This window comes from Hypanus sabinus, chromosome 1 (genome assembly GCF_030144855.1).
Source record: "Hypanus sabinus isolate sHypSab1 chromosome 1, sHypSab1.hap1, whole genome shotgun sequence".
Taxonomy (NCBI): domain Eukaryota; kingdom Metazoa; phylum Chordata; class Chondrichthyes; order Myliobatiformes; family Dasyatidae; genus Hypanus; species Hypanus sabinus.
Window position 1 is genome coordinate 173,648,077 of NC_082706.1, and position 144,179 is coordinate 173,792,255.

At 43.6% G+C, this 144,179-nt stretch overlaps 1 protein-coding gene across 1 annotated transcript; it reads right to left on the reverse strand.

The window, feature by feature from the left end:
- Positions 1 to 13,884: 13,884 nt before the first annotated feature.
- Positions 13,885 to 92,895, reverse strand: ca8 (carbonic anhydrase VIII). The gene is made up of 10 exons (XM_059951969.1): positions 92,881 to 92,895; positions 91,974 to 92,190; positions 91,377 to 91,568; positions 77,209 to 77,333; positions 63,466 to 63,561; positions 54,687 to 54,749; positions 50,593 to 50,641; positions 50,365 to 50,477; positions 43,687 to 43,853; positions 13,885 to 14,367 (listed from the first exon to the last, which is right to left on the reverse strand). The coding sequence occupies exons 2-9, from the start codon at positions 92,047 to 92,049 to the stop codon at positions 43,719 to 43,721; spliced, it is 849 nt and encodes a 282-aa protein (XP_059807952.1). The 5' UTR covers positions 92,050 to 92,190; positions 92,881 to 92,895; the 3' UTR covers positions 13,885 to 14,367; positions 43,687 to 43,718.
- Positions 92,896 to 144,179: the final 51,284 nt, after the last annotated feature.

Genomic DNA, 144,179 nt, shown 5'->3' on the forward strand with positions numbered 1-144,179 from the left:
TTAGTTCCCTTCATATTATTAGGCATGTGATGAACCCATATAATTGAATGCAGCAAGGTCTCACAGTTATCAATGAGATAAGCTGCCAGACAAAAACAAAGAAATGCATGCTTACTACCAGACTTTAAACCATTTCACAAGGTTTTGTGAATTCACCTAAGCAGGCAGTTGAATCATTGGCTTAACTCTTCATTATAAGAAAATACTCCTCACAACAATGAAGGGTGCAGTTATACGGGTGTTGGGCAGGTAGCCATAGTCCTGGACTATTGATCGAGACACCAATTTAAATTTCCAGCCTCTGTAATGTTCCAGAAATTGCTGGTATTTTATAACTTATTTGTCTCAGTAAAGCCCTTCCCAAAAAGAACTTCAACGTGGTCTAGTCTAGTCCAATCTCAGACCCACAACTGCAGATGACACTTAACTGATTCTTCAGTTCAAGAGCATGAAGGGAATAACACCAACAGCATTCATATTCAATTAAACAAAACCTTCACCCCTGTCTAGGTGACGTACACTCATCTGGATTGGAGTTTAAATCCATTGATTCTTATTCAATAGTGAAGAGTCCTATTACTGTGCCGGGCAGAATGTTCAACAGTGACTATGGCTAGCTCATTTCAATGCACTTTCAGTGATAGATAAAGTACAAGGGCAACACGTCTCAGAACTGCGGGTAAACAAAGATGTTGCAGTAATTAGCTACATTTAACGAAACTTTATTTTTCCACACAAAAAAACAACTGAGGTGCAGAAGATTCGAATTTTACTATTCCTCTGTCATCCTGGTGCCAAGCAAACTAACCTCTTCCTTCAAGTCAACAAGAAATGGTTATCAGCTGCATGAGAACTTGCACCACTCAGAGCCTCCTTTGCATCAGCGACATGGCAGTGGAAACTGCAAGCAGTTTCAAACTCCTTGGAGTGCTTATCACAAACAGCCCCTCCTGGCCCCAGAACACATCCTATAACCACATAACAATTACAGCATGGAAACAGGCCATGTTGGCCCTTCTAGTCCATGCCGAACGCTTACTCTCACCTAGTCCCACTGACCCGCACTCAGCCCATAACCCTCCATTCCTTTCCTGTCCATACACCTGTCCAATTTTACTTTAAATGACAATACTGAACCTGCCTCTACCACTTCTACTGGAAGCTCGTTCCACACAGCTACCACTCTCTGAGTAAAGAAATGCCCCCTCGTGTTACCCTTAAACTTTTGCCCCCTAACTCTCAACTCAAGTGCTCTTGTCTGAATCTCCCCTACTTTCAATGGAAAAAGCCTATCCACGTCAACTCTATCTATCCCCCTCATAATTTCAAATACCTCTATCAAGTCCCCCCTCAACCTTCTAAGCTCTAAAGAATTAAGATCTAATTTGTTCAATCTTTCCCTGTAACTTAGGTGCTGAAACCCAGGTAACATTCTAGTAAATCTTCTCTGTACTCTCTCTATTTTGTTGACATCCTACAGCGTCATGGAAGCTCACCAACTTTCTGAGGAGTCTGAAGAGAGCTGGACTTTGCACATCCAAACAAATGTCATTCTATGGATGCGCAGTGGAGAGCGTCCTGACAAACTGCATCACTTCCTGGTAGGAAACTGCACTGCAGCAGACGGGAAGGCTCTACAACGGGTGGTCAAAACAGCCCAACACTGGCACCAGTCTACCCGCCTTCAAGGATACATAAAAATCAAAGTACACTGCAGATGCTGTGGTCAACTCAACGTGTACAAGCAAGCTGGATGAACTCAGCGGGTCGGGCAGCATCTGTTGAATGGAATAGTCAAAGTTTCGGGCCCAGACCTTTTGTCAGGACTGTTCATTCCACTCTCAGAACACCAGACTCAAAAATAGTTACTTTCCCCAAGGAACAAATCTGATCTCCACCCACTAACTTCACCACGACTTTATTATTTCCCAGCAGTCACCTTATGTATTGCCTAGCATCACTTTAAGAAATCAAAAATCAGAAATTTTTCATGGACATATAATCAATCTATGTATACAAGCAATTATTTGCATTTATATTTATTGTGTGTGTGTCTTTTATTATTGGTATTGTTCACTTTACCTTCTGTTTTATGATTGTGCTTCATCAGATCTAGAGTAACAATCATTACGTTCTCCTTACATTTGTGTATAGGAAGTGAGATTAAATAATCTTGAGTCTTTTGAACAGTGGTAAAACTAACAGAAAAATTGTGCCCTTCTATGGAGAGTACTTTCAGAATTTCCAGTGGGATTTCCAAGATGCTAATCAAGCAACGATACTTGTGTTTTGGTTAGTAATAGAAAAGTGCAGGACCAGCAGAGCTGTTGCAGTCAGTTTGGTGGTTCATCACAACACATTAGTTAAGGGGAGTGAGAATTTAACAAACTTCTGCCACGAATGGCATCAAGTGTTTTTTTTAAGAGGACCCCTCCCTAACACGGGAATGGTAGATTCTGGCAAGTCTTTAAATGAGTCGGATGATGAGCTACCCAAGTAAGAACATAGAAGCTATTCTGATTTTATTTTTTTGTTCATGATTAGTTCAGAGTTTTGATTATGCACAACACCCAATTGCACTGAACAGCCCGAAGATGTCTAAACCCATTCTGAATAACCACTGGCACTTTTGTAGTTTTAGTTGCACCATGGCAACTTATAGTGGATGTTGTTCAGGTGTGGCACCTGGACACAAGGTCCTTTACCATTGTGAATAGCACTGAATATGGCAAATTGTTTGACCTCCCAATATGTTTACAGAAAGACTAGTTGTCCAACCTGTGAAAAAACACGTGATCATAATGAGCACTGCTAAATAACACAAACACGAGAATTCGGAAGCATTGTTGATTTGAACTGCAAAGGAAAACAAGTGGATAGAAACGCAGATCAATAAAGGGCTGATGTAGCAATGTTCATGGGTTGGAATCAAATTTCAAAAGCATTATTCTTCTGGGTTAAATTTATCAAAATCAAAGAAAGGGGACCTGCATCAATATTGTTCATGTTTCCTCCCGAGAACGGTGCCGCTGTACATTGATCACTGAGTTCAAGTTTACAGTAATTATGCTGCCAAAAATCCTGTTCAAAATGTGCAAAGAAAGGAAAAATATTACAGGATGGTGTACTAACTTTGAATCTAACTTAACTGGAGGGCAGATCATTGTAACTCCATGAATGATTTACCAATTATAAGCTCCCAATAATCTTACAAACTCATTTGCTGTATTTAGATATAACCCTTAATGTCATCCCTTGTTCTCTCTGATGCACATATCAAATTGCTTGCTGCTGGCCACACTTGGCAGGATCTCGCAGGAAATTGACAGCCATTGCAGTAGTTATGTGCATATGTAGTCAAATGAAGATGTATCGAACTAACATGGTGGTAAACAGGCATTGCACGCCGCAAGACACACTGCTGCCAGTCTCCCTGTGAACTTCAACAGTGAACCTCAATCTCATGGAAATTCCCTCATGTTGATTCTGAAGGAGAAGGACAACCAAAGCTGCTCTATAAATATATGCCATCAAAAATGCTAACAGGACATTGCTGAAAGGAAGGAAGTTATTGCTCTTCAAGCATCATCTTAAGAACAAAATAGATTACTTTGAAAATACAAGAAGATATATTACATAGGGCCACAAGAACAGTAGTACAAAGAGAAAGAAACCCATTGGAACTGTAAAAAATGTGAAGAGCAAACTTTGACTTTTAATTTTGTGTACTTAAAATTTAAAGTTCCATTTTATAAACTTTATTGCAAAAAGCAAGTAGATATAGATAATAAAAATTGAAGCATAAAAACTACTTTAAAGCATCTAAGTACAGAAATTAATTTAAAACATAAAGCAAAATAAATACCTTGTCAATCCAGGTTGGGATCCCTATTCAAGTTAATGGGCTGTGCTACATATGCCAGACACAGCTGCTGTCTACATACAATGTACACTCAGTGGCCACTTTATTAGGTATACCCACTCATTAGGCAAATATCTAATTAGTCAATCATGTGGTAGTAACTCAATGCATAAAAAGCATGTAGACATGGTCAAGAGTTTCAGTTTCAGACCAAACATTAGAGTAGGGAAAGAAAGATGATCTCAGTGATTTTGACCATGGAATGATTGTAGGTGCCAGACAGGATTTGAGTAGAATATGAGATGTGGCAGCATCTGCTGTTTTGCTCCTTCCTGTCTTTTACATTGCAGTAAATTGACAAGGTGTTTCTTTTACTTAATCTTAATGTTCTAAATTAATTTCTATACTTAGATTTAAAGTAATTTTTCATGTCTCAATGTTTGATTTAATCTATTTTTGACTGTTTTTAAATACTTCTGATTGTTAAGAGGCAGAAGTTGACCCATGCACTGCAACAAGTCATGTAGCCCAGCAGCCTGCAAGCAGTGTCATTCAACTTGTTGATAAAATCCTGCCATGTTACATAGCGAATATTACAAATCAATATGAACCTAAATAGCATCTAACGTTCACTAATATAGCTTCATTCTATTGTATTGCTCTCTTCACCATTTAAAAGCTGGCAGAAGTATCCAGCACATAATTCAGCCTTGATTCATCAAGGGCAAGTCCTTTCAAACAAACTTCCTGGAGTTCTTTGAGGATATAATGAATGCAGTGGGTAGAGGAGAGTAGGAGAATATTGAGATTATCAGAACGTGTTCAATAAGGTGCCATGTAATGATGCATGGAGTTTGGGGTAATGATGATAACCCATAATGATGATAGCATGGATAGATTGGTTAATCAAAAGAAGGCAGAGAGTTGAGATAAATGGGCATTTCCCTGTTTGGAAGTCAGTGCCAAACAACATGCTACAGGAGTGAATACGGAGTCTGCAACTGTTCGTCAACAATTTGAAAGAGAGGACAGAGTGCAGCTGATCTAAGTTTGCCGATAACAAAGTTGAGTAGAAAAGCGAATTGTGCAGAGGATGTGGAGAGATATAGATAGGTTAAGTGAGTGGGCAAGGATCTGCCAGATAGAGTACAATGCTGACAAATATGTTCACCCAACTGGGAAAGAAAAAGAGATCTGATTATTATTTGAATAGTGAAAGTTAGCAACAGGCTGTTGTACAGAGAGAGTTGGGAGTGCTGATGCATGCAAAGGTTGACTTGCAAGTGAAACAGGCTATCGAAATGTTAGCCTTCATTACTAGAGAGATTGAATTTAAAAGCAGGGAAGTTATGCTGCAACTGTACAGGGTACGGGTGAGACTGCACCTTGGGTTCTGTATGCATTTCAGGTCGAATCTGGCAATGTTTGGGGGGGGGAGGGTGGTGGGGAGTTAGCCTTTGAGGAGAGATTGAGTTGCCTATATTGAGGAAGTAGATTTAGCATGAAGAATAAGAAGAATCGCATTTCTCAACAGTAATGAATGTGAGGAATTCTCTGCCCAGGAAACAGTTAATGTTACTTCATTAAATATATTGAAGGCACAGTTAGACTGTTGCACATTAAGGGTTATGGAGAAAAGACAGGTAAGTGGGGCTGAGTCTGTGATCAGATTGGCAGTGATCTTGAATGGTGAATGTCTCATCCGGCCATGTGGCCTGATACTGCTCCTACAGCAATGAAGAATAAGAGCATTTCAGCCCGTTGGCTCATCTAGCCCATGCCAAACTGTGATTCTGCCTAGTTCCATTGACCCGACCCGCTCCTGGCCACAGCCCTCCATACCACTCTGATCCAAACTGGCAATGATGTTGCAATTGAACTTACATCTACCACTTCAACTGGCAGCTCGTTACCCACTCACAGCTCACTCTGAGTGAAGATGCTCCCTTAAATAATCCGTCTTCCACTCTTAACCGATGACCTCCTGTCCTAGTTTCACCTAACCTACTTGCATTAACCCTATCTACACCTCTCCCCTCATTCTCCTATGCTCCAAGGAATAAATTTCAAATCTACTCAACCTTTCCCTTTATCTCAGGGCCTCACGTTCCGGCAACATCCTTGTAAATTTTCTCTGTGTATTTTCTAAGTTAATTGATAACTTTCCTGTAGGTAGTGACCAGAACTGCATGAAATACTACAAAGTGCAAAACCTCACACTTGTCTGCATTAAATTCCACCTACCATTTTTCAGCCTGTTTTTCCAGCTGGTCCAGATCCTGCTGCAAGTTTTGATAGACCTCCTTGCTGTCCACTACACACCTAATATGGGTGTCGTCCACAAATATGCTGATCCAGTTTACCACACTGCAGCACACCACTAGCCACAGGCCTCCAATCAGAGAGGCAACCATCTACTATCATTCTGGTTTCTCCCACAAAGCCATTGTCAAATCCAATTTATGACCTTAATCCTGAATGCCAAGCAACTGAAACTTCTCGACCAATCTCTCATGTGAGATCTTCGTAAAAACCTTGGTAATATCCATGTAGACAACATCCACTGCCTTTCCTTCATCAATTTTCCCGGTAACCACTTCTGAAAGACTCTGTGATTGGTTAGACACAACCTACAGTGCACAAAGGCACGTTGACTGTCCCTACTCAGGCCCTATCAACACAAATAATTATATGTATGGTCCCTTGGAATACTATCCAATAATTTATCCACTACTGATATCAGGCTTATCAGCCTATAATTTACCAGCTTATTCCAAGAACCTTTCTTAAACAACAGAACATTAGCTATAATCCAGCACTTCACCCATTGCTAAGGAGGTTTTAAATGCCTCTGCTAGGGTCCTGCAATTTAGACCATAAGACATGGGGGGGAGGGGCAGAATTAGGCCACTCAGCCCATCAAGTCAGCTCTGCCATTCCATCATGGCTGATTTATTAACCCTCTGAACTCCATTCTCCTGCCTTCTCCCTGTAACATTTGATATCCTGACTAACCAAGAACCTATCAACCTCCACATTAAATATACTCAATAACTTGACCTCCACAGCAGTCCATGGAAAATTTCTACTCATATCAGTTCTAAATGGACACCCCTCTACTCTGAAACTACAGAAAACATCCTCTCCACATCCCTCTATCTCAGCCTTTCAATATTATATATGTTTCAATGAAATCCCAGCTTCCTCTTCTAAACGCCATTGAGTACACGCCCAGAGTCAACCGACGCTCTTCAAACATCAATCCTTTCATTCCTAGAATCATGCTTGTTCGTGATCCTCCTCTGGACCCTCTCAAATGCCAACACATCTTTTCATAGATAAGGGAGCCAAAACTGCTCACAATGCTCCAACTGTGGTCTGACCAAAGCCTTATAAAGCATCAGCATCACATCCCTGCTGTTATATTCTAGTCCACTTGAAATTAACGTTAACATTGCATTTGCTTTCCTTACAACCAAGACAACCTGCAAGTTAACCTTTAGAGAACCTTGCTCAAGGACTCCCAAGTCCCTTTGCACCTCTGATTTTTGAATTTTCTCCCATTTAGAAAATAGTCTATGCCTTTACCCCTTCTACCAAATGCATAACCTTACACTTCTATACGAAAACCAAGGCCCGTGCAGAGATTGGGGGAACTACTGGGGCATCTCCCTACTTTCCATCACCGGCAAAATCCTGACTTGCATCATCCTCAATCAACTTATTTCATCAGTATCCAAAGGAAACCTCCCAGAATAGCAATGCGGCTTACAGCCTAAACGCAGTACTGTGGATATGATCTTCACTATTAGATAAATGCAGGAGAAATGCCTGGAGCAGAACATGAACTTGTACTTTGTCTTCATTGATCTGACTAAAGCGTTTGATACTGTCAACAGAGAAGCCTTGTGGATCATCCTCAGGAAACTTGGCTGCCCTCTAAAGTTCATCAACCTCATACGCCTCTTCCATGACAACATGACTGGAGAGATTCTCTCAGCTGATGAACCTAGCAAGAAATTTGACATCTCCAACAGCGTTAAACAGGGCTGTGTGCTTGCACCAGTATTTTTCAACCTTTTCTTCACTCAAGTACTAATGCATGCCGTCAAAGACCTAAACCTGGGCATTTATATCAAATACTGCCTGGCTGGGTCACTCTTTGACCTACATTGCAATGCAGCACACACAAAGACCCTCCGAAAGCTGTTCATAGAAGCGCTCTTTGCAGATGACTGCTCATTCATGGCGCACCAAGAGGACCACCTACAAACAGTGGTCAGCGGATTCTCCACCGTATCTAAATTGTTCGGCTTGACAATCAGCCTCGGTAAAACAGAGGTCCTCCCGCAGCCTGCACCTAACAGCGCCCCGCCACAGCCATGCATGACCATCGATGACACACAACTATGGAACTTTGACAACTTCAAATACCTGGGGAGTACCATCTCCAGCGACGGTGCCCTCGATAAAGAAATCACGTCAAAGATCCAGAAAGCAAGCCAGACACTCGGAAGGCTCCAGGTCAAAGTTCTGCAGCACAAAGACATTCGCCTCTCCACTAAGCTGAAGGTTTACAATGCTGTTGTGGTCTCATCACTTCTGTATGGCTGTGAAACCTGGACACTGTCAAACAACTTGAACAATTCCACAATCGCGCTCTGTGATCAATCATGCAAATCCGTATCTCCAACCTGACAGTCCTGGACCGAGCCAATTCCACAAGCATCGAAGCCAAGGCTTTGAAGGCTCAGCTCAGATGGACTGGCCATGTATCCGCACGGATGAGTCCAGAATGCCGCATCAGTTGTTCTACGGAGAACTGGAGCAGGGCAACCGTGCCCAAGGTCGCCCAAGGAAGAGGTACAAGGACAACCTCAAGTCAAACCTCAAGTGGGCCAAACTCCAGCCCCACGATCTCGAACACACTGCTGCTGATCGGTCCAAGTGGCGCAATCGATGCTCCAAGGCAGCAAACAACTTCCAAGCCAACTGGCGCATGCAGCGCCTCAGGGTGAGTCAAGAAAGACACAGGAAGGCGTCCGCTCCTGCCCCAACAGGCGGTGCTCTTTGCCCCATCTGCAACAGTATCTGCGCTTTGGATTCCAGCCTCAGAAGTCATATGCGTGCCCACGGACGTTGACTGCGCAACACATTCATCTTCCTCGGACTTCGAGAGACTACTACTACACTCCCATACACTATATTCCATCTGCTGCTGTTTTGTCCTTTCTCCCAATCTAGGTTTTTCTGCAGATTCCCTGTTTCCTCAACACTAGCTGCCCCTCCATCTATCTTTGTATTGTCTACAAACTTGGCCACAAAGTTATCAATTTCAAAATCCTAATCTTTGACATATAACATGAAAAGAAGCGGTACCAACACCGACCCCTGCAAACACAACTTGTCACTGGCAGTCAACCCGAATAGGTCCCATTTATTGCCACTCTCTGCCTCCTACCTTTCAGCTAATCTTCTATCCATGCTCTATCTTTCCAGTAATACCACAAGCTCCGATCTTGTAAAGCAGCCTCACATGCAGCAGCTTGCCGAAGGCCTTCTGAAAATCCAACTAAACATCCACTGACTCTCCTTCCTAGTAATTTCTCAAAATATTTCAACAGATTTGTCAGGCAAGATTTCCCCTAAAGAAACATGGGAAAACTATGCTGACTCTGGCCGACTTTATCATGCACCTCCAGTAGACTGAAAACTCATTCTTAATAATGGACTCCAGCATCGTCCCAACCACTAAAGTCAGGATAACTGAACTATATATGTTTTTCCTTCCGCCTCCCTCCCTTCTTAAAGATTGGAGCAACATTTGCAATTTTCCTGCCCTAGTAATTCTTGAAAAATCATTACTAACGCCTCCGATATCTCTTCGGCTACCTCTTTCACGACCATGGCGTGCAGTCCATCTAGACCAGGTGACTTCACACCTTCCAGTTTCCCACGGGCTTTCTCCATAGCAATACCAACTACACTCACTTCCGTCCCCTGACACTCTCACATTTCTGGCATGCTGCTAATGTCTTCCACAGTGAAGTCTAGCACAAAATACTTATTAAGTTTGTTCACCATTTCTTTATCCCCCATTACTATCTCCCCACTGTCATTTTCTGGAGATTCAATATCCACTCTCGCCTCCCTCTTACTCTTTATATATATCTGAAAAAAACTTCTGGTATCCTTTCATATTATTAGCTAGCTTACCTTCATATTTCAGCCTTTCTCTCCTTATGTTTCTTTTCCAAGTTGCATTCATTTGGTTTTTAAAAGCTTCCCAGTCCTCTAACTTTATACTAGTTTTTGCTCTATATGCCCTCTCTTTTGCACTTTAACATCCCCTCTCAGCCATGATTGCCTCATCCTCCGTTTACAAAACTTCTTCATCTTTGGGATGTATCTATCCTGCACCTTCCAAATTGCCCCAGAACCTCCAGCCATTGCTGTTCTACCCCCTTCCAATCAATTTTAGCCAGCTCCTTTCTCATGTTCTGAATTCTCTTTAATCCACTGAAATACTGAAACATCTGACTTTATCTTCTCCCTCTCAAACTGCAGGATATATTCTGTCATATTATGATTACTGTCTTTTAAGGGTTCTTCTGCCTTAAGTTCCCTAATCAAATCTGGTTCATTACACATCACCCAATTCAGAATTGCCTTTCCCCTCATGGATTCAACCGAGAGCTGCTCTAAAAAGCCATCTCATAGGCGTTCTAGAAATTCCAGCTCTTTCGATCCAGCACCAATCTGATTTTCCCAATCTAAATGTATGTTGAAATTACCCATGACTATCACAACATTGCCCTTATTACATGCCTTTTCTATCTTCTGCTGTAATTTATATCCCACAACCTGGTTGCTGTTTGGAAGCTTGTATACAACTCCATTAGGATCGTTTTACCCTTGCAGTTCTTAACTCGACCCACAAGGATTCTACATCTTCTCTATGTCATTTCTGTCAAAGGATTTCATTTTTTACCAACAGGGCTGCCCACCGCCTCTGCCTACCTGCCTATCCTTTCAATACAAGGAGTATCCTTGGATGTGAAGCTCCCAACATTGATCTTCTTTCAGCCATGTCTCAGTGATGCCTGCTACGTCCTACCTGCATTGCCAGATCCTCTTCCTTATTCCATAAACTGCTTGCATTCAAATATAACTCTGACATTCCTGTATTCATGCCCTTTTTGATTTTTGCCTGCATGCAACATCAGCAATGCCACTGACCACAATTTTGCCCAGTCATCTGCCTGTCCTTCCTCACAGACTCAAAGCACACTGCATTTTCTTCTATACCGATTGCCCCATCACTCCAGTTCCTAACCCCCTGCCAAATTAGGTTAAAACCTCAACAGCTCTAGCTAAACTGCCCACAAGGAGGCTGGCCCCCATGGGTCCATGAGCAGTCTGTCTTGTTTGTGCAGCATACCTTCCACAGAAGGGACCCTAGTGATCCCAAATTCTGAAACATTGCCCCCGCCCCACTTCCTCAGCCACTCATTCATCTGTATTATTATCTTATCCCTGCCCTGAGTAGCATGTGACACTGGAAGTAGGCCAGTGATTACTACCTTGGAGATCCAACTATTCAGCCTCTTCCCTACCTCCCTCCACTCATTGCACAGGACCTCTTCCCCCTTTCTACCAAAGTCATTGAAGCCAATGTGCACCACGGCCTCTGGCAGCACACCCTCCCTTTTGAGAATCTTCTGCAGCTGCTCTGAGGCATCCTGCACCCTAGCACCTGGAAGGCAACACACCATATTGGCTTCTCTTCTGAAGCCACAGGATCGACTGTGTAGCTCCCTATCAAGGATCCTATGATTATCACTCTGCCTGACTTTACCATCCCCTGTTGAGCCTCAGAGGAGGCCACAGTGCCACTGGCCTGGCTGCTGTTGCTGTGTCCTGATAGATCAACTCTCCCCCCAACCACCAGCTGCAGGATTTAAAGGGGTGTACTTATTGCTGATGGGAACGGCCTCAGGGGAGCCCTGCATTGTCTGTTTACTCTCTTTACTTCTTTTGGTGGTCACCCATCTACTAACTAAAGCCCACACCCTGGGTGTGACCACCTCAGCAGAAGTCTCATTGATGATGTTCTCAGCCTTCTAAGTGGTCCTGAGTACATCCAGCTGCAGCTCTAGTTCCTTGATCTTGACGGTCAGGAGCTGAAGTTTGGTGCACTTCCCACAGATGTAGTCATTAGAGAGACCATTAGGTATCCTGAAATCTCAAATCTCACAGGAGGAACATTCCACTACCTGGACTACCTCCCTGCACTTGTTGTACTTGCCCCCCAAAAGGTCCAAAGGTTTTTATTTGATCACGGGAATATATGCACCCTAATTTGCCTCAATCACCTCCTCTCCTGTAATCTATGGACCATGACCTCAGATCTATAGACTGAATCCATCTCCCACATTATTACAGATGCTAAGAAAAAAATGTATTTAAGACTTCTCTCATCGCTTTCAGCCCCATGCCTAGATGGCCACACAGATCTTCCATTAGAACAATTTTGTCCTTTGCTCTTACTATCTCCATTATAACATTCCTTCAGATTCTTTTTCACTTTGTCTGCCAAAGCGACCTCATGCCTTCTTTTAGCTCTCCTGATTTCCCTCTTAAGTGTTCTCTTGCATTTCTTATATTCCTCGAGTGTCTAGTTTGTACCTTGCTGCCTGAGGCTACGATGCATCTCCTCCTTCTTAACCAGGGCCTTGCTATCTCTCAAAAAACCAAAGATCCGTATACCTGTTAGCCTTGCCTCTTAGTCTAACAGGAACATACAAACTACCTACTCTCAAAATTTCATTTTTGAAAGTCTCTCACTTACCAAGCACACCTTTGCCAGAGAACAACATACCCCAAACCACAGCTGCCAGATGTTTATTGAGACCATCAAAATTAGCCTTTCGCTAACTTAGAATCTCAACCCAAAGACCAATCCTATACTTCTCCATAATTATCTAGAAACTAATGGAATTATGATAACTAGATACAAAGTGTTATCCTACACACACTTCTGCCACCTGCCCTGTCTCAGTCCCTAAAAGGAGATCTAGATTTGCACTGTCTGGTGGGGACCTCTTTATGCTGATTAAGGAAACTTTCCTGAACATATTTGACACACTGTCAGATAGTGACTATCCCATCCAGTCCAGCAAACAGTTTCCACTGAAATCAAATTTAGATAAATTGGTTGAGATCTTCAACTTGTTTGGTATGGTTTTAAAGCAATTCACCAGACACAACCCAATGAGAATAAGTGGGTTAATAAATAAATGTAAGAAATATATTTGATTGACAACAATGCAAACAATTAAATCAATGCAACAGCTCCTACATTTGCTTTTGTCATTATTCTTGAATAATTGTCACCAACAGTTTGTGATTTGGTTTTAATTTTGTTAAATGCTTTTCTTTACTTTTCTTCTTATTTATATCTCCTGCCAGGTTCAAGAGAAGTTAAATTAAAGGGTTATCCGTAGTACAAAGAGTATACTTAAGGGCTATTTATGTATATGCAGCTGAGGACAAGCATTTAAATAATCTGGAAATCCCTCTGCCATTTCAAAGATACAATTTAAATTATACTACACTGAAATCACGAAAAATTTTACTGCACTAATACAGTTCAACAACATGCTCTTCAAAAGACATGCCTTTAAATTCAAGGTGTTAAATCAACTCTCCCCACCCAACACACGGTAAAGCAGGACAATTTCGGAATTTCTGAATTAGGGGAATATTCAGGAGCATTATGGCTCAATGAGCAGATGTTTCAAATCACTTTGTTCAAAGTGATACGACTTTCTGGAACCAGAATTAAAATCACATACATGGCAAACAGATTATAGCTCTTCCCTCCAGGTACAATTCATAGTAAACATTAGATAACAGGTTGCTCGAATATGTTAAAATAACCTGCTCACGATTAAACAGACTAAACAGAATAAAATCAGATGGGTACTGAAATGTTTGATCTTTTCTTGCATTCAGTGCAGTTTTATTCATTCATGCAAATAACTCTTAAATCACATTGGTATGTCCAAGAACAACTTATCTGTTAGTGCTACTATATTGCAAAGTTGTACACTTGCAAACAGCAAAGACCTAACAAGTATCTCACATGTCAAGCTCATAAGGAACTTCAGAAAAGTATATCACCATTAAATGATATTAAATACATTACAGAATTTTTGCACATTTACAAACAACTATTTACAAAAGCCAAATGCATAACCAGTCTACAAAAACAATTATATGAAGCTCGGGGCACCAAAAATGGGCCCTTGTTCTTGCGCATCAGCTTTTTTTTGCAAATATTTAACAGGACTATGAGAACAAGCCAACTGCCACAGCTGCTTTTCAAGACTGCATTAATTATAGAAGGCAACACAAAACATGCTTTGTATTTTGAAGGGGCAGCAGCTTCAGAAAGATCCATTTCTCATATAGTGGGATACTGTGGGCTCATTGTCTTCACCCTGTTAAAAGAGAATGGCACATTCATGCTTGAGAAATTCCTTAGTGGAGGGCTCACCCTGTTCATTTAACTGAGCAGACAGATGGAATAACAAGAAAACAGTTCTAATATATCAGCAGAGTCTGCCACTGTAGAATTCTTGTCGTACAAATTATTCAATAATTTTTATCTGCGCTATTCAACTGGGTTTGAAACAATGCTCTTCACATGTATCTTTAGCAGAGTTTGTGTATCATATGGTCCAATCAAGTTTGCACAAAATATTATCGTGAGGTAGACGCACCATTTTATTTCTGAACACTAACAATTCTGATTTCCTTTTAAACTTTAAGCACACGAGAACAAATAAGAAGAAACAGCTTAAATTTTTGCCTAAACCAGATCAATTCAATCAACCTACAGGTTTACAGTGCAATGCAACATTGAACAAATTGACAAGCAAATTTGGACAAAGGTCACATCTTTTTCAGGGCAAAAATAGAAAATAAAACTCTTGAATTGGCTCAAGTATTTAATCCACATTCTAAATTAAGTTAAGAGACAGGACTAAATAAAAATACATACCATGACTATTTTTCCAGGATTCTGTACACCTTCAAAACAAAACTACCCTGGCAAGTTTCCTAAATAGCTGTCTTTCCACACCATCACCTTCTACTTTGGTGTGCACATGCACTGCTGGGTTCCCAGTATCGTAGTCTGTTCAGCTCAGTAGTTCAGTCTCAAATGACTTTAGAATATCTCAGGGATATGAAAATTAAATTGTGAATATTTTCTTCTAGGATTTGGAGACCAAATAGGGCTGAAATGTCATGCAGAGTGTCAATTTTACTTCCATTCCACAAGGTGCCAATCATGGTACAACCACCTTTCTCCATGAAACCACCAGAAAAAGATGTTGCACTCAAATTGTATCATTAGGTGATTCATTTGTCCATGTGTATACAAAACCCTCTGGTACCCAGCTTCCTTGATTGTATTAAATTTCAGAAAAGTTAATGAGGTAAGGTATTGTGCAAACAAATGCATTATTTCTATACATATATTCATCTTAAGGCTAAAGCCACATATAAAAGGTGCTTCCATTCAACATGGTTTGTATGTATACAGACTCTTCAATGTAAAAAAATGTCATTTGTTCATCACCCCCCATCCATAACCTAACAAAGAATGGCTCTTCATTAGAAAAATGAAATCAAACCTTTTAAGTAACTTGTATATTACAAATAATAAGGTTTCCTTTCAACCAGCAAACAAATTTCTGCAGTAATTTTTCCTCTCTCAGGTCCGTGACCAATGTGAGCCTTATCCAGACACTTGTGACCCAAGAAAAGCTCTCAAAACTGGACCCTGCATAACAGATGTGAATATATTTGCTGTGGAAGAGGAGCAGCAACCAAAATTGAAATCAGAGTGATTGTCATTTCTATTCAAAATGGGAGTAGTGCTGCCAGTGAAACAACTTTTAATTATCCTTGGATTGAGGTGAGCTTTCATTTTGTAAAGTTATAAGCTCCCGCAAGTAGTGCTCCTGCCCTAGAGGGGGATAAAATCAGGACACTGGCCCATTGATAATAATGAAGGAATAGTAATATATATCCAAGTTACTTGGAGCTAAAAGTGCCTCTTAACAATTTGTGTAAAAGAGAATGCAAATTAGTTAGATAATTTCATTTAAATTCAGCTGGACAAAGCATTCAACCACGTTGCAAGTTTCATTACATTTAAAACTCTCAGCCTTCCCAGCATGTAGAGCATGCAGTGATTATGAATGCAAGAAAGGAATGCTCTTGAAGCAAATAAATGGACTGACCTCCAAGTGAAGGTCAAAACTTAGCAAGTCATGCATTATCAGTTTAATATTTCATCTTTTTTGAGTCCATCACAGAACTATGGCATTGTTTCAGTACAGGATGCCACCAATACACCCATCTATGCCTTCTCTGAGGCTTTGTCAAAGATGTGATGATATATAGAAGCATATAATTGAGCATATAATTGAGATCAAGCACTCAAAACAGAATGTATAAATTTAGCAAAGCAAAAATCATAGCAACTTAATACAATACTTTATGAGCAAACACAAGGAAATCTGCAGATGCTGGAAATTCAAACAACACACACAAACTGCTAGTGGAACACAGCAGGCCAGGCCGCATCTATAAGGAGAAGCTCTGTCAACGTTTCAGGCCGAGACCCTTCGTCAGGACGTCAAGGTCTCAGCCCGAAATGTCGACCGTGCTTCTCCTTATAGACAATACTTTATGATGTACTCTTATTGGTCATCACTTCAGAAAGGAAAGTAAGATACATTTCTAAATAGAAGTGTTTTGGTGAATTTTTGTTGCATCATACACTTTACCTATCCAGTGTCATGAAGTTATTTAGATACCCTATATTGGTTCTTTGGTTTAAAAGGTAGTAATGGCATAATATGGTTCCCATTTAATCATTACCACAACTTCATAAATCCAACTTTATCAGTACAAGTTTAAATGGATTCATCAATATTATAGATTCAATTGTCTAGGTTCATTGTAGCAGCATATTGTGTAAAGCTCTTGGTTTTCATAATCAATGGCGAGATAACCTAACAGAAGGACCCTCTAACTAAATGCATGAAATTACCAATTAGAAATACTTTAGTTTTTCCACTAAAATAGTGACCATCAATTCTTTGCTCTGGTTGAGTATTTCAGTTCACATGGTTGAAATGGCCTATGCCTGCAGAGAATGAAGCTATCAATTAATGATGGAAAATTCTTCCCCAGTTTCCTGCTATTTTTCCCATTGGCAAACTACTTAAAAGAAATCTGGAACTGGAGCTTCCAAGGATGCTGCTCCAATCCTATGTCAGCACACTAACAGAAAATTATTATCTGATCTACATATTGTTAATATCCTGTCATCAGAATGGTTCTTTCACATTTCTCCCCTGTAATAGCATGTTCCAAAATGCAGCTTTCGTTCATATCTGTGCATTATATTCTAATCCCAGGGAAGGGTTCAAAGCGCATGTTGGAGATGCACACTTATTGAATTGTATTCACCAGAAAACCACTCAGGGCAATTAACCATATGGTATCCAGCACCATGCTTACATGTTGCATATTTTGTTCTAAAATCTGAGCATTATGCAAGCAAATATTTCCAACAAGGTTTGTTAACAGTATATGTTCCAGAAAGAACAGACTAAAATGTGGCTTTGGTGTTGTTTGCTTTTAGAAATTAAACAAAACTACTGTTTACTCAGCAGCTGTCACTGGAAGTCAAACACAGATGTATAAAAATTCTTACATGATTGTACAAAGTAAACATAGGGCAATATAGCAGGATTGTTTGCACATCAACTTCAAAAGAATAAGATCTGTTAAAGTTATTAAAATGTATGCAATTTTAGGCCAGTTGATCTGACAAACAATGTGACAAACAAAATGGAAGGCAACTCTAAAAATGCTATTAACAGGAAGCACAAATTTAATAAAAGAATAAGTTAAACTTTTATTAATATAATATATTAATTACAGATTTAATTCCATGATTCTTAACTTCTGCCTCATTAATCAGCATCCTCCAAAGTCATTATGATTTAAAATATGATTGCCCCTCAACCCCACTTTCTAAACTCTAGTCATCTAGAACCAATTTAAGTGATCATGTTGCTGGACACAGCAATAATGGAGAAAGATCCTGTTAAGACAGACTCAAGAGTACTGCCGCAGGAACAAAATGGAGTGGCACTTAGAGATGACAGCCATACTTCAATTATCAACAAGTTCAGCAGATCTGCCAGAACAGGCTACATATCAGATCTGGCAGCCAGATCAACAGGTTACTTCAAAAAACATGACAACATCATGCTAGATGCAGATTACATCACTATGGCCAAATGAACAGTTTAGTTGCAGGCCACTGTAGAAAAGCCAGTAATGTTTCCTCAACCATTTAACACAGTACAGTAAATGGCAATTTAAGGTAGTTCTCCAGAACCATGAATGACAGGACTGCATCATTGGGTGCAAGGAAGCATTAGAACTTCTTGATTGAGATCAGACAAAACTCAGGAAACATTTTAAATTGGCTGCAGAAAGTTAAATATATATTTGGAAATTTGGGATGCAAAGAAGGTGGAGACAGATAAAGTGAAAGTTCCAACACCAATTATCTACCAAAGGAATGAAATATTAATGTTAAAGAATGTTTATGGCCAGAAGAGGGTATTTGGAGATATCTATCAGTTATTACATCTTTATTTCAAGATTTCAAGATGGCGGCACAATGCAGCGCGCAGTGGCCACTTTGGAATGAATGTCTGTAATCTGTCATGTAGGATGCCGTGTACAATCCTGATTTGATGGAAACGGATGTGTGAAGCATGGAGGAACATTTGAAATGCCTGTTTCGCTGCTGTTGCTACTGTGCGATTGGAAAAATCTCCGGGAGGAAGGCCCCGAATCCTAAGCTTTGCCTGTTGCTTGGCGGCCGGGGCTGGGGTCAAAGTGCTTAGCAGAGAGTATGCTCGGTGCTTGGTGTCGGAGGGCTAGTCAGAGGCTCGAAGTTTTCGGACGGACTCGGAGTTGGCTGTGGTCAGGGCTCCCAGAGTGCTGCATCAGCAAGCTGCGGCACTGGAGGTTCGTGGCAGGAAGAGTTTTTCTTCCTCCTACCATCTGCATGAGATGATGGGCTGTCGGGACTGTTATGAAGGTACCACAGCTCTGAGGGGCCGAAGGAGCGGGAGCAGCCCCCTCCTTCCGGAGAATCGCAAGATCGCTATTAATTCGGGACTCGGAAGTGAGAGACAATGCTACGGTTTTGACCATTTGTTCTTAGAGGCACCTGTGTCACGTGCAAGTCCCGGCTACGTGACAACTACCATGAACCTGAACACCCTCGGGCCATGTGGGGGTGGAGATTGCATCCCCCGACTTTGATGGACAGCTACAACTCTGCAAGTAAAGATAAAAGCGGACTGCAGGAGGCAGTACCCTAGCGATGCACCAGAGGAACTTGCTCGCTCAACGCTCCCGGGAGAGCTGGAAGCCACTCAACGCCACATGTGCTCCTGACTCCTTTGCCTGGGGAGCGGGTGGCTGATACTACCGAGAAGGACTTCGAACTAACAACGGGGAAACCAACGCACCCCTGATTTTAACGGAGTGGTCAAAAAGATACGGGCAAGTCTTCTTTTCATTCTCACCGATTCCTCTAAGACACGTGACACCCAGCAATTCCTCGAAAGACTTTTGAATGACTCTTTAGATTTCCAGTGGACAGAAAAATATTATCCCCTAGACAACAGCCGAGACTAGTGATGATTATGACTATATCCGGGCTTTAGATTGCGTATTGGTGATGTGCATTATCTGAATGTTTGCATTAACCTTACTTTTGTGCCCCTTTATAAATAAAAACGTTTGAAAATAGTGACATCAGACTTCAACAGACCTCTCTATCTTTGCTGGTAAGTTATCCAGTTACGGGATACGTAACAGGACTTTGAGACTTTCTTTTAAACTGTGCCATGGACTGCTCTGTATCAGATTACGGTATTGCTTTGCACCGTTGAAACTATGTGTTATAATTATGTGGTCTTTGTCAGTTAGTTTTTTATCAATTACGGTATTGTCTGCACTGTAGAAACTATATGTTAACCATAACTATATGTAACTATGTGGTTTTGTGTAGGTCTTGTAGGTTTAGGTTTGTCTGATAGGTTTGTAGTTCCTTTCCGGGGAACATGCTAAGACGGTAGTGCGATATCGATACGCAGCAGCCTCTCCAGACTCTGGATTGGGGATTGCCAAACGTTATGTGGTTTTTATTGTGTGGTCTGTTTTGTGCTTTTCCGTGATATCATTCCAGCGAACGTTGTCTCATTTTTTAACGGCATTGTATTTGTGATTTATAAATGACAATAAGCTGAATCTGAATCTGAATCTGATTTGTTAATTTAGTTAATTTATTACACCTTAATTTGTTAATTTGGTGATTTTTTTAATCTGGTGCATTCCTAATTATTCCTGAGGCTTCCAACCAAGGGTCCTCAGTTAATGGTGAGGTTCATGCCATAAAAAAAGTTGGGAAATGCTAAATTATTCCAACATTTTGCCAGCAATGAAACTCATGACTTCAGATTTTTTGGGGAAAAATACCATGTCCAAGACACTTTGCCAAAGGAGTCCAATGTGTAAATCATTTTAAAAAGCAAGTTATTCCTCAGAGTAATTGCTACCCACTATCTCCTGATTTATGTATTGCACTATATTCACATCTTGGCTAGTTTTCAGGCTATGATTCTTCATGCAGAATATAACTGTGTGGTAAGCACACCAACTGATATTAATCAAATAAAGATTTCCTGGTGTAGAGGCAAGCAACAATTTAAAAATGAGAAATGGGTGAGGGGGGGCAGGATAAATAGTGAGGAATTATACCATCCTGCTTTAATCAAATCAAGATGCTGATATCCAGGCTAAGGATTGTTCCAGAGAAAGTGATGGGACTATGAAAATGAGGACACCATCCAACAAAGGTTAAATAGGAGCTCAAGGCTTAGATAGGGGTAGGATGATGAAATCCTAGCCCACGTAGACAAAGGTCCACAGGTCCACAAGGTCCTCGACAAATGCCACAAAGTCTTCCAAATTTCATGGAAGAACAAGCAAACTGACTCTTCTCCCAGGCTAAACTAAAATCTCAAACACTGAGGTCCAGTCTCACTCAGTTTTCTGACAAGCCACAAAACTCTTCTTGAATCAGATTTTATTCCAGCCTCTGTCTAAGGATGTGATTACTGTACAGGCAGAGCAAAAAGGATTCAAGGATATTCTCCATTGTTCATAGAAAACATGCAACATCCCCAGTGACTCCTCAGAATTACTGACCCTTTATACAGTATAGGTATATCGAATAGATTCAAAATTGTGCAAAAAACAGTAATACTATAGATAAAAAGTGAGGTAGTGTCCAAGGGTTCAATGTCCATTTAGGAATCGGATGGCAGAGGGGAAGAAGCTGTTCCTGAATCACTGAGTGTGTGCCTTCAGGCTCCTGTACCTCCTACCTGATGGTAACAGCAAGCTCTATTTCACAAACTTCCATCCACCTGCCCCACAAAATGCCTCCTGCCTGGCAGTGGGCTTATCTGCAGTTTATACAATATCATCAGTTACCTCAAATGCCACAATGACTGCACTGGAAGGAAATCATTGTTGATTCCATGAAATGACTTAAAACTGTCTGAAGCGGGCTATTATGCTTTCTTTCAGTTGTACCAACACTAGATGGAGCTGCTTTACATCCAAACTCTGAATGCCCTTTCAGAATCACATTTACTATCACTAACATACACATGCAAAATTTGTTGTTTTGCAGCAATAGCATGGTGCAAAGACAAAATCACTATGAATTTCAAAATAAATAAACAGTTCAAATATATAGAATAATGAGGTTGTGTTCATGGATCATTCAAAAATATGATGACAGATGGGAAGAAGCTGTTTTTCTGACTCACTGAATGTGGGTTTTCATGAAATAAGTTAGCCTGCTTGTGCACAATTTATTAGAAAACATATGCTAAAGATGAATGGGAAGAGTCAAGAAAATAGGATAAGGTCCAAGGTCATAATCAATGTGCAAGTGATCAAATGAGTTGATGAAAGGTGGGGTAAGAAATCACAGGGAACATCAAAGCTCAGACATCAGTTCAGGACCCAGCACCCAGCACCCAGTGATGAAGACCTTTCCACATAATTTAAATTTGAAGAAATATGTACTGTATAATTGTTCACAAGACTGCCAAAAAAGCAAGGATTAGAGTCAGAAGCTGCAAAATTCTTTGTCCAAAATCTGAAGAAACGCTCAAATTTACAAGCTATTCTTCTACAAAGACCATCAGAATCAAAAATAACTTGATACTGTGGCGACCCATTTCCTGGCACATCCGGACCGACTCACAATTAGATAGCCTACGGGGGTTTGCGAGCACAGAGCTTTGGAGCCTCTGCGCCATGGGGGGCAGGTTGAGGGAGGCTTAAAAGTGAGGCTGAAGATTTCGAATAAAGTTTTTTCCTTCGACTGCAGTTACCGACTCCGTGTCGTAATTTTAGCGCTGCGTGTAGCACACCGCTACAATTGGTGACCCCGACAGTCCAAACGATTTTTGGACCAGAAATGACCGACGCCGCCTCTGTTCATGCGGTTTCGTTGAAACTGCGGGGTTTCTGGACACAGCGCCCGAACCTATGGTTCCAGCAAGCCGAAGCCCAATTCCACGTTCGCCAGATCACCTCAGACGACACCCGCTACTACTACGTGGTGAGCTCCCTCGACCAGGACACAGCGGCCCAGGTCATGGAGTTCGTACAGTCGCCCCCGGCAGACGGCAAGTACACGGAATTCAAAGACCTGCTCTTCAGGACTTTCGGACTCTCACGGCGCGAGCGGGCTGCCCATTTACTGCACCTGGATGGCTTGGGCAAGAGACCTCCTTCGGCTTTAATGAATGAGATGTTGTTTCTGGCCAACGGACACACACTCTGCCTCATGTTTGAGCAGGCATTCCTGGAGCAGCTGCCCGAGGACATACGCCTGCTGCTGTCCGACGCGGATTTCAGTGACCCCCCGGTAGGTGGCAGCCCGGGCGGACTTGCTGTGGAACGCCAAAAAGGTGAGCTGGGCGTCCATCGCACGGATCTCCCAGCCACGCTCCCAGCAGCAAACCAGTCCAGGCCCAGCCGCAGAGCCCGCCAACCCCCGGCCCAAGGAACACTGGTGCTTCTACCACCAGCGGTGGGGCGCAGAAGCCCGCCGTTGTCGCCCGCCCTGCAAGTTCCCGGGAAACGCCAGGGCCAGCCGCCGCTGATGGCTACGGCGGCTGGCCATCGGGATAGCCTCCTGTATGTGTGGGATAGAAGGTCGGGACGCCGGTTTTTGGTCGATACTGGGGCTGAGATCAGCGTTTTACCTCCGACGAGTTATGACACCCGCAGCAGGGCACCGGGGCCCCCCCTGAGGGCCGTGAACGGCAGCACAGTAAGGACCTATGGCACCCGTCAGGTGCAGCTACAGTTCGGCTCCAGCCAGTTCACGTGGGACTTCACACTGGCCGCCGTAGCCCAACCGCTTCTGGGTGCGGATTTTTTGCGGGCTCACAGCCTACTGGTCGACCTGCCCAGGAAGAGACTGGTACACGCCGAGACCTTTCAGACGTTCTCCCTGGGTGCAGCCCAGTTGCCAGCCCCTCACCTCGGCTCCATCACGCTGTCCGACAACGACTTCACTAGGGTCCTGGCGGATTTCCCATCGGCTCTGGCACCGCAGTTCACAGCGGCCATGCCCAGGCACGGCGTACAGCACCACATCCCGACCCAGGGACCACCCCTCCACGCCTGCGCTCGGCGGCTTCCCCCGGACAAGCTCCGACTGGCGAAGGAGGAGTTCCAGAGGATGGAGGAATTGGGGATCGTCCGGCGGTCCGACAGCCCATGGGCCTCCCCCCTGCACATGGTGCCCAAAGCGACGGGGGGCTGGAGACCGTGCGGCGACTACCGCAGGCTGAACGAGGCTACCACACCGGACCGATACCCTGTGCCGCACATTCAGGACTTTGCAGCAAACCTGCACGGCGCACGGATCTTCTCCAAGGTAGACCTCGTCCGAGGTACCATCAAATCCCGATGCATCCTGACGACGTCCCCAAAATGGCTCTCATCACCCAGTTTGGCCTTTTCGAGTTCCTCCGCATGCCGTTCGGCCTGAAGAATGCCGCACTGATGTTCCAGCGGTTAATGGACGCGGTGGGACGGGACCTGGACTTCGCGTTCATCTATTTGGACGACATCCTCATAGCCAGCAGCAGTCATCAGGAGCATCTGTCCCACCTCCGTCAACTCTGCGCCCGACTGAGTGAGTACGGTCTTACAATCAACCCCGCCAAATGCCAGTTCGGACTCGATACCATTGACTTCCTGGGCCACAGGATTACTAAAGACGGGGCAACCCCTCTGCCCGCTAAGGTAGATGTGGTCCGCCACTTCCCCCGACCCACCACGATCAAAGGCCTTCAGGAATTCGTAGGTATGGTCAATTTCTACCGCCGCTTCCTCCCTTCAGCTGCCCGGATCATGCGCCCCCTGTTCGCCCTGATGTCGGGTCCGAGCAAGGACATTACCTGGGACGAGGAGTCCGCCGCCGCTTTCGTTCAAATGAAGGAAGCTTTGGTGAACGCCGCAATGCTAGTACATCCCAGAATGGACGCCCCTACCGCCCTCACAGTGGACGCATCAAACACGGCAGTCGGTGGGGTGCTGGAGCAACTCATCGCAGGTCGCTGGCAACCCCTGGCGTTTTTCAGCAAACACCTGCGGCCACCCGAGCTCAAGTACAGTGCTTTCGACCGGGAACTGTTGGCGCTCTACCTGGCAGTAATCCGGCAGTTCAGGTACTTCCTAGAAGGTCGGCCCTTCACCGCGTTCACGGACCACAAACCGCTTACCTTTGCGTTTACGAAAGCATCCGACCCCTGGTCGTCCCGCCAGCAACGCCACCTGTCCTACATCTCTGAATACACGACGGATGTCCGGCACGTCTCGGGTAAGGACAATGTCGTGACGGATGCGCTCTCTCGCCCTACCGTTCATGCCCTTTCCCAAGGGGTAGACTTTGAGGCACTGGCAGAGGTGCAGCAGGCGGATGAGGAGATTCCGAGTTACAGAACCGCAGTCTCCGGTTTGCAGCTCCAGGACCTCCCCGTGGGCCCAGGTGAGAGGACCCTACTCTGTGACATCGCCACCGGCCAGCCCCGTCCTGTCGTCCCGACAGCCTGGCGGCGCCACGTTTTCGACTCCATTCATAACTTGGCACATTCCTCCATCCGGACAACTGTCCGGATGGTTTCCAGCAGGTTCGTTTGGCACGGACTCCGCAAACAGGTCAGTGAATGGGCCAAAACGTGCATGCACTGCCAGACGGCCAAGGTGCAGCGGCACACCAACGCCCCACCGCAGCAGTTCCATCCCGCCCACCGGCGTTTCGACCACATTCATGTGGATATCATGAGTCACGTGGAGCGTGGCACCTCCTGACTATTGTGGACCGGTTGACAAGATGGCCAGAGGCGGTCCCGCTCACCGACACCACCTCCGAATCTTGCGCCCGAGCCCTGATCGCCACCTGGATATCTCGCTTTGGTGTACCAGCCCACATTACCTCCGACGGTGGCGCCCAGTTCACCTCCAGCCTGTGGTCAGCTATGGCCAGCCTTTTGGGGACTCAGCTGCACCACACAACTGCCTACCACCCACAGTTGAACGGGCTAGTGGAGCGTTTCCACCATCACCTGAAGTCGGCGCTCATGGCCCGCCTGCGAGGAGCGGACGAGCTTCCCTGGGTCCTACTCGGCATCCGCACAGCGCCCAAGGACGACCTGCACGCCTCGTCGGCCGAGTTGGTATACGGCGCGCCCCTGGTCGTCCCCGGGGAGTTCCTACCAGCCCCAAGGGGGCAAGAGGAAGATCCCGCAGCAGTCCTGGGCAGACTACGCGAGAAGCTCGGTAACCTGGCCCCCATACCCACTTCACAGCACGGGCGGCACCCGACCTGCGTACCCAAAGACCTACAGAACTGTAAGTTTGTGTTTGTACGAAGGGGCGGGCATCGGCCACCGCTGCAGCTGCCATACGAGGGGCCGTTTATGGTGCTCCGGAACAACGGGTCCACGTTCGTGCTGGACGTTGGGGGGAAAGAGGAGGTTTTCACGGTGGACCGCCTCAAACCGGTCCATGTGGACCTGGCGCAACCGGCCGAGTTTCCGGCACCTCGGCGCAGAGGCCGACCTCCCAAGCAGGTTCTGGCCCAGACTGTGGACATTGGGGGGTGTATCGCCGGTTCTGGTGGGGGGTTATGTGGCGACCCATTTCCTGGCACATCCGAACCGACTCACAATTAGATAGCCTACAGGGGTTTGCGAGCACAGAGCTTTGGAGCCTCTGCGCCATGGGGGGCAGGTTGAGGGAGGCTTAAAAGTGAGGCTGAAGATTTCAAATAAAGTTTTTTCCTTCGACTGCAGTTACCGACTCCGTGTCATAATTTTAGAGCTGCGTGTAGCACACCGCTACAATACCATTCTTATACCATTCTGGGCAGCATAGCCCAGTGAGTATTTTGCAAGGTGATCTGCTCCTTCTGTCATTCTAAGCTTCTGTGGGCTCTCAATCCATGGACTCCTAGGATCTCAACACTTTAGAGATTAGTGGTCAAGAGCCTTCAGCCATGGACGAGTAGATTGAGAGAAGGTTAAAGAAGAACCCATGGCATTTTAAAGATGTTACTTAGGTGCTCCACAGCCAAGGTGCATCAAGGAAATAACAAGAGATAGATGACTAAAACACCTGTCAATTCCAGGCAAGAAGCCAAAATGCAAACTTGAATCCCATGACCTACATCAGGATTCTCACAGGAAATACTAGATGCTAATTTTAATTGGTTGACAGGGCTAAACTCAAACGCTGACTCTATGGCAGTTGAATGAAATTTATAACCACCCCACTACCCCCACATGCACACACAATTAATGCACTAATCAGTTCAGGATGTGGAAACCAGTCTTTTCTCCACATGAGGCAAACAGAATAGGACAAGATGAAAGGAATCCAATCAATACATCTGTAGGAAAAGTTAACCTAGTACATTTCCACCTTTGTAAGGTTCTGCCCAATGCCTTCAAAGTTTGCCTTGTGCTCAATTTAGGATCTTAACTTGCGGACCAGTGTTCTCTTTTCCATTGCCATTTTTAAACCAGCAGGATAAATACAATCTCAAACTTCTAGATGCACAAGAGCAGCAGGTGCACAGGAACAGCATCACTTTGTTTTCTTCAGTCACACACAAACTAGGCTTGGAAATATATTATTGTTCCTCCAGGCCAGTAATTCTCAAACACCACTGAAAGAATAAATTAAAAATATTTCAAGCTTCCTCTCCGATATAAACAATTCATGCACACTGAGCTAGTTTAAATGGAGTGGCTGCAGCATAGAAACCCGAGTTCAAGACACAACACACAAGCTCTGAATCTGCAAATGTTTAAACAGTGAAGGTTAACCTTTCAGTCTGGAAAACCCGACATCACATGCTTTGTTCAGTAATAAAATTATAATCTGCATCTTCATATTTCTAATCACAAACAAGAGAAAATCTGCAGATGCTGGAATTTCAAGCAACACACGCAAAATGTTGGTGGAACGCAGCAGGCCAGGCAGCATCTATTGGGAGAAGTACAATCGACGTATCGGGTTGAGACCCTTCGTCAGGACTAACGGAGAAAAGAGATAGCAAGAGATTTGAAAGTGGGAGGGGGAGGGGAGACCTAAAATGACAGAAGGCAGGAGGGGATGAAGCTAAGCGCTGGGAAGTTGATTAGCAAAAGGGATACAATGCTGGAGAAGGGGAGTATCATAAGACAGAAGGCCTTGGAAGAAAGAAAGGGTGAGGGGAGCACTAGAGAAAGATGGAGAAAAGGCAAGGAGTTATTGTGAGAGGGAAAGAGAGAGAGAAAAAATAGGGATGGGGTAAGAAGGGGAGGAGGGGCATTAACGGAAGTTAGAGAAGTCAATGTTGATGCCACCAGGTTGGAGGCTACCCAGCCGGTATATAAGGTGTTGTTCCTCCAACCTGAGTTTGGATTCATTTTCACAATAGAGGAGGCCATGGATAGACATATCAGAATGGGAATGGGACGTGGAATTAAAATGTGTGGCCACTGGGAGATCCTGCTTTCTCTGGCGGACCGAGCGTAGGTGTTCAGTGAAACGGTCTCTCAGTCTGCGTCAGGTCTCACCAATGTATAAAAGGCCACACCGGGAGCACTGGACACAGTATACCACACCAGCCGACTCACAGGTGAAGTGTCGCCTCACCTGGAAGGACTTTCTGGGGCCCTGAATGATGGTGAGGGAGGACGTGTAAGGGCAAGTGTAGCACTTGTTCCGCTTACAAGAATATGTGCCAGGAGGGAGATCAGTGGGAAGGGATGAGGGGGACAAATGGACAAGGGAGTCATGTAGGGAGCTATCCCTGCGGAAAGCAGAAAGAGGGAGGGAGGGAAAGATGTGCTTGGTGGTGGGATCTCATTGGAGGTGGTGGAAGTTATGGAGAATTATATGTTGGACACGGAGGTTGGTGGGGTGGCAGGTGAGGACAAGAGGAACCCTATCCCTGGTGGGGTGGTGGGTGAGGACAAGAGGAACCCTATCCCTGGTGGGGTGGTAGGTGAGGACAAGAGGAACCCTATCCCTGGTGGGGTGGTAGGTGAGGACAAGAGGAACCCTATCCCTGGTGGGGTGATAGGTGAGGACAAGAGGAACCTAGTGGGGTGGCAGGAGAATGGGGTGATAGCAGATATGCGTGACGCAGACTGGGAGACCGTTTCGCTGAACACCTACCCTCTGTCTGCCCTAGGAAGCAGGATCTCCCAGTGACCACACACATTCCACGTCCCATTCCCATTCCCATTCCCATTCCGATATGTCAATCCATGGCCCCCTTTACTGTCGAGATGAAGCCACATTCAGGTTGGATGAACAACACCTTATATTCCATCTGGGTAGCCTCCAACATGATGGCATGAACATTGATTTCTCTAACTTCTGTTAATGCCCCTCCTCCCCTTCTTACCCCATGCCTATTTTTTTCTCTCTCTTTCCCTCTCATAATCACTCCTTTCCTGGTCTCCATCTTCCCCTGGTGCTCCCCTCCCCCTTTCTTTCTCTCTAGGCCTCCTGTCCCATGATCCTCTCTCTTCTCCAGCTCTGTATCCCTTTTGTTTCTCAACTTCCCAGCTCTTAGCTTCACCCCTCCCCCTCCTGTCTTTTCGGGTCTCCCCCTCCCCCTCTCAAATCTCTTACTATCTCTTTCTCCCATTAGTCCTGACAAAGAGTCTCAGCCCAAAACGTCGACTGTACTTCTTCCTACAGATGCTGCCTGGCCTGCTGCGTTCCACCAGCATTTTGTGTGTGCTGCTTGAAAAAATGCAGATGCTGGAAATCCAAGCTGTACACACACAATGCTGGAGGAATTCAGCAGGCTAGGCAGCATCTACAGAAAAGAATACAGTCGACGCTTTGGGCTGAGACTCTTCAGCAGAATGGAGAAAAGAAAGAGATGAGAGGTCAGAGTAAGAAAGTGGCAAGGGGAGGAAGAACCACAAGGTGGTAGGTGAAGTAAAGAGCTGGGAAGTTGATTGGAGAAAGGGATAGAGCTGGAGAAGGGGAAACCTCATAGAGACAGAAGGCCATGGAAAGAAGAAAAGGGAGAGGAGCACCAGAGGGAGTGAGGTGATAGACTGGAGATAAGGTGAGAGGGAAATCGGAATGGAGAATGGTAATGTTCATGCCATTAGATTGGAGGATTCCCAGATGGAATTGATGCACCATCAGTAACTCTCTGAGACGTGAGGCGAGATATCAGCTTTTATTGACTGGAAGAAAGAACAAGCAGTAATTGACCACCATACTACATCCTGGAGACTGAGGGCTGGGCTCAGGCCTCAATCGCCTTTATACCGGGGTCTGTGGGAGGAGCCACGGTCAGTGGGAGGGGCCACAGGAGCAGTCAGCCGGGGGCGTGTCCAGACAGGTATATGTAGTTCACCACAGGAATACAAGGTATTGCTCCTCCAACCTGAGAGTAGCCTCATCACATCAGTAGAGGAGGCCATGACTGACCTTCCAGAATGAGAATGGGAAGTGGAAATAAAATAGGTAGCCACTGGGAGATCACACTTTTTCTTGCAGATGGAGCTTAGGTGCTCGTTGGAGCAGTCTCCCAATCTGAGTCAGGCATCTCCGATATACAGGAGGCCACACCGGGAGTACAGATACAATAGCTGACCCCTACAGACTCACAGGTAAAGTGTCACCTTACCTGGAAGGACTGTTTGGGACCCTGGATGGTAGTGAGGGAGAAGGCGTAGGGGCAGGGTAAGTGCTAGGAGGGAAATCAGTGGGGAGGGATGAATAGACTAGGGAGTCACGTAGGGAGCGATCCCTGTGGAAAGCAGAAAGTGGATTGGGGGGTGGAGGGAAAGATGTGCTTAGTAATTGGAGGTGGTGGAAGTTATGGAAAATTATGTGCTGGATGTAGAGGCTGGTGGGGTGGTAGGTGAGGACAAGAGGAACCCTATCCCTGGTGGGGTGATAGGTGAGGACAAGAGGAATCCTATCCCTGGTGGGGTGGTAGGTGAGGACAAGAGGAACCCTATCCCTGGTGGGGTGGTGGGTGAGGACAAGAGGAACCCTATCCCTGGTGGGGTGGTGGGTGAGGACAAGAGGAACCCTATCCCTGGTGGGGTGGTGGGTGAGGACAAGAGGAACCCTATCCCTGGTGGGGTGGTGGGTGAGGACAAGAGGAACCCTATCCCTGGTGGGGTGGTGGGTGAGGACAAGAGGAACCCTATCCCTGGTGGGGTGGTGTATGAGGATGAGGAATCCTATCCCTGGTGGGGTGGTGGGTGAGGACAAGAGGAACCCTATCCCTGGTGGGGTGGTGGGTGAGGACAAGAGGAACCCTATCCCTGGTGGGGTGGTGTATGAGGATGAGGAATCCTATCCCTGGTGGGGTGGTGGGTGAGGACAAGAGGAACCCTATCCCTGGTGGGGTGGTGGGTGAGGATGAGGAATCCTATCCCTGGTGGGGTGGTAGGTGAGGACAAGAGGAATCCTATCCCTGGTGGGGTGGTAGGTGAGGACAAGAGGAACCCTATCCCTGGTGGGGTGGTGGGTGAGGACAAGAGGAACCCTATCCCTGGTGGGGTGGTGGGTGAGGACAAGAGGAACCCTATCCCTGGTGGGGTGGTGGGTGAGGACAAGAGGAACCCTATCCCTGGTGGGGTGGTGGGTGAGGACAAGAGGAACCCTATCCCTGGTGGGGTGGTGGGTGAGGACAAGAGGAATCCTATCCCTGGTGGGGTGGTAGGTGAGGACAAGAGGAACCCTATCCCTGGTGGGGTGGTAGGTGAGGACAAGAGGAATCCTATCCCTGGTGGGGTGGTAGGTGAGGACAAGAGGAACCCTATCCCTGGTGGGGTGGTAGGTGAGGACAAGAGGAACCCTATCCCTGGTGGGGTGGTGGGTGAGGACAAGAGGAACCCTATCCCTGGTGGGGTGGTAGGTGAGGACAAGAGGAACCCTATCCCTGGTGGGGTGGTGGGTGAGGACAAGAGGAACCCTATCCCTGGTGGGGTGGTGGGTGAGGACAAGAGGAACCCTATCCCTGGTGGGGTGGTGGGTGAGGACAAGAGGAACCCTATCCCTGGTGGGGTGGTGGGTGAGGACAAGAGGAACCCTATCCCTGGTGGGGTGGTAGGTGAGGACAAGAGGAATCCTATCCCTGGTGGGGTGGTAGGTGAGGACAAGAGGAACCCTATCCCTGGTGGGGTGGTGGGTGAGGACAAGAGGAACCCTATCCCTGGTGGGGTGGTGGGTGAGGACAAGAGGAACCCTATCCCTGGTGGGGTGGTGGGTGAGGACAAGAGGAACCCTATCCCTGGTGGGGTGGTGGGTGAGGACAAGAGGAACCCTATCCCTGGTGGGGTGGTGGGTGAGGACAAGAGGAACCCTATCCCTGGTGGGGTGGTGGGTGAGGACAAGAGGAACCCTATCCCTGGTGGGGTGGTAGGTGAGGACAAGAGGAACCCTATCCCTGGTGGGGTGGTGGGTGAGGACAAGAGGAACCCTATCCCTGGTGGGGTGGTGGGTGAGGACAAGAGGAACCCTATCCCTGGTGGGGTGGTGGGTGAGGACAAGAGGAACCCTATCCCTGGTGGGGTGGTAGGTGAGGACAAGAGGAACCCTATCCCTGGTGGGGTGGTGGGTGAGGACAAGAGGAACCCTATCCCTGGTGGGGTGGTGGGTGAGGACAAGAGGAACCCTATCCCTGGTGGGGTGGTGGGTGAGGACAAGAGGAATCCTATCCCTGGTGGGGTGGTGGGTGAGGACAAGAGGAACCCTATCTCTGGTGGGGTGGTGGGTGAGGACAAGAGGAACCCTATCCCTGGTGGGGTGGTGGGTGAGGACAAGAGGAACCCTATCCCTGGTGGGGTGGTGGGTGAGGACAAGAGGAACCCTATCCCTGGTGGGGTGGTGGGTGAGGACAAGAGGAACCCTATCTCTGGTGGGGTGGTGGGTGAGGACAAGAGGAACCCTATCCCTGGTGGGGTGGTGGGTGAGGACAAGAGGAACCCTATCCCTGGTGGGGTGGTGGGTGAGGACAAGAGGAACCCTATCCCTGGTGGGGTGGTGGGTGAGGACAAGAGGAACCCTATCCCTGGTGGGGTGGTGGAAGGATGGGATAAGGACAGACGTGCACGACATAGAAGAGATGCAGTTGAGGGCAGTGTTGATGCTGGAGGAAGGAAAGCCTCTTTCTTTGAAAAAGGTGGACATCTCCTTCGTTCTTGAATGAAAAGCTTCATCCTGAGAGCAGATGCAGCAGAGACAGAGGAACTGAGAGAAAAGGGTGGGATTTTTACAGAGTGGGAAGAGGTATAGTCCAGGTAGCTGTGAGAGTCAATGGGTTTATAATAGATAGCAGTACATAAGCTGTCTCCAGAGATAGAAACAGAGATTGAGAAAGGGGAGGGAGGTGTCAGAAATGAACCAGGTAAGAAGATAAGCAGTTCCCTCCACCACCACTGTCCTCTGTCTAGCGGAACATCCTCACCCTTAATAATTTCTTCTTTGGCTCCTCCTACTTCATTCAAACAAAAGGTGTAGCCATGAGCACTCGCATGGATCCTAGCTATGTCTGACTATTTGTCAGCTATGTGGAACAATCTACGTTCCAAGCCTACACTCGTATCACTCCCCCACTTTTTCCTACACTGCATCGATGACTGTGTCAGCGCTGCTTCCTGCACCCATGCAGAGCTCGTCGACTTCATCAACTTTTCCTCCAACTCGAGTTTATCTGATCCATTTCCAACACCTCCCTCCCCTTTCTTGATCTATCTGTCTATCTCTGGAGACAGCATATTTACTGCTGTCTATTATTAACCCAATGGCTCTCACAGCTACCCGAACTATACCACTTCCCACCCAATTACTTGTAAAAGCAGCAGCCCCTTCTCTCCACTCCTCTGACTCCACCACCTCTGTTCTCAGGACAAGGCTTTTCATTCCAGAACAAAGGAGGTGTCCTCCTTTTTCAAAGAATGGGGCTTCTCTTCCTCCACCATCAACACTGCCTTCAAATGCATCTCTTCCATTTCACACACATCTGCTCTCACCTCATCCTCCCACCACCCCTCCAGAGATAGGATTTCTCTTGTCCTCACCTACTACCCCATTAACCCCACTGCCTAGCACATAAATCTCCACAATCTCCCCCATCTCCAGTGGGATCCCACCACCACGCACACACTTCCTTCCTCCCCCACCCCCCCATCCACTTTCTGCTTTCCACAGGGATTGCTCCCTACGCAACTCCCTTGTCTATTCATCCCTCCCCACTGATCTCCCTCCTGACACTTACCCTTGTAAGCAGAACAAGTGTCTCACCTGCCCCTATACCTCCTACCTCACTACCATCCAGGGACCCAAGCAGTCCTTCCAGGTGAGGTGACACCTCACCTGTGGGTCTGTAGGGGTCATCTACTATATCCAGTGCTCCTGGTGTGGCCTCCTGTATATCAGTGAGACCCAACGCAGATTGGGAGACCGCTTTTCCAAGCACCTACATTCCATCCTCCAGAAAAAGTGGGATCTCCGAGTGGCCAGCCATTTTAATTCCACTTCCCCTTCCCATTCCGACATAGCCTCCTCTACTGTCGAGATGAAGCCACACTCAGGTTGGAGAAGCAACACCTCATATTCTCTCTGGGTAGCCTCCAACCTGATGGCACGAACATCGATTTCTTAAACTTAAAGAAATCTTAAACTTCCCCCCCACCTTTCACCATTCCCATTTCCCTCTCACCTCATCTCCATACCAGCCTATCAACTCCCTCCCTCTGATGCCCCTCTGCCTTTACTTTCTTCCTTAGTCTTCTGTCTTCTCCTATCAAATTCCCCCTTCTCCAGCCTGTATCTCTTTTACCAGTCATAATCCCAGCTCTTTATTTCACCCCTCTCCCCCCACCCCCATTTCACCTATCACCTTGTGTTTCTTCCTCCTTCCCCCCACTTTCTTACTCTGATTCCTCATCTTTTCCTCCAGTCCTGATGAAGGATCTCAGCCTGAAACATCGCCTATGCTCTCTTCCATAGGTGCTACCTGCCTGCTGAGTTGCTCTAGCACTTTATGTGTGTTCCTCCTTCATACTTCTAATATTGTTTTCTTTACACTGTAAAATCAAAAAGATTGCAGTTACATTTTCATCAAATGGCAAAATGCTATAAAAATTCTATTGAATAAACTTCCCCAATGGAAAATTAAATATTTTATTCATTTTCTGCAATAGGAAAATGTGATATTAATAACCAGCTTTCTAAAACTAGCACCCCCATAGGTCTGCACAAGTCGAAGAATCTACAATGTCTGTTCTATGTAAAAAGAACATGTAACTTAGCTACTGATGAAAATCTGAAGTGATCACTAATGCTACAAGTGAAGAACTGAGTTTAAAGATGCTGTCATTTTCTTTAACGTCTATTTATTCCCAATGCCTCAGAAAGTAAACAGAAGTATACTGAGCACCAACTTAAAGACAATCACTTCTCACTGCTGCAAGTGTGCCTCAGAATCATAGAACAACACATGGATACAGGTCCATTGTCCCTACAAGCCCTACCAATCCACACACACTATGGTGCGTACCCATCTACTCCCAATTTTCCTGAATTGGACCATATTTCTCTAAGTCCTGTCCCTCCATGCATCTACCCAAGTTATGTTACTGTCCCAGCCTGAACCACTTCCACTGTCATCTCCTTCTATATACTCAACCCTCTGTACAAAAAAATATGCCCTCAGATCCCTTTTAAACATTTCCCATCTCACCGCAAATCTACACCCCTTAGCTTTGAACTCGCCTGTCATGGAGAAAAGACTGTTACCAGTCACCTTATCTCTGTCCTTCATGATCTTACAAACATCTATAAGCACACCACTAATTCTATGACCAAAGAAATAAAGACCAAGTCCTGGTCAACCTCTCTCCATTACTCAGGCCCTCTAGTCCTTGCAACATCCTCAAATCTTTTCTGCACCTTTTCTAGTTTAACCACGTCTTTCTTGTAACAGGGTGACCAAAGCTATAGACAGTAATTCCAAGTGCAGCCTCACCAATAACTTGTACAACTGCCACATAATATCCTAACTCCTATACTCTATCCATAACTGAAGGCCAGCCTGTTAGCCTTTTCACCAGTCTACCCATGAGGTAGCTTTGAACGAGCTATACGCTTGTACTTTTATATCCTTGTGTTCCTTAACGCTCTCTGGTGCCCTACAATTCATCGTGAAAGTCCTATGCTGGTTTGACTTTCAAAATGCATCACCTCACACTTGACTGTAGTGAAACCCATTTGCCACTCTCGACCCACCTCCCCAACTGACAAAATACCCATAATCTACAACAACTTCTCCATCAACACTTACTAATTCTGCACCTGCAAACTTACTAATCATGTCTTCTGCACTAACGACCAAATTATTTATATAAATGACAAATAACAAGGGTCCTAACACTAGAGCCTCCACTCTGAGAAACAGGCTTCACCTTTTGCTTCCAACCTTCGAACCAATTTTGAATCCGCTAAATAGCTCTCCCTGGATTCCACCTTCCAGATGGGCCAAAGGCCTTGCTGAAGTCAAAACAAACAACATTCAACACCCTACTCAACATCTATCTTTTTGCTTACCTCTTCCATGCACAAAGCCATGCTGTCTCCTTCCAATCAGACTATCCTGTCCCTCAGAATTACTTCCAGTAACATCCCCACTACTGATGCCAGGCTAGCAGCCCCGTAGTTCCCTGGTATGTTCTTGTTACCCTTAAACAAGAAAACAACATTAGCCACATTCCAGTCTTCAGGAATTCCAGCATTGGCTAACAATGAAGAAAATATCCCCATAAGGGCCTCCACAATTTCTTCTTTACTCTCCCACAAAGTCTGAGGTATGAGAAAGTCCTGTAAAAGTTCCCCCACTACTGTTTTTTTTTCTTTAAAAAAGGTCTCAGCTGCATTACCCAACTTCTTCTAAAAATGTTCCATTCACCAACTGAAGCCACCCAGGATGCATCATGTGGAGGTGGAACAGTGCCAAAGAGGAAACGTGGAGTCTCACTGAAATAGTAAAAGGCCACCCAACGAACCAGGCTGCTTTGCCTACAGTTGGGGACTTATCCACCTCAATGCAAGTAGCTCCTCCCTGGCAATATGAATGTCCCTCCAAAACATCACCACTTGCTTCCCTTATCTCTTGAGCAAATCTGACTTTCTCCTCAGAAAACAAGAAGAAATATTCATTAAAATTCCACCTGTAGCTCAAGCCATAGATAGGGAGCCATGCCGATTTCCAAGGGAACCTGCTCTCTCTCTTGCCACTCTTTTGTTCTTAATTATGGAATCCCTTGGGAGTTTCCTTACCCTTACCTGCCAGATCCACCTCATACCCCCTTTGCTCTCCTGATTTCCCTCCTAAGAATGTTCTTTATCTTGTTATAGTCGTAAAGCGATTCAATTGTCCTCAATCTCCTATACCCAATGTTTACTTTCTACCTTTTTCTTAACCACAGCCTCAAGATCTCTCATCAGCCAAGGTTTCCTAAACTTGTGGGTTTATGCTTCAGCCTAACAAAAGTGTGCTGCTCTTAGACTCTGGATATCACATTCTTAAAATCCTTCACTTGCTATTCATTCATTTCCCTTCAAACAGGCAACATCTTATCAATTTTTCCTAGATCTTGCCTAATTCCACCAAAATGAGCCCTGCTCCATCTTAGTACCCCCCAACCTGTGCACCTGTCCTATTTTTTTCTATCACTATCTTAAAACTAATGAATTATGGTCACTAGAGGCAGAGTGCTCTCTCACTACAACTTCAGTTACCCAAGGTCCAGTGTTGTACCCTCATGAGAAGGGTCCCCGATAGGAAATTGTACTGGGCATATTTCACAAATTTCATTCTGTCCTTAACACTCTGGGTGATCCAGTCAGTGCCAGGAAATAAAAATATCCCATTAATACAATCCTAATATTGTTACAACTATGAGCAACTTCTCCACACACCTGCTGCAGTTCACTTTGATTATTGTGGGATCTTTAATACAACCCCACCAGAATGATTCTCCCCTTTTTGTTTCCAGGTTCTGCCTATGTAGTTTCACTGGACAATTTCTCCAAAAAGTAATCTTTTTCAGTGCGGCTGTTATGACCTTCCTCATCGAAAGGACAACCACTCCTCACTTATCTGTACCTTGGTTCCATTTGTAGTATTTGTATTCTCGAATACTGAGCTGCCCGCACTGCTCTTCTCTCAACCATGGTTCTATTAGAGCTCTACACCCCAGTCCTCAGAATTAACTCATACTCTGAGTTCATCTGTTAAACCTCTTGCTTAAACCTCCCCCTGCTTTTACTGTGGCCTAGGCAATTCAGATTGGTAAACTTGCCGTCGCTTGCTGCTGTTTTATTTATTTTAGTTTTTAAGATACTGCTCAGAATAGGCCCTTCCGACCCTTTGAGCAGCGCTTCTCAGCAATCCCACCACCCCTCCATTTAACCCTAGGCTAACAACGGTACAATTTATAACCTACCAACTCTCTGGACTAGTCGTCACCAACCTTTTTAAGCCCAAGATCCCCTACCTTGGCCTTAGTGAAAGGCAAGATCGACCTATTAAATCGGTTAGTCACATGCATGCGCACTGGGCAGAAAAGACTGGAAATAAAACCCCGCAACCCGGAAGTAGAAATAATGTATGTACTCCAGGAGTCACCACCCTTTTTTGCACCGCGGACCGGTTTCATACTGACAATATTCTTGCAGGCCAGCTGACAGGGGGCGGGGGGGGGGGGGGTGTTAAACACGACCGGAATACAGTGATACTCGAAGCAGGTTCCCTATGTCCAGTCTATTCCGCAGTTTAGTTTACGTGGCTCACAGCACTTAGCTGCTGTCCTGTCTGCTCACATTTTTTCTGCTGAAAAAACTCAACGGGTTTGTCTTTAAGTGTGGGGTGCTTGGACTCAAGGTACCGAAGCAGTTTTGAGGGCTTCATTGCCTCATTAGACAGCCTCCAGGCCCAAACTCCAGCTTCCCGCCCACCCGCCACCAGACGCCTTGGCCAGGTGCAGCTGGTCGTGGGTGGGGTGAGAGAACGAGGTAAGGGCCAGAGGTTCCCGTGCTGGGACCGCGGCGGTCGCAGTCCAGAGAGAGTGACCGAGCGAGAGAGAGAGGAGTGCATTAGGGCATATGCCTGCCCCCTTTGTAGGAACTATCAGCTGACAGAAGTTTGTTTCCAGGGATGACTTTCAGTAGATTGCAGTGAGGTAGCTGCTCTGCTACTTATGAAACCTTTAGCCCAAATTAGGTCATTTGTAAATAATTTAGCACCGGATTCCCCACGAACATTCGGTGAGGTAGACAGGTTTAGAGGCGGTGCCCATCTGTCCGTGCTCCAGACCAGTAGCAATGGCACTTCTCACCAGCCTCGCGCGGCCAGTTACCCGAGGCCAACCAGTAATCCCTGGCGCAGGGGTTTCACTGCGTTCAGGCGACTGACTTCGCGTGCGTAATGACCTCACGTGCGTTCAAGTTCAGTAGTGGGCATGACAGGGAATAAGGAAAGGTGCAGCTGACTCATATCGTTTCATATCGACAAATCATATCGTTTCCTCGTGGCCCGGTGGTTGGGGACCACTGAAGTACACTGTAGTGTGTGGCGGGGGAGCTAGACGCATGCGGACTGGGCAGAAAGAACGGAACTAAATCCTTGCAACCCAGAAACAATCTCTCAACAGTATTTGTGTATTCATTTTTCACTTTTTTCGGGATCTACTGGGAAAGTCTCAAAAATCGACCAGTCAATCATGATCGACGGGTTGGCGACCATTACTCTGGACTAAGGGAGGAAACCAAAGCGGTCACAGGGAGAACGTACAAACTCCTTACAGTCAGCAAAAGGATCCCGTGACTTGTTCCTGCATAGAGTCCCATTCCCCCAATCTACTATAAAAGCCTCCCATCTTTCCCTACAAAGATATTGGTTCCCCTCATGTTCAAGTGAACATATGCCCTCTTGTACAGTCCACCTAATCCCCAGAAGAGATCTTAATAGTTTAAAAATCTGAATCCCAACCCACTCCATTAGTTCCTCAGACACAAATTCAACTAGTCCATCCTTCTATTTCTGACCTATCTAGCACGCGACACCAGGGGTAATCCGTGGATAGCTACTCTTGAGGTCCTGCTTCTCAACTTCTTAACCCAACTCCCTATACTCACTCTGCAGAACTTCATCACTTATTCTATCCATCTCACTTGTACCAAAATGCACAATGACCTCTGGTTTTTAAACCTCCTGCTCAAGAATATTCTGCAGCTCCTCAGAGATATCCTTGACCCTGGTACTGAGGGAGCAGCACACCACCTCGCAACCATTGAATTTCCTATCTGTCCACCTCACTACTGAGTTTTCTATCACTAACACCCTGTCTCACTGCACCCTTTCACTCAGAGCCAGTCACTGTACCAGAGACCTGACTACTACTGCTAGCCCCTGAAAGTATCCATATTAGTCAGAGGAATGACTGTAGTCAAGCCCTTCACTTGGTGCCTACTCCATTTATTTTCCTGATGGTCTTCTACCTATCTGAAACCTATCCCTTGGGTGTGACCGTCTCAGTGAAAGCCTCATCTGTGAAGTACTCAGCTTTCCAGATTAACCCCAAAACATCCAACTCCAGCACCAGTTCCTTGACTCAGTCTGTCAAAAACTACAACCATGCGCATTTCCCACGTCAGGGAGAGAACAAGCTTCCCAATCTTTCTACTGTCTTGCAAGAGGAGCATTCCACTGCCCTGACTGTCATCCTAACTACTCTAAATCAACTACTAAAGATCAACAGGGAAATAAAACCTTACTTATTCATACCTGTGCCTCCTAAAAGATCCACTCCAATTCCAAACACCTGGGCCATTTACTCAGCCTCCTCACACTGAAGTCCTAAGCCTAAACCTCAGCTCCTCACACCTACACTGGTTCACTCACACTAGCCACTCCAAAAGATCGGTTCCACTTGACCCTACCTTCTTTTTATTGGCTACTGTTAATTAGCCAAACAAATGTTAACAATTATTAGCAATGTGCCAATTTTAAATTCCTGTCGAGTGAAATTCAGAAGCAATCTAGGCATGCCACAGTAAGCAATGGTTTATCCAGTTACCATAAGAGGACAAAGCTGGTCATCCAACGTTAGCAACATCAGTTGTGTGCTGAGAGCACTGTATTTATAAGGTCTTCAGTTTTGGGTGGATGGGAAATGAATGAGCACAAAACCTTGGGTTGTACAATGTGAATCAAGGTCTCAGTGTACCCCCTTTCTGTCAGTCCTCCATGGTTTTTCTCTTTGCCTATGGTTAACTTGGGCCTTCGGGTAAAGATCAAAATGCAGAGTGTGTGTTTATCAGTGGCACAGGAACTCCAGCAGTATATGCACAGCAGATATTATGGATTCTTACTTTCAACACAAAAGGATGAAAAGACCCAGTGACAGGTCATACAAGTGCTTCTGCTTATGTTCCAAAATTTCAGGTGACTATTTAGAAAAGATTATCAGACATGGCTGAGATAGTTGCTATAATTTTAGCTGTGGAATGAGCCAAAGAAGTACACCATGACTATGCACTTCTGTGCTCTGATTTGTTCTCAGTTTTATTATCTATTAAAACAGGTACTTCAAATTGTAGGCCAAGCATTTTTCTTAAGATTGGACAACATCTGTGAAGCTGCAGGGTTTAGGCCTGTGTATACATTTCATATGGCTTCCTGCCCATGTTGGTGTTGTGTACTTAATATTTCAGCAAATATATTGTTTGATTAAGCATTCTTTTTCATTTAAAAATCTTTATGGGAATTGCATACTTGAACTGCATACATAATGGCTCTACCATGTGACAGATGCTCACCTTGCTTTAAGTAAGACCCTCTTTCCTGGCTCTCTTGTTTTTCTTCTATTTAGTTTAATATTTTGGAGTTAGAAAACTTAACAGCTGGTGTTGAAGGTGTTACTAATGTGGAGCAACTCTGAGGGGCCGAAGGGGGCAAAGTCGCCCCCTCCCTTTTGAGGAAGATCGCTATTATTTCAGTTCTGAGACCCAGGAAATGAGACAGATACACAGCATGTCAGTAATGGGAGAGACACAGGATAACAGCAAAGGCAGTTGTTATAGACACCGCAGAATACACAAGGTTTGGAATGTCTCCTAACAAATGCGCAATGGAACCACTGATAATGGCTATTGTCTCTTGGAGAAGGAATTGTGTATCGAGTACTGTACTATTCATTGAAACCCCTCAGGGGACAACCAGAGTGGTCTGGTTGAGGGATTGCATCATCCCAACCTGATTGACATCTGAGACCCCGTGAGTAAGGATAAAAGGAGGGTCTGGGGAACACCCCTCAGACACACCAGGAGAAACGCTAGAAATCCAGTGACAGCATTTTATAGCGAAGCTGGTGAGAGCTCGTGTGTGTCCTCCCTTGCCTGGGTGGTGGGCTCATCACGGAAGAATGGTTTAGCTAAAGGAGAGGTCACAATTGAACGGCCACAACAATGAGACACCGACGGATCGAAATCATAAAGGAAGGTTGGCAAAACACTTAGCAGTAACTGTTCCCATTCTCCTATCTCTCTCTCTCTCTCCCCAACAATTGCAACACAGCGACAAACAAACGATGACAGCCTGTGTGAACTGAAGTGAACTTTATATTTCCATCAGACAATTCATTAACCCCTAGACAACGATAGAGCTTATTTCTTGTTGATTATTATTATACCCACAGTTTTAGGTTTAGTATTGACAACGTATATTATCTGTATATTTGCATTGATATTATTTTTGTGTATTTTTACTAGTAAATACTGTTAAAAATAGTATCATCAGACTCCAATGGATGCCTCTATCTTTGCTGGTAAGTAACCCAGTTACGGGGTTCGTAACAAAGGAAATGAGGTGGCAGACATTCTTGCCTAGCAATCACTTAAAATTAAAGATATAAATGTAGTAGTGCCTTGGCGTAAGGGGCAGAGGAAGGACATAATTTAAAAGTCTATTCAATCACTGTGGCAACAAAGTTGTGATAAGGAAAAGAAAGGATGGCATTTATATAAAATTGAGAGGTTGGTGGGAACTCAGCTGGGAGGTGGAAAAGGAAGGAAGAAGTTATACTTAATGCGTTTACATATTGGACCTACTACACCCATCCAACATCCTCTTTGACTTTCTACCATCAGGTGGGACACTACAATGCATAAAAACAAGAATGGTCGGATCTTCCCCCAGGCCATGTGCTTTCCCTGACACATTGTATTTGAAGTGGCATGGTTAAACTGTTCCGGTACAACATTTAAGATTAATGCACTTTAGTTTGTTACTTATCTGTGATTCATCTGTAGATTTTATCCTTACCTTCATGAGTTATACGTGTTATGTGTATTACTGTGTTTTACACCCTGGTTCAGAGAAGTCTTGTCTTGTTTCTATATACATTATAAGGTTATATACATGTATATAGTTAAATGACAACAAACTTGACAACAAACTTACTCGGTTGAATAATTCCTTGTTCAGAATTAAGATGCATGATCCGGGTATTTGTGGGGAATGCACTTGTCAACAAACAGTGCAGCATATATTATTTGAATACAATTCCTATCAGGTGCAAAGGAAACATCTAATTCCAAAATCAGGATCTTTGAGACAGACTCAGTTTAACATGAAAAGTTTGTTAGAATATCACTGTTACTGGAATGTATACAAGTGTGTCTTTGACTTTCTGAAAAGCATTAGACATTTTGATACTATTTGAGTTTGGGGGGGGGGGGAGATTCAGTAGATATACTTCCTGTCTCTTTGCTCTACACTCCAACTCAGTAGTAATTCACCTTATGTGTCACCCACCATTAAGCTTTACAAGAAGAACTCACAGGCAACCCCAGAGATCTCCTTTTCTCCCAGCCATGGGTCCTGTAAAGCAAAGCTCCTAGACTGCAAAGGTTTGCAAATACATAAATAAACTTCTATATAATAGACCAACACATATTTATGATTACACATTTAATGAAATATGTTTGAAATGGAAATAGATTAGGATTACCTGAAGCTGACTCAGGTTATTATTGCTGTTTCTTATTGGAATGCAGCTCTGATGATTCGGTCACTGAGAGGCTGGGTTGGCCTAAAGTTGTCTCCTAAAATCCCATCACATCCTTCAGGTAGTTCTGCTCCCTTTATGTGGGAACGGACCCTTCTAAACTCTTCTATCTAGAATAAAATATTAAATCAGATTCACAAGTGAGCAAACTTCAAAATATATAATAATCATTTTAAGCATTTGATACCTCTACATAAATGGCATACTCTGATTTTGTATGTCAATGATTACTACATCCATATCTTATGTATCTTGTACCTCTGGAGCATTATAGGTTCAAGCTACTGTAAGTTGTCCAAGATGTGCAAATATAATCAATGCAAACTTTGTCAATACATGACCTTGTACCACAAATGTTGTTTCAGCATTAAGCCCTCCATTGATTTGATTATTCACAGAGACAGCAAAGGATCATGGGATAGGAGGCCATTAGAACCATCATGTCTAAGTCAGTTTCAAAATCATTTATCCAATATAACCGCACTAGGCAGCTTTTGGTGTGCAGCCTTGTAGACTACATAGGATGTCCATTCCAGAAATGGGCTATCAGCTCAACTAGTCCACTCAACCTTCCTGGCATATTTCCCCATCCTAATCTACAACATAACTCTCATTTCTCTTCCCCTTCATGTGTTTGCCTAGATGTTCCTTACCATATTGACCGTGCTCACTTCAACTACTCCATGACAGCCAATTCTCACCTCTCTGAGATTAAAACAAATTTCTTCCACATTTTCCATCAGATTTCTTTGTGCCTATCTTACAATGATTGTCTCTAGACTTGCTCTTCATACAAGTGCAAACATCTCCACTGCATTCACTCAAACAAAAATCTTTATGGTTATAAGAGTTTAGTCAGAACACCCCTCAGCTTACTTTTCTTTAGAGTAAAGAGATATTATCTGTTCATCCTTGCATTTTAAACTGACCCCTCTAGAAATAAGCCCGAGCACTTAGTTTGATTATTTGTTTATGGTCTCGCTAACCTAGGTGCAATTTCGAGTAATTGATCAATTTGTAAAGCTCCTTTCGTTCCTCATTCTCAAATGGACTCCCACCTGCTAGGCCATCTGATACTAGGCCACAGGCCTGATACGCTAATTCTGGTTCTTTCTTGCAGATGCTGCCTGAGCATCTTCAGCATGGTAATTTGTATGGGCAGTGTATATGATAGCATAAGTAGCCCCATAACTTCCAACCATTTCTATCCAAAAAGTCTGGATTTTTTTTAAGTTAAAAGTAAAATTAAAACAATCCAAGGTTAGGAAGGGGGCATTATTAAAATTACTTTAATTTATAAAGTATTTACATATCTTTAATGTGTCAATTAGAAATAGGTCAGAAGTGGAAAGGCCTCAAGACTCAATATAGAATTAGGTGACACATTTAAGCCAGCAGAGGTCTTAAAAGATCTCATAATCATGAATAAAGCTATCAACTATTTTCAATATTGTATTTTAACACTCTTCATTATCTACAGAGGCTAGCACTAGTTTAAGAATGCGAACCTGCACCCTTAACAAGAGGTACATTGTGCAAATAGCATTGAATGCATTCCATAACTGGGAGAATGCTGGAACAGAAGATGGCTGACCAAGGCAGCATCATTTATTTCTGTGCTTTAGCACCACTGATGTGACTCACTTGCAAAGCCATTTCAAAGGGAAGTTAACAGCAAGAAAACTGATGTGATAAAGAGGCCCAACTGGGGCAAGGTCAGATTTCTTTCTTTGAAGGACATTGTTGGGTTGCTGAGATAACACTGTAGTCTCACAATCACTACAGCAAATACTATTCTCTTCCAGGTTAGTTATTAACTGAATTCAGAAGGTGGGATTTGAACTTGGGTTCTTGCAACTTTAGCTCAGACCTTTTCAGAAAGGATTTCAGAAAGGAAATCCAGAAAGGATTACTAGTCCTTTTCTGTAGCGCTGTGTTACCATCCCTCATGGATTGCTTCTTTCAAAACAAAGAGGATTTAGTACCAGACAGGACATTTGAAAAGGACAGAGGAAACATGAATATACAAATTTACTGCCAAAGCACAAATATGTCACCATACGTTACCTTGAGATTCATTTACTTGCTGACATTCAGAGCAAAACAGAGAAACTATAGACAAAGACTGACAAACAACCAGGTGCAAAAGAAGACAAACTATGCAAGTAAATAAATAATACTAAGTACATGAGTTGTAGTGTGCTTGAAAATATGTCAATAGGTTGCAGAATCAATTCAGAGCTGAGGTGAGTGAAGTTATCCATGCTGGTTCAGGAACATGATGGTTGAAAGGTAATAACTTTTCCTGAATCTGGTGGTGTGGGATCCAATGCTCCTGTGCTTCCTTCCTGATGGCAGCAGTGAGCAGAGAGTATGGCCTAGATTGTGGAGGTCCTTGATAATAGATGCTGCTTTCTTGTGGCAGCACTCCTTAAAGATGTGCTCAGTGGGTGGGAGGGTTTTGCCTGTGATGAACTGGGGCGTGTCTACAATCCTTTGTAGTCTTTTCTGTTCATGGGCATTGGTGTTTCCATACCAGGCCATGATGCATCCAGTCAGCAAATTCTCCAGAAGTTTGTCAGAGTTTCAGATGACATGCCAAATTTGCACAACCTTCAGAGACAGCAGAGCGGCTGCCGTACCTTGTTTGTGATAGCACTTACACACAAATTCCAGAGCAGATCCTCTGATACGATAACACCAAGGAATTTAAAGTCATAAAATCATGCAATCAGAAAATTAAACATTCTCCCAAACAGTGCTGAAGGCCACTTTGACAGACAGGTAGAATATTCTCTTCTAACACATTCTAGAAATTCAGAAATACTTAAGTTGTGGCAGATGCTGTCAAAGCTCTTATTGGCCATTGAAACTGTGTAAGAAATGTGCCATGATTGGGTTTCCAATGGTTCATACCTGTATCATTTGGAGGCAGCATCATACTACATGGTGTTTTTACCACACTATAATATACAAATGACAGTCTGTATTAAGTGAAATCCCCTTTTACTGAATGTTTCTGGGAATGCAGCTTGTTAGCCGCTCTCTAACAAGCACTGGCCTCCACGGCGAGAAACCCACCTTTCTCAGGCTGCGAACGTCTAGGATGTGTACGACCTTGGTCCCGCCAAACCCGTGAGGTTGCGATGTCTCGCCCGCCCAGACCCCAGTTCGTGTGAATACTGGGTGATTTACTACCCCTTGCAGTTGCCCGTAGGCAAGAAATAACAGATTGTACGCTGCATACAATTAACATTTAAGAATGTTAACTTAAAGAAAGGAAAAAGTAACAAAAGGGCCCATCATAACTAAACAGTCAATTATGCACATAAGTTGGAGCTCATCTTGCAGTTTTCTTTAACTCGCGCGCTGGACCCTTGGTCTGCGTAAAGCACACACCACCTTCTGAATATCGCTTGAAATCCATCTTGAACAAACGAGCTGTCCCACGGGAGTACTGGTCCTTCCTCCTTGAAGCCATTCATCGGCGCAAAGCCCCTTGTGCAACACGGTCGGCATCCTCAGCCATCTTCCCTCCTGACTCCTCCCAGCTCTCGCTAAAAAGACCTCGACCCACACCAGTGTCCTTCACAAAAACCTCTCTACAGCATTCTCTAGAATCTTCTCTCAATTCTACCATCCTGACTGGCTGACACAACATTCCTAAGTTGAGCAACAAAGCCCCTCATCTCAGTTCAAACCCAGACAGGCTGAAAGCAGAACAGACTGCCCTTACAAAAGTGCTAAAATGAAATATCTACAACAGAGTGGTAAAAATCTTAACCAGGGCATTACATTGTGATCAGCTGCTGGAGCACCAGCTTCAAAATACAGCAGTGGGATGGATCTCAAACACCAAAGAAAAGGAGTGTAGGAAAGTGATAGAGACCGTAGTGGAATGTGTCATAGCACATGGAAAAGTACAGCACAGTACAGGCTCTTGGTACCTCTAACATATCCCCTATTCTTTCCTCCAATCATCTGAAAATTACACCCTCCTGTATTAGGTATTTGCACCCTTGGAAAAAGATGCTGGCTGTCCACCCTATCAGTGGTCCTTATATCCAACTATCAAGTCACCTCTCACCTTCCTTCATTCCCTACAGAAAACCCCTAGCTTATTTAACCTTTCCTCATAAAACATGCTCCTTAATCATGCAGCATCCTGGTAAATCTCCTGTACACTTTCTCTACCACATCCTTCCTATGAAGTTACCGGGACCAAACACAAGATCCGACTGTGGTTTGACCAGAGTTTTATAGAGCTGCACATTACCCCGTGGTGCTTGAATTCAATCCCCCAACTAATGAAGGCCAACACATGCTTTCTTAATCACCATATCAGCTTGCACAGCAACTTTGGAATACATGTCTCTGATCTACTGCATGCTAAGAGTCCTACCATTAACCTTCTGTCAAAACAACAACCTCTCCCTCAATGTCAGCAGAGCAAAAGAGCTGGTCATTGACTTCAGGAAACAAGGTAGAGTATCAGTGGAGCTGAGGTGGGAATGTTTGAGAGCTTCACGTTCCTAAGTGTAAGTATCACCAACAATTTGCCCTGGTTCAACAACATGGATGCTATGGCCAGTACAGCACACCTGTACCTCTAATTCCTCATAAAGCTCAAGAAATTTATCATTGAAAACCAACACCAAGTTTTATAGATGCAACGTTCGAAGCATCTTTTCGATGTGCGTCACAACTTGGTATAGCAACTGCACTGCACAAGACTACATACTATTTCAGAGAGTTTTGAACACCGCCAAGGCTATCTCAAAGACCAGCCTCCCCTCCCAGCCGCTGTCGATTTCCTGCAAGACCCCTCCCACCCTGGTAATTTTGTCTTCTCACTTCAACTGTCCTGTGTGCAGTGTGGGTTTAAAATGCTTACAACATTCGAATACTCTTTCTCCAGTAATGTTCTAACAGCCTCTGCTGTCAATTCTGATGTCAATGATGACAGAGATTTAAAAACAGTTAAAGTTGATTTAAATAATTGAAATTGCAAACTAAAAAAACAAAAGCTTTTATTTATTGTTATTGAAAAAAGTGATATATGCAAAGCAATTAACTTTAATGAATGAATGAATGAATGAATAGAACTAGCTAGTTTATACAAGGTGAGGAACCAACAAGGAAAAAAGTCTAATTTATCAACTCAATAAGTGGGACAAGGAACCAAGACATGCCTCCATCTAGTGCACTGCATAAAACCTCCAGTCAGAGCGATCTGCTCCAATGTACTGCACAGGATCAAATGCTAGAAGAGTATAATTAAAATATTCCTCATTAAAATGTTTTGCACCAAAAAATAACCAGAATATAAACTTTTTTGGTTGGCATGAAATTGAAATACTGATATATTAACAAAGAAATTTTCAAGAGGAAGATAAGTGGTTTTTGAATATTTTTGAACTCTCTAGGACACAGCCCAGCATAACCTTCACAGATGAAATTTTGAAGTGCAAAGTAAAATTTATTATCAGAGCACATACATATCACCACATACAACCCTGAAATTCTTTTTCCAGTGGGCACGCTCAGCAAACCTATAAAACAGTAACTATAAACAGGATCAATGGACAACAAAGTGTGCAAATGCAAATATAAATAAATAGCAATAAATAACAAGAGCATGAAATAACAAGATAAAGAGTCCATAAAGTGAGATCATTAGCTGTGGGCACACCAGAAATAGAATGAGTGTAGTTATGGGTTCAATGCCAAATTCACTGACAGACACAAGGTTGATAAAAGAATGTATTCAAATTTACTTGTTCTGTTGCGTTGTGAAGTTCATTATTGTCAATGTTTTCAATGAAAGCCAGTTACTTCTAAATTACATTTAAAAATCTGCCCTCGCAAAGTGAGCTAAAAATATCCCATTGAATCACTCAAAAAGAATGGAAGTATTATCCCGTGACGGTTTGACAAACTAACATCCATGGAACTGCAGGCCAGTCAGCATCTATGGAAAAGAGTAAACAGACCGATGAAGGGTCCTGACCCGAAACGTCAACCCTTTTCCATAGATGCTCCCTGGCCTGCTGAGTTCCTCCAGCATTTCATGTGTGTTGCCTTGGATTTCCAGCATTGCAGATTTTCTCATATTTGTAACATCGCTAAATCTCATTAGGGTTATGGGACCTTGTTCTGCATGAACATTAATCCTAAATTCTAAGAGCAAATATAATGTATTTTATTGACTGTAAAGCATCAGCAATATCTTGAAGTTGTAAAAGGTGTTAATTAAAAATTCTTTCTAATCCAGATAAATGTCGTAGGATAATTTGTATCATTTCAGTCATACATAGTTAAAACTTAAATAGCACTATTTTTAAGTTATGTCTAAAATTGAAACTAATTAAGCAATTTGCTTCATTACACAACTTGAAACAATGACATTTACCAGCTGAACTAAAGTGGAAAGCACACATGGCACTTTTCCTTTGTTTAATCCCAATGATCACGTAACTGCAGTTGAAAAAAAATAACGTGCTACAAGTCAGCTATTTCATCTTTGACCTCTGCTTTGAATCCATGCAGGTGGTAGAGCCCTAAGGCTGTAACCTTTACTTAAAAGATAAAGCTCTAGAAATGTTGTGATTCATTATATACCTGTAACTGAGAGATTGTTAAAGGGTATCGGAATAGTATCCAGGTCACATTTTCACTGCATGGTGGAATGGTCAGAGATCCTTCATATACCCAGTAGTCTCTCAGGAGCGGATCTAAAGCATTTACAAAATATTAGAAATTGGAGACATTCACTTTATACAAATTACCTCGCTTGATTTTTTTTAATTAATTTGAATTATATTTTAAATATTGTAAATAAAAACTTACCAGGAAGTAGTGTATTAGGATTAAAACAAGGAATGGTTTTCAATTTTCCCTAAAAAGAAACAGAGCCACATTATCATTTAGAAAAAAATTCACACAGCAGTTAAATTAAGATATACTCTTAGAGGTTCATCCAGAGTTGATAGCTGTGAACACACTATGAGATAGGGATTCAGGTGTTCCTGTGTCCTTGTGAGGTTCAATATCAATGAGTTCAATGGAATCAATTTTACAAACTGACACAAAATGATCTCCTAACAGTTCATAATTCAGAGCCAACATTTGAAAACAAATCCAAATAATCTCATAATAATTCTCCCTCACTTTATTTTAAAGTTCATCTATAAAATTTATTGTAAAATTACTGTTACAGTTCATTTGCACGCCTTCTTCATCTTCTTCTAAAAATGTCAATTCCATCTGGGATATAGTTCTATTATCCTTCAATTGTCCTGTGAGAAAATGCTCACAGGAAATGTGACAGGACCACTTACTCAACTCTTCACTCAACCCCATCTTTCCTGAAGTCCAGAGACAGAAGCCAAGAAAAGCCTGAAGTCCATTTCCAATTCCCTTCTTTAAGTATTTGAACTGATTGAGGGGTGGTTTGGCAACCAACATAAACCATCAACCCTGATTTTACAGCTATATGTTTGCCACCTTGTTTCATAAAGAGTCCACTATATTCTGCCAATGTCACCATCTCCATACAAGAGGACATGGCTTTAAGGCAGGGTGTGGGAAGTTCAAGGGAGATATTAGAGGAAGGTTTTTTACTCAGAGAGTGGTTGGTGAGTGGAATGCACTGCTTGAGTCCGTGGTGGATGCAGATACACTAGCGAAATTTAAGAGACTACTAGACAGGTATATGGAGGAATTTAAGCTGGGGGGGGGTTATATGGGAGGCAGGGTTTAAGGGTCGACACAACATTGTGGGCTGTAGGGCCTGTATTGTGTTGTACTATTCTATGTTCCATTGCATCTGCTTTTAAAAGGACTTCATCTTAACTCAACCTTAGATTCTCCTCTAACATGTTGAAAGTGGCCTTGACTATGTCTATTCCATTTCTGGCACATGTATTCTCTCTCTTACATAAATAATTCCAGGATTAAACAGAGTGTCATATGAAGAGCGTATGATGGCTCTGGGCCTGTCTTCACTAGAACTTAGAAGAATGGGGGGGTGACTTAATTGAAATCTACCAAATAGTAAAAGGTCTTGATAGAGTGGTTATGGAGAGGATATTTCCTCATGTGAGAGACTCTAAGACCAGAAGACACAGTAACAGAATGTCCCATGGACATTCATATTAATGATTCATGGACAGAAAATAAATATAATACCACAGAAGAAAAATAATGAAAAGAAAATTTGCTTTTGAAACTATTTTCACTTGACTGGGGATCATTAGCATATTGTGTAATACATATTTATAGAGGTTCAAAACATCATTAAATATCACATTCTGCAGAACACTAACAATTGAAACTTCTGTTGAGAACCATCTATCTGCTCCCCTTGGAAATTAATGGCGAGGCCGTGTCCATGGTTGAGTCATTCAAATTCCTGGAGACTACCAGTACCAGTACGTCGATGTGGGACATGCTCGTTACACTTATCACCAGGAAAGACCAGTAGAGAACATTCTTCCTATGCCAGCTTAGGAAGCTTAACATCTCAGGATGTATCTTGATGAATTTCTATTCAGCCATCATTGAGAGTGTTGCGACCATCTCTATCACCGTTTGATTTCCCGCTGCCTCCTTCCTCTCCAAATTCAGGTTGCAGCAGGTGGCTCATTCGGTGGAGAAGATCATTGGCCATTAGCTATCAACTTTAAAAGACCTGTTGATCACCAGAGTGAAGAAAAGCACTGTAAAAAAAAATCACTGCTGATGCTACCTATCCTAGCAGTCACCTGTTCTCCAAATTGCCATCAGGGAGACACTACAAGTCCATCATGATCAGGACTACACATCATCTCTGAACTTCCTTTCCTGTAGCAATCCAGCCTCTCAACAAACTCACTAAAGTGTAACACCCTGACTGCACAACGTCTAGCCAACAGTAAGATTATGTGATTCCCCCAGTGGGGAACTTGCAAGCCAGCTTGACTTTCAGTAGCCTCTCCCACTCCAACCCCCACCCCACTCCCAAAAGCATAACATTTGATATTTGTTAAAATAACGGTTTTGATTTGAAGACATGCAATTATTCAAAATTTTAAACTTAAATCCATTAAAATAAATAAACAATTGAAAATCTAAACTAACCATCACAATTCTTCTTCTCCATTGAAATAGAACAGGTTCAATATGACATTAAGTACATGTGGATTTGACATTATAAATGGTAGTGAATTTCATAAAATGTCAGTAAACTATTGACCTCAACTTTGGGACTTTTACATTAGAGTTTGGATCCTTCGGTTGCTTGTTCAGTGAAGAGACAGTTATTTAGCCCCACAAAAACAATAACTTTCCTCCAATCCAATGATTTCTTTTGCTAGGAGAGTGCAGCAAGTCTTCCAGCTCGTGATGCAAGTTTATCTCACTAGGTACTTCCCCAGTGTAAGCATAAAGGAAATGACTAGTTGCAGGATGAATATGATATTTCTTGGAATGGAGTTGTCTGTAGCACTTTATGGCAGATAAGCATCCGCTGTTGCTAAATACTTTTCCACTTCAAGTGATGAAGCTGTAGGTTTAAGTCCCATTTCACAGAATCAGATTTAATTATCAAGTGAACATCGACATACACAGTGAAATGTGCCATTTGCAGTAACAACCAACACAACCCAAGGATATGCTGGAGTCAGCCCGACAAGTCATCACACATTCTGGCACCAGAAGCTCAGCAGAACACAGAACACAACAAAACTACACACAAACAAAACAACAGCAGCGAAACAAGCCCCTTTCCTCCCTCATACACACAGTTCTTCAACTTCAGGACAGGCTTCCAGCCTTCAAACCCCAGGCTTCAACTTCCAGACTACCAAACGACTTTCGGGTTCCAGTTTTCAATACTGACCATTGTACAAGACAATGATGGGAACACAAAATCCGGATGCACCTACGCTTGTGCCTCACAAAGCCTTTGGGTACAGAGCAGAGGTCTGGTCTGAGGACGTTCTTCATCACCCGTCCATGTCCCTGGCCTTTAAGCACGGAATGTGGAATGGAGTTCTGAGCCCTAACCTCTCCACATCCCTGGCCCTAAACCTAATTCCTCTCTCCATCCCCAGAACCATCCCTATGAACTTAAAAACCAATGAAGTCTGAGCCACAGTCTCAATGGGGACCACAGCTCAGTGCCATCTTGAAAAAACATATCCTGTCCCCTTAAAGAAAACTTCTATTCTGTGATCCTGGGTTCTGAGCACAAAATACTGACTGAGTGCTTGATTGGCAGAGACGATGTTCTTTACATAAGGCATCAAATCAAGAAGTAATCTGTCCTCTTAGATAAGTGTATCCTTGATAGCATGGGTTACATTTTCTGCTCAACCAACATCACTAAACAAAAAAATTCTGCTCATTGGGTAATGAGCTCACTGCTGATTTTTAGGATATGACTGTGGACAAATCAAATGTTACATTTCCTATATCACCAATGTGATTATACTCAGAAGTACACTTGGGCTGCAGAGGAATAAGAAGAACAAGATAAAATTGATGTGCAGCAGATTGTATTCCTTTCTGGTGTATCATTTGCCATTTCAGTGGAAGCTAGTTACTGTGGCCTGAGAAAGAGCAAACTGATGAGCAGCCACTGTACTCCCATTGTGCTCAGTGAATTATGTATGAGTTTGTTACTGAGAGTATAAGACACAGTAAAATTATTGAAATCAAAGCAGAGCCAGTTAAATATGTTCTTTCTCCAGACAGCAGTAGGCTATGTGACCTACATAGTTCAAGCTGGATTTTTATTATGTCAACTCCTTTTACATAATTTGTTCCTTGCCCAATTAAATGCCACTTTCCTTTTTCATATTTGCATTCATAAACCCCGGTTGCCTGCACTGACTTCCTCTATCTAATTTATATCACAAGATATTTTTGTTCTTTTGGCAGGAAGGTAATTTACAGCTTACCTTGTATTGAATTTCCTGAAGGATTTCCGTGACTACCTTTAGACCCACGTGCTCCTTTCCAATCTGTGTCAAATAAAAGTACACATTTACCATAAAACAGCGAGAAAATGTAAGTAAATAAAACATAAGACGTTCACACAGCCACATGTGAATTGCCGTATATTCACATATTCCATTGATTTTTGTATATTCCATGTAATGAACCTAAATCTCGTCCTTCACTTGCTTTGTCTACAGTATGTCACCACGTATCAGTAACGAACTAAACACTAAGTCACTGACTAGAAATAAAATACAGTTTATTAAGTTGCCATGCAGATGCTAGTTTTAAAACCAAAACAACTACATCATGAATTGGAACACAAGGCCATAAGACACAAAAGCTGAATTAGACACTCGGCCCATTGAGTCTGCTCCGCCCTCCACCACTCCACCACTCCATCACGGCTGATCTGTCATCCCTCTCATCCCATTTTCCTGCCTTTTCACCATAACCTTTGACACACTGACTAATCAAGAACCTTAAATATACCCATGACTTGGCCTGCACAGCCACCTATGGCAATCAATTCCACAGATTCACCATCATCTGGCTAAAGAAACTTACCCTCATCTCTGTTCTAAATGCACATCTCTCAATTCTGAGGCTGTACCCCCTGGTTCTAGACTCCCCCACTATTGGAAACATCCTCTCCATAACCACTATTCAGACCTTTCAATATTCAATGTTTCATTGAGATTCCCCTCTCATACTTCTAAACTCCCATGAGTACAGGCCCAGAGCCATCAAATGCTCTTCAAATATTAAATCTTTCATTCCTGGCATCATTCTCGTGAATGTCCTCTGGACCCTCTCCAATGCCACCACATCTTTACTTAGCTAAGGGTCCCAAAACTACTCATAATATTCCAGGAGCGTTCTGATGAACGCTTTAAAAAGTCTAAGCATTACATCCTTTGCTTTTGTATTCTAGTAGTCTCAAAATGAATGCTAATATTGGATTTGCCTTCCGAACCGGTGACTCAACCTGCAAGTTAACCTTTAGAGAATCAAGCACAAGAGGAATCCCAGGTCATGCTGTACCTCTGATTTTTGAATTTTCTCCCCACTTAGAAAATAGTCCACTCCTTTATTCCTTGTGTCAATATACATGACCAGGCACGTCCCTACATCATATTCCATCTGCCATTCCTTTGCCCATGTCCCCAATCTAAGTCCTGCTGAAGACACCTTGCTGCCTTAACACAGCATGCCCCTCCAGCTATTTTCATATTGTCTGCAAACTTGGCCACCAAGCCATCAGCTCCTTCATCCAAATCATTGACATGCAATGTGAAAAGAAGTGGCTCCAACACCAGCCCCTATGGCACACCACTAATCACCAGCAGCCAACCAGAAAAAGGCCCCCCTTATTCTCACTCGTTGCCTCCTGCCAGTTGGCCAATCTTCTATCCATGCTAATAATAGCTTTCCTGTAATACCATGGGCTCATTTTAGTTAAGCAGCTTCATGTATGGCACTTTGTCAAAGGCCTTCTGAAAACCAAATAAACATCCACTGACTTTCCTTTTTTATTCTGCTTGTTATTTCCTCAAAGAATTCCAACAGATCTGTCAGGCAAGATTTCTCCTTTAGAAAACCATGCTCTGTGCCTAAGTTATCTTGTGTCTCAACTACTAAAAAACCTCACGCTTAATAATGGACTCCAACATCTTTCCAACCACTGAAGTCAAGCTAACTGGCCTATCATTTCCTTTCTTCAACCTTTCTCCCTTCTTGAAGGGTGGAATGACATTTGCAATTTTCCAGTCCTCCAGAATCATTTCAGAACCCAGTGATCCTTGAAAGATTCTTACTAATGCCCCCACAACCTCTTCAGCTTTCAAACTCTGAAGTGTACTCCATCTGGCCCGGGTGACTTATCTACCTTCAGGTCTTTAAGGTTCACAAGCACCTGCTCCTTGATAATAACAACTACACTCATTTGTGCCCCCGATTGAATTTTTTTAGGATGTGACTGCATGATTGCTTTTTTTGAAGATGTGACAAAACACATTCATGAAGATAGAGCAGTAGATATAGTGTATATGGATTTCAGCAAGACATTTGATAAGGTACCCCATGCAAGGCTTGTTGAGAAAGTAAGGAGGCATGGGATCCAAGGAGACTTTGCTTTGTGGATCCACAACTGGCTTGCCCACAGAAGGCAAAGGGTGGTTATAAACGGGTAATACTCTGCATGGAGGTCGGCCAACTCAGGGATCTGTTCTGGAACCCCTACTCTTTGTGATTTTTATAAATGACCTGAATAAAGAAGTGGAGGGATGGGTTAGTAAATTTGCTGATGACACAAAGGCTGGAGGTGTTGTGGATAGTGTGGAGGACTGTCAATGGTTACATCGGGACATTGATAGGATGCAAAACTGAGCTGAGATGTGGCAGATAGAGTTCAACCCAGATTAGTGCAATGTGTTTCATTTTGGTAGGTCAAATATGATGGCAGAATATAGTATTAATGGTAAGACTCTTGGCAATGTGGAGGATCAGAGGGATCTTGGAGTCCGAGTCCATAGGACACTCAAAGCTGCTGCGCAGGTTGACTCTGTGGTTAAGAAGGGATACGGTACATTAACCTTCATCAATCGTGGGATTGAGTTTAAGAGCCAAGGGGTAATGTTGCAGCTATATAGGACCCTGGTCAGACCCCACTTGGAGTACTGTGCTCAATTCTGGTTGCCTCACTCTAGGAAGGATGTGGAAACCATAGAAAGGGTGCAGAGGATATTTACAAGGATGTTGCCTGGATTGGGGAGAATGCCTTATGCAAATAGGCTGAGTGAACTTGGCCTTTTCTCCTTGGAGCGACAGAGGATGAGGTGACCTGATAGAGGTGTACAGGATGATGAGAGGCATTGATGATGTTTATAGTCAGAGGCTTTTTCCCAGGGCTGAAATGGTTAGCATGAGAGGGCACAGTTTTAAGGTGCTTGGAAGTAGGTACAGAGGAGATGTCAGGGGTAAGTTTTTTTATGCAGGGTGTGGTAAGTGTGTGGAATGGGCTGCTGGTGACGGTGGTGGAGGCAGATACGAAGGGTCTTTTAAGGGACTCCTGGCCAGGTACATGGAGCTCAGAAAAACAGAGGGCTATGGGTAAGCCCAGGTAATTTCTAAGGTAGGGACATGTTTGGCACAGCTTTGTGGGCCGAAGGGCCTGTATTGTGCTGCAGGTTTTCTATGTTTCTATATAATGATCACTGTCTCCTAGGAGACTCTTTTACCCTAAGCTCTCTAATCAAATCTGGTTCATAACACAACACAATCCAGAATTGCCTTTCTCCTAGTGAGTTCAACCACAAGCTGCTTTAAAAAGCCATCTCGTATTCATTCCACATATGCCATTTCTTGGGATCCAGCACTAACCTGTCTGCATATTGAAATTCCCCATGACCATCATAACATTGCCCTATTACATCCCTTTGCTCTTTCACATCTTCATTTATATCTCACAACCTAACTGCTTGTGGGCCTGTATATTGCTCCCATCAATGTCTTTTTACTGTTGCAATTTTTTAACTCTACCCACAAAGATAGACAATAGATAACAGACAATAGGTGCAGAAGTAGACCATTCGGCCCTTTGAGCCTGCTCCGCCATTCTGAGATCATGGCTGATGATCTACTATCAATACTCGGTTCCTGCCTTGTCCCCATATCCCTTGATTCCCCTATCCATAAGATACCTATCTAGCTCCTTCTTGAAAGCATCCAGAGAATTGGCCTCCACTACCTTCCGAGGCAGTGCATTCCACACCCCCACAACTCTCTGGGAGAAGAAGTTTTTCCTTAACTCTGTCCTAAATGACCTACCCCTTATTCTCAAACCATGCCCTCTGGTACTGGACTCTCCCAGCATCTGGAACATATTTCCTGACTCTATCTTGTCCAATCCCTTAATAATCTTATATGTTGCAATCAGATCCCCTCTCAACCTCCTTAATTCCAGTGTGTATTCCAGACAGTCCGGACATCCCAGGATTAACCTCGTGAATCTACGCTGCACTTCCTCTTTAGCCAGGATGTCCTTCCTTAACCTTGCAGACCAAAACCTCCCAACAGTCCTTGCAAACCCGCTCACAAGGATATTGATCCCCTAACATTCAGATGTAATCCACCCTTTCTGTACAGGTCATACTTTCCCAAGAAGAGATCCCCATGATCCAGATTAAAGTCTATAGAAACTTTTAGATGGAGTTCAGAAGCAATAATCATGCATTTACACTCAACTTTTTTAAATATATTCATCTACATACTTACTATTCCAGTGAAGCCAGGAGGGAAGCTCTTCCCTTACCCATTCTTTAGTCAAATATATTAGTAACAACTGAACAATTACGAGGCTAAGTAATCTTTTCACAGGTCTCTAGGTAATGATGGTGTGAGGGAAGGAAAATATGAAACAAACATTAAAAAATGTATTGTGCACAAGTATTCCAACAATAAGGTGAGAGATAGGCTGGGTTGAAGGAACATAAGAAGATAAGAGATAGGAGCAGGAGTAGGCCAATCGGCCCCTCAAGCCTGCTCCGCCATTCAACAAGATCATGCCTGATCCAATCTTAACTCTAGTTTTCACCGAATCCCACAAGGCAACAGTGCCAACCAACAGGGCACCATGCCACCCATTTTATTTTATTATTCATCCCGCCCAAACCCATGTGATCACCCGGAGAGAAAAAAAAACGATTTGCCAATTGAGGAGAAAAAATCTGGAAAATTCCTCTCCGACCCATCCAGGCTATCGAAAACTGGTCCAGGAGATCACATGGCTGATCTAAACCTAGCCTCATGTCCACTTACCTGCTCGCTCACTGTATCCCCTAATGCCATTTTTATCCAGGAAAATGTCTATCTCCGTTTTGAATTTATTGAGTGTAGTAGCTTCCACAGCTCTCTGGGGCAGTAAATTCCACAGCCCCACTTCCCCAATTTCTCCTCATCTCAGTCCTGGAACGGCATCCCCTTATTTTAAGATTATGCCCCCTAGTCCTAGTTTCACGCATCATTGGGAACATTCTCCCCGCATCCACCCGATCAAGCCCCTTCACAATCTTATATGTTTCAATAAGATCGCCTCTCATTCTTCGGAACTCCAATGAGTAGGGTCCCAATCTACTCAACCTCTCATCATCCATCAACCCACCCATCCCCAGAATTAACCTAGTGAACCTTCTCTGCACTGCCTCGAGAGCCAGTATGTCCTTTCTTAAATATGGACACCAGAACTGCATGCAGTACTCCAGGTGTGATCTCACCAATACTTGGTACAACTGCAGTAAGACCTCCCTGTTCTTATACTCCATCCCCCTAGCAATAAAAGCCAGCATTCCATTGGCCTTCTTGACCACCTGCTGCACTTGCATACTAACTTTTTGTGTTTCCTGCACCAGGACCCCCAGATCCCTTTGCACAGAAGCACTTTCCAGTTTCTCTCCATTTAGATAATAACTTGTTCTATTATTTTTCCTGCCAAAGTGCAAGACCTCACACTTGTCAGTATTATATTTCATCTGCCAAATGTCTGCCCAATCACTCAGCCTATCTATGTCCCCCTGCAGGGTTTCAATGTCCTCCGCACTCATTACACTCCCTCCCATCTTTGTATCATCAGCAAACTTCGATACGTTGCACTTAGTCCCTTTCTCCAAATCATTAATATAGATTGTAAAGAGTTGGGGTCCCAACACCGACCCCTGCGGAACACCACTAGTCACCAATTGTCAATCTGAGAATAAACCATTTATCCCAACTCTCTGTTTTCTGTTAGAAAGCCAATCCTCCACCCATGCCAGAATATTACCCCCAATCCCATGATTTTTTACTTTAAGTAATAATCTTTGGTGTGGCATGTTGTCAAATGCCTTTTAGAAGTCCAAATGCACCACATCCACTGGTTCCCCTTTAACTACCCTATATGTTATGTCCTCAAAGAACTCCAACAAATTTGTCAAACATGACTTCCCTTTTGTAAAGCCATGCTGACTTTGTCCTATTAAGCTATGTTTATCCAAATGCCCTGTGACTGTTTCCTTAATTATCGATTCCAACATTTTGCCAACCACAGATGTTAGGCTAACTGGCCTATAATTCCCAGCCTTCTGTTTATTGCCCTTTTTAAATAAAGGAGTTACATTAGCATTTTTCCAATCTGCTGGGACCGTTGCCGAGTCCAGCGAGTTTTGAAAAATTATCACTGATGCATCCACAATCCCAACTGCCACTTCCCTTAAGACCCTCGGATGCAAGCCATCCAGTCCAGGGGATTTATCCACCTTCAGTCCCATTAATTTATCAAGTACCATTTCCTTGGTGATTTGAATCGTAGTTAGCTTCTCTCCCCCTAGAGCCCCCTGTTTATCCAGTGTTAGGATATTTTGAGTGTCCTCTACTGTAAAAACTGATACAAAATATTTGTTCAGTGTTTCCGCCATCTCTATGTCCCCTACCATTAATTTCCTGGTCTCATCTTCTAGGGGACCAACATTTACTTTAGCCACCCTTTTTCTTTTTATGTAACTATAAAAATTCTTACTATCTGCTTTTATGTTTTTTGCCAATTTACTTTCATAATCTATCTTCCCCTTCTTAATCAATCCTTTTGTTATTTGCTGCTGATCTTTAAAAGCTTCTCGATCTTCAATCTTCCCACTAGAAAAATGAGGCAGGTTGCAGAAAATTGCAAACTTCGGCTTTTGGTTTTAGTTTTAATACCCAAGTCTCCATAGCTGTACTTGACCATCATCTACAAGAATTCTGACCCAATTCTAAATGCCTTTGGGCTAACTGTCAATCACTGCAGAATTAAGCTTTTCATTTAGTCATATTGCTCATGATAATTTGCACACAGAGTCTGATGAACAGGTTCAGCAAGATGTGCCACAGCATAATAGGGCATAGCAGAAGAACAAAGAAGTGATGTTTCAAGAGGTGTTAAGGCAAGAATCTCCTTTCACCATCATTTACCCTATATATACTGGTATGCAAAATTTTGCCTTGGTTACTATCCAATCAATACCTTTTTCCTAAATTCCCATACTTAACACACCTACAGAAAAAAAAAACTTCCCTGCTTGCATTCATTCCTCACCGGAAGTTGCATCTGTATTTGTAATTATTCTTCCTCTCGGCCATGTGGACTGCTGCTTCCTAACATCATGTGCACTATAGTGCCAGGTATGACAAGGCTGAGTAAAGTTTGATTTTTGAGGTGAGACACCATCTGGCTTGATAGATTATATATACAGTCAACCAATGTCACATTCTCGAGAACTCAAATTTATTTTAAAATGGGACATGTTAAAATTAACTACAAATATAAAGCAACATATATTGTTAATAATTACAACAAAACTATTTTTGCTGGATGACATGGCGACAGAAATGTCACAAGCAGCCACAAGCATCAACTAGGAGGGGCATACAAGGCATATCATCCAAGACTTCCTCACCCTAGGGTTTATAGGAATCTTTTTTGATGGCTGAACTTCTCTTATATGCAATATCTACACATGTTTGGCTGAACCTGAGAATCCTCACTGAGATGAAATCTACACCATACCCTAGTTTTCAGTTCCATCGGTACTCGGGAAGGCATTCAAGCTCCATATTCAAACAGAAAATATAGTCCACTTTTATTTCAGCCCATAGGAGCAGATCAAGGATCTGCTAGCTTTGCAGGCATTTGCAGATTGCACTCAACAGTTAGCTTAGCAACCTCTTGTCAGGAGGTATTGACTGTAGTCATGGAAGATCTCATGATCCCTTTGTACCAGGATGCTCTTCACCAATCTGAGCAGGTTCTTTGAATACTATCCTTTCCTGGAACAGACATAAAGAAACAAAAGCACTTCTTGGGGAACTTCACAAATTAAGAATACAATTGTTATGGGAAGTTCAAGGTCAGAGTTAAGATAATACAAAAACTCCTCAGATATTAAAGTCACTACAATGCTGCAGGAACTCATCAGGCCAGGCAGCACCTGTGGAAGAGAGTACAGTCGACGTTTCAGGCCGAGACCCTTCAGCAGAACTGGAGAAAGAAAACCAGATGAGATGTCAAGTAAGAAGGTGGGAGAGGAGAGGAAGAAACACAAGTGATAGGTGAAACCAGAAGACAAGTGAGAGGTGAAGTTGATAGATGAAAGAGATAAAGAGCTGGAGAAGGGGAAATCTGATAGGAGAGGACCGAAGACCATGGAAGAAAGGGAAGGGGGAGGAGCACCAGAGGTAAGGAGATAAGGTGAGAGAGGAGGAAAATGGGAATGGGGAATGATGAAGGGGGGAGACAATTACAAAAGGTTTGAGAAACCATTGTTCATGCCATCAGGTTGGAGGCTACCCAGACGGAATATAAGGTGGTGTTCCTCCATCCTGAGTGTGGCCTCATCGCAACAGTAGAGGAGGCCATGGACTGTTAAAGTCACTACTTTAGTTTATACCTCCTGGACTCCCTCTTGACCCTAGCATGAGTGAACACTTACTCTAGCTGCAAGCTCCCCTCCTAGTCACACACTACTGTGGCATGAAAATGTGTGATCATTCCTTATTCAGCGCTGGATCTAGGCTCTGGAATTCCATAAAAAGGCCGTTATTTCAACACAAGTATACTGCTCAAAAAGCCAGTTCACTGACACTATCAAAAGCAATCAGAAATGGTCATTAAACATCTTAGCTTTGCCATAGAGTATCCACATTGTGAAAAAAGATTATAACAATATTTACCTGAACAAACAAAGCAATGATCGCGATTCCATTTTTCTTCCCCATGGCCTCATCAATGCTATTGAACAAAGTTGAGTTCCAATGGATAAGATGAAGCTGAAAAATATAGATATTATACAGATCAGAAAGTAATCTTTGTTATAAAAAAACAAGATATTTGAATTTGGAAACCTTAAGTCAATCATAATTTTAAAAGTATTTTCTGGGTCTGAAGAAACTAATTAAAAATCTTGTACTCAGATGAAAGGATACTAATACAGAATGGAAACAAAAATAACCCTGACTTTCCTGTGTCACATTTGTTGCCAGAACACAACAGAATCAGATGTTTGTATTTCATTCATGCTGCAGCCCAACTCATGGTAAATCAGTGAAAAACGTGACCCACTGCAGCTGTTCAAAGGGTCAAGTTCAATAAATAACTTCACCAGAAATAGCAAGAAGATTCTTTGAGAAAACGCATCTGTTCATGATTTAGAGACCCACTGTTTTCACAGGGGAATGAGCATAGTAAAGCAAGCAGGCTGTCTGAAAATAAGCAACACAGGCATTTCAAAAGTCAGTGGAAAAAAAATGTGTTCATGCTATCACTGTCAATGCAACAATCCCACATATGGCAATAAGTTGTGAAAAGAAATTCATCATAGGAAAAGGAAATTCAGACATCACTTCCAAGAAGACAAGCAGAATTCATGTCAATAATCTCCAGCCTAAGTGGTTTAAAAGTTTAACACTAAAGTGACAGCCATATACATTCACGTAGCCTTCATATGCTAATACTCCTTAACACTCATCTGTGACTACATCAAAGATTCAAAGGTTCATTTTACTATCAAAGCATGAATGCAGAATACAACTCTGAGATTGCCTTCTCCAGACCGTCATAAAATAGAGAAACCCATAGAAGTGATTCAAAAGTTCATTTGTTATCAAAGCATACAATTTGAAATTCTTCAGTTCTGCAGGTAGCCATGAAACCAAGAAAGAAACGAAAGGCAGCAAAATCATCAACCCCCAAATCCCTCCTCCTGCACAAACAAAATGAACAAAAACAAAACAAGAAAGATTGGGTGAAAAACACAGAATATAAAAATCTAATAAGACTGAAAAAAAAGTCTATGGTCCAAGTCCACATCAAAAATGCAGAAAACCTGGGTAACCAGGAATATTATACGCAGGTGCCATCTTGAAAGGAAAACATCAGTTTCCTCCACAACGAAAAGAAAAAGAAACCGGAACTTGCAAACCCCAAACCACCATCCCCGCCCCCCCATCAACCCTCCCTCGCACAAAAACAGATCATCGAAAATAACAAACAGAATGAACCGATATGAATGCGACTTTGATCCCATCCCAGCATGTTTACCCTGTGCAATCTTCTGGGAAGGCTGTGATGATAATAGCGTCAGCTTCATCATTTTGTGAGCCTTGTAGAGCAACTGCAATTCTCTGCTGACACCCTCCAGCAAAGACAGCTTAAATAGTCTTAAATATTTAAGTCTCAAACAATTAAGCCTTCCTTCTATGATAAGAGTGGATGCTTTAGATCATCTTAATGTTAGCGTATTTCATTTGGGAAATAAATAATGAGTCCCATCGTAGTCCATTTTGATTACTACTTTCTAAAAGAAATGAAATTGTTAGTATGGATCATCCCCTTCTAAATCCATGTGGACTTCCACTAATTCAGTCTTTGCATAAATAATTTCAAATTTACTCCAAATAAATACTTATCTTGGCTATGTGGACTAGGAGAAAGATTAAAGAGGAGTGAGCCTGCCAGTATCTGTTTTCTGAGCCTTTTGAATGGTGGCTTAATATTTGTTTTCTTTCAAAGTACTTCAAAGGTGTCCTTCAACATTTTTAATTTGCTCCACCTTTGGAGATTTTCTTGCATTGAATCCATTTAAACCTCTTGAATACTTTGATTTGACACGGCAAATATCTGGCATACCTGTTTTGGAAAGGTCACGCTGTATGAATTGGCAATCTATTGAAGTAAATCTATACGTCAGTAGTCCATGCCCTTTACTAACTATACTGTAATAGGAAGAAAGATAATTATCTTTTTCTTAGTCCTTCCACATTTTTATGCTGACTACTCTTGGCTTCTGCGAACCATTTTAAAGTAGTTAGAGTCATCTAGCACAGAAACATACCCTTTAGTCCACTGAGTCAGTGCCCATGTAAATTAATGCCACTTAATTTTCTCTACATTGTCATCAAACACCAACCACCCCACCACCACCACAAATCAAAATAGGAGGCTGCTCTATTCAAAGCAAAGTCTTTTTTCTCAGAGAGTAGTGAGGCTCTGAAATTCCCTGCCCCTGAGGGTGGGGAAGGCCAGATCATTAGATATATTTAAGGTGGAGATGGACAAATATTTGAAAAATCAGCTGGATAAATGGGTTATGTGAGGTAGCCATGTTTATAGCCAAGAAAACTATTTATTTGGCGTAAATTTGAAATTATTTGCACAAAATCTGAGTTAGTGGCAGTCAACTTATTTAGAAGGGGATGATCCATACTAACCTGTTCTATTTTTTTTTAAGTTGTAATCAAAATGGATCATGACAAATGAGTGTGAGGTATTGCATTTTGGGAAGTCAAACTAGGGTATGACTTTCACAGTGAACTATAGAGTGCGGAGGCATGCTGGGGAACAGAGATCTAGGAGTACAAGTATATAGATCCTCAAAAGTGCTGTCACCCGTAGACAGGGTGGTGAAGAAGACATACTGGCCTTCATCAGTCAGAGCACTGAGAATGGAAGCTGAACAAGACACATGTTATGTCACAACCAGAGTACCATGTACAGTTTTGGTCACCCTGTTATAGAAAGGGCAGCATTAAGCTAAAAACAGAACAAAGAAGATCTATGAGAATGCTTCCAGGGTGCAGAGGCCTGAACTCTAGAAAGAGGTTGAGCAGGCTAGGACTTTTATTCCTTGCAGGGTAAAAGACAGAAGGGTGATCTTATAGAGGTGTATGAGATCATAAGGGGCATAGACACATGAATGCACAGCCTTTTTACCAGAGAAAGAAAGTCAAGGACTAGAGCACAAAAATTTAAGGTGAGAGGGTAAAGATTTCAAAAAGAGATCGGATTGCAACTTTTTCCAAGTGAAGGGTGGTGGTTGAGGCAGGTACAATAACATTTAAAAGACATGAGGCAGGTACACAGGTAGGAAACTTTTAGAGACAATTGTGACCAGTTTAGATTTTAAATAAAACTCACTGTACAGAAATGCTCCAACAGCATGGTAAGGGATGGGCATGGACACTGGGCTGAAGGAACCAGTTACATGCTTTGCTACTCTATCACCCCGTCAATGAAATGAGGGTTGAGCAGAACTGGCAGAGAAGAGATTTGAGTCCAGCAAACATTAGCTGTGGTCACAGTGAATGAGGGGACTGGCAGCTCCTATTTTCTTGTATACCAAATTCTTTGGAATGTAGAAGGAACTGGAACACCTGGAGAAAACTCATATCATCATACAGTGTGCAAGTGCCAGAGAGCCTGATAAAAGGTCAGATTGAACTAGGGCTGCACCTGTAAGGAAGTAATTCTACTCACTGCACCTCTCTGCTAACACTTAGCAGAGTGATCACCTTCTCGTAGGACCACCCAGGAATATAGGAAATTCATGCCTGGAGTCAGAGGATGTAGGCATGATACTGTGTGAGTACTTTTTGTTACTTTTTTCCCCCAGTGTATGCTGAGAGCACTGAGACACATAACATGCTTGTGCATATTGAGATCAGGAGGGAGGTAATATCGGGTCTTTTAAAGGGCATCAAGATGGATAATACCCCAAGGCCAGATGGATATACCCAGTTATCAAAACAGGCACTTGTTTGGGTCTTGACAAAGATTTCTCCAGTAAACAGACAAAATCTGAAGGGTAGGCTATTGCTCAAGAAGGGAAATACAGATAATTACAGGCTAGAGATACTCACACCAGAGGCAGACAAACTTTTAGAAAGGATCAAAGTTCAAATTGAATTTATTATTGAAGTACATATATGCCACCATATACAACTGTGAGATTCATGTGGGCATACTCAATAAATCTATAGAATAATAACCATAATAGAAACACTGAAAGACCACACCAACTTGGGCATTCAATCAGTGTGCAAAAGGTAACAAATAGCGCAAATACAATATGAAAGAAAAAATAATAAATAAAGAGATAGATAGATAGATATATAAATAAATAAAGCGAGCAAGCAATAAATATCAAGAAAATAAAGAGTCCCTAAAAGTGAGTCCATTGCCTACAGGAACATTTCAATGAAGTTGAGTGAAGTTATCCCCTTTGGTTCAAGAGCCTGATGCCTGAGAGGTAATAACTGTTCCTGAACCTGGTGGTGGGAGTCCTGAGGTTCCTGTACCATCATCCTGATGGCAGCAGTGAGAAGAGCGCATGGCCTGGGTGGAGGGGATCCCTGATGATGGATGCTACTTTCCTGCAACAGAGATTGGTATAGATGTGCTCAATCGTGGGGAGGGCTTTACCCATAATATCCACTACTTTTGAAATGTTTTTCATTCAAGTGCATTGGTGTTTCCATACCAGGCTGTGATGCAGCCAGTTAATATACTCTCCACTACACACCTACAGAAGTTTGTCAAAGTGTCGCTGAATCTCTGCAAACTCCTATGGAGGTAGAGGAACTGCTAAGCTTTCTTCATAATTGCACAGTGTGCTGGGTCCAGGAACAGTCATCCAAAATATTAACTCTGAGGAATTTAAAGTTGCAGACCCTCTCCACCTCTGATTCTCCAATGAGGACTAAATCATAGACCTCTGTTTCCTTCTTCTGAAGTCAATAATCAGCTCCTTGGTCTTGCTGACATTGAGTAAGAGGCTGTTGTTATGGCACCAGTTGGTCAGATTTTCAACTTCTCTCCTATATACTGATTCATCACCATCTTTGATATAGCCAACAGCAGTGTGTTGTCAGCAAACTTGAATATGGCTTTGGAGCTGTGCCTAGCCACACAGAAATGTATGTAAAGCAGGTAGAGCAGGGGGCTGAGCACACAGCCTTGCAGTGTACCTATGCCTTTTACGTGCATTTTGAAAAACATGGCCTGATTAAGGACAATCAGAATGGCCTTGCACAGGCTCTTACAAACCATAATGAATTTTAAGGTACTGAAATTGGTAGATGGGAGGGGTGATGGTTACCGGATGTTGTATACATGAATTTTACTAAGGCATTAATCAAGATCCCTCATGGTAGGCTGAAACATGGGATCCAATGGTGACTTCCCCATTGAAGACAGTGGAAGGGTGTTATTCTGGCTGGAGGTCCATGACCTGTGGTATTCGGTGCTAAGGCTATAATTATTAACAATGTATATAATGTTAGTATGTTACCAATCTATGACTTGGATAACACTGTTGACGAGTGTTTTTGCAGATAACACAAATATTGGTGGAGAAGTGCAAAGAACTATTGAAGAACTATTGAGAAGTGCAAAGAACTATTGAAGAACACAGCAAGATATAAATTAGTCAGAGGTTGAGTTCAAGAGCCACGAGATACTGTTTTGCAGTTCTATAAAATCCTGGTTAGACCACACTTGGAGTATTGTGTTCACTTCTGGTCACCTTATTCTAGGAAGGAGGTGGAAGCTTCAGAGATGGGGCAGAGATTTCCAGGATACTGCCTGGTTTGGAGACAATGTCTTATGAGGACAGGTTGAGCGAACTAAGAGCTTGCTATGTGGGGGTGGGGGGGTGGTGACTGATGTTAGAGTAGGTTAAGAGGTTAGCACAAAGGGCCAAAGGAACCAAAACCATGTTTACAAAAGATGAAAGCCTTTCTGAATACATTGCAGAACTGTGCATGCTTTCCCAGTACTGTGTCTTTAGAGATGGACTTTCTGATGCATTAAGGGACAGGCACTGTCAAAGCACTCAAAAGAGGCTACTGTCAGAAAGAGACCTAATCTTAGAACAAACATTGACTATTGCAATATCATTAGAGACTGCAGCAAAGGATGCAACAGAACTACAGAAAAGGAGTTAGATGTGAAGTACACAAAATGTCCCTGACTGGTGCAAAAAGCCAAAGATGTTATCAATGTGACAAATCCTCCCATGTTGCAAATGACTGTAGCTTCAAAGAAAAAGTCTGCAGAAAGAGGCACAGACAAGGTCACATGGAGAGAGTGTGAAGACAGACAAAAGTACCACCAAGTGAAAAGTCTCAAACACAAAACTAGGCAAATGTGTAAACTTACCGACTGTAAAACAGAATCAGACAACGTAGAGTCTGACAAAGGTGAACTGTCATGCCTCGAACTGCATAGTATAACTGAAGCAGATCACAAAATCATCTAGAGCACAACAGATATGTCCAGTGTAAAACTGAAAATGGAGTTTTGTCCATAACTACAGAGGCTCACTACAACAGATAGTTTTCTAAGATACCATTTTAGGAGACCTCAGTGTTGCTAAAAAATAGTCTCCCCAAAGGCAAACTGAAAGTAAATGTGATGTATGGATGTCAGTACTTTTCAGACATGATTGTTGAGAAAAATACAACTAAATTGGCACTCAATCAAAGCTTTCAGTGAATCAACAGGCAACAGTAGCCCAAATGGTAGCACTAACCGGAGACTGGCACAGCTGCTTAACGCTAATGAGAAGATGCTTGAGAAGGGGATTGGTAAACTCAAAGAAATTAAGGCCAGAATTGAACTGCATGAAACAGCAACACCAATATTCCATGAAGTGTGTCTCGTGCCTTATGCACTACGTCCTAAAGTACACGCTGAGCATCAGAGTTTGGAGGCATGTGGAATTCGTTCCCAGGTTGAGTGGAGTGATTGGGTCATGCCCACTGTCCCGGTGATCAAGAAAGGGAAGGGCAGAGGTGTTCGCATCTGTGGGGATTTCAGTGAGAGTCAACCCAGTTGCTGTGTACTGTGCAGTATCCCCTGCCACGAATAGAAGACTTTTTTGCATCTTTGGCAGGTGGGAAGAGGTTTTCAAAGATTGATTTGTCACAAGCCTATCTGCAAGTGGAGACTGAGGAGTCACGTTGTTCCTACAATCAACACTCTGAAGGGACTATTCCAGTGTAATTGTCTTGCCTTTGACATCGCATCAGCTCCAGCAATTTGACAAAGAGCAATGGACCAAGTGCTCCAAGATATCCCAGGAACACAACGTTACCTTAATGTCAGCATTGTGACCAGCAAGGATGAAGAAGAGCACCTCCAGAGCTCTGGTAAAGTGCTTACCAGGCTGAGTGAGTGTAGTCTGTGTGCAAAGAGAGTGAAATGTGAGCTTGTCAAGAATGTAATCTCATATTGTAGATGTCATTGTCAAGCATGGCTTACATAAGGCACAAGAGAAGACTGAATCAGTGCTACACGCACCCAAACCTGACAATGTGTCACAACCTGGGTGATGCACCATCAAAAACTATCCAAGACATGAGGCAAGATATTGGCTTTTATTGACTGGAAGAAAGAACAAGCAGCAATTGACCACCATGCTACATCCTGGAGACGGAGAGGCAGGGCTCAGGCCCCAATCGCCTTTATACTGGGGTCTGTGGGAGGAGCCACAGGAGCAGTCAGCAGGGGGCATATCCAGACAGGTGTATGTAGTTCACCACATTCACCCCCCCCCTTTGTTTTAAAAGAGAGTCCCCATGGGGCGAAGTTTCTGACAAGTATATTTACAGGTTAAGTCTATCAGGCGGTCGAATCTGTCGCTGCGATCTACGTAGCACCGGCTGTGATTGCACAGGTGCCGGTGGTGATTGCACCGGAGACGGTGGTTGTACTGGTTTCAGCCTAACTGGAGGTGTCAGCCCACTAGGCATCAGTGATCCCTCGGGTGGCAAAGATCTGCATGGAGGGCGTATAGCTGGTCGAGCTGTGCGCTGGTACACGCTCCCTGGGATAGGGCATCAGGGGGCTCATTGAGCCTTCCAGGCTGGTACAGGATATCATAGTTGTAGATGGAGAGTTCTATTCTCCACCGCAAAATTTTATCATTTTTGATTTTGCCCCGCTGTTGGTTGCTGAACATGAACGCAACTGAGCGCTGGTCGGTCAGCAAGGTGAACCTTTTGCCTGCGAGATAGTGCTTCCAGTGCCTAATAACTTTCACTATGGCCTGGGCTTCTTTCTGCACCGCGGTGTGCCGAATTTCAGGGCCTTGAAAGGTACGAGAAAAGAATGCTACTGGCCTGCCTGCCTGATTGAGGGTATCAGCCAGCGCGAAGTCGAAGGCAGCACACTCTACTTGGAAGGGAATGGCCTCGTCCACCGCATGCATCGTTGCTTTGGCAATGTCCCCTTTAATGCGGCTGAAGGCTGCGCGGGCCTCGGCAGAGAGGGGAAATGTGGTAGACTTGACCAGGGGGCGGGCCTTGTCTACATAATGGGGGACCCATTGGGCGTAATAGGAAAAGAAGCCCATGCACCGTCTGAGGGCTTTGAGGGTGGTGGGAAGACGGAGTTCTAACAGGGGGCGCATACGGTCGGGATCAGGGCCAATGACCCCGTTCTCCACGACATACCCAAGGATAGCGAGTCGGGTGGTTCCGAAGACTTGTCCTTATTATAAGTAAGGTTCAGGGCTTTGGCCACTTGGAAAAATCGTTGGAGGTTGGCGTTGTGATCCGTCGAGTCGTGACCACAGATGGTGATATTATCCAGATAGGGAAATGTGGCCTTCAGTTGGCACTGGTCCACCATCCGGTCCATTTCCCTCTGGAAGACAGAGACACCATTTGTGACACCGAAGGGGACGCACAGGAAGTGATAGAGCCTGCCGCCCGCCTCAAAGGCAGTGTAGGGGCGGTCCTCCGGGCAGATGGGGAGCTGGTGATAAGCGGATTTCAGATCTATTCGCGAGTACACCTTGTACTGAGCTATCTGGTTGACCATATCCATGATGCGGGGTAGGGGGTACGCGTCAAGCTGCGTGAACCTATTGATGGTCTGGCTATAGTCCATGACCATCCTATTTTTCTGTCCGGTCCGGACAACAACCACCTGGGCCCTCCAAGGACTTGTGCTTGGCTCAATGATCCCCTCCCTGAGCAGCTGCTGCACCTCTGACTGAATGAAGGCCCTGTCCCCCGCGCTGTACCTCCTGCTTTTAGTTGCCACAGGTTTACAGTCGGGGGTCAGGTTGGTGAACAGCGGTGGGGGAGGGATCTTGAGGGTGGAGAGGCTGCAAGTGGTGTCAGTAGCGCAGCTGTCGGCATGGTGCTGGGTGGGATGTGTGGGTCGGTGTGTGTATGCGGTCAGTAGCGGGGTATGTGATGAAGTCCCACAAAACTGAGGATCCCTGACAGTGAGTGGTGGGAGGAGCCCATCATATGCCATAGTCACACTTTCGAGGTGGCTCTGGAAGTCCAGCCCCAATAGCACAGGCGCGCACAGTTGAGGCATGACCAATAGCACAAAGTCCCGATATTCTGTGGCCTGCACCACCAATGTCACTACACAACCCCCCCCCCCCCCCCCCGGATGTCTGTGGAATATGACCCAGAAGCCAAGGTGACCCTCTGGCTTACCGGCCGTGTCACGAGTCCGCAGCATTGCCCCGTGTCTGGGTCAATAAAACTCTCAGTGCTGCCCGTGTCAAACAGGCAGCTAGTCCTGTGCCCCTCCACCAGGATGTCCATCATTGACCTTGCAAGCTGGTGTGGGACGCTTTGGTCGAGGGTTACGGAGGTCAGAGTTGAACCGCCGTCTTGGTGCCCATGAAGCACCGGTGAGTCGGGGGCGGGGCGAGTTGGTGCTGACAAAGATGGCCGCCCCCATCCGGGCATGCAAGATAGCGGCCCCCATGCCTCGCACGAGGCGGGCAGGCAAGATGGTGGCCCCCATGCCTCGCACGAGGCGGGTAGGCAAGATGGCAGCCCCCATGCCTCACATGCAGCGCTGCCCAACCCCACCCGTGGTTCAGACTTACAGACCTTGGTGAAATGGCCCTTCTTCCCGCAGCTGGAGCAGGTCGCTCCTCGGGCCGGGCAGCGTTTTCGGGGGTGCTTTTCGACTCCACAGAAGTAACACTGTGTGGACTTGCAACTGGCAGCAGCTGTGATCGGTTTCGGGGAGTTTGTGGACTCATGACTGGCAGCAGTGGCGGTGAATTCGCTCGCGGGTGAAGGGATCCGAGGTGTCCACGGGACCGGCGGGGGATCGCGCGGCTGGACAGCGTCAGCGTTGTGCAGAGCAGACTCCAGCGTATCGGCCATCTCGATCGCCAAGCATAAGGTAAGATCGGCATTTTCCAGCAGCCGCTGGCGCACGTACACTGACCTGATTCCCGTAACGAAGGCATCTCGTACTAGCAGCTCCGCATGTTGTTCCGCCGTCAGACCTTTGCGGTTGCAAGCTCGCACGAGTGTCTGCAGGACTCGGAGAAACTCGGCGCTCGACTCGTCGGGTCGCTGCCGCCGCATTGCTAAGCGATGTCTTGCGTAGACGGTGTTCACCGGCCGCAGGTATTGTCTTTTGAGGGCGTCCAGTGCCCCTTCGTAGGCCGGCAGGTCCCTGATAAGTGAGTAAACTTTCGGGATGACTCTCGAGAGGAGAATTCTGTGCATAATAGTGGGCTCAGTCGCACGAACCTCCTCCAAGTATGATTGGAAGCGTCCAAGCCAGAGTTCAAAGGCAAGAGCTGCTTCTAATTTTTGGGGCTCCAAGTCTAATTTTTCCAGATGTAAAATACTTTCCATGTTTTAAAACTTCCAGTCAATAAAATTGATGCACCATCAATAACTCTCCGAGACGTGAGACCAGATATTGGCTTTTATTGACTAGAAGAAAGAACAAGCAGCAATTGACCACCATGCTACATCCTGGAGACTGAGAGGCAGGGCTCAGGCCTCAATCGCCTTTATACCGGGGTCAGTGGGAGGAGCCACAGTAGCAGTCAGCGGGGGGTGGGGGGGCAGGTCCAGACAGGACCTGTTCACCACACTGGGTCATACTTGGGCCTTGTAAACTGCTACCACCAGCTTTTCCCCAAACATTACTACAGTGCTGCGTCCATTGAACACATTGTTATAGACAGAATCAAATTGGGAATGGTCAGAAAGATGTGAAAGACCATTCAGGAAACAAAGAGATTAATATAATCCAATGAACTGCTCACCCATTATGACCCATCCCTGTCCATCTGGCTGGTGTATGATGCGACCCTTATGGCACTTTGTAACCCATTATGACAGATGGATCTGAACGCCTGATTGTGTTTGCTTCATGATCACTGATGAACACTAAACGCAACTATGCGCAGATTGACCAAGGGGCCCTGGTCTAGTTTGGGGAATAAAGAAGTTCTACCACTACCACAATGGACAGAAGTTTATGCTAGTGACAAATCATTAGCCCTTTGTGTCTATTTTCAATCTCAGGAAGGGAATTCCAGTGATGACTGCTACCCAGTTACAACATTGGGCACTGTTCCTAGGAGCCCACTCATATGACATAAAGTTCAAGGGCACCAATCAACACATCAATGGTGATGGCTTGTCACATCATCCACTACTGACAACTGAACAAGACAAGTCTTCATACTGTGACCCAGCAGAAGTGTTCCACACACAATTGGAGGGCTCGTCGCCAGTAACAAGTTCTGAAATACAGAGGGAAACAATAAATGGCCCAACGTTGTCAAAGGTCTATGAAATCACCATATAAGGATGGCCAGCTCATGGTAACCCTATGTATCTAGAGTGCTCAGCGAGGTGAGACCAACTGTCAATACGTCAGATCTCATGTTGTGGTTCCCTCTAAACTGTCCACCAGGGCGTTGAAAGATCTGCATGAAAGATCTGCATCCGGGTACAGCTAAGTCGAAGAGTCTTAACTGGAGCTATGTGTAGTGGCCGGGAATAAATAAACAGATTGAAGACTAGGCTAAAACCTGCTCTGGATGCCAAAAAGTTCAAAACGCACTCCCACAGGTACCATTACACCAGTGACTGCGGCTGTCATCTCCATGGCAAAGAGCACACATTGATTTTCCTGGGCCATTCGTTGGCTCCATGTTTCTGATTGCTCATTTGAAGCGGGTAGAGGTTATACCAATGAAGTCAACCATCTCAGCAAAGGCTGTCTTCAAGGACGATCTTCACCAGAAACAGCTTATCAGGACAAATTGTGAGTGACAACGGACCACAATACACGTCAGAAGTTCAACTGTTCATGAAAAAAAATGGCATCTGACACCTCACCACCCAGCAACAAATGGGTTGGAAGGTTTATCCAAACCTTTAAGAAGTACATTAAAGCAATGGAAAAGGAGGACATTTCTCTACTGCACAAGGTGACAACTTCCTTTTTTGTGAATCGGAACTCTGTTCATGTGACGACAAATCAAACACCTGCAATACTGTTCGTGAACAGGAATTTGAGATCTCACATAGACCTCCTGAAACCAGATCTATGGAGGGAAGTGCAGAATAAACAGTTCAGCTAGTTGCCCAGTGAAGATGCAAGGAACTTCGAGATTGGACAAGAAGTCTTAGCACGTGATTACCAAGAAGACGAGTGGACACCTGGTAGGATAGCTACAAGAAGTGGAGCACTGATGTGCACAGTGGATGTTGGAGATCAGACATGGAGACGTCATGTGGACCAGATACTGAATGCTCAACCAAAGAACACACCTGAGTCAATTACATCCAACAAGACATTACAGTTACCAGAGCAAACATGAGGAAATCTGCAATAGTAAGAGATTTGAGATTTGAAAGAGATTTCAAATCTCTTACTGTCTTTCCTTTCGGTTAGTCCTGACGAAGGGTCACGGCCCAAAACGTCAACAGCGCTTCTTCCTATAGATGCTGCCTGGCCTGCTGTGTTCTACCAGCATTTTGTGTGTGTTACAGTTACCAGACTTTACAGTGACGATCATGTCACTGACAGCAACATGACACAGGAAACCAAGAACATAGTTTTAGCAAGACAGCTACCAAACCTGATGCCTTTCCCAGGGTCCAGAGGCACAACGAGAATTTTATCATTGACAAGGCACCTGGCAAACTTGATGCCACTCAACAGGTTCAGTGGCGCTATCCCGACAGAAACAGAACGCTACCCAAAAGACTGAACCTTTGGAAATGTGAAGTTAGTTATGGACTGTTAGTATGGAAGCATGTTTATTTGGAATATGGGTTTATGAAAGGGAAATGTAATGTTTTGTACATATACAGTTTTATGTTGTATTAATCTACATTTCCAGGCTGCCTCCAACATAATGCAAAGCTATTCAGGATGCAGCGTCCAGTTTCTCACTACCAACTGAAAAATACATTGCAAAACACTAAAAGAAGTATTAATCCAAATAACGCACATGAAATGCTGGAGGAACTCAGCAGGTCAGGCAGCAAAGAAAAAGAATAAAGAATCCTGATGAAATCCTGCTGTCCGTTCACTCTTTTCCATGGATGCTGCCTGACCTGCTGAGTTCCTCCAGAATTTTGAATGTTCTTTGGATTTCCAGCACCTGCAGATTTTCTCATGCTTATTAATCCAAATATTCTTTTGAGCCACTTGGTAAGGACCGCACAATGAGTGTCAACAATCAAAAGAAAATTAACTGTATATTATAATGTACCAAACTTCTTTTCAGGAAGAGGCAGTATTTCTTATTTTTGGCTGCAAAGAAATAGACTTCTGAAATAGTAAACTCAATTGCACAAACAATTCACAAATATCCTTTTTGGTGTAGCACCTACCTCCATAGGAAATGCTTTAAAATTAACCGTATGCTCAGAACCACGCTGGTTCTCTTTACCCCAGTGAAATCGAACTTCATGCAATTCATATTCATGATTTCCAAGCAATGGACCGCCAGTCAAAACTGCAATAGAAAAGTAATTTAAAATAAAATGCAGCTTTAATTTGCAGTTAAGTTGTTTGGACACATTTGGTGAGAAATGCAGTTGCATCATTCTCCATTTTTGCTCATCTTATTCATGAGGTCTCTGTGGGTTTGAAAACCCCAGCTGGAAAGTTGACATCTATTTTTGTATTACACGAGAAAGAACAGCTTTATTAGGTGCATTGCCTCAGAGGCACCCATGAGGTAATTTTATCCAAATTACAGGTGCTAACCTCAAATGAGTGAATATCTATAGTACACCCAAAAGGTTATTTTGCAGGTAGAGTCGGTGGTGAGGAAAGTAAATGCAATGATAGCATTCATTTCAAGAGGTCTAGAATACAAGAGCAGGGATGTGATGCTGAGGCTTTATAAGGCACTGGTGAGGCCTCACCTTGAGTTTTGTGTAGAGTTTTGGGCCCCTCATCTTTGAAAAAATGTGCTGGCATTGGAGAGGGTTCAGAGGAGGTTCACAAGGATGATTCTGGGAACAAAAGGGTTATCATATGAGGAAAGTTTGATAGCTCTGGGTCTGTACTTGCTCGAATTCAGAAGGATGAAGAGGGATCTCATTGAAACCTTTTGAATGTTGAAAGGCCTAGACAGAGTAAATGTGGAAAGGAAGTTTCCCATGGTGATGGAGTTTAGGACAAGAGGGCACAGCCTCAGGATAGAGGGGCAACCATTTAAAATAAAGATATGGAGAAATTTCTTTAGTCAGAGGATGGTGAATTTGTGGAATTATTATGTCAGGCAGCTGTGGAGGCCAGGTCATTCTGTGTATTTAAGGCAGAGTTTGATAGTTCTTGATTGGACAAGGCATCAGAGGTTATGGGGAGAAGGCTTGGGAGTGGGGCTGAGGAAAGGAAAAAAGAATCAGCCACGATTAAATGGTGGTGCAGACTCGATGGGCCAAATAGCCTAATTCTGCTCCTATGAGCAGAATTCTCCTCTTATAGTATTGTACCAGAAGTTTGCTCCAGAGTTTGCATATAAATTACAGACCCACCATCATATAAAACACCATATAAACTTATTTTGATGTCATTAATGGAAAATACTAATGCTTATATGGCTTCTGTGGGTTTGCAAACTAGAAAGTTGAGGCCTGCTTCTGCATTGAGAGACCACAACCTTATCTGATGTATTGCCAATGAGGCATTCGTTATTTTCCCCAAGTATATCTCCATTAAATTGTTTTCTTAACGTTAACTCTACCCTTTTATTCCAATTTCTTCCCCCACTTCAAAGTTTACAACCCAAACCTCCTCTCTCCCAAATTCCAATTATTCCTCCAATTCAGTACAGCCAATCCCTATCACAGACTCAGGTATTTTTTCCCCAAAGAACTCACTTTCTGGTTTATCATCCTTAATGACCAACCACCAATCTATTCTTCAATTCCATTCCATTTCTCCATATAGTCTAAATCTCTCCCCACTCCACACCCAATCCCTGTCAAACCCTCGCCCAAGGTTATGGATGCATCAAGTTCATCCTTGATTTCTGAAACAGCAGAACTATAAGAGAATATAACATTGTTTGCAATCAGTGCAAGATCTTTTCTTAAGCCTTGAGTGCAATAGCAATTTCTCTAAACAAAGCTTTGCACAAAATAGATGTACAACTCGAAAAACACGCTTAAGACTCATTTTTAGGACAACTTAGAATTTCTAAGTGACTAACTTTTACATATTTATCCCAAGTTTATTTACACTACGCCCACTAATAGTAAAATATTTATAAAGAATTTTAAATTTGAACGGAATACACTAAAAGCTGCTCACAGAAACAAAACTTCAGTTTTCTTTTTCAGGCCATAAAGTGACCTAGAAACAAAGCTTTGAATCTATCATTGAAAAGTTAAGTCTCTACATTCATCAGTAATAGAGTTAAAAATAGTGTGTTAATTGAGTGCATTAAAACCCAAATATGACAAAAGACCATGCAATTAATTATAGATTTTAAAATTTAAATTACACAGCACTTTCCTCGTTAAGTATACAAAAATTTATAAAAGCCTGAACAAATTATCTTCTAGGTTGACATGTCCTACTTGAATCGATGTGGTTCTTTTTTTGTGACACATCATAACGAGAATTCTTATGGGATAACTCAATATGGATCATAAACTAGGTGAATTATTTTTGTTCAACTTGGAGCATACTGAAATGATTCCTTATCTGACCTTGTCACAATTAATCATCAGCTAATTACAAGTGGTGGGTGAAGCTACCCTGGACCTATTACACTTGATCCTCCTTCGGGGCACCATATTTTCGGAACCATTTGTTTCCCAAAGATGTATCAAATTAAAGCACTTTGTGTTGCTAAAGAAATCATTTATTTTTTGATAGGGAAACAAGAGTTCTGGCCAATAGTTATCCAATAATTAACAGCAAGTAGCATAAATGATGTTATCACAATGTAGATTTTAGGGATTATGCACAAATTGGTTGCCATTTTTGTCAAAGTAATATCAATCACTCTTCATGCTTCGGTACATCTTGGCAAAGTATAACTGAGAAGCTGAATGAATAAAACTGAATCCCAGGTAGATTTTGGTTTGATGAGAAACTACTCTATTCTCACAAGACTGCTGTTATTAATGGCAGTAATTCTGCAAAGGAACAACTGGAAAATTCCCGAAGGTATAGAATAAGGCTATTGCTTCTCAAAGTCTTCACTAAAATTAAGAAATACAGAACATGTTAGAACATTAAAAAAGACAATTAAATGATGGAATGACTCAGGCAGAATAGGGAAAACTGCTTCAGACTTGTCATAGTGACATTACTTACAAAAGTTATCAAGACGTGTATATACTATTCAAGGTTGAGTGCTCCAGGCTCATGACCAGAAGCGCATGTATCACGGAGTGTCACAGAATAATACCAAGAATGTATTTGGATAAATTAGCACTCCAATCCAAATGTTGGCATTTTGGATTGCATTGAAAGATTGTGCTGCTTTGCAAAAATACTAGATAATTAATCTAGATCTGTACAATTATGTGAAGATGCACATTTTTTAATAAGAGTTGACAAGTATATTTGTAAATATTGATTTCATAAGAGGGTGGGCTATAGTACAGGCAACTACAATATTACAATGGTGGAGGGGGGATTTGCACAAACTGTTCAAATTGCGTTTTCAGTAACGTGAAGCTGGACAATCAGCACATGCTTCAAGAAACACAAGCTGAAATTAATTTTGTGCTTATATATTTTCTTCCTTGGACGAACTCAAAGTTCAAATTTTATTCCAGTGTGTATCTCAAGTTTACTCAAATAGCCCTAGCACAAGCATTTGCTGTATGAGAAGGTCAAAGTCCTATAACTCATTCATTCTTAATTAGCCAAAATCAGGATAGACAACAATGGAAGAATTAACAACAGAAATTGCTGAATATCTTTAAAAGGTCAAGCAACATCTTTCACCCTTACCTGAAAGAAATAAAATTATTTTAATATTGTTTCGCTCTCCACAGATGTTAATTGACCTATTATCTGCACTTTGTTTGAAAATCTATTTGTAGATTTTGTATAGTTTGATTTTGTGAATGATAATTTTGCTTTTGATAGCCAGAGTAGATTTTTTTGTACATTACAGTTATTATCTTTGAAGCCTCATGGATGAAAATAATTCCTTTTTCCTATACTTCACCACCCACTAAATACTTTTCATTGTAAAATTGGCAATTATGCAAAGCAGGACATTCCTCTATCATTCACTATACCTAGCATACTATTTTATTTACAATATATACATTATGTCAATATGTCATTACTTCTTCCATGAGCATAATGACAGTCCAAATATTTATATAGGGTCTAGAACTCCTTTGTGCTTTAGCAGCAAGATACTGGATAATCTTTAGTGGCTACAACAAGCTTGAGCATGTCCTTCTGCATGTTGGAGTATACCAGTCTCTAGCATTGGTCAAAAACAAGTCCTTTTACTCAAAGACCACCAAGGTTTGGACAGAATATAGCGCATCTCCCAGCCAGAATCAATGGTTTCCTCAGTACATATCCAACAGAGCTCCATATTCAGCAGCATCTCAGGATAAACCTCAACATCCTTCTCTAGATGTCGTTAAAAAGCACACTTTAGAAGGGAGGTGGACAATGGTGCAATCCACTCTGCAGCAATGTTGAGGACAACATGCACTAAGATGGGGAATCAGCTTGTAGATGAAGAATCTGATGGAGAACACCAAGCACTGGTCAAGTGATCTATGCTTATTTGAAAGTTTTGGTGATAAGGCATTCTGCTTTAATAGTCTGATCAAGGAACCACCTTTTCTCAGATGGCATTAAGAACATTCCATGTTGACGTAGCATTACAATGAAGGCATGACAGTGCCTCTACTTTCTTAAAGGTTTGCACAGATTTGGCATGACATCTAAACTTCTTTAGATGCACAGTGCAGAATATCCTGACTGATTGCATCACAACCTGGTATGGAAACACCAATGCCCAAGAACAGAACAGACAGTAAAAAGTGGTGGATGTCCAACACAGGAAAAGCTTTCCCCACCACAGCACAACCACAAAGAGCACTGCCTCAGGAGAGCTGTAGGATCCTGTACCTCCACCATGTTCAGTAACAGTTCTTCCATCAAACTCCTGAACCAGCATTGATAATTTAGACTTTAAGATATAGGAGCAAAACTGAGCTATTCAATGAATCGAATCTACTCTGCCATGCAATCATGCTTTATTTATTATTCCTCCAACCCCCATTCTCCTGCCCTATCCCCATAACCTTTGATGCCCTTACTAATCAAGAACCTAATAACCTCCACTTTAAATATGCCCAATGACTTGGCTCCGACTGTGGCAATCAGTTCCACAGATTCATTATCCTCTGACTAAAGAAATTCATCCTCATCTCTGTTCTAAAGAGATCTTCCTCTATTCTGAGGTTGAACCTTCTGGTCTTAGACTCCCCCAATAAAGGAATCATCCTCTCCACATCCACTCTATCTAGGCCTTTCAATTTTGATAGCTTTTCAAGAGATCACTTCTCATTCTTCTAAGCTCCAGTGAGTGCAGGCCCTGAGCCATCAAACACTCCTCTGATGTTAATCCTTTCATTTCTGGGATCATTCTTGTGAACTTCTTTATACCTTCTCCAATACCAGCTCATCCTTTCTTAGATAAGGGGTACAAAATCCCTCACAATACTCCAAGTGCAATCTGACTAATGCCCTAAAGCCTCAGCAATACATCTTCGCTTTTATATTCTAGTCCTCACCTAACATTGCATTTGCTTTTCTCACCACCAACCTAACCTGCAAGTTAACCTTTAGGGAATCCTGCACGAGGATTCCCACGTCCCTTTGTGTCTCAGATTTCTAAATTTTCTCCCCATTTAGAAAATAATCTACACCTTTATTCCTTCTACCAAAGCGCATGACCACACACTCACATGCGATATACTCCTGCCGTCACTTGTTTGTCCATTTTCCTAAACTACGTCCATCTGCAGGCTCTCTACTTCCTCAACATTACCTACTCCTCCACCAACCTTCGTTCATCTGCAAACTTGGTTGTAAAGCTCTCAACTTCATCATCCAAATCATTGACATATAATGTGAAAAGAAGCCATCATTACACCGATCTCTGTGGAACATCACCATTAGCTAACAGCCAACCAGAAAACTCCACTCTCTGCCTCCTGCCAGTCAGCCAGTCTTTGATCCATGCTAGTATCTTTCCTGTAATACCATCAGGCTTTATCTAGCTTAGAAGACTCATGTGCAGCACTTTGTCAAAGGCCTTCTGAAAATTCAAATAAACAACATCTATTTCACTCACCTCAACAATGAAATGACTCCATAAGCTATGGACTCTCAGGGACTCTACAAACCATTTTCTCAGTATGATTTATTTATTATTAGTAGTCCCTTTTTGTATTTGCACAGTTTGTGGTCTTTTGCACATTGGCTGGTTGTCAGTCTTTGTGTGGAACTTTTCATTGATTCTATTGTATTTCTTTGTTCTGCTGTGAATGCCTGCAAGAAAATGAATCTTGGAGTAGTATATGGTGACATATATGTACTTTGATAATAAACTTACTTCGTGCTCTGACTTTTGTTGTCAAATATTTTCCTGTTCAGGTTGATCTCTATGAGGCTCAAGTGGAATGCACAGTGTATATAAATGGAATATTTCATGGCACCTTAGCCAGCTCCATCCTTCTCAACACTGGACAAGTTGCATTGTATGAGGTACGATGCTTATAAAAACAGCATCTACACGCAGCCACACATATAGATGGCATGAGAAAGAGGGTTCCTCCTTCCCTGGAAATACATGCATCAGATCCCTGTGGATATGATCCACTTTGGATCCAAAGGTAAAGTTGAATTCAACTCAAGTGCCTGCTGCAACACAGGAGTAGGATATGAAGCAAACCAATGCCATTTATAGCAACAGCTAGAATACCATGCACAAGGCAACCAGATTCCTTCTTAACATTCAAAAGGGAATGACATTCCTACATCACCGATGTTTAATCCAGCAATCACCAACCTTTTCTGCACCACGGACCAGTTTAATATTGACAATATTCTTGCGGACCGGCCGACTTGGGGTGGAGGGGGGGGAGGTTGTTAATCACAACCAGAATACAGGTGATGTCAATTATAAGTCATCTATAAATGGCTAACACACTCAATTTTGTTTATAAAAGGGTTTATCTAATAAATTTAATATTAAACACACAGAGCATATTTTCCTTACATGAATGTAGTGATAATTCACTTATAAGTCAATAGCATCATAACATTTTAAGTAACGTTTGAATATTAAACACACAGCACATATTTTCCTTGTATGAACACATAAAATCATTACAAAACACCAATATCGCTGAATCAGTGGGAGCCCTGGGCTTGTTTCCCTGTAACAAGATGGTCCCATCGAGGGGTGATGAGAGACGGCAATACTCGAAGGAGGTTCCTTATGTCCAGTCTATTCCGCAATTTAGTTTTCATTGCATTCATTGCAGAAAACCCCGCTTCACTGAGATATGATGTTGGAAATGGATGCAATGTTTTCAGTTCTTTCTTGGCTATCTCAGGATATTCAGCCTCAACTTTGATCCAGAATGCCGGCAGAGATGTTATGTCAAACATACTTTTCAGCCCACCGTCATTTGCAAGCTCGAGGAGTTGATCTTCCCGCGCTGACATGGATGATTCACCGGGGACATTCACAAGTGGGTCATGGACCCGTTCCTTTGCACGTCTTGAGTCATTTGCGGTTGGGAAGTAACACTCGAATTCTGTCAACAGCGAAGATAGGTGATTGTGCACCAGCTGTGAGAAGGACGGTGCAGCCTCAGTCTCTCCCAAAATCCCAGCTAATGTTGGGAACATGTCAAATACACCCCTGTCCACTCGCCGTCCCCACAGTTCCAGTTTGGCTTTGAAAGCAGACACTTTATCTACCAACTTGAAGACAGTTGTCATTCTCCCCTGAAGTGACAAATGAAGTTCATTAAGCAGGTTGAAGATGTAACACAGTTAAGCGAGTTTTGCTATCCACTCCTCGTCATTGAAGTGTGCTGCCAGTGGTGACTTTTTTCCTGAAAGAAATCTCTGTAGCTGCTCTCTTAATTCAAAAACCCAGGCCAGGGCTCTCCTCCTTGATGGCCACCTGACGTCAGTGTGTAAGTGAAGACGTTTGTGCTCTGCATCCATTTCCTCGCAAAGCTGCTCAAACAGACGTGAGTTAAGGGCTTTTGCTTTGATGTGATTGATAAATTCAACAACATCACTCAATACACTGTTAAGATCAGGTGACATTTTCCAGCTAGCCAGCATTTCCCTGTGTATGACTCACTATGTAGACTGGCATTCAGGAGCAACCTCTTTGACTCAGGTAGTGAAACCAGACAGCCGTCCAGTCATAGCTGCAGCCTCGCCTGTGCATATTCCAACACAGAATGACCAGTCCAGTTTGCCTGACGTGTAGTCATTCAAAGACTTGAACAGTTCTACCCCAGTTGTGTTAGTTGGCAGCGGCAGTGCACACAACATATCCTCGTGCACATCGTCTTGAAATATATATCACACATAAACCAGCAGTATTGTCTTGTTGTCCACATTGGTGGACTCGTCGACCTGGATGGCATACTATGGTGACTCGTTAAGCCGTTCCAACAGCTGTGCTTCGATGTCCCCCGCTATGTCATCGATTCTCCTTGAAACTGTGGTGGCTGAAAGAGAAACCTGTGCCATCTTGTTAGCTGCAGCTTCTCCAAACAGTTCATGGCACATGTCCTTGGCAACAGGCAGAATCAATTCTTCACCAACAGTGAAAGGCTTCTTAGCCTTAGCAATACGGCTAGCCACTGAGTACGACGCTCTCAGAGCAGCAGCATTTGTGGAGGTGGTGGCTCTCAGCACTTGCTTCTGTCCCGCTTGCTCACGTTTTTGCCGCTCAAGAAACTCAACGGGATTGTCTTTAAGTGCAGGGTGCTTGGACTCAAGGTGTCGGAGCAGTTTTGAGGTCTTCATTCTCTCATTAGACAGCTTGTCTCCACATATCACTCACAGCGGGATTGGAGCGTGCGAGTCACCTGTCGCATTAAAGCCATTTTTATGTACGACTCGTCGTATTTTCTGTTGAAGGATGCTTTCTTTTGTTTTGCAGTCTTGGCCTAAACTTTCTCCATGTTATCATCATCATTAGGCCTTTTATGCCCCCACCACCTCTTCCAAAGAAACTCTCAAGCAACGTCTGTTTTTGACTCATCGAATAGTTGTAGGTTAATGACCGACTGATGACCCCACATGGGTAATGACCTCATGTGCGTTCAAGTTCAACAGTGGATGTGACAGGGAATGAGGAAAGGTGCAGCTGACTCATATCATTTCATATCGCCAAATCATATCATTTTCTCTCGGCCCGGTAGCACATCCCCGGTGGTTGGGGGCACTGGTTTAATCAACACTCAACACAGTTCTTGCAGCATACCCTGATTCCTCCAAACCGCATTCCTTACATCTTCAGGTAATCAATGTGAGTAGTGAAGGGAACAAAGGATTAGACACACCAGCTACAAAAGGACACGATCTCTCATTTGGTGCGACTGACTCTGATTGATAAGGCCTGTTCAAATTGGTTGCAGATGTTCATCAGTCTGCAGACCCATAGTGGGTCTGAGCAAAAGACAGCTATGTCATCCTTCTACAGAGAGACTCACAATGCTCAGAGAGAACACCTCTACTGCTCCTGTCCCTTTTGATGGATTCTGCAAAAGGCTCAATACTATACACAAACAAGCCGGAGGAGAGGGGCAGTCTTGCTCAACAATAGAGTTTTCCAGAAAATTCCATTTCTACCTGCTACCTTAAAATCTGTTACTGTTGTCCATTAATAGCAGTTACATCCAATTCAATGATTTCCATTCCCAAATTCCATGTGCAACTGTGTGTTGGACTTCCTGACCAACAAACCTCAGACAGTCAAGGAGCACAACCACTCCTCTCTTCCCATCATCCTAGTCTCAGGTGCCCCATGGGACTGTGTACTGAGCATCTGGCTGTGTACCCTGCTCAAACGTGACTGCCAAACACCCAAATAATCACAATCTCACAGCCTCAAGTGGGGCTCATCAACAACAACCAGAAGACAAAGATTCCAGGCAAATAATCTCTTCCTCAATGTCAACAAGACAAAGGAGATAGTTATCAACTTCAGGAGAACTCGCAACACCCACATCCTTCTTTAGATCGACAACACAGCAGTGGAAACTATGAGCAGTTTTAAACTCTTGAGAGTGCACACCTTCAACAATTTCTCATGGTCTCTGAACTGATTCTACACAGTCAGGAAAGCTCACCAACACCTCTACTTTCTGAGGAGGCTGAAGAGAACTGGACTTCACACATCTATACTCATTTCATTCTACAGATGTGCATTAAAGAGCATCCTAACAAGCTTCTTCACTGCATGGTTCAGAAACTGCACTGCAGGGAATGGGAAGGCTCCACAATGGGTCATCAAAGCTGCCGAAAATATCACCAGCACTAGCCTACTCACCATGAAGGACATTTATGCAGAATGGAGCTCGAAAAGGGCATGATGACATATACCGTCACCCTGCTGATGAACAGCTTGTCCCACTTCCATCAGGGAGAAAGCTACGTAGCATCCACACCAGGACCAGCAGACACAAAAACAGTTACTTTCTCCAAGTAGTAAAGCTACTAACCCACCCCTCCACGTCGTTAACCAAAACTACTTTATCATTCCCTGACAGTCACCTCAAGTGCCTTGGTCACTTTATGGACATGAAATCAATGTTACCGTATGTATTTACAGTCTCTGTCTTCTGGCATTATTATTGTGTTCTTTATCTTACTGCATTTTTTGTAGTGTATTCGATCCAGTGTGTAAAAAATATTTTGTCTCCTTTACGCACATACTGGAAATGACAGTAAACAACCTTGAAATTTGAGTCCTGAAGCTACTTGTGGAATTTACAATCAAAAGCCAAGTCCAAGCCAATTATGCAAGAATATATGACAACTAGAGAGCAATGCATTATATATTTGAGATGAGATGCATTCTATAATGAGTTGGAGTTTATTGCTCTGGGGAATGAAGTATATTGAATATTCTGGTAATATTTGAGTAATGTTGTAAATATATTGTTTGATTAAGCATTCTTTGTTAACATAATTCATTGTGAGTTATATGTAAGTAGTATATGAATGGTATATGTCATCATGCCATCATGTCACATGTGAACACCTCGCTAAAAAAAAGTTTTTAAAAATACTATGTAGACAAGTATCCCACCTCCTGTGTTTTTCTTTCAATTAGTTTCTGGAGTTACAAAATGTAACAAAAATCCTGTCAAAGTTTCAACCTCAGGAAGATAAAATTAAACAAAGGAAAAAAGAAATGCACAAATTAGTTCAAGGCATCTTTGCTTTAAAAATCAAAGTTATGGTCAAGGATGAGTCAAGCAAACATGCGGCAAGGTTTCAGTCTTATTTTTCAGTCATTGTTGCTAAGGTAGAACACTGGGGAATAGATCACAAGGCACAGGATAGATATACCCTACAGAAGAAGATGTTCTCAAATGCCATGGATAGGCAACTGTGGCTGACAAGGGGACTTAAAGACTGTATAAAAGCCAAGGAGAGGGCAGGCAAGGTAACAAAAGTGAGTGGAAAGTTGGATGATTGGGAAGCTTTTAAAGTCCAACAAAATGTAACTAAAAAAGCTTTAAGAAGGGAAGATATTAAATATGAGGGCAAACTAGCCAATAATATAAAGCAGGATATTAGAGGGTTTTTTTAACCATATATAGAGAGTAAAAGGGAGGTGAAAATTGATATTGGGCTGCTGGAAAATAATGCTGGTGAGGTAGTAATGGGGGACAAAGAAATGGCAGATGAACTCACTGGGTACTTTGCACTAGGCTTCACTATGGAAGACGCTAACAGGTCCGTGAGTTTAGTGGAACAGGAGTGAGTGCCATTGCTATTACAAAGGAAAAAGTGCTAGGCAGACTGAAAGGTCTTAAGGTGGAAACGTCATCTGGGGCAGATGGACTGCATCTCAAAGTCCTGAGAGGTTTCTGAAGAGACAATGGATGCATTGTTCATGATCATTCAAGAATCACTTGATCCTGGCATGGTCCTAGAGGACTAGAAGATTACAAATGCCACTCCTCTCTTTAAGAAGGGAGGAAGGTAATAGAAAGGAAAACATAGGCCAGTTAGCCCAACCTCAGTGGTTGGAAAATTGTTGGAGTCAATTATTAAGGATGAGGCTTCGGGTTAATGGGAGACTAATGAGTCAAAGTCAGCATGGTTTCTGTAAAGGGAAATCATGCCTGACAAATCTGTTTTGTCAACTTTCTCTGAGTAAGTAACCAGCAGGATGGACAAAGGAAAGGTACTGGGTGCCACTTGAATTTATAAGCATCTGATAAGTTGCCACACATGAGGCTGCTTAGTAAGATAAAATCCTATGGTGTTACAGGAAGAATACTGGCATGGATCAAGGAATGGCTGACAGGCGGGTGGTAGTAAGTGGGAATAAAAGAGGCCTTTTCTGGTTGGCTGGGACTAGTGGTGTTCCTCAGGGGTCAGTATTGGGACAGCTGCTTTTCACATTGTTTGTCAGTGACTTAGGTAATGGAAATGAAGGCTTTGTGGCAAAGTTTTCAGATGATACGAAGATAGGTAGGTAGTGCTGAGGAAGCAATGCGCTTGCAGCAGGGCTTAGAAGAAGTAGAAGAATGGGCAAAAAAGTGGCAGATGGAATACAGCGTTGAGAAATGTATGATAATGCACTTAGGTAAAAGGAACAATAGTGCAGACTATTATCCAAATGGGGAGAAAATTCAAACATCAGAGGTGCAGAGGGACTCAGGAGATCTCATGCAAAACTCCCACAAGGTTAATTTACAGGTTGAGTCTGTGGTAAAGAAGGCAAATGCAATGTTGGCATTTATTTCAAGGGGAATAGAATATAAAAGCAAAGAGATAATGCTGAGACTTTGTAAGACACTAGTCAGGCTGCAGTTGGAGCATTGTCAACAGTTTTAGGCCCCAGTTTTAGCTCGGAAAGGATGTGTTGTCATTGGAGAGAGTCCAGAGGAGGTTCTCGAGGATGATTTTGGGAATGAAGGGGTTAACATATGAGGAGTATTTGGCAGCTTTGGGCCTGTACTCACTGGAATTTAGAAGAATCTGGGGGAGGGGATCTAATTGAAACCTAGCAGATGTTTAAAGGACCAGATAGAGTATATGTGGAGAGGGTGTTTCCAATGGTGAGAGTATCCACAACTAGGAGGAACACCCTCAAAGTTGAGTGGTGACCTTTTATTATAGAGGCAAGGAGGAAATTTTCTAGCTAGAGAGAGTGAATCTGTGGAATACTCTGGCACAAGCTGCAGATAGAGGCCAAGTCCATGGGTATATTTAAAGCATAAGTTGATAGTTTCCTGATTGGTCAGGGCATCAAAGGATATGGCAAGAAGACAGGTGTATGGGGTTGATTGGGATCTGGGATCAGCCATGATTAAATGGTACAGCAGAGTCTATGGGCTGAATGGCGTAAATCCATACCAACTCATTATTGCAACACAGAGAAAGAGCTGCACTGTCAGAAGTGCTAACTTACAGCAAACCCACACTGTGACTGGGCAACTATAAATGATTCCACAACACCATTTTGAAAAGAAACAAGGAGATTATCCCTACTATCCAAATTCTCAATCAAGATTTACCAAAACAAATCAGAACTTCTTTTAAGCTTGTTGTGCAGATTGTTGTAGGGTGGTAGCCAATCAATAACTTCTATACTGCAATGTGGCACTTCTGACAAATGCTTTTAAGTTTACTTAAACGATGCAGAGCACAGTGCATATAAGATGTTTTCCTGATAATTCCAGTTCTTGAGATTTCTTATACTCTATATGGATCGATAGTACTGGACAGATATTAGAAAACCACGCAATACACAGCAAGAACTATTAGGTCTGAAGGTTGTGAAAACTCACCATGTTGGCAGATGAGCCTTGAAATTTGATATTTGGCAATGAAAATGCTAATGAATTATAGGTGCTGCATCAGGGACACTTGCAACATGACATTTTTATAATGAAATTCGAACTTTGTCCACTGACACCAACTTTACAATAAGCTATTCCAAGTATAGCTAAATTTAGCACCTGCTCTGAGGCATAATTATTTTTGTGCAAAAGTCAATTTTCTGTGGATTTGGGGGGGAGAAATGGATTTGCAAATATCTCTTTGTGCTTCATTTCTGGCAAAGTAACACTGTAGATGTTTTCATAACCTCACTACAAATAGCAAAAAAAGTCTACTGAAAACCACTTCTGAGCTTCGATTCAACCTACATTATAATCTGCGAATAACAGTTCTAAGAGTAAAATATATATTAGGAATATGAGTTAGTGCAAAAAAGAATCGTTCCATAATCTAACACAAAAATTAAAATATATGAAATTTTGCATACCTGATTTGGATTTCAGTAATATCCGAATGGTGTGACCATCATTAATTACTTCAGAATCACGACAGACCACATAATTTGAGGATAAACGTACGTCCAGTAGCGAAGGGTCATACTTTGCCTCCCTGGAGTTCAAATTTATCGGAGATTGATACACTCCATTAGCTGCAGGGAACAACAATCCCCATTCCACTCCTAAAATAGAATTGACGTAGATCCTTTCAAATATAATAAAATTAAAAGCCGTTGCAATAACCATATACGCACAGTTTTGCAGACTAAATGCAAGGCAAATTTGCTGTAATACTCAGAGACGGTTTATCTCTACACGTTACTATACCAATAATAATTGGACCTCGCAGACAGTTTTGCACAGCACTGACAATTAAGAAATCTCCTGAAATATAATTCATTGAATCAACATAAAGGTAAATTAATTATTACATGTGGGGAGAAACAGACTCTCCGCAAAGGAAACAAATCCGGAACAAGAACTATCTTTCAGGTTTATGGAGGGTATAATCAGCAGGCGGTTTCGTGTAATGTCAACTACCACGCTGCCACCGTTTTAAATGTTTTAAAAAGTTTTCAGTAGCTCACCTTCTTCATACCCCCAATCCAACCCTTCCTTGTTCCTGTCAGGCTCGGCTTCCTCGATAAAAGTGCAATCAGCCATCTGGAACGCTGCCCGGCTCCAGCTGCGAGGAGACCCGACCGCGTGCACGAGCACCTCCGCTGATGGTCGGGCGCGCGCAGGAAGCGACCGGCTCTCTACCTGACTCCCAGGCTCCGCTCTGTGTCCCAGCTGAAATATTACCTGGATTTACAGACGGACCTTGAAACTTCAACAACAACAACAAAAGCACAATAAGCCGCTTACCTAATATCGGAATCTAGGTGTAGAACAAGCAGTGATACATGTTATGTCACCTTGAAATATAACGCTTCCACTTTGTAAACTATTTGTACTGGTTCGAGTGTAGAGGTGTTTAAATGGAAAGCACATTAATGTAAAATTCAGGTTTATATTTTGAAACTATGAGATCTGGGTACTGCTCGTCTCATTAACTTTTTGCTATCCCACACCACCACCACCCCTACTGCCGAGACATGTCATGTGTTAACTCTTCCACTATGTCTGAGGGTTAAATCTTAAATGCTCCCTGGGCAGGCAAAAAAGGATGCGAATAAATGTTATTTTCTGCCTGTTTCAGGATCTTTAATTGGTTGATTTATAATCGTTCGCAGAATGGACCCAGTTAATTGACACCGTCAGGTTGCAACTGCAGATTTGCTCTTAGATTTCTGTTCATGGGCTTAGATTTCTGCAGCTATATAAACAAAGATTTAATACCATTCTCTCGTAAGTATAAATGCTGCCCCGAGCACTGAAACTTTAGTTACGGAACAAATACTATTTTATAGTTATTCTTTTAAGATTACTTTCGAATTACAGAGAATAGTGCAATTTTATAACAATTGCAGAAGCATTTCGCTTCTCCCTTACCTTGCGGCGACTTCCTCGATCGTGCCAGACCTTCGGTGAATAGTTTCAATCTCGCAGAAGGAAGTCAGATAACCGCACTAGCGACCCGAAAAGCAGAGAGCTCAGTTCTTTCTACAAAGTTATACTTACTCTCAAGAACAGGAGATCCCAGCATATGTGTGACAGGTACCTTGAAATGTATTCAAATCCTCTTACTTAACAGCTCAAATCCAACTGCTTAGACTGTGGGAGGTGTTACATTGTACCTCTGCATGATGAACCCAAACCTCAAAAGGCAGGAAAGAATACATCAGTACTTCAAACCAAACGGGAGGACCCTGCTGTACTTCCTTTGTGGTATGTAAATGGCTGACCATTAATTGGTCCTGCTATTAGCAACTCAGATAATGTAGAAACAAATTTTATGGCATCAGCTGTGCTTTACTATTTCACAGATAAACACATAAAATTTATCTTAGTTTTATCTGGTAAAATTGTTGTTTGACTTCTCCTGCCTCCACTACGCTCAACTCCGATGGCACGTATGGAAAGCCCATGGACACCATTGTCATTCAGTTTGTGACAATCTAATCTGCTGTCTATCACTCCATTTGTTGCCACAAGCCACCAGGCCAAACATCTAATGGTCAGTCAGACTTTACATCCTTCTCCTCTCTCCCTGGCATCGTGGTTAGCACAATGCTTTACAATACCAGTGACCCTGGTTCAATTCCCACAGCTGCCTGTACGGAGTTTGTGTGTTCTCCCCATGACTGCGTGAGTTTCCTCCCACAGTCCAACAACGTGCTGGTTTGTTGGTTAATTGGCCATTGTACATTTCCTCATAATTAGGTGAGGGTTAAATCGGAGGTTGCTGGATGTCATGGCGCGAAGGTCTAGGAGGGCCTTTTCCAGGCTATGTATTAATAAATAAACTAAAATGAATTCATAAACCTTTGAGGCTTATATCTTGCTCCATCAACCTGATAAACAGACAAACATTTAATTTTGCTTCCAGGCTGTCACATTGACTGCTATTTCTAACAGCTCTCATCTCATGTACTGATCCCCTATCAGTGAAATCCAATAACAATATGCCCTCTCCAAAAGAAAACACTTGACCTTTCCATCATTGCAGACTACCACTGTACTTCCACCTTCCATTTCCAAACCAAGGTCTTTAGACACCAGAATCCTTCATCCTTCACCGTGTGCTGATGACACCCAGCTCTGTCTCACCTACAAAAGCACAAGAGATTCCGCTGAGCAAACACCCGTAAAATGCCGAGGGAGCTCAGCAGGTCAGACAGCATCTACGGAGAGGAATAAAGAGCCGACACTTTGGGCTGAGACCCTTCCTCAGCATGCCAGAAGAAGTGTTATCTCACCAACACTTCTTTTGACTACCACCTGCTCACCACTACTAGGGATCATCATGCTATTTGTCATCATCCAGGTGTAGATGAGGTAAAGAAACTGGAAAAGATAAAGGTATTGCATTTGAAATGAAAATAGGACAGATGAAGTGTCTTCGGCCTGAAATATTAACACTCTGCTTCTCTTTCCGTAGATGCTGCATTGCTGATTGCAGGTTTCCTGCTTTCTGTTTTCAGGTTTCCCATTTTTTAATTCTTGCTTTTTATTTTCAGACTTCCAGTATCTACATTTTGTTTTATTGTCATCTCTTTGGTTCTCTTCAGAAACTCTATTTCCCTGTCACCAACTAGTAAATGTCTGCAACTGTACTCACCTACTCACAACCTTGGTGTTACATTTGACCACGAGTTGAGTTTAGAGCTCATATCAGTACCATCTATAAGATAGGCTTATTCCACCTACATAAAATAACCCAATTCCTTCCCTTCACATGTTCTCTGCACCCGAGACCTTATCAAACACTAGATATCTTCAAACTTAATAAATTAAATTTCTGTTTTCCTTCATTCTACCCTTGGGACTATGCTGCCTATCTCCTAGCCTAGCATCACCATGCACATTGACTTGCAATAGTTCCAGCTAATCAAGATATCAATATTGACATTTTCATTCATGTTTTCATCTTCACGCCTCAGTTTTGCACTTCATCTCTCCAATCCTACAATCAACACATCTATATTCCTCCAGTTCTAGCCTTTTGCACATCCTCAAAACCCACAAGAACAAGAAGAAAATATGAACAGGAGTAGTGGACTTGGGCCTCAAAGCCTGTCTGCCATTCATCATGACCATTGATGATCTATTCAAGGCCTCAACTCTTTGCCATTTCCCTGTAGCCCCGAATTCCTCAGTTTTTTCACCAATTCATCTAGAATTCCCTGCCAACAGTTTTCTGACTCTCTCTCCTCCTTTTAACTTTTATTTTAAATCCTTGCTCTTTGATCAAGTCCTCCACACAAATCTTGCTGGGACTTGAAGTCCTGCGTTACATGGAAATGTTGAGTAGGTTGAATAGACTTTATTCCCTGTAGTGCAGGAGAATGAGGTGTAACCTTAGAGGTATACAAAGTATGAGGATGAATGCATGCAGGCTTTTCCTCTCAGATTGGGTGAGATTAGAACTAGAGGCCATAGGTTTAGGGTGAAAGGTAAAATATTTAAGAGGAATCCGAGGAGGAAGTGCTTCACTAAAGGGGTGGAGGGAGCTGCAAGTGGAAGTGGTAGATACGGGTTCAATTGTAACATTTAAGAGTAGTTTAAATAGGTATATAGATGACAGAGGTATGGAGGGATATGGTCTGGGAGTGGGTAGATGGGACTAGACAGAAAACTAGGCCAGCTTGGACTAGATGTGTTGAAAGACATGTTTCTATGCTCTATGAAAGGTCATAAGGGCCTACTCCATAAATAAACATCTCTGTCTGTCCTACTATCTCTTTCTGAGGCATTGCATCTAATCTATTTGCTTGATGATTCTCTGAAAGCACTGGTGGATTGCTCTGATATGCCAAAGCAACTTTGAAATGAAAAATGTTTGTTATAACTATGTAAAATACCTTTTAGCTGAGGGAATGAAAATATTAAATGGAACTTTGCAACTTCGATAATACTTTGGATCTGAATTCTATAATTGTCCAGTATATGAGAGACATAAGTAAGTAGCTTTATTGCCTTTTTTGAATACAGTAATTTATTTAATTTTTATTCCTTGATGTTTTAAAAGCTGTTTGCACAATTGTAAAATGCATTCACAATTGTTGATAAGGGAATGGAGCAACTGCTACTTTATTGCCTGGAAAATGTATCTGGACTTTATATGGGCTGGCGAATGGCCCTGGGCATTACTGAACTGTTGAATGGAATCTGAAATGTGGCAATAAGACTGCTGAGGAATGGTGAATTATTTGATCTGTTTTCCTTACAAGAATATCGGGAAGGGGTTGGTTGGGGATAGGTGTGGTCTGCGATTTGGAGAATTGTGGGTATCCAACCTGGACAACTCGGACAGAAAGATGAGGACTGGCTTTGGATTCTTGATGCCTGTTGACTGAGAAGGAACATGAAAGGCTTGAGCTTGACAGGAGTGAGAAAGTGACAGCAATGGATTGTGGTTGTTTAAAGGGTCTGGATTAACATTGAATTTGAGCCTTGAAATTTTAATGAAACCTTATTTAAAAGTTGCTACCTTGCACATCTAGTAGTGTGATCACTCAACTCTAGTAAGTTGCTCTCCTAAAGAGTTGGTCTTCAGATGGCTGTAGAGGCATCCACAGGTTCTGGTGCAGTGTGGACACAAGTAAATGGTAGCTATGGTTAGAACTTGTGCCTTTTGGTTGCTTATTTGCTCTTTTCACCGCTGCTGCTTATATCCTCGGCACAGTGGAGGTTGCTCTCATGTAGTGCAGCACCCTGTTGAATAGATTTCCTCCAGGTGCATCTATTAAGTGCAATGACTTCCCAGTTTTTAGATGTAATGTTGAATTTCTTCAGGCTAAGTTTGATAAAACCTTCAAAGCATTTTCTTTGCCCTCCAGGGTCTTGTTGACCTTCCTTCTACTGGGAGTAAAGGATCTGTTTGGAAAGACATGAGTTCGGCATCCAAATGGCGTGACATATCCATCGGAGTTGGTGTTACTTTATCATAGAGGAAATGTTGTTCATGTTGGCCTTCCCCTGTACACTGTTGTGACTCACCTTTCAGCTAATCCTCAACATCTTTTGCAAGGTTTTTTGGTGGCATTGTGCCAGGGCCTTCAGGTGTCTGCTGTCGGTGGTTCAGCTCCATACAGTAATGTAGGAAGGACAACTGCTCTAGAGACCAAATGTTTTGTTTGGACCTGTAGTTCATGGTCTTCAGAGACACTTTTCCTTAATCTTGCATAGGCTGCACTAGCACTACTCAGCCGATGGTTGATCTCTGAGTCTTGGTCTGCTTTTGAGGAAAGAATGTTGTCAAGGCAGGGTAAGTAGCCTACATTTTCAAGAGGGATATCATCAATCTATATGGAGGGCTGGATAAATGGCTGGTTAGGCGGTGGAAGATGAGGAATCTGGGGTTTTTTTAATGTTGAGGTAAGACCCAGGGCACTATATGCCTCAGCAAAGACATTCAGGATGCAGTGGAGGTGTTCTTCAGAGTCTGCTGTGATGGTATTGTCATCTGCACACTGAAGCTCCATGATGGTGGTGGCACTGACATTGTTCTTGACCTTGAACTGGTTGAGGTTCAAGCCGGTTGTCCATTTTATACATGATTGGGGTTCCTTGTGGCAGGTCTTGGCCACTCAGGTGAAGGATGGCAGCAATAAAGATGACCAACAGGGTGGCTGCAATGGTGCAGTCCTGTTCAATTTCTGCCTTGACGGTGAAGGGGGTCTAATTCAGCACCTCTATTGCTGTGTAACATGGCTGACATGCAGTAACATGCAGTAGCCTTAGTACTGGTAAGGACAGCCATATATTGATAGTATATGCCAGAGAGCTTGGCAGTCTACTGTATCAAATGCCTTTGTCAAATCTATGAAAAACAATTAGAAAGGTTGCCTTTGTTTGTAGCATTTTTCCTGTCATTGACATGCTGTGAAGATCATGTCTGTGCTACCTCTAGATGGACAGAAACCACACTGTGATTCAACGAGATCTTCCTCAGATAGCAGAAGGAGTTGGCTGACAAGCAAACATGCAAAGCACTCTGCCTGGAGATGCCTTCAGCAGCAAGACGTGTCTCTGGTGCAGGAGGGCTGGTCCACCTTCCTTAAAGATCTCTGCTGGGATCCTGTCAGGACCAGTAGCTTTATTGACTTTCAGGCTCCTGATGGCATCAAGAACCTATTTCATACTGGGAGGTTCCCCTATGTCTTCTCTCACAGCCCTCTGGAGGATTTGGTTAGTAAACTCTGGTTCAGCTGTGATGTTGTGGTTAAGAAGCTTTTGAAAGTGCTCTCTCCGTCAATCCTTCATATCCTTCCGATCCTTTAGCAAGTTCTTTCCACCCTTTGAGTGCAGGGGGTTTAATCCAAATTAACTTGGATCATAGTAAGCTTTGCTGGCACTGAAGAAGCCTCATATGACACCAGAGTCTGCCAATGTCTGGAATATTAGGGTTTTCTCAATCCACAAAGAATTCTTTAGCTGTCTCACCCTGTGCAGGACACTTAGCTTGGCTCTGTAGCAAGCTTCCCCTTTGGACTTGCTGCCAATATCACTCTACCAGGCTTCCTTTTTCTTGAAGTTGAGTTGTTCTATCTCCATGTCATTAACATCAAACCAATCCTGATGTTTCCTGGATGTGTACCCAAGGATGTTTTTGCAGGTATCAGGGAGGTTAGATTTAAGCAGATCCCAGAGTTCTTCAATAACCTCAGGATATTCCTGTTTTCCCCAAAAGAGGCTGTTGAGTGGGATCCAGACAAGAGCTGGCGGAATATGATGATGCATCCCAACATCAGTGAAGGCGGAGAAGCAGCAACCATGACTGAGCAGCCAGATTTAGGACTCACCCCGCTCAGCCCACTCGGAGAAGGGACAGGAAAAGGTGACCTAAAAATAGCCCGCCTCAAACCTTCCTGACTGGATTATCACATCAGAGATAAAGAAACAGGACCTTTGGAGGCCAGAATGTATGCACTCTCATTGGTAGTGCAACCCGTGATTGACCAGAGAGAAAAACTGCAATTATCTCCAGAAAACTGTGGAGATGTCAGATTGGCCTGGTTGCTTTTTCTGAAACCCATCTAGCAGACAAAGAGTAACTAATGGCAAGGGAATTAATGGAAAGGGAAGACAACCGCTGGTCACAAACAAGAGAATATCTGCAGATGCTGGAAATTTGTCCTGCCGAAGGGTTTCAGCCTGAAACTTCAAATGTACTCTTTTCCCTGATGCTGCCTGGCCTGCTGAGTTCCTCCAGCATTTTGTTTGTGTTGCCAGGATTCATAGTGTTGGGTTTTCAGTCCTGTGGGGAGCAGTGAACATCTCTTGATTATCGATTTGGTACTTGCAAGATGTCAACTGTTGTGAGTGCTTACGCACCGTATCTGCACTTGCCTAGATGCAACACTGTTGTGCATCCTCAAGGAGGTTAAGATAATTCTCTTAGGGAACTTCAGTGCCAGGGTCGGTTGGGACTTCAACCTTTGGAAGACATTGGCAACACCAACTCAAATGGATTACTACTCACCATATATGCTGAGCACAATCTTATCATCATGAACAGTCTCCTTTGCAAGAAGAACAAATTCAAGGCATCTCAACAGCAACCCTGAGCAGCGGCATCTCATTGACTATGTCATTGTCCGAGCTAGGGACCGCCGTAACATGAATATCACAAGGGCCACAATTGGCAGAGATAACTGCTGGACAGATTATCACCTGATCTGTTTCACCAAGTCCATCAGACTCATGAAAAAGAAGAGGGTTTATCAGAAGTAAGCCAGCCAAGACACTGCTTGTTCATGTACCTTGAAAGTGTGCTTTCTACGAATGTGCAATTGCTCCAGCATTACTTCATATCCTGATTCAGCCTCACTGGTCTGTGAAGTCTACATGAAGGCTTGTTTTGATGTTATGTAGTGGTTAAAATATAGTGCATTGATAGGCTGTAAATTCCACAGAAACGAGAAAATGATTACGAGAATGTTCACAAACAGAAGAAAATCTGCAGATGCTGGAGATCCAAAGCAACACACACAAAATGTTGGAGGAACTCAGCAGGCCAGGCAGAATCTATGGAAAAGAGTAAACAGTCAATATTTGGGCTGAGACTCTTCTTCAGGGAAGAGAATATTCACTTCATTGTCACAGACCTTTTAGGTGGTCAGGGAAGTGTTAGTCCTTTGGATTCATGTTCAGCTTCACATGGAAAATGCAAAGCACATCTTGAATGAAACTTGTCACTCCATGCATTCAAGAAGCTCATAATACTGGAAAATGTACTCTAGGTGCCTAACGGTCTTCTTCAAAGAGAAGGAGATAAGATCTCCATTCATGATTAGCTAGTGCCAGTAACGTTTCTAATACTAAAATGAGCTGCAAGCTGTGGTAAACGGTGGAAATCAGAGAATGCATGGAATGATACAAATGTTAATATGTGTCAGTGATCTTCACTTCTATAGACATGAGTTTGTGGTCAGAACTCTGCCTGCAGGAGGTTGCAGTTATTTCTCACCATTAATTTTGCAAGACATATCCTCGCAGATGCATTGTGTTTGGGAGATCTACAGCTGCAAATGTGGCCTCCCTCTATACTTTTAGGATTAAAATCTGTTGACGTGCTATGTCTATGTTGTCTGCAGCCTTTCTCTTGCGACTCCTGCTTGAGAACTGTGCCCAACAATACAGCCATGATTATGCAAATTACTGGAGAAATTAGCTTAGTCTACAACAAAAGTTGCTTATCCAGAGTTCTGCCATGCAATCTCAGACTGCTGTCAACACAACTCTGTTTACCAATGTTCAAAGAAGTTTAGAGAGTGGCAGCAATCTTCCAACAGATTATTAACATTTCTGAGGCACTGTATCAGGAGACTGGTATCAGTTCCATGGAGCACAAGCCTCGTTAAGGATAGCATCATTTAGTGACAAGATTTCTAATAGAAATTACAAAGAACAAAGAGTTCTAGGAACTAATGTCATCCTACATTTGCACACAATCTCACATCTTTGAGGTACATGAATGTTAACCTGGTGTTGGGTGCCACAATAGTGTAGCAGTTGGCACAATGCTTTACATTTCAGAGTCTGGAGCTCATTTCCAGTACCATTCTGTAAGGAGTCTCTGTATGTCCTCCCCATGGAAAGTGTGGGTTTTCTCGGACAGCTCTGGTTTCACCCACAGACCAAAGACATATCGGTAGGTTAACTGGATATTGTAAATTGTCCCATTGTTAGGTTAAGCTTACTCAAAGTTGCGGGGTTGCTGGGGATGCATGACACAAAGGGCCAGAAGAGTGATGTATCACTAAGTAAAATAAATAATGAAATAAAAGTGAAACAAGTGGATGCAAGAAGGCATATCAATGTATTCTAGTAAGACCGAGGATTGGGGGATCATAATGAACAGCACACCAGTCTCCCTGTAATGTCTGAACCTGACTACAAAATACTGTTTCTCACTAGTCAACAATAAACACCATACCACAGCACAGATGATACAAGGTTACAAAAGAGGAGGGCAATGGTGGGAGGGCAATGGAGGGCAACCACTCACAACCACTGTTCTCAGAACAACCACCAAGAAGTCTTGCTTCATAGAAGCAGTATTAGAGATAGCAGAGGATGCACCACAAACCCTGAAAAATGGGAGTATCTCAGCTCAGCAAAAATGACCCAGGAGAATGACAACTCGACTTGCTTAGACACAAACACCTGGAAGGCACAAAGACTGGTCTAATGCTTTCAACAGGAAGAAGCACTGTCGACGTTTCAGGCCAAGACCCTTCGTCAGGACTCATTTTTAAGGCGGTGGGGGCCAGGGAACTTAAAATCATTGAAAAAATTCAAAGTGTGAGAAGTGTCACAAACATAGGTGGGAAGGGATTGAACAAGGGGTGATAAAACAATGTCAAGGTATGCAGAAATGAGTTCAGTGGGGCAGGAGCAAGCTGAGACAATGGGTCTACCTGGACAGGCAGGTTTGTGGATCTTGGGTAGGAGGTAGAAACGGGAAGTGCGGGGTGTGGGAACTATGAGGTTGGTGGCAGTGGATGGGAGAACCCCAGAGCTGATAAGGCTGGTGATGGTGTGGGTGACAGTGGCCTGGTGCTCCTTAGTGGGGTCATGATCAAGGGGTAAATAAGAGGAGGTATCAGAGAGTTGTCGCTGTCCCTCGGCCAGGTAGAGGTCAGTACGCCAGACAACAACAGCTCCCCCCTTATCAGCAGGTTTTATAGTGAGGTTGGGATTGGTGCGGAGGGAGCGGAGAGCAGAGCGTTCGGAAGGAGTGAGGTTGGAATTGGAACAGGGTGTGGTGAAGTCGAGACGGTTGATGTCCCGTCGGCAATTAGCAATAAAGAGATCCAGAGCAGGCAGAAGACCAGAGCGGGGTGTCCATGAAGAGGAGGAGAGTTGAAGATGGGCAAAGGGGTCATCAGTGGGGGTGGGAGAGTCCTTGCCGAAGAAGTAGGCTCAAAGACGGAGCCGACGGAAGAAGAATTCAGCGTCATGGCGTACGTGGAACTCCAGCATCTGCAGATTTCCTCATGTTTGTTTCTTTCTCATTGATTTTATTTCAGTACATATTTGAAAAGGGGTGTAACATTACCAAATATAGTATTGAATAAGAATAATCATTAGACTAATGGCTGTACCCCTTTCTTACTGTATTATGTGACAAACTATTCTCCTTTTAATGTTGCAACTTTTCTGGTAAAGAATGGTTAAGAGACTGACCACATGTGTGAAAGAAAGCCACAGTAAGAAATCCTGTCCTGACAGCAGAACCTTTTAATGTAATTTGTTGTTGTTGATATTAACAGACTATTTTCCATTATCTTTGTTAGAGATACTGAAGCATGGTCCCAAAATGTTGGTTAATGAAATTACAAAGACCTTAAGACATAGGAGCAGAATTGAGCCATATGGCCCATCGAATCAGCACCACCATTCCATCATGGCTGATTTATTATCCCTCTCAACCCCATTCTCCTGCCTTCACTCCATAACCTTTGATGCCCTTACTAATCAAGAACCCATCAACTCCCAATTTAAATATACGCAATGTCCTGGCCTCCATGCTGTGGTTAAAGAGATCCCTCCTCATCTCTGTTCTAAAGGGACTTCTTTCTTTCTGAGGCTGTGCTCTCTGGTACTAGACTGCCCCACTAAAAGAAGCATCCTCTCCACATCCACTCCGTCTAGGCTTATAAATATTCAATAGGTTTCAATGAGACTCCCCCCTCCCTCCCGGTTCTTCTAAAGTCCAAAGAGTACAGGCCCAGAGCCATCAAACACTCATATATTACCCCTTTCATTCCCAGGATCACTATTTTAAAACACCTCTGGACTCTCTTCAATGCCAGCACATACTTACTCAAAAAAGAGACCCAAAATGGTTGTGTAATGAACCAGATTTGATTCGGGATCTTAAGGCAAGGGAACACTTAGGAGATAGCGATCATACTGTAATATGATAGAATTCACCTTGCAGTTTGAGAGGAAGAGGATAAAGTCAGATGTATCAGTATTACAGTGGAGTAAAGGGAATTATAGAAGCATGAGAGATGTGTCGGCCAAAATTGATTGGAAGGGGATGATGGCAAACAGCAAAGGTTGGAGTTTCTGTGGGCTATTTGGAAGGCGCAGGATAGATACATTTCAAAAGTGAAAATTATCCTAGGGGGAGGATGAGGCAACCATGGCTGACAATGGAAGTCAAAAACAGCATAAAATCAAAATAGAGAGCATATAATATAGCAACAATTACTGAGAAGTTAGAGAATTGGGAGGCTTTTAAAAACCATCAGAAGGCAACTAAAAACCCATACGGAGAGAAAACATGAAGTATGAAGGAAAGCTAGGCAATTATCTCCTCAAACCCAATCTCAGAAGGAGTATGCAGGATAAACAGCTAAGACAAATGGAGGGCTCTTCAGACAAGGAGATTTACTGCTTCACTCCTGGACAAGCAGTCCTGGTGAGGGACTACAGGGGTGATCAAATGTGGGTACTTGGAAAGTTTAATGACAGAAATTGAACCATTCTATGCAGTGATAACATCTGCAGATTACACATCAATCAGTTGTGGAGAACAGAGTCAATTGTTAGAGAAGAAAGGTGACCAGAGCTGTCAAAACTATTTCCTGGAGTTGCAGAGTCAACTGCTACAACCACGAAGGGGGAGGCCCCAGAACCTCACAGCCACAAGTCTCACCTACCAAATAGTTTGAAAAAAACACAACAGCATCTCTTTCACCTCAGATGTTTGAAGAAGTTCAGCATAAGGCCCTAAATCCTAAGAACTTTCTACAGGGGCACAATTGACAGCATCCTGACTGACTGCATCACTGCCTGATACAGGAACTGGAATTCCCTTAATTGCAGGACTCTGCAGAGAGTGGTGCAGACAGCCCAGCGCATCTGCAGATGTGAACTTCCCACTATTCAGGACATTTACAGAGACAGGTGTGTAAAAAGGACCCAAAGGATCATTGGGGTCATGAGTCATCCCAACCACAAACTGTTCCAGCTGCTACAATCTAAGAAACAGTACCACAGCATAAAAGTCAGGACCAACAGGCTCCGGGATAGCTTCTTCCACCAGGCCATCAGACTGATTAATTCATGCTGATATAATTGTATTTCTATGTTACATTGACTGTCCTGTTGTATATACTATTGTTTACAAATTACTTTAAATTGCACATTGCATGTTTAGACAGAGATGTAACGTAAAGATTTTTGCTCTTCGTGTTTGTGAAGGATGGAAGAAATAAAGTCAATTCAATTCAATTCAAAAATATTATAAATATATTCTGATGAGCCCTGATGGACTTTCAGCTGAAACGTCGACTGTACTCTCTTTCATAGATGCTTTCTCCAGCACTCTGTGTGCGTTACCTTGATTTCCAGCATCTGCAGATTTTCTTTTGTTCGTAAATATGTTGTTTGATTAAGCATTCTTTGTTTGTGTGGTGAACTATGTGCCTGTCTGGACACGCCCCCTGCTGACTGCTCCTGTGGCTCCTCCCACAGGCCCCTGTATAAAGGCGATCTGAGGCCTATGCTCGGCCTCAGTCTCCAGGACATAGTATGATGGACACTCACTCCTGGTTCCTTCTTCCAGTCAATAAAAGCCGATATCTCGCCTTACGTCTCAGTGTGAATTATTGATGGTGCATCAGTTTGTTTGCATAATTCATTACGGGAAATATGTAAGAAGTAGATGAATAGTGTACGTCATTATGCCACCATGACAATTTCATGACATATACTGGTGATATTAATCTGATTCTGACCATGTCATATGTGACAGCCTCACTAAAGAAAAACCAAGTTGACAAAATTTGTCCTGAGCTCCCGTGTTTTCCTTTCAATTAGTTTTTGGAGTTACAAAACATAACAGCCGCCACATTAAGTGGAGAAAATCTTGCCCTTTAGATCCTCTTCAAATCTTGCACCTCTCAGTTTAAGCCTATGGCCTGTAGTTTTAGACTTTCCAATCTGGGGACCATCCACTTTATCTATATCCTTTGTGATGTTATTAACATCTATAATGGCATCCCCTAGCCTCTTTAGTCGCAGATTTTTCTCTTGATAACTCAAGCCCTACAATCCAAGCAACATTCTTATGAATCTTTTCTACGCCCTCTCTAGCTTAATCACATCCTTTCTATAGTATGGAGACCAATGCTACATACATTATTGCAAGTGCAGTCTTATCAATGTCCTACCTAACTGTGCTATTGCACTCCAGTTCTTGTACTTTACTCCCATCTGATGAAGGCAAGCACTTTCTTCACCACCTATGCACACAGTCTCTCTGTTCTGCAACATTCCCAGGGTCCTAGCATTCACTGTGCATGTCTTACCCTGGTTTAACTTCCCAAAATGCAACACTTCATACTTGACTTAAGTAAATTTGATCTGCCAATCTTTTATCCATATTTTCAGTCCCTTCAGATGCCGGTGCACCCTTAGCTACCCCTTTTCTCTTTTCACTACATTACCAATTTTGGTGTCATCCACAAAGCACAGATCTTAATGATATACTACCGATTGCAGGCCTTCAATCTGCTAACTAATTCTCCACTGAAAAATAATCCCTGATTCCTTCCACTAAGTGAACTTATTATTCAATTGGCTAGCTCACTCTGGACCCAATGCGATTTCATCTGCCAAATCAGTCAGCCCTGTGAAACCTTGCCAAAGGCCTTGCTAAAGTTCACGTAGACAATATATACTACCCTGCTCTCATTTCTCTTCAAAAAACTCAGTTAGGTTGCATGAGAAATAACTTCCCTTGCAAAAAACCATGCTGCCTATCCCTAATCATTCCGGGTCTTTCCAAATGCAAATAATCCTATCTCTCAGAATCACCTCCAGTAACTTTCCCACCATTGATGCTAAGCTAATCAGTCTGAATTTCCTTGCTAGTCCTTGCAGCTCTTTTTAAATTAAGGGAAAATGTTAGCCATATTCCAGTCTTCCGGTATCTCACTGGATACAAAGATCTCTGCCAGGATCCCAGAATTTTATTCCCTTGCTTCCTATCTTAGGATATACTTGATCAGACCTGGGGATTTATCCACCATTAAGTCCCTGGGCCTAAACAGGTATATCAAGCAATAGACTGGCCATCAGGCTTCCAGCATTAAAATGTAAGTGATTTAGTCTAACTGTTGTCTACATTATTGTGTAATCTGGATACTCTGTAAGCTCAATGTGTAGAAGGCGGCCACATTAGGCCATGTTATTCTTATACGTTATAAACCATCCTTACAGTATTTTCCATTATTTTAGCTAGAGGATGGTGAGATGGAAAACATAAGTAGAATCAACCAATTTATTTATCTGAGAAAACAATTGTTAAAAATAACAAAATGAATCTGGGATCAGAGATGCTTAATTCTCTTTGTGTTTTCTGTCTCAGTAATTCAAAAACACCGCACAGAAGGAACAAAAAACAGCCAATGGTCACTATTCTTCACATGGCTTCAAAAGGTTGTAGTCCAAAGAAAACTAGTTCAGGCAGCAGCATATTATGATAGTCTGAAACACCAAAAGAAACAGTGGGAAAAGAGAGAATGCTATGAAGCAGATGCCATCTTGACCACAGGGAAGTTCTCTGAAATCTGAATGGTGCACACAGAAGATTACTCATGGATTTTGTTGACCATACAAGTGTCAACAAAGACAAAAATATTGTGATCAATATAACCAAACGATCCTTAAGTATCAAAGCCAGCTTTGATATCGAAGAGCAGCTGTAATAAGAGCGGAGTTCTTTGCAAGTTTTAAGATTAATCTATTGCATCGATGTGACTTATCAGCTCTCTGTGAACTACATGTACGGACGTGGTCTCCAAACGAGATGCAAGTCAGCAATCCATTTAAGATCACATCTCAACAAATAGTTTCCAACTTGCTAATGATCAAACTCTTGAAGCAGAAGATGAAAATTAACCATAAGAGCACATCTCAAGACCAAATAGTGGTGTAATGGTCACAACATGCAAGTAAATAGTGGTTTAAAGCTCACACACACAAGAAGGTCTGCAGATGTTGGAAATACAAGCAACACACAAAATGCTGCTGGTACTCAGCAGGCCAGGCAGCATCTATAAAAAAGAGTGCAGTTGACATTTCAGGCCGAGACCCTTCATCAGCCCCAAACGTCGACTATTTACTCTTTTCCATAGATGCTGCTGGGTTCCTCCAGTGTTTTTTTGTGTATTACTGAGTGCAAGTCAGCACCAAGGAAAACACCACATTGCCAGTCTTCTTGCAAGCTGTTGGCTATCTGCAGTCTCTGTGGTTTCTGCTATTTTGCTAACACTTTATGCAAATAGGCAGAGCTAGAGATATAAGCAGAATATCTTTTAATCAGGACAACATGTCTAAACCAAGGTCAGAATCTGAAAGCAACTGTTAGTCAGTCATAACAATTGATATTACTTGTTATTAAAAGTATCCTATACATAACATCACTTTCCCCAAAAGCAAATATGCAGTGATTTAAAGTATTGCTCATATAACATTATACATTAAATTAACAATTTAAATTATACACTTGTCAATTGAAGCTGTTAAGAATTCACTTGGTATCTTGGTCTTTTAATCCAATGAACTCTTCTCTACAAGTTGTCCTAGACATCTCTGAAGTCATGAAGTCATAGAATTGTACAGAAATGAAACAACCGTCCACATTAACCTGTGACTAATGGAATCTCTTCTGTGTTAAGCCCATCTCCCAGCACTTGATCCACAATACTCCCAAATGATTCAGAGATGCACCTAGACACTCCTTAAACATTGTCAGTACTCTGTCACACAGTGCATCCTAGCAGCTTTCCCATCTGTGGGTGAAGAAGGGCCCATTCTAAATTGTTTCCCTCTTACTCTGAACTTAGATCCTTCAGTATTATCTATCTCTAATATGGGGAACTGTTTTCTGCAAACTACCCTATCGATATCCGTTTTAACTGTATACACATCAACCATATCCTTTTTAATCCCCTCTGTTTCAGAGAGAACAGACCTAGCTTCTCTTCGTATACTGTCTGGTCCATCACAGGCAACTTCCCAGTGAATCTCCTCTGCACCTTCTCCAGCACTATCACAATCTTCCTATAGTTTGGTTACCAGAACTGTATCTGACCAGGGATTTTTATAAAATTGAAGCAGAACCTCCCTACTTCTGTAGTCTGTATCCCAATTAAAGAAGGCCATTATCATGTATGCCTTCAGAACCAAGTTGTCTACCACTGTTGCATCAACCTATCATCAATCCTAGTGGATACTGCTTGGCACAAGCATTCAGTTGCATTACTTGTCTACCAGCAGCTTCTCTCTCCTATTGCCAAGCCAGTTTTGGATCTACTTTGTCAGCTTGTCCTGAATCCAATGGACTCTAAAATTTTGAACCAGTCTCTCATATGGAATCTTGTCAAAGACCATACTAATGTCCATGCAATTCACATCTACTTCCCTGCCTTCCTTCATTGATACATATTCTTACCTTTTCAAAGAGTTCAATCAAATTGCTCAGACTGTGTCTCTCTTAGACCAACCCATGTTAGCTGCGTCTGTTTACTCCCTGTTTCCAAGTGATCATTAATCCTTTGTGAATATTGATGGGATATATTCACGTTGTAACTCTTCCACACCTTCTTGCTCTTCTTACAGTTTACCTACGTTGTCACTAATTGACCCTACCTTTTCCCTGGTTATTCTTTTTTCCTTAATGTACATACATATAGAGCACCTTTGGATTTACTTTAATTTGTCTGCCATTTGTTTTTCATAACCCCGCTTAGCCTTCCTAATCTATTTTTAATTGCCTTCATATACTTCTTATTTTATTGACAGGCATCTCTATTCCCGTTATATGCTCCCTTTTCCTTCTTTATTCAATCCTCAACATCTTTCTACATTCAAGTTTCCCAGTATTTGTAACCATGGCTTTTATGCTTTCTGCATTTAATTGGCCTTGAACTCTTGCTTTTTCTCCTTTGATTACTTCTCACTTCCTTAGAGCTAGACTTACCTGTAAGTAGAGGCTTTCGATCTACCTTTGCCAGGACACCCCTTATGTTAGGTTTTAGCCTTTAATACTGGTTATGGTTACGGTTTAATACTGGTTATGCTTATTATCTCTAAAATTATTCTCATTTACGCTCTCTCCACTTGAGCAGCTACATTCTCCAATAGGCATAAGGTCTAGTAATGCTCTTTCCCTTGTTGTTCTACCTACATACTGTGTGAAAAAGCTGTTCTGCAAAGATCTCTAAAAACTCCTCCACCTCTGAGCCTACAGCAATCCCAATTAATATTTGGGAAGTTCTTCACTAGGCCATTGCTCATCTGCTCTCTCAAGTATCCAGTCCCAGAGAATGCTACCCCAGTGGTTAGAGCACGATTTGTTGTCCTTCACTGATGCAGAAAATAGATTGCCTTGGCTGACCTTGTGCAGCTGTGAGCTTAGAAGATCTGGATGCAGACAGCACCATCTCACCAAGGACAGAGCAGTTCAGGCTGAATGCCAGACAGATAACAACAAGGGAACTTACAGTATGATAGCTGTAATAGTGCAGACACTGCCTTCCTGGGAGAAGGCAGTTTTCCCTATGGGTCTACTGCCACTTCCCTGAGACAGCTCTTCAGCGATCTATTGGAACAAAGTTTACTAAACTTTGTGGGCACAAGCAAGATACTAGAGCAACTGAAGTTCAAAAAGAAATCCTCTTTTAACAGACAAACTCGACAACCCTATTCCATTCTCTTTCCATGTTTGAGTTATTTCACTGCTTTGTTGACATATTTGCTCCCTGAGAAAATAACACAAGAATTCAACAACATAAAATCCTGTGAGAATGGTTCAAAGATTGCTCAGTCTTGCCAATAAACGGGTAAAGACATTTTGCAATGACATCGAAGGAACTACACAATATACCACTATACAAATTCATGAGCGGGTATAGATGTAGTGAATGTGTAACAGGCTTTTTGCCCTCAGAATGGGTGAGGCAAGAACTCAACGTCATAGGTTTAGGGTGAAAGGTGAAATATTTAAGGGCAATCTGAGGGGGGATCTTCTTCACTCGGAAGGTGGAGTGACTGTGGGAATGAGCTGCTGGTGGAGTGGTAGATGCAGGTTTGTTTGTAACATCTAAGAGAAGTTTGGATAGGTACATAGATGAGAGAGGTATGGAGGCTATAGACTAGGTGTAGGTGGATGATTCTAAGCAGAAAGCCACATTGGCTTTCTAAGTGAGCCAAAGGACCTGTCGCTTTCCTGTAGTACTCTATGACTCCATGACTCTTGCCACCCTGGTCTGGAACATATATTAAATTTTAGGCATATGAGAGAGAGAACATGAGGGGTGAAACTTTGTTCTGCCTCACAATTCCACCACGACTCTGATTCATTTTCCTGACTCAAATGAAGGACACAAAAGATGAAAAAAAGCTATCAGCCATGTTCTTTTGTGGATAGGAGAGAAAGGATAAGTGTTCAGGACAATCCTTTTCATGGTCACCTTTGCAAAAGTCAGTATTTTTTAAATTCCAGGTTAATTTAACAATTTAAGACAGCATGATCAAATACCCCTCCCACCCTGTACAGCTGATGTTTCAGGCCAACACCACTCAGCAGGACTCCAGGATGGGTTTCTGCCCAAAACGTCGCCAGTACCTTTCTCCATAGATGCTGTGTGGCCTGCTGAGTTTCTCCGGCATTTTGAATGTGTTGCTTGAATTTCCAGCATCTGCAGATTTTCTCTTGTTTGTGATTTGCTTACTACTTACAGTTCCTGAATATAACCATATAACCCTTTGGAAGATTTTCACGTAATACTTTTGCATGTGGATTTGCCCTGGGTGCTGTTGAGATTTTTAAGAGTTTTGAAGGTAGGTTCATCCGGTCAAGTGAAGAGTATTCTATTACATCCCATCGTTGCAATGATGGTAGGGAAACACCGAGCCACTGCAGCAGAATGCCCAATTTGATCTATTCTCGTAGCCACAAGAAAAGGGTTTCTGGTTAATCATGTCTCCGGGATTGTTGATGGTGAATGCAAAGTAAATGTCAAGAAGCATTTTAAACTTCCTGTTCTTGGAAATGGTCAACTGTTGCACTAAAGTTTCATGGAAGTTCCTTACACTTGATAATCCATGCCTGGATGTGGTCAGTGTGTAGAAGCTTACAGACACATTATCTGTTACATCGCAGTTATGTTATCGGAAGAGAATTGTGCAATCATTATCAAACCTCCCAGCTTCTGACACTTAGATGGTAGGCTGATAATGCAGAAAGAGATGTTGAATGGGCCAAGGAATGGCTTGAGGAATTTCTGCAGTAAGATCTTGGAGGTGAGGTGAATCGTCTTCAAAGTTCATGGCCACCTCCCTTTGTTCTTTTAGAAAGTAATTCCATGATGACCATTAAGTCAGATTATATACATCATTTGCTATTGATTAGATGCTTTGCATCCAGCTCCTCAGCATTACACCTGCCAAAAGAGCATAAGTGCAAGAAAATGCTTATCTTATTTTTCTTTATTTTCTCTTCATTATTTTACTTAACTTGCAGAACTTACAGGTGTTTCTGTTAAATGTATTGATTTTTAAATTATTTAAGCCTGATTATCAGAAGCATTTAAAAATAGTTTTAAAAAATTGCCAGTGTAACCCTTAGGTTTGGCCAGCTGCGTTAGTCTAGGGCAGGGGTCAGCAACCTTTACCACTGAAAGAGCCACTTGGACCCGTTTCCCACAGAAAAGAAAACACTGGGAGCCACAAAACCCGTTTGACATTTAAAATGAAATAACACTGCATACAACTTTTTTTTTTGCCTTTATGCTATGTATAAACAAACTATAATGTGTTGCATTTATGAAATTGATGAACTCCTGCAGAGAAAACGAAATTACATTTCTGCATGCAACAAAAACATTTTGAACTCCGAAAAAAAGACGTTGGGTTGAAGGTTACTTTTAAGTAAAATACTCAACGTCTATTTGAGTCCTTCTTGTATTTATGAAAAACGCCAAACTTAAATTTGCCGCCAGCAGCAAACCAAAAATAACATCAGCCAGCTGTAAGCCTGAAAAATAAAAGGACTATTTCACTGAACAATGAAAAAATATGAATATACATAAAATAATAGGCAATTAAAATATTTATCATACTTGGTTAATGGGATTTCTGCTCCTGGACCTCAGCGCACAGCGTCTGCACATCAGGGCTGTATGACGTCACCTTCATCTTTACACAGGATCGCAAGCTGTCATCTGTGAGGCGTGCGCGATGTTTGTTTTTAATAAAGTTCATGTTGGAGAACACCTGCTCACATACATATGTGGATCCAAAGATCGACAGGACTCCAAGCGCATACTTTTTCATGTTTACATAAATGTCGGGCATAGCATTCCATGTTTCGAACACAAGTTTGTCCGGTTTTGGAAGGTTTTCAATATCACTCCATTTGTGATTCTGAGCAAGAACGGCCTTCTGACAGGCAACATCTTCAAGGTCTGCTGTCAAGCGTCTAAACTTGGACACCCATATGTCTTTGTCGGCTATGTCGGCCAGTTCCATCTCAAGATCAGGTTGACTCACACCTGCCAATGCAGTCGTATTCAGTAGGGAAGGATCGATGCTTAAGGGAGTGACCGGGAAGGATAATGTGTTTTTTTCCTCTCTGAACTCACAGAAGCGTTTCCCAAACGATGTTTGCATTGCGATGATTGCAGAATGTAAATACTCCGAAATTATCATGTCGTGACCTTGTTTGAACTCTCTCAAATTGGGGAAGTGAGACAAAGTGCCTTTCTGTAAATCTCTGGCAAGCACTGTCAACTTGCGCTCGAATGCCAAAACATCCTCCAACATGTGCAGGGCTGTGCGTCCTTTCCCCTGAAGAGCTGTGTTCAGGTGCGCTGTCATGTCTACCATGAAGTGTAGCTTTTCCAGCCACTCTGGCTGTTCCAGCTCAGGAAAGGTGAGCCCTTTGCTGCCCAGGAAAGTTTTCACTTCTTCCAGACGCGCGACAAAGCGTTTCAGCACCTCCCCTTTGGACAGCCACCGGACTTTGTTGTGCAGCAGGAGATCAGAATATGCGCTTTCCATCTCGTCCAGTAACAAACGGAATTGACGGTGATTTAAACTTTTTGCCATTATTTTATTGACAATCTGAATGACAACATCCATTACTTCTGGGCATTCCGGAGGAAATGTTTGAGCGCACAGTGCCTCTTGGTGCAAGATGCAGTGAAAAGTCAGCAGCTTTCTGTCCAGCGACTTCTGCAGTAAAGCCACAAATCCCTTGTGCGTTCCCGTCATATTCGGAGCCCCATCAGTAGCTACTGACATCAGATGGGTGGTCTTTATTCCTTTGGCTCTGAAACAATTCAAGACAGCCTCACAGATGTCCTACCCCCGTGTTTGGTCTTTTAGAGGTATCAACTCAATCAGTTCTTCCTGTGGCCCGGCAGAGTTTACATACCGGCAGAACAACGCTATTTGTTCAATATCACCTTTGTCTTTAGACTCGTCACAGGCAATCGAGTAGGCCACAGCTGAATTGATGTCTTTAATTTGCTGTCTTGTGATGTCTTCTGCCATTTTTATGGTTCTGTCTTTGACAGTCTTTGCAGAGAGGGGCATATCCCTGATTTTCTGCACAATTTCACTCTTGTTTTTAAAGTCCGTGAATAGATGTTCTGAAATCTTAATGAAAGATTCTTTTATATATTCACCATCTGTAAACTGCTTCCCGTGCCTGACTATTTCCTGAGCGGCAATATAACTGGCGTATGTCGTTGATTTTCCAGACTTCATCCATTTCTGGAAATGATTTTTGCTCAGATCAACCTTCCGCATCAGTTCCGAAACGGCTTTTTTTCTCTCATCTCCATCCGGATATTTTTGAGCAAAGGCTGCGTGTTTACTCTGGAAATGCCTTGCGACATTTGACTTTTTGTTGTTTGCTAGTTTCTCATTGCATATTAAGCATACCGGTAAACCAGTCTCGTCAACAGTGAAAGCAAATGAATCTGTCCACGTATCATTAAACGTTCTGTTTTCTTCAGTCACTTTTCTTTTTTTAGAATTCTCCATAGTTGGCTTACCTTGGATCGAAAAATTAAAGAAATCGCGCACTGGCGGGTGTCAGGTATCGGCAGTGGTGACGTATAGTAATAGCGATAAAAACACGTTGTAGCGGTGTGCTCACGCAGTCAGTAAACTGCAGTCGAATAACTTTATTCGAACTAAACAGCCTTGCTTTTAAGCCTCCCTCAACCCAGCCCCCATGGACGCAGATGCTGCAAAAGACGCGTACTCACAAACCCCCGTAGGCTATCTCCCTTAGCCGGAATGCTGGCTAATTGTGAGCCGTTTCGGATGTGCCAGGAAATGTGTCGCCACACTTAGATTGTACAAGATCACCATAATCTTCAAATTTAGAATTACATTTCAAAAGCTAACAAACTAACATAAAATACATTTTAATTAAATACTGACCAATTATTTCCCAAAGCCACAGGGAGCCGCAGCACAGAGGTGAAAGAGCCACAAATGGCTCGGGAGCCGCAGGTTGCCGACCCCCGGTCTAGGGGAAGACAGTTTCTGCCCCCACCAAACTGGTGAAATCTCATTTGTGTGAATGCTGCATGTGTTCCCCTGTTACAACTCAGTACCATGAAATATCAGACAGTACACCATACACAATTAAACAATTGAGCTTTACATTTCCTAATTTGACTATAGAGTTCGTAAAGAAAACAAAAAGAAATGGGGCCCGTTTTAATGAAAGTCTAATATGCATGTTGGAGCTCACGATTTTCAATCCTTTAGATCCCCATTGATTTGCTCCAAGTGTCATCGGCTCCCAGACTCTCACTCCAAGTCCACTCCGTCCTGCGGTCTACTAGCCCACTCATCTCACATCTTCTCTCCTCATCTCTCACTGACAAAAGACCACGATTACCTCCTCTTAGACACACAAGAAAGAAACAACACTCCCCCCATTGGATGGTGTTCATTCCAAAGCCCCCGTTATCTCTCGTCATAACCCAAACACTGCTGCTACAGAGAAACCATTACATTAGCAGTGAAACCTTACAGAGCTTTACACCAGTAATGAGTTTTCACAAGATTGTCAGGTTACTCATGGAGAGAACCTGAGCATCCTCTGCCTGACATCTTGTTACCACTCATGGTCCACTCCTCTTCTTAGAATGTCACACGGGTACAAAGGGTAAGGAAGCTATTGGAGAAGATTCTCAGAAATATGGTTTGCACACATTTAGAAATGCGTGACCTTATTAGGATAATTGTGCAATGCAGGTGCCAGATTGCTTCACTCCATCGATACTGCCTGACTTGCTGAATTCCTCTAGTGTCCACAGAATCTCATTTGCCTCATTCATTAGAGCTGATAGCTCTGTGAGATTAAAAACCTTGCTTGTCATAAATTTTAGATTCGCACTACTTTAATGTCAATTCAAAAAGTTTTACATCATGTGGTGAACTACATATACCTGTCTGGACACGCCCCTCTGCTGACTGCTCCTGTGGCTCCTCCCACAGACCCCTGTATAAAGGCGATTGGAGGCACTGCTCCTCCCTCAGTCTCCAGGATGTTGTGTGGTGGTCACTTGCTACTAATCGTGGTCTCTTGCAGCTAATAAAAGCCTATCGTTCGCCTCCCGTCTCCGAGAGTTATTGATGATGCATCAATTTTATTAGCTGCAATTTTAAAACATGGAAAGCATTTTACGACCAGATAAATTGGACATTGATCCTCAAGCTCTGGAAGCAGCCATTGCATTTGAACTCTGGCTTGCATGCTTCCAATCGTACCTGGAAGAGATTCCCGTGACTGAGCCTGCTATCATGCACAGAGTTCTGCTCTCCAGAGTCAGTCCGAGCGTATACTCCCTAATCAGGGACCTGCCAACCTACCAAGGGGCACTGGATGCCCTCAAAAGACAGTACCTGTGGCCGGTGAACACTGTCTAGGCAAGATATCGCTTAGCGATGCCGCGGCACCGGACCGGCAAGTCGAGCGTGGAGTTTGTCCGGGCCCTACAGACACTCGTGCGGGCCTGCGACTGCAGGGGACTGATGGCGGAACAGCATGCGGAGCTCCTGGTATGAGACACCTTCGTTATGGGGATCAGGTCAGTGTACGTGCACCAGCGGCTGCTGGAAAATGCCGATCTTACCTTACAGTCAGTGATCGAGCTGGCCGACACGCTGGAGGCTGGTCTGCACAACGCTAACACTGTCCAGCCACGCGATCCCCTGCTGGTCCCATGGACACTGCAGACCCCGCCACCCACCGGCGAATTGACCACAGCTGCTGCCACTCGCGAGTCTGTGAACTCCCCGCAACCTGCCGGCGAATCGACCTCAGCTGCTGCCAGTCACAAGTCCATGCAGTGTTACTTCTGCGGATTCGAAAAGCACCCCCGAAATCGCTGTCCGGCCTGAAAAACTACCTGCTCCAGCTGCAGAAAGAAGGGCCACTTCGCCAAGGCCTGTAAGTCCAAACCATGAGCAGGGTCGAGCAGCACCGTGTGCGAGGCATGGGGGTCGCCATCTTGGTCACCGCCATCTTGCCTGCCTGCCTCGTGCGAGGCATGGGGCGGCCATCTTTGTTGGCGCCACCTCACCCCGCCCCCGACCCACCGGTGCTTACTGGGCACCAAGACGGCGATTCAACTCTGGCCTCCGTAATCCTTGACCAAAGCGCTCCACACCAGCTTGCAAGGTCAATGATGGACATCCTGGTGGAGGGGCACAGGACTAGCTGCCTGTTTGACACGGGCAGCACTGAGAGTTTTATTGACCCGGATACGGTGCAACGCTGTGGACTCGTGACACGGCTGGTAAGCCAGAGGGTCACCATGGCTTCTGGATCGCATTCCACAGACATCCGGGGGGGTTGTGTAGCGACATTGGTGGTGCAGGGCACATAATATCGGAACTTTGAGCTGCTGGTCATGCCTCAACTGTGTGCCCCTGTGCTATTGGGGCTGGACTACCAGAGCCACCTGAAAAGTGTGACAACGGAGTATGACGGGCCCCTCCCACCAATCACTGTCAGGAATCCTCAGTTTGGTGGGGCTTCGTCATATACCCCGCTACTGACCACACACACACACACCGACCCACACATCCCACCCAGCACCACGCCAACAGCTGTGCTACTGACACCACTTGCAGCCTCTCCACCCTCAAGATCCCTCCCCCACCGCTGTTCGCCAACCTGACCCCCGACTGTAAACCTGTGGCAACTAAAAGCAGGAGGTACAGCGCGGGGGACAGGGCCTTCATTAAGTCGGAGGTGCAGCGGCTGCTCAGGGAGGGGATCATTGAGCCAAGCACGAGTCCTTGGAGGGCCCAGGTAGTCATTGTTCGGAATGGGCAGAAAAATAGGATGGCCGTGGACTATAGCCAGACCATCAATAGGTTCACGCAGCTTGATGCGTACCCCCTACCCCGCATCACGGATATGGTCAACCAGATAGCTCAGTACAAGGTGTACTCGGCCATAGACCTCAAATCCGCTTACCATCAGCTCCCCATCTGCTCGGAGGACCACCCCTACACCGCCTTCGAGGCGGGCAGCAGGCTCTATTACTTCCTGCGCATCCCCTTCTGTGTCACAAATGGTGTCTCTGTCTTCCAGAGGGAAATGGACTGGATGGTGGACCAGTGCCAACTGAAGGCCACATTCCCATATCTGGATAACATCACCATCTGTGGTCACGACTGGTCGGATCAGAATGCCAACCTCCAATGATTTTTCCAAGCGGCCAAAGTCCTGAACCTTACTTATAACAGGGACAAGTGTGTGTTTGGAACCACCCGACTTACTATTCTTGGGTATGTTGTGGAGAACGGGGTCATTGGCCCTGACCCCAACCGTATGCACCCCCTGTTAGATCTCCCTCTTCCCACCACCCTCAGAGCCCTCAGACGGTGCCTGGGCTTCTTTTCCTATTACGCCCAATGGGTCCCTCACTATGCAGACAAGGCCCGCCCCCTGGTCAAGTCCACCGCATTCCCCCTCTCAGCCGAGGCCCGCGCGGCCTTCAGCCACATTAAAGGGGACATTGCCAAAGCAACGATGCATGCGGTGGACAAAACCATTCCCTTCCAAGTAGAAAGTGATGCCTCCAACTTCGCGCTGGCTGCTACCCTCAATCAGGCAGGCAGGCCAGTAGCATTCTTTTCTCGTACCCTTCAAGGCCCTGAAATTCGCACTCCACGGTGGAGAAAGAAGCTATTAGGCACTGGAGGCGCTATCTTGCAGGCAAAAGGTTCACCTTGCTGACCGACCAGCGCTCAGTTGCGTTCATGTTTAGCAACTAACAGTGGGGCAAAATCAAAAATGATAAAATTTTGCGGTGGAGAATAGAACTCTCCATCTACAACTATGATATCCTGTACCGGCCTGGCAGACTCAATGAGCCCCCTGATGCCCTATCCCGGGGAGCATGTGCAAGCGCACAGCTTGACCAGCTATACGCCCTCCATGCAGATCTTTGCCACCCAGGGGTCACCCGATTTTACCATTTCGTGAAAGCCCGGAACCTGCCTTACTCCCTTGAGGACATCAGGACGATGACCAGGGACTGCCAAGTCTGTGCTGAGTGCAAACCGCACTTCTACTGTCCTGAAAAGGTGCAACTTATCAAGGCCACCCGCCCCTTTGAGCGACTGAGTGTTGACTTTAAGGGCCCCCTTCACTCCACCGACCGCAATGTCTACTTTCTCAACATTATCGACGAGTACTCGCGGTTCCCCTTTTCCATCCCCTGCCCCGACACCACTGCCACGTCCGTCATAAAAGCCCTGCACCAGCTCTTCACTCTGTTCGGATATCCCTGCTATATCCACAGTGATAGAGGGTCCTCCTTTATGAGTGTCGAGCTGCGCCAGTACCTGCTGGCTAGGGGCATTGCTACTAGTCAGACCACGAGTTATAATCCCCGGGGAAATGGACAGGTGGAGAGGGAGAATGCCACAGTGTGGAAGGCCACACTTTTAGCCCTTAAGTCAAAGAGATTGCTGGTCTGTCACTGGCAGGAGGTCCTCCCCGAGGCGCTCCACTCCATCCGCTCTCTATTATGCACGTCCACCAATGCCATCCCTCATGAGCGACTCTTTTCTGTTCCCAGGAAGTCTGTCACTGGGACCACCCTACCGGTTTGGCTGACGTCCCCAGGGCCAGTGCTACTCCGGAAACATGCGCGGAGCAATAAATACTCCCCGATGGTCGAGAGGGTTCACCTACTTCATGCGAACCCCCAGTATGCCTACGTGGTCTTACCTGATTGGCGGGAGGACATGGTCTCCGTCAACGACCTTGCGCCCGCAGGAGCACTCCGAACACGCCACGGTGACTATGAACCCCATACCCACCAAGGAGTATACCCATGAGACACCGTGCACACCAAGCCCTACACAGACTCCTCACAACACTCCCATAATGGGCGCCATGCACACGCATGAGGGATTACTGACGCCTAATGGGCTGACACCTCCAGTCAGGCCGGAACCAGCACAACCACCGTCTCCGGTGCAATCACCACCGGCACCTGTGCAATCACAGCCGGTGCTACGTAAATCGCAGCGACAGATTCGACCGCCTGATAGACTTAACCTGTAACTATACTTGTAAGAAACTTTGCCCCATGGGGACTCTCTTTTAAAACAAAGGGGGGGTGAATGTGCTGAACTACATATACCTGTCTGGACACGCCCCCCCCCCCCCCCCGCTGACTGCTCCTGTGGTTCCTCCCACAGACCCCTGTATAAAGGCGATTGGAGGCACTGCTCCTCCCTCAGTCTCCAGGATGTTGTGTGGTGGTCTCTTGCTACTAATCGTGGTCTCTTGCAGCTAATAAAAGTCTATCGTTTGCCTCCCATCTCCGAGAGTTATTGATGGTGCATCGCATCAGTAAAAAGTTCAAAGTGCATCCCTCCACCACTGTACTCTGACTCGTATCAACATGTAAATTTTGGATTCAGTTGGCCAGTTGTCTTCGATCCCATGTGCCTTAACCTCTGGACCAGCTCACTATGTGACTGACTAACATCCTTATAAACATCTGTTCCCTTACCGTCATCAACCCTCTTAGTTAGCTCTTTGAAGAGGCAAATTAAAATGGTATCACCTCCTTGTGCCAAACCATGCCTGCTATCCTTGATCAACCCTTGACCTTCCAAATATACATAAATCCTAAGCAACACACAAGGAACTCAGTGGGTTGGGCAGCATCTATGTGCTCTTGCCTGTTATGCCATTGGCAGTTAGGGCAGTAATGAAGGTCCCCCATCTCTGTCTGTTCTTGGCCATCTTCTCTATTATGCCCTAGGTGTGGTTCAAGGTCTTCATTTCTGCCTCTACAGTATGTCTCCAAGTTGATCTTCCTTGTGTCCTCCGTCTTTTAGGGGTCCAGTGAAGTGCTGTTTTGATGATGGAGTTGCTCTCTCTTTACTTCACATACCCAATCCATCTCCAACATTTCTTCATGAAAATTATTGTAATGTGAGTATTATTAAAAGTAAGTTAATACTGAACGGAAAGCTGTTGGTAACAAGAGATGGGATCCGGCGTTGGCGGGGTCTTTACTTCCGCTCTTTTTACTCCCAGTTTGCATTGTATATAGTGGAGGGACACACTATGCAAATGTTTGCAAATTCAAAGATACTGTCTGCCATGCTTGTAGCAAAAAGGGACATTTGGTTAAAAAGTGCAGGAGCATAAAGGGTGAGGTTAAGCCTGGGCAGGGGAAAGCTCAACAGACTCAGGCAGCCACACACCACCTAGGAGAAGCAGACGAAGAGGCAGCGTGTGCCTACAACATGTTACAACACCTGAACCATGTTATGCCACAATCACTGTCAAGGGAAAGGCCATTAAGTTTGAGGTTGATTCAGGGGCTACTGCATCGGTCATTCATGAAGAGACCTACAGGAGGACACGGGGATCCAACCTGCCTCCCATCAGACCATCTAAGCTCCAACTCAGGCCCTATATGGGGCAGCCCATACCTCATTCAGGGGTGTTATATGTGGATCGGCACCATGTACCATTGATCATCAAATGGCCAATCTGGTTCTTGTGGCATCCATTGGCTGAGCACCATGCCAGTTTGTGGATTTCATGGTCTAAGTTCATGCACCTTCCCGTTCCACTTGTACAGGTCACCCCTTCCCAGAAATGGTTCCAATGATCCAAGAGCTTGAAACCCCACCCCCTGCATCATCCCTTCAGCCACTTACTTGTCTGTGCTATCTTCCTGTTTTGACCTTCCCTAGCTAGTTGCACCAGGAGTAATCCGGAGATTAACCCCTTGGAGGTCCTGCACTTCAGCCTGCGACCTAACTCCCTAAACTTATTGAGCAGGACCTCCACATATGTCATTGGCACCAATATGTACCACGACCTCTGGCTGCTCACCCTCAAGGATATTCTGCAGCTGCTCAGAGACATCCTGGACCCTAGCAGCCGGGAGGCAACTCACCATCCTGGAGTCTCTTTTGCCGCTGCAGAATCTCCTAAATGTCCCCCTAACTATCGAGTCCCCTATGACTTTCGCTCCGCCTGACTTCATCCTACCCTTCTGAGGCTCAGAGCCGACCACAGTGCTATTGGTCTGGCTGCTGTTGCCTTGCCCGGAGAGGTCACCCCCCTCATCAGTATCCAAAAGGGTGTACCGGTTGCTGAGGGGAATGGCCACAGGGAGACCCTGCACTGACTTCCTTCTCCCTTTACCTCTCTCGGTGTTCACCCATTTGAATGACCAGAACTGTCATTCAAACCCATCACGGGGATTGTTCTGTCATCTGTGCTAATTAATGCACACATCAGTGAAACCAGGCGTTAGCTCTAACAGCAAATTAAATTTACCTATTCTCTTTTTCTATATCATTTAACCCCTTATCAGGCACATCCTTGGGGTCTTTGCCAAGATATTCATACAACAGAAAGCCATGTTTAGTGTGAAATGAGTTGATGAAAACTGATGAGTTTATCATAGGTTTTCTCATTGTTGATTGAAGCTCACAGGCTTTAGGAGAAACAGACTGGGTAATAGAAACTAATTGTGTTAATTGTTGAGCCTTTGGCTAGGAGGGCCGAAATTCAGAGCCAAAATTTTCAGGGCAAAGTCAGGAATAACTTCCATGTGCAGAGTGCTGGAACTTCGCAAATCTTATACAAATTGAAACTTAAAGCTAATGTAAACTCAGTAAATATATGTTAATCAAAAATTTACAGGGAAATGGGGAAAAGGTCATTCTGTGGAATTAGGTCACAAATCAGCCATAATCTCATATAATTGTGGAATGGGCTTGAGAGGTTAAGTGGCAAACATACATTCCTACTTTGTGATATTGGTGTATTGAATATCATCTATCATTATGTAATAATCTTTAACAATATTCATTTCTTCCCCTATGAGTTTACACACTGCCTACAACTAGTTAACATGTTTCTACATTGATCACAATATCTACTTTTCAAAAATACTTTGACTACAGAATTCTTGGAGTTAATATTCGTCTGTCCTGGGAAGGATTTGCACACTGAAGGACAGTAAATAAGAATGGGCAAAGGCCATTCAGTCCAATGAGCCCAGTCAGAATGAATTGTCTGGTCATCCAAGTGATGTTGTTTTCTCCCCGTATACATCACCTCTTTGAGCATCTGCCTCCTTCGTAAATATATTTAATAATTTAGCTTAAACTGCCTTCTGTGGGAGAGAAATGGTGGACTAGCTGGCAAGTCCTATTTGATGTGTTTTCGGAACAATCTATTCTCTGAGAGGCACATCTTCCCCCACCTTTCTCACAGGACTTTTAGTAGAACTTATTGCTTTAATGGCAGTCATCGTTATTGATCTGTGTTCAGTTTTACACGACCACGAGGCAAAGCCATTTCCATCCCCCACATCTTCTTTGTCCTTGAATGGCTAAGTAGGTCAGTACTCGAGGTACAGGGAGGAGGGGGTGGAACACAGCTTAGATTGTTTTGTTCCTGACTGTTAGAAGTTGATTCCTATGTGCAGGTTTTGCTGGGTTGCTAGGGAAGAATAATTTTCCCAAGGTTCTGCTTTGTATTTTAGTACTTCTCTACAATAATAAGTGGATGTTGAAGTAGTGATGTCGCTGTTGTCTGTGTGTAGCAGTGTAGATTCTTATTCCTGTGACCATCATTTCATTTACTAACATCAGCTGTTCACTAACTTTCCAGAAATAGTACCCAATATGTTTTATTCAGTGCTTTTTCAAAGGCAACAAATTGTCTGGGTTTCTATAATCCCATATTTAAAAGAGACAAAATCTTCTTGCTCTCATTTAGCATTAGAAGCTGCTATTGACTTTTAACCATATTGAGACATATGTAAATATTTCTTGCATCTTGCATTACACTACTGCCATCTAGTGGTAGTGATGTGTAGCACACACAAAATACTGGTCGGAAGTATACCGAAATAGATGACATTTCGGGCAGTGACCCTTCTTCTAGGTTGGAAAGGAAGGGGAAGATGCCATGTTAAAAAGGGGGGGGGGAGGACAACCAGCTAGAAGATGGTAGGTGAAGCCATGTGGATGGGAAAGGCAAAGGGCTAGAGAAGAAGGAATATGATAGGACAGGACAGTGGAACACAGGAAAAAGTGAAGTAAAAGGGGCACCAGAGGGAAGGTGATGGGCAGGTGAGGAGGACAGGCAAGAGACCAGGAAGGGGAATAGAAGAGGGAAGGGTGAAGGAAACAAGTTACCAGAAGGAGAAATCAATGTTCATGTCATCAAGTTGGAGGCTACTCATACGGAATATGAAGAGTAGGTCCTTCATCCTGAGAATGGCCTCATCTCAAAAGAGGAGACCATGGACCAACATATCAAAACAGGAATGAGGATAGAAATTAAAATGGTTGGCCAGCGGGAAATCCCACCCTTGGTGAATGGAGTGAAGGTGCTTAACAAAGTGGTCCCTGATTTACATCGGGCTTTGACCAATGTATCAGAGACCTACCTCATTGGGAGCATCAGACACATAGATGACTTCAACAGATTCACAGGTGAAGTGTTGCCAAAACTAGAAGGACTATGAGGGGTCCTGAATGGAGGTAAGGGAGGAAGGTGTAGAATTTCAGTTGGTTGCAGAAGTATGTGCCAGGAAGGAGATTAATGGGGAGGGATAAGGGAATCATGGAGAGGGTGAGTGGAAAGCAGAGACCGGAGGAAGGCAAAGATGTGCATGATTGTAGGATCCCATTGAAGATAGTGGAAGTTGTGGAAGATGATACATTCAATGTGGAGGTTTGTGGTAGGTGAAGACAAGAGGAATTCTGTCCTTGTTAAGGGGGCAGGAAGATGGGGTGAAGAGATGCAAGTGAAGCCAGCACCAATGGTGGAGGAGGGAAGCCCTGGTCTTTGAAGAAGGAGGAGATCTCTTTTGTTCTGGAAAGGAAAGCCTCATCCTGGGAACAGATATGGTCATGATGAAGGAACCAAAAAAGGGAATAGTATTTTTACAGGAGACAGGGTGGGAAATGGTATAGTCAGTACAGCCAGTTTATAAAAAATGTCAGTAGTTGGTTTGCCTCCAAAGATGGAGACAAGGAAATTCAGAAAGGGGAGGGAGGTATCAGAAATGGACAAAGTGAATTTAAGGGCAGTGTGGAAGGTGGAGGCAAATTTGATAAAACTGATGAGCTCAGCAAGGGTGCATGAAGCAGCACCAATGCAGTTGCAAATATAGTTCAGGAAGAGTTGGGGTGCATTACCAGGGAAGGCTTTGAACATGGACTGTTCTATGCAGCCAACAAAAAGGCAAGCCATAGCTGCAGTCAATGTGGGTGCCCATGGCTACATTTTGAATTTTAAAATGCCTTCCATGCATGATAAGGTCAATATATGCATGATTCCATGCATTGCAGCTCAAATTCTTCAGCATTGGTGCCGCCTCATGAGGAGCCCAAAGAGTCCTTCCAGCTGAGGTAACACTTCACCTGCAAATCTACAGTACCGAGTGCTCCCAGTGTGGCCTCCTTCACAACGGTGAAACTGGATATAAATTGTGGGACCACTTTGTCGAGCACATCTGCTCCACCCACCGAGAATGGCCAACAGTTTTAATTCCTATCTCCGTTGCTTTTCTGACATGTTGTTCCACAGCTTCCTCTTTTGCAACATGAGCCCACCTTCATGATGGAAGAGCAACACCTTATATTCCATCTGGGTAACCTTCAAACTGATGCCATGAATATCGATTTCTCCTTCTGGTAAAAAAAAATTCTGTCCTCCTTCCCACTTCTTCTATTTCCAACTTGAGTTACCATTACTAGAGGGAAGGTTCTTGGAAAACTGAAAGGTGCAAAGGTAGATAAGTCTCTGGACTGGATGGTCTACACCCCAGAGCTCTGAAAGAGTGTGGCTGAAGAGATTGGTGAGGCATTAGTTACGACTATTCAGGAATCACTAGATTCTGAATGGTTCTGGAAGACTGGAAAATTGCAAATCTCAATTTACTTTTCAAGAAGGAGAAAAGCAGAAGGAAGGAAACTTAAAGCCAGCTGGTCTGATGTCAGTGGTTGGGAAGTTGTTGGAGCCGATTATTAAGGATGAGGTCTCAGGGTATTTGGAGGTACATTATATAATAGGTCATAGACAGCATGGTTTCCTCAAGGGAAAATCTTGCCTGACATATCTATTGGCAATCTTTCAAGAACTAACAGGCAGGATAGGGAAAGGAGAATCAGTAGATGTTGTGCACTTGGATTTTCAGAAGGCCTTTGACAAGGTACCACATGAGGTTGCTTAATAAGCTGAGTCCATGGTTTTACAGGAAAGATTCTAGCATGGATAAAACAGTGGCTGATTGGCAGGAGGCAAAGTGTAGGAATAAAGGGAGCTTTTCATGGTTGGTTGCTGGTTACTAGTAGTGTTCCACTGTGATCTGGTTTGGCACAGATTCTTTTTACATTATATGTTAATGAATTGGATGATGGAATTGATGGCTTTGTTGCAAAGTTTGCAGATGATATGAAGATAGTTGGAGGGGCAGGTGGCTTTGAGGAAGTAGGGAGGTCACAGAAGGACTTAGACAATCTAGGAGAATGGGCAAAGAAGTATCAGGTGGAATGTAGTGTTGGGAAGCACATGTTCATGCACTTTGGTAGAAGAAATGAAAGGGTTAACTATTTTCTAAATGGAGGCAAAATACAAAAACAGAGGTGCAAAGGGACTTGGGAGTCCTTAGGCAGGATTCCCTAAAGGTTACCTTACAGGTTGAGTCTGTGGTGAGGAAGGCAAATGTGATGTTAGCATTCATTTCAAGAGAACTAGAATGTAAAAGCAAGGATATAAATGCTAAGACTTTATAAAGCACTGATGAGGCCTCTCTTAGAGTACTGTGTGCAGTTTTGGGCCCCTTATCTTAGAAAGGATGTGCTGAAACTGAAACAGGCTCAAAGGAGGTTCATGAAAATGTTTCCAGAATTGTATGGCACATCATATGAAGAGTGCTTGATGGCTCTGGGCCTGTAGTCACTATAATTCAGAAGAATGAGGGTGACCTCATTGAAACCTGGTGAAAGGCCTTGATAGAGTGGATGTGGAGAGGATGTTTCCTATGATGTAGGAGTCTAAGACCAGAGGACACACCCTCAGAATAGAGAGCTGTCCGTTTAGAATGGAGATGAGGAGGAATTTCTTTAAAACCATAAGATTTAGAAGCGGAAGTAGGCTATTCAGCCCATCAAGTCTGCTCTGCCATTCAATCGTGGGCTGATCCAATTCTTTCAGTCATCCCCACTCCCCTGCTTTCATTCCATACCCTTTAATGCCCAGGCTAATCAAGAACCTACCTATCTCTGCCTTAAATGCACCCAATGACTTGGCATCCACAGCCACTCGTAGCAACAAATTCCACAGATTTACCACCCTCTGATGAAAGTAATTTCACTGCATCTCAGTTCTAAAAGGACGTCCTTCAATCCTGAAGTTGTACCCTCTTGTTCTAGAATCCTCTACCATGGGAAATAACTTTGCCATATCTAACCTATTCAGGCCTTTTAACATTTGAAATGTTTCTGTGAGATCCACTCTTATTCTCCTGAACTCCAGGGAATACAGCCCAAGAGCTGCCAGAGTTTCCTCATACGGTAACCCTTTCATTCCTGGAATCAATCCCATGAATGTTCTCTGAACCCTCTCCAGTGTCAGTATATCCTTTCTAAAATAAGGAGCCCAAAACTGCACACAATACTCCGTGTGGTCTCATGAGTGCCTTATAGAGCCTCAACATCACATCCCCACTTTTATATTCTAAAACTCTAGAAATGAATGCCAACATTGCATTCACCTTCTTCACAACCGACTCAACTTGGAGGTTAACCTTTGGGGTATCTTGCACAAGGACTCCCAAATCCCTTTGCATCTCTGAATTTTGAATTCTCTCCCCATCTAAATAATAGTCTGTCTGTTTATTTCTTCCACCAAAGTGCATGACCGTACACCTTCCAACATTGTTTTTCATTTGCCTCTTCTTTGCCCATTCCCCTAAACTATCTAAGTCTCACTTTCGACTCTGTTTCCTCAGCACTAACCATTCCTCCACCTATCTTTGTATCATCAGCAAATTTAGCCACAAATCCATTAATACCATAGTCCATTTCATTGACATACATCATAAAAAGCAATGGTTCCAACACCAACCCCTGTGGAGTTCCATTGGTGACTGGCAGCCAGAATAGGATCCCTTTATTCCCATTCTCTGTTTTTTGCTGACCAGCCAATGCTCCACCCATGCTAGTAACTCCACTGTAATTCCATGGGCTCTTATCTTGCTAAGCAGCCTCATGTGTGGCACCTTGTCAAAGGCCTTCTGAAAATCCAAGTACATCACATCTACTGCATCTCCTTTGTCTACCCTGCTTGTAATTTCCTAAAGAATTGCAGTAGGTTAGTTTGGCAGGATTTTCCTTCCAGGGAACCATGCTGACTTTGGCCTATCTTGTCATATACCTCCAGGTACTCCATAATCTCATCCCTAACAATCGATTCCAACAACTTCCCAACCACTGGTGTCAGGCTAACAGGTCTATAGTTTCCCTTCTGCTGCCTCACACCCTTCTCAAATAGCGGCATAACATTTGCAATTTTCCAGTCATCTGTTACAATGCCAGAATCTATTGATTCTTGGAAGATCATCGTTAATGTCTCCGCAATCTCTCCAGCTATTTCCTTCAGAACCTAAGGGTGCATTCCTTCAGATCCAGGAGATTTATCCACCCTGAGACCATTAGGTTTCCTGAACACCTTCTCAGTCATAACTTTCACTGCACAAACTTCACTTCCTTGACACTCTTGAATGTCCGGTATACTGCAGATGTCTTCCACAGAGAAGAATGATGCAAAATATGTATTCAGTTCCTCTGCCATCTCTGCATCTCTCATTACAATATTTCCAGCGTCATTTTGTATTCGTCCTATATCTGCCCTTGACTGTCTTTTAACCTTTATATACTTAAAGAAACTTTTATTATCTTCTTTGATATTAGTCGCCAGCTTTCTCTCATAAATCATCTTTTCCTTCCTAATGACCTTCTTAGTTTCCTTCTGAAAGTTTTTAAAAACTCCCCAATCCTCGATCTTCCCACTTACTGTGGCTTCCTGGTATACCCTCTCTTTTGTTTTTACTTTGGCTCTGATTTCACTTGTCAGTGACAGTAGTGTCCTTCTTCCCTTTTAAAATTTCTTCTTATTTGGAATATATCTGTCTTACACTTCCATCATTTTCTGCAGAAACTCCAGCCATTGCTGCTCTGCTTTTGTCCTTTTCCAGTCAACTTCAGCCAGTTTCCCTCTCATGCCATTGTAATTTCCTTTATTCCACTGAAATACCGACACATTGGATTTTATTTTTTCCTTCTCAGATTTCCATGGGAACTTGATCATATTGCGATCACTGTTCCCTAAGGGCTCCTTAACCTTAAGCTCTCTTATCACCTCCGGATTTTTGCACAACACCCAATCCAGCACAGCCGATCCCCTAGTGGGCTCAACACAAGCTGTTCTAAAAAGCCATCCCTTTGACATTCTACAAATTCTCTCTCTTGAGATCCAGTACTGACCTGGTTTTCCCAATCCACTTTCATGTTAAAATTATACTTGCCAATCTGTAGCTGAATTTCAAGATCATCCATTGTATTTCTTATGCTGCATGCATTCGTATATAACACTTTCAGTCCAGTATTTGTTGCTTTCTGTTTTAACTGCACCACACCTCTATTACCCTGTAACTCATCCCACTGGCTGTGATTATGCCTCATCTCCTGCCTGTCCTTTCTATCATCTCTGTAGCACACTATTTTTTATTTATTTCTGTTTTCCCACTCCTCAGCCATATCACTCTGGTTCCCATCCCCATGCCGAATTACAAACGTTTGTAGTTTAAATCCTCCTAACAGCTCTTTTAAATGTGCCCACTAGGGTACTGGACCCTTTTAGGTTCAGGTGTAACCCATCCTTTTTGTACAGGTCATACCTTTCCCCCAGAAGAGGCCCCATTGATCCAGGAATCTGAAGCCCTGTCCCTACACCAGTCTCTCAGCCTCACATTAATACACCTGATCATGCTATTCTTGCACTCACTAGCACGTGGCACAGACAGCAATCCTGAGATTACTACCCTGGAGGTCCTGCCTTTCAGCTTCCTGCCTAACTCCCTGAATTCTCTCTTCAGGACCTCCTCCCTTTTTCTACTATGTCATTGGTACCAACGTGTACCAAGACTTCTGGCTGTACGCCCTCTCTCTTCAGGATGCCATGCACCCGATCCGAGACATCCCATACCCTGGCACCTGGGAGGCAACATACCATGTGGGTATCTCTATCAGGCTGACAGAATCTCCTGTCTGTTCGCCTCACTATGGAATCCCCTATGACTACTGCATTCCTCATCTTCCTCCTTCCCTTCTGTACCACGGAACTAGACTCAACGTTAGAGACCCGATCATCGTTGTCGTCCTCTGTCAGGTCATCTCTCTCAACCACATCCAAAATGAGGTAATGATTACGGAGGGGAATGGTCACAGGGGTGTGCTTTACCATCTGAGCTCTTTCCCTCACTTCCCTGACTGTCACCCACTTATCTGACTTCTACAGCCTCAGCCTTGCTGAGTTCCTCCAGCTTGTTTGTATGTGTTGATTAGTCTGTAGTTCCTGGATGTATCCTTACATGCCTTTTTTGAACAAGGGTATAAGAATTTTCAATATTCCAGCCTGTTTACACCATTGAATCTATAGTATGTTTGGAAAACTATTACAAAGGCATCTGCTGTTTAATCCCTCACTTACCTCAGCAACCAAGATGCATCCAATTTGAAACTGGTGGTTAAAACACTTTTAATGCACCTTGACTATCTGATGCCTCCATCACTTCCATCTATAATCTCAACATCTTTAGCAAAATACAAACTACTAGAGGAACACAGAGGGTCAGGCAAATGACTTCCCCCAGTGGTTCAATTTTTGCTCCTGTTTTCAGCATCTGTAGTCTTTTGTGTCTCAACTACATCATTGCTTGCTGCAACTCCAATCGTATCTTCTTCCTCGGCGAAGACCAATGTAAAGCCCTTACTCAGCACCTCGGCCATGCCCTCACACGTCAGGTGTAATTGTTCTCTTTGGTCTTAGCAGCTCCATCAATTTTCTCATTTCCTGTTCATATGCCTGTAGAATATTTGTAAACCCCACTTTAAGCTTGGCACCACTTTGCCTCCACTATTTTTCACTAACCTTCTAAACTTTCTGTAATCCGTCTGGTTCTCACTTTAGTTAACAGCATAGTATCAGTCATAATTCTCATTGTGCTATCATGCGTTACTTGCTAGTTTTTTTATTATTATTGTTTTCCCTACACTTCTCGCTCATAGAAATGTACCTAGATTGAATCTAAGAGCTTTCTGATTCCAATTTAACCAAGCCAAAACTTATCTTCCTTATTGAAATTGTCCCTGGTCCAATTGACCATTTTTGTTTTGCCATTGTCTGTGCTGTTTTCCACGGCTCAGTCTAGTTGATGTAGTTAATATGTACTTTCAAAAAGCATTGGATGAGATACCAAACAATAGCTATTTTAAAACTTACAGTATTATGATTCCCCCACTGGCACTTACTCCTTTTGAGCTGGATCATCTCCTAAATATAAATCCAATCACACCTTTCCCATTGATCCAGAACATACTGATTGATGAAGTTTCTTTGAACACACATTGAAACCTCCTCCTCCCCTCAGACCCTTATGTCATCCCTTGCTAACCAAATCTATATTTGGATGGCTGAGCACCCACCCCACTGTCACTGCTTTGCAGCTCTTCTTCCAAAAATGCATTGTAAACCCATCTCTCTAGCTCTGTCTAAAAAATTGAAATGTTTTGGGAACATCCCTCATTCTTTAACCCCTTAATTTCTAGCATCACTCTCCTGAACAATGTTCCCTCTACTTTGTCTTACAGCTGTGTGTACCAATCATTGCCCACTAATGGCCATTGGTGTTCCTCCCCTTTCACTTTCTTTCATGGCCTTCTGTTTTCTCCTGTCAGATTCCACCCCCCCCCCCCCACTTCCCCAGCCCTTTATCTCTTTCACCAATCGTCTTCCCAGCAATTTACTTCACCCCTTCTCCTTCTCCCAGTTTGACCTATCATCTACTACCATGTATTTCCTCCCCTCCCCCACCTTCTTACTCTGATTTATCATCTATTTTCTCCAGTCCTGATGAAGGGTCTCAGACCGAAACGCTGACTGTTTACTCTTTTCCATAGATGCTGCCTGGCCTGCTGAGTTCCTCTAGCGTTTTACTTGGATCAGCACTTTTTCTCACTTCATACATAAAATATTGAACAGTACTGCACAGGAACAGGCCCTTCAACTCATGATGTTGTGACAAGCTATTAAAATGAGTAATTAAATTCCTAACTAAACTAAACCCTTCTGCCTACATAAAGTCCATATCCCTCCATTCTCTGTACATTCATGTGCCTACCTAAAGACTTCTTAAAAGCCTCAATCATATATTATTTGCCTCTACCATCACCCCCGGCAACACATTCCAGGTACCCATCATTCTCTGTGTGGAAGAACTTGTCCCTCACAATTCCTTTGAACTCATCTTAAATGCATGTCCTCAAGTCTTATAAATTCCAAACCTCTATTTCTATAAATTCTGCTTTTTAATATCTTAGTGCCAGCTCATTCCTGTGAACCACCCAAGCTGTTGGTGATGAATCAGACAACTCAGGCTGGAGATGCTGACTGTGAGCAGGGCAAAAGATAACAGAATAGATTTAGGAAGATAAAACTATGGACGGGCAATGGAAGTAAGAGAGAAAAGTGAAAAGTAACAGCACAGACCACAGACTGCTTAAAAGCAGTTTAAAGTGCAGATGCAAATCCAGCAGATAAACGTGAAGGGAATAGGAAGAGGACAGGGTGTGGTAACAATGGCATAATAGAAATTTCACTCCAGGGAGTGGAGGAAATGATGAGTCAGTTCTGTTTCTGAATGCTAAAACTATTAGGAATAATGTCAGAAATCTAGGGTCCTATGTTTGTGGAAGAGGACAGCATCAAGGACGTAGATTTCCTTAATGTTATGGACAAAAGTTAGGAAAATAAGTGGTAATATTAATTATTTTGAAGACCAGGAAAGAATAAACTGAGAGAAAATGTCATTTTCAAAGTGGAGGAGATTTATAAATTATTTTAACACACTTTGATTTATGCAAATAGGGTGAAAAGTTAATCAAAACTGAAGTGAGCACTTGTTCAGATTGCCACATTGTCAGCAGTGGAGACACTTTGACTGCTTCTATATCATTGAATTCTTTCTATATTCAATGATATCCAAAGCCTAATGTACAATATTTTGTGTGACATATATTAGACTTAGGCTGTTAATTTTGTTCTATTTTATTTACTTTTCAGATGCAGGCTTTGCTGACAAGGTCTAAGATTGCCCAACCTTAACTGTCCTTAAGAAAGTGGGCATAAGCCCTCTTTTTAAAAGCTGCAGCCCTGCTGATGCAGATCAGACAGTGCTCTTGGTTAGAGAGTTCCACGATGTGGACCCAACAACAATGAAACAACAATTTCATGAGCAAGTGATGTCCATAGAAAGGAGAACCGGATGAGATTAAATTAGACAACCAACTTGTTCCTTTTGTTGGCAGTGCAAGCAACATTTTATTTGTTGGCAATTTCAGTGATGGCCAAAAATAATCTGAAGAATGGCTTCTCTTCCCACAGCTGTGCCACCATTCCTGTTGTTTGCAAGGAATTATCCTTAGTTGCCATTTATTTCCCCTCAACAGCTTCATCCAGAAATGCAGCACCAGTTTCCTCAAGGATGCAGGCAAGACCTAACCCTCCACCAAATTCAGAGGGCAGAGTTTAGTTATGCTGGTGCTAAACAGCAACTCCTTTGCTTGCATCTTCAGAAACAGCTCCATTTCCATCTTTGATATCTCTTTTTTCCCCTTTCAAGATTCTTTTGACCTGGAATTAAATTCTGACTTTGGTTTTTTGTGGGAAAGGGTCGCGCTATGAGGGCCTCACGACTGGCTCCTTTTTGATATCCCAAGGACACCTTCAGGGTTCCAGATTTTCATGGCTCTGGAGACTGGCTGATTAAAGGCTGGTGCTGCTGCCTGATGCGTCGCCGGAGAACATGGAAGATCGGAAGCAATGGGCTCACTGCTGGATACGTGACCAGGGACCCGAGTTCTTTGGGCACAGAGCTCGGAAAAAGTGATGCAACAGACTTCTAACACCATAAATCAGTGAGTTGTTTTGTTATGTCTCCCCTCTTGCTGTGAAATGGGGACACCTCTTTTTCCCTTATTAGGGAGAGAGGGAGCATGTCGAAAATCAGGTGAACAAGTAGTCTTTGGAGCACTGGAAGTCTGTGTCTTTATTGATGCTTTGCTGCTTGCCTGAGTACTCGGTGGGGAGCGCCAAGGTTTTTTTTGCTGATGGGGGGTAATTGCCTTGCTGCTGCTTATGTGAGGGGGGCTTTGGGTTCTCATGTTTAACTGTCATTCATACTTTGGGGCACTCCTCTGTTCTTGTGGATGTTTCTTAAGAAAAAGAATTTCAGGATGTATTTCTCTGACATCAAATGTACCTATTGAAACCTATTGAAATTTGCCATCTCTCCTAGTCTCACGGTATTTTGTGTTATGGTCCGGATCGGTTCCCCTTTAAATGTAGTTAGGTTGCGATCCGGACCATTGACGCCTTGTTCTCTTTTAATTTCATTTCACGTGTCCCTTGAGCTTGGCAAACAAGGTAACCTACTCTCAACCCGAACCGGCGGTTTATAAGCCTCTGGTTTCAGCCATTTGGGGCGAGAGTGTTAAGAAGCCTTCGCAAGTCGCCGCCACTACGACAAGCCAGAGTGATCCAGCCTGCATTGGGGTGCCAGCAATTTGCCTTCCGTCGCCAGAGTGGGTCCGGGGAAGGGCAATCTACCAGGGATGAGTTGAAGGCGGAGTCCTGACTCAATGTCTATGCCCCTTGTCTATGGCTAACCCAAAGAAGAAGTCCTGGCTCGGTGCCTGAGTGGAAGGCGGAGTCCGGACTCGACGTTCCTGCCCGTTGCCTCTGTCGGGTGGGTCCGGCTGGACTGCCGCTGCCCAGTGGGGTTCTGCCCCTTCCTACCCATTGCCTCTGTCGGGCAGGTCTGACCGGACTGCCACTGCCCGGCCGGGTTCTCCCCTTTCTACCCATTGCTCCCCAAGGGCCGTGGTAGTCCCAGTTCCCAGGGTCTAAGTCCAAGGTCCGCGGCTGTCCATGCTCCCCCCCCCCCATCCGAGTCCAAGGTCCGCGGCTGTCCATGCTCCCCCCCCCATCCGAGTCCAAGGTCCGCGGCTGTCCATGCTCCCCCCCCCCCCCGTCCAAGGTCCGCGGCTGTCCATGCTCCCCCCCCATCCGAGTCCAAGGTCCGCGGCTGTCCATGCTCCCCCCCCCATCCGAGTCCAAGGTCCGCGGCTGTCCATGCTCCCCCCCCCATCCGAGTCCAAGGTCCGCGGCTGTCCATGCTCCCCCCCCCCCCCGTCCAAGGTCCGCGGCTGTCCATGCTCCCCCCCCCATCCGAGTCCAAGGTCCGCGGCTGTCCATGCTCCCCCCATCCGAGTCCAAGGTCCGCGGCTGTCCATGCTCCCCCCCATCCGAGTCCAAGGTCCGCGGCTGTCCATGCTTCCCCCCCCCCCCCCCCCCCCCCCCCCGTCCAAGGTCCGCGGCTGTCCATGCTCCCCCCCCATCCGAGTCCAAGGTCCACGGCTGTCCATGCTCCCCCCCCATCCGAGTCCAAGGTCCGCGGCTGTCCATGCTCCCCCCCCCCCATCCGAGTCCAAGGTCCGCGGCTGTCCATGCTCCCCCCCCCCATCCGAGTCCAAGGTCCGCGGCTGTCCATGCTCTCCCCCCCCCCCCCCGTCCGAGTCCAAGGTCCGCGGCTGTCCATGCTCCCCCCCCCCCGTCCGAGTCCAAGGTCCGCGGCTGTCCATGCTCTCCCCCCCCCCCGTCCGAGTCCAAGGTCCGCGGCTGTCCATGCTCCCCCCCCCATCCGAGTCCAAGGTCCGCGGCTGTCCATGCTCCCCCCCCCATCCGAGTCCAAGGTCCGCGGCTGTCCATGCTCCCCCCCCCATCCGAGTCCAAGGTCCGCGGCTGTCCATGCTCCCCCCCCCCCGTCCAAGGTCCGCGGCTGTCCATGCTCCCCCCCCCCATCCGAGTCCAAGGTCCGCGGCTGTCCATGCTCCCCCCATCCGAGTCCAAGGTCCGCGGCTGTCCATGCTCTCCCCCCCCCCGTCCGAGTCCAAGGTCCGCGGCTGTCCATGCTCCCCCCTGTCCGAGTCCAAGGTCCGCGGCTGTCCATGCTCCCCCCCCCCCATCCGAGTCCAAGGTCCGCGGCTGTCCATGCTCCCCCCCCCCATCCGAGTCCAAGGTCCGCGGCTGTCCATGCTCTCCCCCCCCATCCGAGTCCAAGGTCCGCGGCTGTCCATGCTCCCCCCCCCCATCCGAGTCCAAGGTCCGCGGCTGTCCATGCTCCCCCCCCCATCCGAGTCCAAGGTCCGCGGCTGTCCATGCTCCCCTCCCCCCATCCGAGTCCAAGGTCCGCGGCTGTCCATGCTCCCCCCCCCCGTCCGAGTCCAAGGTCCGCGGCTGTCCATGCTCCCCCCCCCATCCGAGTCCAAGGTCCGCGGCTGTCCATGCTCCCCCCCCCATCCGAGTCCAAGGTCCGCGGCTGTCCCAGTTTCCTGTTTCCCAGTCCCAGGTCCGTGGCGATCCAAGTCCCTAGTCCCCTAGTCCGAGGTTCGTGTTCCTCTTTGTCCTCGATTTCCCGATCTTCTGTGTAGCAAGTAATAAACGCTATTTTATTGTACCTGAGAAAGACGTGTTTGTGTCCTACTTGTGGGTTCTCTCCCAGCACCTTTGTCCACACCTCGTGACTGAACACTCTCACCAAACAAGGACCAGCAGACACAAATACTGTTTTTTGTCCCGAACTCTCGCTAGCTAGAGTTCCGCACAGTTTTTAACTTAGAAATTCATGAAAGAGACTCAGAGTCTCAGTTACCCTTTTAGTAGGATTTAGGTCAAGGTTTTATCGTTCTGTTTTTGACCACCAGCCCAAGCCCCCACCCACCTGAGTGATTGATAATACGGGCGAACATGTTGGCCACCTGGAGGCGACCATTGGGGAGGGGGTACTGTCATGGTCCGGATCGGTTCCCCTTTAAATTTAGTTAGGTTGCGTTATGATCCGGACCATTGACTCTTTGTTCCCTTCTAATTTTGTTTCACGCGTCCCTTGAGCTTGGCAATCAAGGTAGCTTATAAGCCCTTGGCTTTAGCCATTTGGGGCGAGAGTGTTAAGAAGCTTTCGCAAGTCACCGCCACTACGACAAGCCAGAGTGATCCAGCCCGCATCGGAGTACCAGCAATTCGCCTTCTGTCGCCAGAGTGGGTCCGGGCAAGGTCAATCTGCCAGGGATGAGTTGAAGGCGGAGTCCTGACTCGACGTTCCTGCCCGTCGTCCATGTCTACCCTTTGAAGAAGTCCCGGCTCGGTGCCTGAGTGGAAGGTGGAGTCCTGACTCAATGTTCCTACCTGTTGCCTCCGTCGGGGAGGTCCAGCCGGACTGCCGCTGCCCGGAGGGGGTTCTGCCCCTACCTACCCGTTGCCTCTGTCATTATTGAGTAATTACCATCATTATTATTACATATATGTATAAGACAAATTGCTGTACTTCATACAAAATTCATATATACCAGATGTCTAGTAAAGAGCATATAAGATGTCTAAATAACTACCAAACCAATTCTATATTACACAGGGTGCTGGCTCACATTTCAGCAACTTTAGCTGCATTATGGGACCAATTCATTTTCATCTTCTTAGTGAGGCCACACATGATGTTATCAGCCCTCAGTGTTAAATATGAAAGTGTGATCATCAAAATGAGCATACAATAGGTATAAGGTGTGGTGAACTACATGTACCTGTCTGGACACGCCCTCCCACCCGCTGACTGCTCCTGTGGCTCCTCCCACATAAGGGCCAAAGGTTGAGTGTTGCACAATCCAGGGCTCAGAGACTGAGTTTATCTCCAGCAACCAGCTCTATAAAATTAACCCAGGAAGAATTACAGTGAGTACCAGTTAATGTGGCTCCTTATTACGGCACTGGTCTTACTTGCAAATTTTATTAATTTAGAAATTAAGGAAAGATGGTGAAAATTTACTGCTGACAAAAAAAATCATGATTACAGCACTGATCATTGAAGTCTTTTTAAGCACAATGAGAAGGTGCCAGTTGCCACAAGAAATGAGTACATAATGTTTCTTATATATGTAATTTCACAACACTTTTACTAATATTTACAGAATAGGATGAATGTCACTGTTTAATTAATGAATAGCTAAGGATGAGTCACTAAGCAATATAAGCAAATATTATAAGCTGCAAAATGGACTTAGGTTTTACATTTCTTTACTAAATAAAATTTTAAAAACAGAACTTCCTTGAATATCCATATACTGTACAGTACATGGAAAAACCTAATTTTTAATTTTTACTCTGTGCTGGCAGAGAGTTTTACTAGTGAATAAAAAATAAATAAAGTAGACTTACACATTGCCTCCAAAGTGCTTCAAAATGTGCCGGGCGCCGACCAATTCCTTTTTTGCCGGTGGAATGTGATGTCCAATGGCTTAGCAATGTTATAAAATTTGGCAGACTAGAAACACAGTTAGAAATGGGGCAAAAAGTAAGAACAACATGCAATCATGTAAATGAAAACAAATACTTTTCTTGCTAAAGAGATTTTTTTCAGGAAAAGCAGTAGTCTGTAGGTATTACATCTTTGTTATTTTAGTGACAACCAGGAAAATGTCTGTCAGAGTGTCCCAGCAGTGCATCACATATAAAATTGAAGGATTTAGACTCAACAGTGAAGGTATTGTTCACAGAGGCTAATTAAAACAAAAAGGAAGCACAAAGAAGAGCAATGTGTCAATTATGAATTTTCTTGGGTGATGCAGTCTGAGATTGCATTTAATCAAGCAGGTAAACCTCTAGATGAGATGTTATGTGATAAGGATATTCCCAGAACTGTGCCTGACACATGCAACTTTACACCAAGTATTTGCCATAAGTTTTTGAAAACAAATTTTGACTATCACAAATATAGAGAATAATAAAAATAATAATAATATGCTTCGATGCAAGCCTTAAGATGCATGGTAATCTAGTATAGTATCCTGTTGTTATGAGCTGGCAAGGGTGATGCTCAGAGAAGTACCAGAATGGCTGATGTAGGAGTTATACACATACTTCACTTCCTCTCTTTGGCAATGTCCCTTGGTAAAGTTCCCCATAAATTCAGTATAATCCACTCGAAGAAAATAGTTGATGCATCTTAACACACATGAGCTCAGTTGACTTTTAACCTCCAGTGAAGGTCATTTCAGAGTGTGCAGATGGACACATGTAACAAACAGAGAGCAAATTGTTCATGGCTCATTGCAAGATGGCCCCTGGAACTTTCTGTAAACATCATTGCCACCCAGTGAGCAATTAGTCACATGGCACAATCATCAAAGAAGTGAAAGCTTTAAAGTGACAGTTATTGTTCACAACAAGAACCACATATAATACATGACTAAAGTTTTTTTTAATAGCAGAGGTTAATCAACTTTGTTGTATTGCATTGTTATTTGAGTTACTGTCACTTACCTGTCAGGTTGAACTAGTCTGGTCATTCTCTTCTGACCTCCCTCATTAACAAAACGTTTCCACACACAGAGCTGCCATTTGCTGGGTGTTTATTCTTTTCTGCACCATTCTCTGTAAACTCTAGAGACTCCCGTGTATGAAACTCCCAGGAGATCAGCAGTTTCTGAGATGCTCAAACCACCCCATCTGGCACCAACAATCATTCCACTGACAAAGTCATTTAGATCACATTTCTTCCCAATTCTGATGTTTGGTCTGAACAATAACTGAACCTTTTGACCATGCCCACATGCTTTTATGCATTGAGTTGTTGCAACATGATTGGCTGAGTAGATGCTTGCACATAGGAGATTTAAACAAGGCTATACAATATCTAATGATTAAACTGTAGAGAGGTATTACAAACCGAAGGAAAAACATGCTAAGTTCTAACTAGGGGAGGCAAACTCTGAATGGAACAGTCTCAGCAGTCAAAAGCTCAGGTTCTTAATCTGCTGCACAATTATGCTCCATAAAACTAATTTATCCATAAATGTTTCATTCAGAAATGCACGTTATAATTATCATTAATCAGGAAAATATGTGTCCTACAATTTGTACTGCAGAAACATCATGAAAGTTAGTATAGAAACATAAAAGGATAAGAAATGAAATAGAACTAGACCAAATGGACTCTCAAGACTGCTCTGCCATTTAATAAGCTCATAGCTGGACATCTGTCTCATCAGTTTTTTCATGCGATCTTCATATCTTCTTATTCCTTCAGTGTCCAAAAGATCTATCTGGCTCAGTCTTGAAAGGGGAGAGGGTATTGCACTGCTGATTAGGGAGATCATTATCTATGACTGCCCAATTACACCCCATGTGACTAATTAACCTACTAACCCATACGTCTCTGGAATATGGGAGGAAACTGGAGCACCTGGAGGAAACCCATGTGCTCATGGGGAGAACGTACAAACTCCTTACAGACAGCAGCAGAATTAAATCTTGGTCACTTGCGCTGTAATATTTTACTCACAAAGATTAGCTCTGATCTGAGAAGATGAAAAGCTTAAATTTGGCATATGTAACCATAAAAAGACAACAATGGTCTAACTTATGAACACCTATCCTGTCATATTATCAGGATGCTCTTCATTGACTACAGCTCAGCATTCAACATTATTATCCCCTCAAAACTAATCAATAACCTCCAAGACCTAGGCTTTAATACCTTAGTGTGCAAATAGATCCTCAGTTTCCTCACTTGCAGACCGCAGTCTGTTCAGATTGGCAACACCATCTCCTCCACAATCTCCATCAGCACAGCTGTACCACAAGGCTGTGTGCTTAGCTCCCTACTCTACTCACTTTATACTTAGGACTGTGAAGCTAAGTTTAGCCTCAGAGCCATATTTAAGTTTGCTGACAGCGCCACTGTTGTTGACCAAATCAAAAGTGATGACAATTTGACACATAGAAGGGTTATTAAAAATCTGGTTGAATGGTGTCACAATAATAACCTCTCACTCACATTCAGCAAAACCAAAGAGCTAATATTAACTACAGAGGAAGAAACTAGAGTTCCATGAGACAGTCCTCATTATGGGGATCAAAGATGGAGAGGATCAGAATATTTAAATTCTTTGGTGTTATCATATCAGAGGATCTTTCCTGAGGCCAGCATGTCAGCACCTTTACAAAGGTGGCTCAACAGTGCTGCTCCTTTCTTAGAAGTTTACACAGATTTGACATATCATCTAAAACTTTGATGAACTTCAATGGATGCACCTTGGAGAGTAACCTGACTGGTTGTATCACAACCTGGTATGGAAACACCAATGACCAAAAATGGAACAGCTAACAATACAGAGTTTTAACATCATAAGCCAGTGAGTTGTTGTTATGTCTCCCACTTGCTGTGAAAATGGGGGATACCTCCCTCTCCCTTGCCAGGGAGAGAGAGAACCTGTGGGTTGTCGAATTTCAGCTGAAATGCAAGGCCTTTGGGGTAACTTTGGTCTGTGTCTTTGCTATTGTTTAGCACACGCTTGGGCTTGAAAATAGTACTGATGCACGTTTATTTTTTGCTGGTGGGGGAAGGGGTATCGTTGCTCGCTGCCATTTACGTGCGGGAAGGAGGAGCTGGGGGGGAACTTTGGGGTTCTCACATTTAACTGTCGTTTGTTCTTTGGGGCACTCTATTTCGTAGATGTTTGTGAAGAAAAAGCATTTCAGGATGTATATTGTATACATTTCTCTGACATTAAATTTGACCTTTGAACCTTTGAAAGTGATAGATACAGCCCAGTCCATCACAGAAAAAGCCCTCCTCACCATCAAGGCCCTGTACAAGGAGTACTGCCATAAGAAAGCAGCAGCCATCATCAAAGACCCCCCCCCCCCACTATCCAGGCCATGGTCTCTTCTCACTGTTGCCACAATGAAGGAGTTACAGCAGACTTAGGCCCCACACCTCCAAGTTCAGGAATGGTTGTCCTGCAATCGTCAGGCTCCTGTATCAGTGTGGATAACTTCGGTCACCTCAACACTGTCTGATTCCACACCCCATGCATTCACATTCAAGGACTATATGGTATATGCATATGGTATTATTTATATATTCATTATTATTATTATTTGCATTTGCACAAGTTGTCTTCTTTTGCACATTGGTTGTTTGTCAGTCTTTTTATTAATTCTATTGTATTTCTTTGTTCTACTGTGAATCCCTGCCAGAAAATGTACCTCAGAGTACTACTATATGTTGACATACACATACGTCGAAGATTGTAACAAAGATTTATTTTAAAGTTTGTTCTATGTTAGGGCATTCGCATTTCCATTTGCAAAGGGGTCACTGCACATGTGTTCAAGGCCACAAAAAACACTTTATTAGGACAAGCACAAATGTAATACAGAAGGAAAAACAAATGTTTATAGTAATATCAGTACAGAAATCAAAACAATACGTATCATTCACTAAATGAGCCATTCCGCAATGTTGGAGGGCAGACACAGATCCAACAATCTTACATGCAGTCTCTTCTCTCTCTAACTCTTAGCACTAGCATTGGCCTAAGACGAAGATCTCCCCTGGACCAAGAAAGTGCCACTTTTTAAACCATTCAAGACCCCTTACACTAGTACTTTTCCAACTATTGTTGGTACCAGCTGCACCCTCTTATCTCTCAGGACCTCTAGCCCCAGACAAACATGCTTTTCACCATTTTCCATTATTATGTCTGCAGACTTGGACTTCCTTGATTTTCTCAAAACATTGATGTGGACTGGTTCCTTTGTACCTTCTCAAAACAATCTCACTCCAAGCTAACACTGTTTTGTCTTATAGACTTCCATTTCATTCGAGCTCATACCAAGGAAGGATCACATTTAACTCTTTCCTTCCACTCCACCCCTTGATTACTCATTAATACATTACACAAAAATGACAGTAAATACAAGTTCAAACATGAGGAAATCTGCAGATGCTGGAAATTCAAGCAATACACACAAAATGCTGGTGGAACGCAGCAGGTCAGGCAGCATCTATAAGAAGAAGCACTGTCAACGTTTCGGGCCGAGACCCTTCATCAGTAAATATAAGTTAATAGAATGATTATGATAGTTTGATGATTAGCATGATTATCTCACTTAAGCAGTTGGACTATAATATGAATTCTACATGTGCATTAAGCTAAAATAAACCTCACTATATAAGCAGCTAATAGCTACTATTATAACACAAGACAACAATTTTTCTCGTAAGTTTTGCTTCCTCAGAAATATTTTTTACTTATGATAGACCACTTGAAGCTGAACACAAATATAATTCAGACCACTTGTATCAAGTAGGAATTTGGAGAATTCCATGTGATTTTCTCCAGTCCCAATAGAAGCTCTTCAAATCAGCTATCATTGATGATCTGTTTGATTTGTGGACCAACAAAAATGCCTTCCTTAATCTTGGCATCAGTTATACTGACTTCAATTATAAATAGAAATAACAAATATAAGGGATTTCAAAAAAAGTAGTACGTGACAGGGAAATAACATGGAGATTTTCATGCTCAGCAGTCCAAAATACATTAGGTACACACAAAATTATCCAGGAAGCAAAATCTTGTCCAGCTGAATGTCCATTCTTTCAGTCCCCAGTTTCATAATTTATTTTGGACATACTGGAGGCTGTGGTAGAACAAAGGACCCCCCCCCCCCAGAAAATCCTGGCAATTCTGGACAATATTTCTCACCCTCTGCATGCCACCTTGGCTGAATGGAGGAACACTTTCAGTAATAGGCTAAGACAACTGTGCTGCTCCAAAGACCACTATATGAGGTCATTCTTACCTCAGCCATTAGGCTCTATATATTTCCCTGCAGCTGGGGAAGTGATGACCCCTCCTGTAGACTGTTA

Bases quoted from the DNA above. Each gene is read 5' to 3' on its own strand.
- ca8 (XM_059951969.1), bottom strand. From the start codon at position 92,049: ATGGCTGATTGCACTTTTATCGAGGAAGCCGAGCCTGACAGGAACAAG. The intron at 91,569-91,973 runs GTGAGCTACTGA...ATTCTATTTTAG, and splicing joins GGATTGGGGGTATGAAGAAG to GAGTGGAATGGGGATTGTTG. The intron at 43,854-50,364 runs GTATATAATGAA...ATTTTATTCTAG, and splicing joins TAACAATCTCTCAGTTACAG to ATAGAAGAGTTTAGAAGGGT.